Here is a 107,148-nt window from a genome sequence, read left to right as displayed (position 1 = left end):
GTGCCCAAACTTTTGATCCCAACTGTAGTTCACCCATTAGGTAGGTATGTCCAAAAGAAGTTGGATAGTTCTCTTATTAGGTAGTCCCCCATATAGAAAGGTATGTCCCCAGGTAGGTAGCTCTCCTCAGAAGGTAAATACATCCTTAGGTAGGTAGATTAATAGATTAACCCCCCACGTGGTAAATACATTGGTGAGTAGCCAGGTATGTAGGTTGCTAGCTAGCTGGTAGGCAGCTGTGTAGGTAGCAAGGTAGGTTGTTAGCTAGGTAGGTAGCTAGGTGGTTAGCCAGATAGGTAGGTAAACAGGCATGAAGATTACCAAGTAGTTAGCTAGGTGTTGAGATAGGTAAGTAGCTAGCTAGCTTGTCAGGTAGGTAGCTAGGTAGTTAGATAGGTTGGTAGTTTAGTAGGTGGCCAGGTAGATAGGTAAGATACGTAGGATAGGTAGCCATGTAGGTAGATAGGTATTTAGCCAGGAAGGTTGTTAGCTAGCTAGGTAGGTTGCTAAGTGGGTAACAAGGTAGGCAGGATTGAATTATTTTGCTGCTGTGGAAAATCTGTAGCAATAAACATACCCTTAAAGTGACTGTGTAATCGTACTGGTAATTTTACTGGTTAAAGCATGACACTGAAACATGGTCTTTTTTTTCTTGAAAGCAAGCCCCATGGATATAGAAACCATTTATCATTGTCTTTAGACTGTTTTTGTGTCTAGAAAAGGCCCAAAAAAGGAGCAAGCAGAGTTTTATTGCGCCTTTTTGTGTACCTTTTGGTTTACACATTTCTGCTGATTTTGAGTTGCAATCCACTGATTTTGGCAATACACATGATATGGAAGGGTTTTATCAGCTGCGCCTTTTTGTGAAAAGGTGCAAAAAAAGCGCAAAGCCACTAAAAAGTCTCTAAAACTACACCAGCTCAGACTTAGCTTAGCTTTTTGGTGTATGTGAAGAGAGAAATTTCAGAAAATGTGACCTGCACAAAATGTATCAAATGCTCTGTGACCATTTAATAAATGTGGTGTTCCTACACATTACCAGCATACACAAAAAAGCTGTAAAAAAAAAAAGCTTCACTTACACCTACAATGAACATCTCCAACCGTATTCTTTGTATGGGACATGTTTGAAAGCAAGCTCTGTGACCTGGGCAGAGGTCATTCTACAGGAAGGAGGGGCTGAGCTCCTATTGTCTTCTCTATCTACTGGTGTCCCCCTTTCACTGTAATTCTGTACAGATCACTTCCAGCCTAGTGGTGGATTTGAAAACTGCAATATTTCAGGATTACTATAAAATATAGATAGTAAAATTGAAAAATAGAGAGAAAAAAAATCACCAATATGTTTTAATAATTTGGAATATAAAAACTAGATGTAATAATACGTCATTTAATTTTTCTGATCAAACATTCCTTGTGAAGTATTTCTTTAGTTGCTATTTTGTTGCCATGTCCAGTACAAAAAAAAAAATCCTAAATAATACAAAATAAAAGCTTCAGAAAAGTGCGAGGGAACATTACCCCGATGAGATAACCTTCTGGTCACCTTAAATGATGCAGTCAGGTGTTCTGGATGGAAAATAATTCCTCTGCATCTTGAAGCATAATGGAAAATAAAAACTGCTGACAGACTTTATTTATCCACAAGATGAGAAGGCATAGACAGAGAGATAACATCTAAATTGTGCTGTTTTGCAGGACAAAGCAATAGTAAGCTTAAGATTCATGGAAGTCACCAAAACATAACAATCTTCTCTTGGCAGTAGCCAGAGCGGGTCAGGAGATGCAAATCAGGATAAGGTCCGATAGTCTCTAATAGTCAGTAGGTTATTAACAATGAAGTGTGCGTTCTGTGAGTGTGTGGTGTACAGTATACATACAGTATATGCAGAGCATATGTTGGTATGTATGGGTCTTTTTCAGGGTAAGCACTCAGTGGCCACTTTAGGCTAAAGGTGCTCCTATGCACCTATGATAGTAGTTGGCCAAACTCTCTTTAGGGTCTGTTCACACAGCAGAATTTCCGCTTGTGGAAATCCGCCTCAAATTAAAGCCCATAGACTTCTATGGGAATCCGCACTCCCATTCACACTTCTGAATTTCCGCAAGCGGAAATTCAGAAGTGTGAATGGGAGTGCGGATTCCCATAGAAGTCTATGGGCTTTAATTTGAGGCGGAAATCCGGCAGTGTGCATAGACCCTAAGGCTAGGATTACACTTGGTGGTAGGGATGGGAAAAAATTTATTTAATGAAATATTTATTTTTTATTAAAAAAATTTAATTAATTTTTAATAAAGTGCGTGTTTCACTTTTTTTTCTAAATTTTTAAATTTTTTAAGGTAGTACTACTACTTCCAGTATTGAACAGACTGTTCCATGATAGGAGTAGTAATACCTGTACTAGTAGGCATATCGCCCCAGGTGTCACTCCTGACACCCGATGCGATCGTCCATAATATAGCAGAGATGCGGCTCTATACAGCTCTTGCATCCCTGCCCTGTACTCCGGCCAGTGACGTGAATAGAACATCACTCATTCATATTTTCTGCCCAGAGTGGGGATTGGCCGGATGGTTGTAGCAGTGATGTTCTATTCATATCAATGGCCGGAGTATAGTGCAGAGATGTGAGCGCTGTAGAGAGCTGCTCCACATCTCTGCAATAGAAAGGACGACCTCATTGAGTGTCAGGAGTGATACCTGCTGTGATCTGTCCTTAACTGCAGGTACTACTATTCCCATCATGGAGCACACTCTGCTCCTTGCTGGGAGCTGTAGTGCCTGCAAGACAGATAGCAGCGAGTGTCACTTTTGACACCTGTTGCGATCTGTCCATTAATGCAGGTACTACAGCTCCCAGCATGGAGCAGAGTATGCTTTATGTTGGGAGCAGTAGTACCTGCAGTTAAGGAAAGATCACAGCAGATGTCACTCCTGACACCCGCTGTGATCCTCCTGTATAATGTATAGATGCAGCCAGCCGCTCTTCTATGGTCCCCTGCACTGACGTATATATACACCTATTCATATTTCCTATAGAGTTGTGATTGGCTGGAACCATCTGGCCAATCACAGCTCTCTGCAGGAAATATGAATATGTGAATATGAGTATATGAATACACGGCAGTGCAGGGGACCATAGAAGAGCGGCCGCCCACATCTATACATTATACAAGAGGATCGCAACGGACCCGGGGCGATCTGTCTATTAGTGCAGGACAGGTACTATTAGTCCAATCATGGAACAGTGTATTCCATGCTGGAAGTAGTAGTACCACCTAGAAAATGTAAAAAATAAAGAATAAAAAGTGAAAAACACACACACTACATTTTTATTATTGTCGGCTACATTTTTAGTGCCCTGCCCTCACACATAAATTGATCCCTGTTTAAAGATAAACATTTTGTTATAAAAAAAAAAAAAAGATACATTTCTTTAAATACAATTTTTTCCATCACTACTGTATCTTTTTTTTATAATTTTTTTTAATGATACCCTACGAAATTATATATATAAATTAAAATAAAAAGGTATCTCCATCACTTTTTTGGATGGCTAAAGTACAAAAAAACGAATAAAAGCCGCCTGCAAAAACGCAAAAGTTAAAACCCACATGGCATTTTTCTTGGCATTTTTTTTTAATCGCATAGACTTCCATGGGAGAAAAACGCCACGATTTCAGGGAAAAAACGCCATAGGCTCAACATGCTGCGATTTAGCAAAACTGCCAAGGAGCTGAAAAAGAGTGAAAAAACGCCAAAAGGATTTTAAAAAAAGCCAAATTGAAAAACGCAAAAGCCGAAAAAGAATTTTGCGTTTTTTCATTGATTTACAGCTAACATCTGGCCGCATCGTTTTTTGGCTGAAAAAACGCCATGCGGCAGAATTGGCATTTTTCTTGGCGTTTTTCCCAAAAAAGTGGAATTCCAGCCTTAAGCCAACAGCTATTTCTCACATTTCCCCACACTCGATTTGGCCAAGCATTTATGCGTGGGAGAAGAAAGAAAAGTCAATCCGGACATTACAGGTTTGGCAAACTTTATTGTGTATGGGAGCCTTAAAGAGCAACTTTTAACACCTTAAAGGGTAGCTCCCACCATCCTATTTTTTTTTCTGCTAGCCAGATATTGTGGCTCAGTCTATGGCCCTAGTCATGTCTCATCAAAGACCTCATAAGTCTCCCAAAGCGGGACCCTCTACCCCGTCGGATCAATTTTGGTCTGCGGAGGACTCTACTTCTCAGCTAGCAAAAGGCTGGAGAAAATCTGGGAAGGCCTCCCATAAACGACCTAAATTACCTACCGGTCCTCAGAAAACATATAAGAAGCCTAAGGTGGCCAAGGACCAGGTCTCTCATACGGCTTTTACAAAAAGCAAGCATACTGATGCCAAAAAGGTGCATCCCATACCCTCTACCCGAGAGGAGATAGATAATATTCGGTCTCACAGAGTCTCCCACAGGAACAAACCTGACTCGTATAATACTTCTCCTGACCAATCCTCATCTGAGGAGGGGGAGATTACGGAGGCTGAGTCAGACTCTGACTATGAGGACATTTCTGATAATGAGGACACTGCATTAACCTCTGAGGAACCTAAAACGGTCATTACTGACAGCTCGGGCATACCTTATTTTGACCCGAGTCTTCTCAAACACCCACGTTCTGGGGAATGGTCCCCTCACTCTAATGTATCCCAATTTTTGAGCCTATGGTTGAGAAAACCTTTAGATAAGGCTACTCGTAATAGGTTACGAGCTGAATGTCCGAGACCCATTATTCCACACAAATTATATGTCACTCCTGACATCGATCCCACCCTAGTAAAATTTTTAAATAAATCTGGGAAGAATCCCAAGAAAGGGGTGGATCGGTCTTTCCGTACCATCCAAGATCGTTTTTTTAGATCTATTAGGCCCCTTAACTAAGATCTTAGACCTAACTGAAGAGGCAAGTTTATCAGGCAATCCTGTGAACTTGGACACTCTTAAAGGGTGGGCTCAAAGAGCCCTTTGCATATATGGAGGAATAAATTCCACTATTTGTACAGAACGCAAAAGATCTATACTTTTAAAATTAGACCCTCAACTCATTAATTTAGCCTCATCTGAACCTGACTCCCCTACGGAGGGCTTACTTTTCGGAGACACCTTCATTAAGGAAATAAATAAGTATGTCTCCCTATTCTCGTCTCTGGACAAGGCACAGACTTCCCTCAAAAAAGTCTTCCAGCCCCGTGTTTTTCCCAAGGCTGGGAAAAGAAGGGGCAATTTTCCCAGCCAACATGTCCAAGACAGACGATACTCTCGTGCCCCTCCAAAATCAGACAGATTTTCAAATCCCACCACTTCCTACCAACCCAGCCCCTTCTTCCCCACAAGAGGAAGACCCTGGAGAGCCAGAGGACACCGCGGCTACCCTAGATCCAGACCCAATGCAGGTAAGTCTACAATTGATACCTTCTTTCCCACTTCCTTTAGGAGGAAGGATTACATATTTTTCCCATGTTTGGGCAATGATAACCACAGATTCTTGGGTCCTGAACACCATTCTAGGTTATCAAATAGAATTCATGTGTCCTCCACATCAAACCCTGATTCCTCCACCAATTTACTTGTCAGAAGACAACAAAAATCTCATAGACATGGAAATCAAGGAACTAAGTTCCAAGAATGCAATTATACAAATACCTTCTCATACTCCGGGTTTTCTGAGCAACCTGTTTTTAGTAAAAAAAGAAAGAGGGCGGTTACAGGCCTGTAATAAATTTAAAAACCCTCAACAACTATGTTTGTTATCATCACTTCAAGATGGAGGGCATACATCTATTGAGAGATCTGCTCTTACCAGACGATTGGTTAGCAAAGATAGATCTCAAAGATGCTTACCTGACGGTACCCATGCATCATCTCTCTCAACCATACCTCCAATTTTTATGGAAGGATCAAAAGTGGCAGTTCACCAGCCTGCCCTTTGGCCTCTCTTCCGCCCCTTGGTGTTTCACCAAACTTCTCAGGCCAGTCGTAGCACTTCTAAGAGCCCGTGGTGTCCGTCTCATTATTTACTTGGACGACATCCTTCTCATGGCTCAATCTCTATCCCTGATACACCTACACATTCAATGGACTTTGTCTCTATTTTCCAATCTAGGCTTTATTATCAACATGGAGAAATCAATCCTTTCTCCCTCGAAAGAGTTAGAATTCCTGGGATTTCTTATAAATACCCAATCGGCTCTCCTCAGTCTTCCCTCAAGAAGATTGAAAACCATTCGGAGAGAGATTTATTCCATTCTGAACAAGGAGATGGTTTCCCTTCGTTCAATTGCCCGAGTGGTGGGCCTTCTTTCTGCCTCCATTCAGGCAATCTTCCCAGCTCCATTACACTATCGAGCCCTTCAACGTCTGAAGGCTCAGCATCTTCGAGAAGGTCTTGGATATGCAGACGAGATAGCATTAACCCCAGATACCAAAGAAGAACTTCTTTGGTGGCTAAAACATCTTCAGGATTGGAACGGGAAGGCTATTTTCAATTCAGTCCCGGATCTGATCATAGAATCAGATGCCAGTCTCACAGGTTGGGGAGCTCGATGCGGTTCCTCGTCAACAGGAGGAAAGTGGTCGCCAGAAGAGACCATGTTACACATCAATTGTCTCGAATTATTAGCTGGTTTCTTCGCCCTGAAGAGTTTTGCGAAGACCAAGTCAAATTGTTGCATCCTCTTACGGATGGACAATATCTCCGCAGTTCAGTATATCAACAAACTGGGAGGTACCAAGTCTCTACCCCTGGCCAATATCGCAAAAGATTTTTGGCATTATTGTCTTCACAGAGACATCACCATCAAAGCAGAATACTTACCTGGACTTTCCAACACCATTGCGGACTGGAACTCTCGTTTCCTCAAAGATTCCAGCGATTGGCAGTTGAATCCCAAAATATTCAACTGCATCAACTCTCTTTGGGGTCCTTTATATCTGGATCTCTTCGCATCCCGTCTGAATCGGCAGGTCCATCGCTTTTACAGCTGGCGTCCGGATCCAGAAGCGGAGGGTATAGATGCCCTTCTCCAACATTGGCCCCCGGACAACCTCTACGCGTTTCCTCCTTTTATCCTGATTCCGAGAGTTCTTCTACTCATCAAATCTCTGAAATCAACTGTGGTTCTGATAACCCCTTGGTGGCCAACCCAATCGTGGTTCCCCCAAATTTTGGAAATGATTATAGACTTCCCTCGTCTACTTCCATCTCACCCGTTTCTACTTCAGGATTCCTTAGGGAATCCTCATCCTCTCTTAACCTCCAACAGTCTTCAATTGATAACTTGGTTTGTTTCGGGTCAACAGACTCGGATTTCGGACTTTCTAATACATCTAGAGAGATACTCTCGGACGCTTGGGCCCCAGGTACCAGATCTGCTTACAGATCAGCCTGGAAAGTTTGGTCTTATTGGTGCATGCAACGGGATCTGGATCCCGTTCATGCATCTTTAGAACACATTATAAATTTTTTGTCTTCATCTTTTGATCTAGGAAGAGCGTATCGTACCATTAACGTCTACAGATCTGCCATTTCTTTCTATCATTCTCCTATTAATTCTATTTCGGTAGGCAGACATCCCTTAGTCTGTAGATTGATGAAGGGTATTAAATTCAGACGTCCTCCTTTACCCAGGTATCATTCTACCTGGGATGTTAATTTACTCTTACAATACATTATCTCTCTAGGGGATAACGAGTCTCTCTCCCTTAAATTGCTTTCTTTTAAACTCACTGCTTTATTATGTCTCATATCTTTAAAACGAGTCTCAGATGTCAGAGCCCTTGACATTTCTCATAAACAATACTTACCTAATGGGGTTCGTTTTTCTATACATAGACGGACTAAGACCCCACTACATTCAGTATTCTATTCTTCTTTTCCTTAACAAAAATATCTTTGTGTGGTTTCTTGTCTTCAAACCTATGAACTACGAACTGCTTCCCTTCGCAACCCCTCTGATTCTCAACTACTGATTTCTTTCTGTAAACCTTACCGCCCTGTTTCTTCTCCCTCTTTAGCCAGATGGATGAAACAGATTATGCAATTAGCGGGTATTGACATTTCCGTTTTTAGGGCTCATTCTGCTAGAGGAGCCATGTCTACTAAATTACAACAAGCTGGAGTATCTTTATCAGATATCCTTAAAGCTGCTAATTGGTCTTCTGAATCAACTTTTAAGACGTTTTATTTTAGACCATGAATTTTTGAATTCATTGTCTGTTAGCTTTAAACTTGCAAAATGGAGCCTCCAGTCTTGTAATAAAATTTGAGATTTTCCTAGTCCTTATGACGGAAAATATGGATTTTATTAAAGACAGGAGGCGAACATTTTCCCCCCCGTGTGTTCCCTACCCTTATGATTATAATTTTTCTTTTCAGTTTAACCTCGACAACTGGCAAAGACCTTCCTTTCAGAAGACGATCTTCTTCCTTCAATATTTTGTTGATACTTTCCTGATTCAACTGTTGGAGAATTCATTCCGTTCTTCAGATACTTCTCTCCCGATCCCTCGTTGGCTACAAGTGATGTCGTCCATCCATTCCGAGGATCAAGAGTGATTTATTTTCTTCACAGTTCTAGTTAGACTTTGTTCCGGGACATTTAGTTTTATTCTGTTGGCTTAGTTTATATGCATCAAAGAAGAGGAAGTAATGCTCCTGGTTATACCTTATATCACCTGTGATGGCCTCTGATTGGCTACCTGTTACCTACCTATTTGCATATTTAACGTTTTTTTCTGTATTCCTTATGTTATTCATTGCTGCTATACCTTTTGAGTAGTAAAGAAGAGATGCAAAATGTTCGCCTCCTGTCTTTAATAAAATCCATATTTTCCGTCATAAGGACTAGGAAAATCTCAAATTAAACCTTTTTAATGAAAAAAAAATAATAATAAAAGTATCTTAGAGATATGTTGTAGTACATAAGTACTACAACATATCAAAAAATAAAGATTGGTGACAGTGCCCATTGAAGGACTCGGGCTTTTTCAGTTTTTTCATTTTCAATTTTTCCTCCTTAACTTTAAAAAATCATAACTCTTAAAAATTTTCACCTAAAATTCTATATGATGGCTTATTTTTTGCGTCACTAATACTACTTTGTAATGACATTAGTCATTTTACACAAAAATCTACAGTGAAACGGGGAAAAAAAATCTATGTGCGACAAAATTGATGAAAAAACACTATTTTGTAAGTTTTGGGTGCTTCAGTTTTTACGCAGTACATTTTTCAGCAAAAATGAAACCTTATCTTTATTCTGTAGGTCCATATGGTTAAAATTATCCCCTACTTATATAGGTTTGATTTTGTATTACTTCAGGAAAAAAATCATGAATACATGCAGGAAAATGTATATGTTTAAAATGGTAATCTTCTGACCCCTATAACTTCTTTATTTATCTGTGTTCAGGGCGCTATGAGGGCTAATTTTTTGCGCTGTGATCTGAAGTTTTTAGCGGTACCATTTTTGTTCTGATCAGACTTTTTGATCACTCTTTATTCACTTTTTTGTGGTATAAAAAGTGATAAAAAATGCGCTATTTTGGACTTTGGAATTTTTTTTGCGCGTACGCCATTGAACGTGCGGATTAACAAGCGGTATATTTTTATAATTCGGACATTTCCGCACGCAGCGATACCCCATATGTTTATTTTTATTTACACTTTTTTTTATTCTTGGAAATGCCGGGTGATTCAAACTTTTATTAGGGGAAGGGATAATTGAAAGGGTTAATGATTTTTTTTTACACTTTTCTTATGCAATATTATAGCTCCTATAGGGGGGGGCTATAACATTGCATTAACTGATCTTTTACACTGATTGATCCATTTCTATGGAAATGGATCAATCAGTGTTTTCGGCGATTGATTGCTCAAGCCTGGATCTCAGGCTTGAAGCATTCATTCGGCGATCGGACAGCGCAGGAGAAGGTAAGAGACCTTCCTCCTGTGCTACAGCTGTTTGGGATGCCGCGATTATACCGCGGCGATCCCGAACAGCTCCCTGAGCTAACCGGCAACTTTCGGCTTTGAGCGCGCGGCTAAAGGGTTAATAGCGCGCGGCACCGCGATCAGTGCCGTGCGCTATTAGAAGCGGGTCCCGGCTTCACTATGACGCCGGGCCCGCCGCGATATGATGCGGGGTCACCGTGTGACCCCGCGTTATATCGCAGGACCGGGACCCATGACGTACCCATACGTCCTGGGTCCTTAAGAGGTTAAACAATCTTTTGGGTAAACACCAACTAAGAACCCCCCTCCCCCCTAAAATCACACTTATTGTAATTTAAAAAGTATATTTACTATACTGAAAATTGCACTAGTGCCAGTGATGCAGTAAAACTGTGTTATAGGGTATATAAATGTCACTGATCCCTTCTTGGGTAAGAGAGTGGAAGTCTTCTTTTAGTATTTGCCACTTGTACGTGTATCCATTAGACTTCTAAGACACGCTCCTATTAATCGTCCCTATAAGGCAAAGTCACTGCTGTTTCAAAGCTGGTTGTTAACCTCCCCAACGTTTTTAAATAATAAATGTGCGTTTTTGGGGATGGTTCCCAGTTGGAGTTTGCCCCGTGGGGGGGGGTTCACCCCCAAAAGGTTGTTTACACATGGTTATGACCAGGAATCCTCTACAATGCTGCCTGAGGTGGGGTAACATCCGGAAGCAGCATTTTTTACATTGGCTGGTTGCCATCATGTTTGTCTTGATTTTTTGATCTATGTATTGATTATGTTTAACATAGTGGCATCCCTATATTAGTGGAAACTTACTTGAATTGTTACCTTATAATTATATTATCATCTTTTAGAGTCTTTGCCAATATTACCACTGTGGATTTATATATTTATTTAATAATTGTGGTGGACCACTGGTGTATGGCGGGACCACCGGTGTACGTGGGATCAGATGTTATTAACTCCTAGTGTTCGTGACGTCAGAGTGGTTTTTGGTACCGGAACCACACGAACGGTATCTCCGCTATTCCAATGGCTAGTTAAGGAAAGGAGAGTCCACAACCAGTTATGGTTTAATGGAGGCTTTACTGAGTTTAAGACAGATGGTATTATCTTCACAGTTAGGCCAGATTCCCAGAGAGGTGGCCAGGAACTCAGAAGACCTGGCAGCTTGCTGGGACCAATTATACTTGTAACAGACTTTAGACAATTATCTTGAGGCTTGACTATATGCAGGACTTGACTATTTGTAGTGACAGCAGACATAGACTTTGACTTACTGGAATGACTGTAGCTTTGTGGCCTTCCAGACTCTGGCCACTGGTACTGAGATCTCTGGTGGTTGCTGGTCTCAGTAAAGACTCATCTCAAAGAGAGTGAATTGTAATGGCCGCCCCTTTATATAGTGGGGGCTGGACTAAAGCCCACTGATCAAGCTGCTGTCATAGGTTAAGCTGGTGCTCTCTGGGAGAACATGTGACAACAAATCATATGACTGCATAACATAACATGTGACAGACTTACAGGTCTTTGAGACAACCTCTCACAGGTCCTCTATACTACCTATACATTAAAGCAGTATACAACATTCTGGAAACAATAGGGGGAGACCCTGTGGGGGAGGTGATAACAGGTGCTCAACCCCAAGTGCAATTGTGCACTCATACAATGGAATAGAGGACCCGCACCTATGGACAAAAGTGGGGTTTCAATCCTGTGGTAATTATATACAATGATATTAGCTAATCCTCAAAACTGATGTAAAAATTAGACATTAGCCAGTATATCCTTATATGAAGGACATGCCTGAGCCCGCACACCACGCCAAGGTTTCTCATGTGATGCGGGACCTAACCACTAACCTTTTTTGCCTGGCCAGATACATAGAACCAGGAACCAGATATACAGCAGCCTAAGGTCCAACTTGCAGACTGCTCCCCAGTCGCCTCCAGTGTGAACTCAGCACACATACAATGGGAGGGGGGAGACAGTTTACAAGCCCCACCCTTGCTGGTCTAGATATAACAGGCGTCACAGGTGAAACCCCCAACGCTACCCAATAAGATAAAAGGGTGCATTGGTATAAGCCTTAAAAGACGCTTGCCGGCTTATATTTGCATGGACATGGCTATAGCAGGAAACTCAACCCCAAGTGCAATTGTGCACCTTCGCTGGGGTGGAGGTCCTGCACTTGTCAACCGTTGCACTGAGGGTCTCAACCTGACAGGGCCTAAGGGTAGTACAGAACCATTTCCTGTACTGGGACATCACATATTTATATATGAATTTTCTGCATAGGTCACTATTTCTCTTGTGGTTTACATTTTATCTTGCCGGTGTTTAATATGTCTCATGTGCATATATTTTTAATGGGAGGGTGGGATATATGGGTTATGTTGTCTACTATATGAATTTTCAATAAAGATTATCATTTGATTATACAATTTTTGTGGATTATTGTATACATATTGGCAAGGGATTGTAGGTTTGGTATTTAATTGGCGTCTTGCCAGGTAGTTTGTAGATGCAGTATTGGCATCTTTACAGTTGAGGTTCTATGTTTTGTGTAGGTTGTGTTCTGTTTTATGTGACATATGCTTTTCAAAGTGTACCTGTCATTTGAAACAAAAAAACTTTGATATGTCTTAGGGCCATATCAAAAATGTTATTTGAACACTTCTCCCGACTCATTTCTTTTTGTGATTGTTTGGGGTCTGTTTACTAGACAATAGCAGAGGTAGCACTCTCTTTCTCTTCATGTAGACTGCGGACCAGATTTATCAAACTGTGTGAGAGAAAAATAGAGAGATGTTCACACAGCAACCAATCACAGCTCAGCTAACAAGTGCTGGTAAAGTGAAAGCTGAGCTGTGATTGGTTGCTGTGGGAAGATCACTATTTTTCTCTCACACTTGATAAATCTGGGCCCGCATGTCTCAATTACTAGAGACCGGTTGATCCTAACTACATGCAGTGAGCAGCAAATTCAGTAGAAGGGAGGCACATTGGACACAGTTTGTAGCATTATTTTTAATGGAAATAAATTGGACTTAAAAGTGATACTCCACTGCTCAGCGTTTGGAACAAACTCTTCGGAATGCTGGAGCTCGTGATGTCATAGCCCCGCCCCCTCTTGCTGTCACGCCCCCTCCCATAGACTTGCATTGAGGGGGTGGGGTTTGACATCATGAGGGGGCGGGGCTATACATCAAGAGCTCCCAGCTCAAGTGTTCGGAACAGTTTGTTCCAAAACGCTGAGCAGCGGAGTATCCCTTTAAGATACTGCTCAGATTAATGACCGTTTAAATCTAATTACCAAATTCATTTTCCAGACCATTATACAGTAATGCTTTAGAATCGTGAGATGGCATCACACTTCATTTAACCACAAGAAGTGGCCCTTGGTTCTCTGTGGGGTCCACAAAAAATATATTGCATTGGTTTTGTTATGCTATCATGTATTCATGGACCGCCATCCTAGCACAACACAGGCTACAGGACGTCATACATTAATTGTTTTGTGGACCTGAAGAAGGCACATGCTAGTGCCGAAATGCGTTGTCCTATCGCTTTGAACCATAATAAACTGTCCTGTGCTACAGTGGCGTCCTGAATCCCTTTCTTATAAGCAGTAGCGCTCCTTCATAACCCCCTTTTTTCTTCTCCTTTTCCTGTATTCATTGACCAGAATCTCTTACAATATTTCCATTAGCTTTCTAAATGAATTCTATGGACATTCAGACTATTCTACAGGCAAAAGGAGAGCGGTGCTGCTTATTACTAAAATAGGTCTCTAAAAAAAGTGGCCAAGTGTGTGCACAGGTGTTTATATTGTATATATGTGCATTCATCCATATACTTGGGTTCACTGAAATAACCAAATGTCAGCTGAACCACCCTTTTTGTTTTCTATAATTCCACAATTCCAGCGGTGAGTGATAAGTGCGCCATCATTTATAGACTGAGAGGCTTAAAAAGTTCTTACCGTATATGTTTTGTCTGCCTGTTCAGGTCATTTCCATCCATTTACCTGGATAGCATGCTGTCTATTTCCATAACGGAGAAAACATGATCTGACAGCCCCTTGTCATGCCTCAGCGCCACCAACCAGGCCTTCTGCTGTGCAGCTGCTGAATCCTATGTAAATAGAAATACCAGACCCATATAGCACAGAAGAACATGTTCTATTATACAAATGCTTAGAGGAATATAGAATATATAGAATATAGCAAAAACCAATGTAAAATATTGAGCTATATGCCCATAATATTACACACACATTGATAGATAGCCAACAATAACCAGCAATGAAAGGGTTCTTGGGTTATAAGGCCATCATAAAGGGGTCACAAGGGGTCACCTACACTTTCAATCCTCCGTCACATGCTGGTTTTATAATTTTCTCAGGTTTGTTTCAGTGCTATTTACGTTACATATAGTGCTGGGTACAGAGGGACACCAGACTACATTGTTTACTACATTAAAAGGGGTACTCCACTGCCCCAGCGTTCGGAAAATTTTGTTCCGAATGTGAGCTGTGGGGGGGTCGTGGCTTCATGACCACGCCCCTAATGATGTCACACCACACACACTCAATGCAAGTCTATGGGAGGGGGCGTGGTGGCTGCCACGCCCCCTCCCATAGACTTGCATTGAGGGTGTATGGTGTGTGACATCATGAGGGCGTGGTCTTGAAGCCACGACCCCCCACAGCTCGCATCCAGCATTCGGAACAAAATTTTCAGAATGCTGGTGCAGTGGAGTACCCCTTTAAAGGGGTACTCCGGTGAAAAACATTTTTTTTTTTTAAATCAACTGGTGCCAGAAAGTTAAACAGATTTGTAAATTACTTCTATTTAAAAACCTTAATCTTTCTAGTACTTATTAGCTGCTGAACACTACAGAGGAAATTATTTTCTTTTTGGAACACAGTGCTCTCTGCTGACATCATGACCACAGTGCTCTCTGCTGACATCTCTGTCCATTTTAGGAACTGTCTAGAGCAGCATATGTTTCCTATGGGGATTTTCTCCTACTCTGGACAGTTCTTAAAATGGAAAGAGGTTTCAGCAGAGAGCACTGTGGTCATGATGTTAGCAGAGAGCTCTGTGTTCCAGAAAGGAAATAAATTTCCTCTGTAGTATTCAGTAGCTAATAAGTACTGGAAGGATTAAGGTTTTTTAATAGAAGTAATTTACAAATCTGTTTAACTTTCTGGCACCAGTTGATTTAAAAAAAAAAAGTTTTCCACCGGAGTACCCCTTTAAGCTAGTATTAAGAGAATATAAAAGGGACAGATGAAGACAATGAATTATGTAAATATGAAACTGCTGCCAACTCCAGGTCTTTTACATACAAACAGAAGCCCTTCCAAATTCCAATTCCGGCATCCGCAGAAGGAATAGACATGTCTATTCTTTCTGCGGATTCTGCAAGGAAATGCATTGCTGTCTATGAGACGGCTCATTTCCGAACGGTCCTAGCGTCGTCGGGTTCTGCAGGCGCTCCGCTGTCTGTGTTTTGTCCGCACGGAAATTTTCAGACTACAAAGTGCTCTGTGACACAAAAGACTTTATAAGAGGGACTGCTAAGCCTATCCTCCTCATGGGTACCACAAAGAAAATACTGAGACTTTTCCAATCCATTCCTGGTTTTGTATTCAATAATAGCAATGAAGTAGCTGCACGTGTGAACACAACCTAAAAGTGGCTCCTGTTCTGGCTGACTGGGTGTAGGAGTTACATAGATGGCCAATAATTTTTAGCAAAAAGATATTTGTTTGTTTTTTTAAATAAAGAAACCTATTTAAAGGGGTTATCCAGGATTTCATCCAAAAACAGCACCACCCTATTCTCAGGTTGTGTGTGGTAGTGCAGCTCAGTTCCATTAAAGTGAATGCAACGAAGGAAACATTCTTTTTTTCTATTCCTGAACATCCCCTTTAACTTGCACTTATATAACGAAATGCTTTGTTTTAGGGGACCCCTCATTTAATCATAATAAAGATGGGTTCAAACATAGTAATTCGGTAAGTATTTTTAGCCAGAACTAAGAAAAAAAAAAACTGCAATGGAAAAATTCTAATTTTTTTCTGTGTGTTGGACCCACTCCAGATTTGGGCTAAAAATACTGCATGTGAACCCAGCCTACCTGCTGTAACCACAGCTATAAGTCACAGATGACAAATAATAAAAAGGGAGAGGAACCTTTCAGCTAATTCAGAACAAATATGGTGATGACAAGGGGAGGAGCCTAGCCAAGGGATGTGATGGCTGCGTGAGCTCGCAGCTCTCTCCATGAGGCTGAGCATCCATCCAAATCATCTAACCTGATCATGGGCAAAAGTGACAATTTTATCCCTGGAGACCTTTCGGAGACTCCCAAAAAAGGGGGTAAAAAAAAATAAAATAAAAAACAAACAAGCAGAGATTGACAAATATCTAAAGAAAAGGGCTGAGCAATTACCTGCTAGGGCTAGCAAAGCGGTGTCTAGGGTGGCCGCCACATCTGTTACTGGTGATGGCTCTGAGTGTATGTTCACACCGCGGAATGTTTGTGCGTAATCCTGCCAGAATATTTCACACGGACATTCCGCTTCAGCAGATTCTCATTGATTTCAGTTGGATTCTGCTGCACTGTTCATATGGTGGAAATCCAAACTCCGTTGTCTGCAGAAAGAATAGATATGACTATTCTTTCTGCGGATTCTGCTCCGAAATATATTGCAGCTTATGAGAGCGGTCCTGGCGCCAGCCGGATCGTGCAAATGTGCGCAATGCCCGCCCGTGTTTTCCAGACAGATATTGCGCACATTTTCCTTTATGGGGACATGGCCTGATACGGACAGCATAGCTCAAGCCTTGCTATCATGTGTGGAATATGGAATTAAATTGACATCATATTCTCTTTCCTTAGACAATGTGATAAACTTTTTTTTTATTTATTTTTTGTTTTTACTAAAGACGATAATTCACTCAAGTATTTTTCTGTAAGGAAAACCCTAAAGACATGACCCATGGGGGTTAGGAACTGGATTAGGAAACATTGATCCAGGTATTGCTGAATAAGACTATGTGTACACGGGCGTAAAATGTGCAGAGCGTCCGCTGGAAAATACCGTCAGACATTCTGCACATTTAAATAATCCGACGGACACTAGGACCACTCGGAAATGTGCCGTCTCATAGACGGAAATGCATTTCCTCGCGGACAAGTCTATTCTTTCTGCAGACGCCAGAATCTAAGTTTCAGAAACATCTGGCACAGAAATTCCGCCATGTGCACAGTGCAACAGAATCCCATTGAAATCAATGGGACTCTGCTGCTGCAGAATGTCCATGCGGATTAATGTGGAATACAACATGGACATTCTGCTGTGTGAACATACCCTTTAAGTGTCCATCCCTGCAGGAGTCATCCAGTCCACATAATCCCAACCTTGAGTTGTACTTCCATATTTGCTCGATGTGACAGACTGATGGGATTAGCAGGCAGCAATGATATAATACAACAGATCTATTTTCTCCTTTTGTTTGTGAATCTCAGTCATCGCCATTAGCAATTTGAAGGAAAGCACACATGGGAAATACACAATTAGAGAAGCCATTTCTTCTGTATAAATAAATGGGTATTAATTTTAAATTAATAGGGATATTTGTGTTTTTTTCTTTTTTAATTTCCTGAATGTAATTATCACCTCATCTAAAGTCATGATATAATCTGGATGGGGGTATAGAAGTGTCCCCCTCGTAATTGATTCGCGTTGTATGGCAAATTACCAAACTCTCTAAAAGGATTTATGTAAAATATTTTGTGTCAGACTCAGCCCACGGCTTTATTCTCATGGCTGTGTTGGAGTTACAGGCAATAGACATACACTGATCCTGTATAAGGTTTAAAACAAGTGATCGAGCACTTGAAAAATGAAATCGAGCTGTATTAAATGGCAGCCATAAAAAATTTAAATAAAATACGCAGGTATAACCCACCTCAGCAAGCCATCAGATGCGTTTCCGGGGCATGCGTGTCCATCGGTAACCAAGGGAGCGCTTGCGCCAGAAACGCGTTTGATGGATTTCTAAGGTGGGTTATACCTGTGTGTTTTTACGTCTGCTGTTCAATAAAGCTGGATTTCATTTTGCAAGTGTTGGATCACTAGTTTTGTTCTTCCACTGGTTGTTGGATCCGCGCACCATCTAAGGGGGTTAAGGTAAGCTGGATATTTTGTAGCACAGTAAGGTTTTTGTTGTCTAATATTGCGTCCCTCTCGAATCGGCAGAATAGCTCTAATCGGTTATGGTGCGGACCCCACAAGACCTCTGAAGGTGTCTTCTGGTATCGGACATGTAAAGTTATAACATGGGGCTCCTGTAGATAAGTTGTCCTGGCTCCTCCCACAATTTCTTCATCTTGTTTTCCATTCTCAATTCCTGAACATTTTTTGCAGGGTGGCCAGGATATCATGCTGCTGGAAGAGGCCAGTGCCATAAGGGAACATCACTGTCATGATGGGTGATACTTGGTTTGCAACAATGTTTAGATAGGTGGCACATGCCATAAACTCCTTCATATTAAAACTGCAACACCAAGAAGGACAAGCCATGAGGTTATGCAAATCGAGGAAGCAGTAGCTATCACTAAGACCTGCAAATGACCACATTTTCACGCACCTAGCTCCAATCTGTAGTTTGTGGGATAGGCTTCAATGGTATAAAGGCCAGATTGAAAGACATTTTTTCAGCCACATGAAACCTCAGAAATCGGATCAAGTCAGTACAGTATGATTGTGCAGAGCCTCCTGTTGGCCGACATGCTAGTTATCGATACTTGTTACAAACTGGGAGGGACAGAAGCCTTGAACTGCGAGACGTTTGTTTATAATTTCATCAGATTGCTACGTGTAGCCGAAGATGAAAGCACTGCTTAATGCAGCTTTGAACAGCGTTTGGGAGACCAACGAAGAACTGGGATGACAGAAAAAGGTGCACAGAGGCAAAGCTCTGCACAAATGGATCATCGGAGTAGAAGAATGTTGTGTAGAGATCCATTCTGTACAAGTAAAATTGGAAGACACTTACCAAGCCTGGGGCATCAAACAGTGTCTACACAAACCATTAGAAGGCTACAGGTGTTCCATAGACCTCACACCACTGCTCTCTTGTTTCTTTTGTATATTCTGTTCAAGCCAATAACATCCCCTTAATGGTCTCCCCACTATCATTCAGCAATGTCTCCCTACACTCTATGCACTTCAAACACTTCGAGATTGGCTAATGACTGGTTCACCCACCTTTATGTAATCGCTCTTATTTATAAAACATGGCTGGACCATTGTATATACAAATCAGTTGCTATCTTAACCCCATTCTTCATAGTCTGTAAGTGCTCATGAGCAGGGCCCTCACTCCTCTTGTTTGAATATTTAGTGCAAAATATTGTAATGTTGGACAAATACTTGTCCTTATTTGTACCCACAAAATTGTAAAGTGCTGCATAATTTGTTGACAATATATAAATATTATTATCAAGGGTTAGTGCAGGGATATTACAGGGCCAGCTTGTTGTTTTGTTAGGAGTATTACGCAGGGTGAGTTAGAGGAAAAGCTAGGAGACAACAAACAGACAACCCTGGAAGGACCTAACTAACTTTCCCTGATACATTTGTGATCTATTCACATATTTCAATCATCATTTAAACCATCATCTCCGGTTCAGTCATCTCATTTCGTCATTCTGTTCTTGTTACCCTCTGATATTGCTTATATGATTTTCCTAGCACTTGCATGCTGGTCATCTGATTTTGCTGTACTAGAATTCCTTGGGGTTTCTGAGTACTAGGATCCAGGCAAGGTGACTGCTAAAGATGAAGCCAAGTTCTGCAGTTTAACAACCCCCCGGTGTGGTTACTGTTAGGAGTAGTGGCAATAGTTTGCTTACTAGTGTGTGGTCTGTACAATCATTCACAATAGGATGCACTTAAGCAGAAGTATTCATGTCATTTTGCCCCTTTGGCGGTGTAGTTATACATAACTTCAGCAACTGTGCCAATAGGAAGAGAGGACCATCAAAGGACACCCTGTCATTTTACAAAATATTCCTATTTTCTGGCCCTGCTAGTCCCAACTTTAGAAATGCTGATAGTCACTACGTTAATCCAGTTATCATTATATATCTGCCTTCAAAAGGTTGTTTATACCTCAATGTGTGAACTGCGCCAGCATTTGTAATAACCATCTGCTGGGTCTTAAATCTGCCTTTGTAACCAAAGACTTTGTTCTTAAGACTGTCTTCCTCTATAATACCCTGATAATCCCCACTGTCTTTCTTTTATTCTTCAGATATACATTACTTTTTATAGTAGCCATGACAACCACCATCTCTATTCTGTAGTACAATTCACTGGTAACCTGTAGCGGGAGCTCATCAATCACCTGCGTACATTATGGATCCAAATCTTTATGTCGTCTTCTAAGATAATGTCTGTAATCCACTTGGCTGCTTGAATCTCTGACTCAATACAAAACGTTGTTCCTTTTGATTTTCCTGTAAGATGCACTAAGTATACAGTCTTATTAACACACAAGACTTGGAATTCTGAGATTTTCAAGTAATGGTTCACCAGGTAATACATTAGACCTGCAGAGAGCAAAAAACAAAAACCTGCAGATGTCCGACCTTACATTTACCTGTTGCTCCACCCATACTTTTTTCTTTTTATACTGTAACCCCCCCCCCCCTTCACCAGTAGTTATTTTGTCTATTTTTTCATAACCTCTTTCAGCAGAAAAACGGCTGTCAAAATGCAGGAACATGACGGTAGTGTGAAAGAAGCCTAACAGGGTATAAATCTGAGGGGCCTCCTTACTGAGTCCAAAGCAGCAGTGACCACTCAAGTGACAGTCTATGCCCTCAAACATTTTGGGCATCAAAAAAAGCAGGAGGTGACTATTTGTGGGTGAAATCTTTAGAGTTTCTTAACAGAAATCAGTCAATGCCTCCTTTTTTATGGCCGTGTATCATCATATATATACTGTATATCTGCATTTGAACTACTTTTACCATGCTATTCATACAATAGGATGCAGTCCTTAGCAAGGAAAAAAATAAAAAAGCTTGCCAACATGGTACCAAAGCTCATGAAGTTCTCTACCTGTTCATGGGTCTGAGGTTTTCCACAGTATCTGCCACCAAAAGCTGATCAGTGGGTGCAGACATCTAGCGCTCCTGTGGATCAGCTGTTTAGCCTCCACACTACACAGAGAGCAAAGCCAGAAGCAGTGGTGCAATCAAATAATTTTCAACAAAAAGACAAAAAAATGGCTAAAAAAAAAAAAAAAAAAAAAAAAAGCAATGCACAATACCTATATACAGTACCTGTTGACTATGTAGATTACAGTCCTGCTATAGCTGGCGACTCACAGATGACGTCTTCTCTGATCAGTCGTTCCCTTTACCTTTTCTTCTCCTTCCGGCCTGGGCCATCATGACACTTTACAGCCACAACTCTTCACCGCAACCTTTGCTCCAAATACCTCAAAAGACTCTTCCACACACGGACGCACAGAATGCCTCCAGCCTCTCCAACACACACACACACACACACACACACAAAATGCTTCCAGCCTCACCCACACAAAATGCCTCCAGCCTCACCCACACAAAATGCCTTCAGCTTTCCCCCAAATGCCTTCAGCCTCTCCCACACACAAAGCCTCCAACCTTTCTCAAATGCCTCCTGCCATCCCCCACACACAATACCTCCAGCCTCCTACACACACACACACACACACACACACACACAATACCTCCAGCCTCCTACACACACACACTGCCTCCAGCCTCCTACCAAATGCCTCCTTCACACACACACACACACACAATGCTTTTAGCCTCCCCAAAAAAACGTGACTCCAGCCCCCTCCCACAAAACCTTCAGCTTCATCCCTACACTCACAATGCCTCCGACTCACCCCCACTGCCACTACTGACTCCAGCCTCCCACACACTACCGCCCCCGGCCCCCCATTGCCTTCAAACTCCCATCCACCCACCACTATTGCCTCCATCCTTGCCCACTGGAACGTGGCGGAACCCCTGACAGTACAGAGAAAGCTGCTTGCGGCAATGTTTTTTTGTGTACTGCAGGCACAGAACAGCTGATTGCTACGGGTGCCAGGTGTCATTACCCTGCCGATCAGCTATTGGTGGCCTCTTCTGTGGCTAGACCATCAATAATATTTCCCTGGAAAGAACCTTTTTAAGCTGCTTACACAAGATAGGCTGTGCCCCCACACAGCGTTCTTGTGTTTTTATATGTTTTCTGTTTTTATCAAAACAAAAAATGCAACAAAACACATTGTAGGAGCACAGCCAAAATATAAAATGTTGGCGATTTCAGCTCATCATCATTACTAGAGATGAGCGAACTCACAGTAAATTCGATTCGTCAGGAACTTCTCGGCTCGGCAGTTGATGACTTATCCTGCGTAAATTAGTTCAGCTTTCAGGTGCTCAGGTGGGCTGGAAAAGGTGGATACATTCCTAGGAAAGAGTCTCCTAGGACTGTATCCACTTTTCCAGCCCACCGGAGCACCGGAAAGCTGAACTAATTTATGCAGGAAAAGTCATCAACTGCCGAGCCGAGAAGTTTGTGAGGAATCAAATTTACTGTAAGTTCGCTCATCTCTAATCATTACAAGTTATAAATGAACGATCTGTCAGGGTCACTTTTTCAACTATTACTGTCTGAAAAATGATCAGCGTACAGTTATACTGAAGCAAGCACGGTCCATTATTTGTCACACATATTTAATTCTATGCATTAAGGCATAAGGTGATGTATACAGACATTATAGCATTCATTACACATTCTCAGTTTTTAGCTGAAAGGCTAAATGAAATCCAGTAATTCACAGTTTCATTTAAACTAAACCAGTACTTCCATAGTGGAGAAGGATTTTTTTTTTTTTTTTCTTAATTTCTTGGGCTAAATTTCTCTTTTTCCAAGATAGGGACAAATGACTAGGACTAGTAAGGATGTGGAGAATGATTAAAGGGGTTATCCAGGATTAGAAAAACACAGCTGCATTCTTTCAGAAACAGCATCACACCTGTCCTCAGGTTGAACATGGTAATGCAGGTCAGCTCTATTGAAATGAATGAAGCAGAGTTGTGATACCACCCACAAGATATGGTGCCATTTTCTTTAATATCAAGCTTTGTGAATCTGAGGTTATTGCAGCTGTAAAAAAGGGTGAATCAAATATTCTTCCATTGTTCTGTATTTGTACAGTGAGTGGAGTCTACATTAGGAGCCTTTGGTGTTCCGGATTAATTTTTCCATGAGGTCCCACTGCTCATTAGTTACCTGTAAAATAAATATAAAATGGTAAATATCAAATGTCAGCCTTTGGTCATACCTAGGTGGCAGTCACAACATTCTGCCTTTAGGAAGACGAGTAGCCCTAGTTGTGTTCTTAAAGGGCTTGTTCTATAAAGACCAACCTTGTCTTTATGCACAGTTATGTCACATGGACATCATAGAACAGGGTCCCCCTAATGAGACATAATGGAAAGCAACTTTCTGGAAGTGGTTCCCTATCTGGAGGACCCCAGATCTCCTTGTATTTTTGGGACAGCTATTTATTTAATATCTGCCATGTAACTCTACACTTCCCTGCAGTGGCTGCTACAAGGGATAAAGATTTCACCAATAAATTAGCTTTTTACCAGAATCGGTCACCTTTTCTCCAGCTGATGTCCGCTACCACTGGTATCATCCTATGGACAATTATTATCTGACTGCTGAGCCCCTCCATTGTAGCCCTATGAGAACAGGGCTGAGAACATGACAGTGGCCACTTCAAAAACAGTGCAGCACTGTGAGTGTTTTATAGCCACATTTACTTGAATTACCATATTTTAGGTTGGGGAGGGGGGTCTCCGCACCAAAGGCTGTCCTGTGGGCCGCGGAACTCCTCAGGCATGTCTGCTGCTCATGTTGGGCCCACTGTTGTACTGCGTATTATGTTCAAGCACATTATTATGTTCACTGTGTTTACTGTATTTCATGTTATTCATGTACTATACCTTTAGGGGAGAGAGAGGAGCCCTGGTAATCAGGTGACCCTATCCGCCCAATGGGAACCCCTAAATTCTCATGTATATAGTGTAGGGGGGGGGGGAGATATTGGCTGACCCAGTTTAGTGCTGAGCTACAGAGTGGAAAGGAGGTGAAGTCGTATGTGGAGAATCCTGAGGGAAGCCTAAGAAAATATCTTCTAAAGTCAGCCCCACCATTTTGCAAGTTTTCCCCCATACAGCGGCGAGTCAAGCCCTGGCGGTGATAGTAATTGGACCTTTTCAGAACCCTAGTCAGCATAGGAAATCTTCTAGTCTCTTATCTCAAGTCATTATTATTCAAGTGGGTGAAAAGCACCAAAGAGTTACACTGCATCCCTTCTACTCTGCTCTGTGGGGTGTGTAACAACATCTGCACTTGCTCAGTAAAAGATAGTTATCCGTAACCTGACGTCTGTGTGTTTCTTACCACCCCCCCGTGTCTGGCCCAGGAGAAGCTATCTCCACCTCGGACCATGAATAGGCTAACGGTCCCCTGGCGTCACAAAGTGATAAGAATTCCTTGCACCCCATTGTCACCACAGGGGGGCTGGTCTCTATTCTAGGAATTGGTGGAATTTTAGCATTATTCAAGTGAATGTATATGTGTTGGGCCCAGCTCACAGGTGTTGACTGGTGCATTTTGGCATCCAAATTTGCTTCAAATGCAATAATTAGAGATGAGCAAACTTACAGTAAATTCGATTCGTCACAAACTTCTCGGATCGGCAGTTGATGACTTATCCTGCGTAAATTAGTTCAGCCTTCAGGTGCTCCGGTGGGCTGGAAAAGGTGAATACATTCCTAGGAAAGAGTCTCCTAGGACTGTATCCACCTTTTCCAGCCCACTGGAGCACCGGAAAGCTGAACTAATTTATGCAGGAAGTCATCAACTGCCGAGCCGAGAAGTTCGTGACGAATCGAATTTACTGTAAGTTCGCTCATCTCTAGCAATAAGCAATCACATTCATACACTTGAATGAGGTTTCTGAAACACTGTTTATATGCTATGGAAAATTTCCATGTGGATTTTTTTTTTGCACTACAGAATAAAATCTGCAGACACGACTGCCATTAAATTGACAAATGTGCTAATCCTTAGGAAATCCTCCTATTCACCGGCATCACAACCACACAGAAATCCAAAGGCCTAGTGCTGCTTGGTTTTTCTAAAGAACGTCCAAAAATGTAATTTTAGTTATAATTTATATGCTGCCCGATGTGCAAGCAGCTTTAGCTTTGCAATGAAGCTCATTGCCAGAATTCTCCTCTATGACCTCCAGCAGCACAGATATCCATGCTGCATACTCCTGCACCTGACAGTAAAGTCCCAGAGCTCTGGGCATCTGTATACAGCAGCATTTCTGTGCTGTAAACCTCCATTGATTATAATAGGAGCAGCACATGCTGCTGGATCTCAGAGAGGCAGAGAACTGTCAATAACTACAATGCAAAGTTAAGGTGTCCCTGTTATTTAAAAAAAAAAAAAAAAAAAAATACGTTTTGACAGGTCACAGATGTGTGAAATGTTTTCATCATTCAGGGTCTCAGTGTTCAGACCATCACTGATCTTTGTCTCGCTGCTCCATTATAAGTCATAAGGGGCAGTGAGACAACGATCGCTAAGAGCCAGGGAGTAAACTTTATTGCCTCGTGCTTATCCCCGCTCGTTCTTCTGATCTAAACTTTTGACATGTCTAAAGTTTTATTTTTTTAAGTCACATGAACACTTACAACATAGCAACAGTAACTTGAAGCATACTACATAGCATCTACAAGCTTTTCCTAAAAATGACACTTGGGCAAAGATATGACTTGCCTAAATAAAGCCATAAACAAGAGTTTCCAATAGAAATACCACATACCTTTTGTAAGCTGTTAAATTCTCCAGCCATTGAAACATATTCCCCACCATCCATTCGTATGATCTACAACAGAAAGACAGATCTTACCCACTCTTTCACAGCAAAGTTAAACTTCGGCAAGGGAAACAGACAGCAGGGTCACACGCACCAAATGGATTACACAGGTAGAAAAAAAAAAGCAGGGTCTCCTGCACTAACTCTTTTTACAGGGTGAAAAATCGGTGTAGCCGTTCAGGAGATATTCATCTTGTAGCTGGTATGGTAATTTCTCTTTATATGCAATGGAGGCAGCTGCTGCATGTGAAGTGCTTTACCTCACCCCCTTCTGCTGATAACTGCCCCCTTCATAAATATTCACCCCCTCTTCCTCAGCAACAGAAACCAGGTCACCCACACTATCTACCTGTATATTCAGGTTAGCGCAAGTGACCCTGCTGTCAGTTTCTCAGATATCATACTAAACATAGCAAATATAACAGCATAAATGCAACACACTCACCGCTCCAGACACCCAGTTTGCATAGTCACTGCATAGGTATATTGCAAGATTTGCTATCTCCCCCGGCGTGCCCAGACGACCAACTGGGATCCTCTTGATCATGCCACTTTCAAAGTTTCCTGTGGGGTCCAGGCGGCTGAAGGCACCCTTAGAAATGCAAAGAAATGTTCAATTTACAGTAATGTAAATGTAATCAAAATATACAAAGCGTAACTTCAGTGAAACTCAGTGTAATTCAAGTTTCTAATCTAAAATTACAAAATAATGATGATCTATACCGTTACGGTATCTCCATTCACTTGCAAAGTAGAAAAAGACTTAAAAGGAGTACTCCGGGGTGTAAAATTGTCTTCCAGACTGCTGGCAGTAAAAAAAAAATAAAGGGATACATACCGTCCGCCGCTGCCCTGGTGCCTCCGGTAACCCGCTTAAGCCTCTACCGTGATCCTCTTCCTGGTTGCCAGTGGTCAGTGAGTCACACTGCACTCAGCCAATCACCGGCCGCAGCGAAGGCTGAGTGGCAGTCTAACATATTTGGCCCAGGCACTGGTCTTCTTCCTGGTGCCGGGACTGTAAACGTCACACTGCTGCTCAGCCTATTGCCGCCCACCGCCCACCAGCAACCAGGAAGAGGATCGCGGCGGAGGCTGGAGCGGGTTACCGGGGGAGCGCAGATGGTATGCATCCCTTTATTTTTTTTGTTACTGCCAGCAGTCTGAAAGACAATTGTTACATCACGGAATACTCCTTTAATTCAGCCCTTTACTTCTTCCCTGCTGATGAAAAAGTTACATATTTTCCTTCTTTTGCAAGTGAAATGAGGTAATAAACCATTATTTTGTCATTTTAGATTATATAGATGGATAGATAGACAGAGAGGCAGACACACCACATTATTAAAAGGAATCTGTCAGCTGTGTTGATCGTTGTTGGCAAACATACAATCACCTTTTTATACTTGGCTGTCAAGGAGGTGTTGCTGAACTGCTCAAGCACCACAGCCTGGCATGCCTCCTAACTCGCTCACCTCCAGCCCCTCCTTGACCATTGTACAGGGCTTTGAATGTCAATCAGGGAGGGACTGTGAGGTGACCGTGACCAAGCCGAGAGGTAGCTTGTGCCACTTCAGCAGCTGGGCCCTGCCCCTCCTTAGCACAGAAATAAAAAGATGATTTTATTGATGATTTTAAGTTTGACAACCACCAGCAGCTCGAGGAAAGGTATACAGTTTGTACCTATACCAAGGTGTCTGTGGTTGTAAGAAGCAAATATAGCTGACGGACACCTTTTAAAGACCCCCATCCAGTAGGGTGTTGGACCTCATTTGGCCTAGATTCTTCTAGGTCATGAAATTGATCCACAGGAATATTGGCCCATGCAGAAAGGACAACTTTTCACAATTTCCACATGATACATAAAGGTCCTGACCGACTGAGTGGTCTGTTCTACCTTGCTCAAGAAATGCTTTACATGATTAGGATCTGGGTCCTCTGAGGGCCATGGAAACTCTCTTATGTTCCCAAAACCAATCCATGACCATAAAAACTGTGGGCATTGTCATACTATAAGTGTTGTTCTTCCACGTGGTAAACAGCTGACAAGGGATTAACTTGGCTGGCCACAATGCTTCCATGAGCCTCACTGTCCAAATGTCCTCTTACAGGTATCAGAGGGCCCAGGGTGTGCAAGGAGAAGAAACCTCTCCATTAGGCCATCTCCATCAGTTAGGAAGGGGTCATCGATAAATGCTGTTTGCACCAAATTCTAACCCTCCCATCAGATCACATTTTTTTTTTCCCCTTTCTAATGCAGATTAACATCGAAACTGATCCACTTGATGTTATGCTGCACGTTATGCTTCAATAGTGGTTTGGGCAGGTGTCAGTGGCCATTCTGTATAGACAATGGTGGTACAGCACCCAGGCTGCAGCTCTGCTTTATCTTTAACATGGGGGACAGTCATGAAGTTGCTGAATTAGCAAGTAGGAGAGCTTTGCAGTACAATGAGCTAGCTTTCAGAGGTCTAAAAAAGTACTAAACAAGAGGATTTAAAATAAAAATCTAAATATGTATTTTCACCAGAGGACTTTTTTACTATACATTCCATGTCAATATACCTTTGTCTTTATGGGCCCGGGCTGTATAACGTTAAACCTCATACCATATCTTCCCCATTCAGCTGCAAGAGATCTATAATATAAATAATTACACATTTAATTGGGAACAGGGAACAGCAGCAAGAACAGTGGTAAAGGATGACGGTAATATGATGTCTACAGCGAACACTTCATACTGACAGTGATCCCTGGAAACAGATAAAGGCCCTCATGTACCAAAGGCTTCCCGACTGTTTTTATCGGTTTGTGCGCCTAAATTTATGTTGCAGCGAGCATGCGACCAAATGTGTGACAAAAATTTACACCACAGTTTTGCAAACACTCCGAATATTTTTTTGAACCGAGAAAATGGGCGGGGTTTTGTTAAAAGGGGCGTGGTCCCGACCGAATGCTAAAAACACTCCGAGTTAGTTGGAAAACACTCTGTAAATTATGTGAATTGTGTTGGCTGAAAAACAGACAGCCAAGAGGAAAGGCTCCAGCTTAACGTGGTGGGGAGTGCTTAAACTATATTTAGATATTTTTTTTCATTGTTTTACAGTTCTACACAAGGATTTTTAGAATATACAATGCCTTTTAAACTTTAAAATATGCCTTTAATTGTATATATGGTTTTTAAACTTCTATATTAGATGGTCTAAGTCCATTACATTTTTTTTTGTTCTATTTTGTTGCTTAATTCCCATCAAATCTTGCTTGTTTGGTTTGGCACATGCTATTGATGAGTACGTGCAACACATTTCCTGTGCGACACAAAATGAACCGACACGTGCGACACATTACTAAATCAGCTCCCAAAAAAAGAGGAGTGAAATCTAAAACACTCCGGGAAAACACTCGGAATTTAGTAAACCAGGGCCAAAGTTTTACTTCACACTTATCTACTGATGTGCAGCGGAAAACAAACCTTATTATAATGTCCTAACAAACAAAAGGAAGTTACCTAGTCTGAAACATCACCAACGTAGAGGCAGACCATATCTTCCAGAGGTCTCCAACCGGTACCTCTCCAGCTGTTGCAAAACTACAACTTCCATAATGCCTGTGCATGCTTGGTCTTATAGTTCTGCAACAGCTGGAGAGGTACAAGTTGGAAACCTTACACAAAGGTAACTTAAAGGGGTACTCCGCCCCTAGACATCTTATCCCCTATCCAAAGCATAGGGGATTAGATGTCTGTTCTCAGGGGTCCTGCAGCTGGGGCTCCGTCATCTCTGTGCAGCACCCAGTGTTCATTTAGGAGTTGTGACATTACATCCACCCCTTCGTGATGTCACACCGCCCCCTTAATGCAAGTCTATGGGAGGGGGCGTGGCAGCCGCACGCCCCCTTCCATAGACTTGCATTGAGGGGAAGTAGGTTGACATCAGGAGGGGCATGGCCGTGATGTCATGACCTCCGCCGCCCGCAAAATGTTCCGAATGCTGGGGCAGCAGAGTACCCCTTTAATGCTTTGCAGCTTTCATGTTTCCGTCCACACAAAACAAAGTGAGATCATGATAAAACAGTTGCGGTCAACTAGGCTGTCGTGTTCTGCGGCAACGTAATGGCTTGTATAAGATGTAGTGGAACAGGAGATTTCACCCTTTATATTTGTAGTGGACAAATCTACAGTGTTATTAACCTGATTCAGAAGCTCTCAGTAACTCTTTAGCATCTCGTTGAATTGATAGAGAAGACCAACAGAGATTTGTACAAATAACTAGACAAGTGAATGGACCGTAGCTTGGCTGAGCGTGCATGTCTATTTCAGTGAGGAGAAAAAGCTACTGGCAGACATCTCGGTCTTCTCTTCCGTCTGGACAAAAGATCAGGTATGCTGAAATGCAACATGCCTGATCCCTCTTCCCCTCGACAGCTTACGCAAACACTTGCGACTTTTGTATTCCAGAAAACTGGTATACAGCCTTCATAAGTCCCCCTCACTGGACTTCATGCACAGTCTCCATTGAAAAACACTTACTTGCACAATGCTTCTACTCCAGCTTTAGCTGAAGCACTGGGAACAACAAATCCAGATCCACTCTCTGCATATATTGTGGTTATAGCCAGAAATGCAGCACCTGGAAGAAGAAGATAAAATAAAAACCTACAATACATAATAAAGAGAGCTCGAAAGAAAAAGGTGAGTCACTTAGGAGAACATATTCAATAAAGAATCATACTGGAAGCCTTCACTGGTCAGGTCACGGTGGCCTAAACATTTTGGAATTCTTATTACAGCGTATTTATTTTCCTCTATTACTCACGGTCAGCGGCGGTAAGTTATTAAGGAAGGGAAACGTTCAAATAAAAACTAATATCCCCTGCTTGGATTCGATTCAGGATAAACAAATCGAGTCACAATACAAAACAATATTTTCTAAAGCAAAAGATGAAACAAACTGACATGATCGTGTTTTCAGAAATCTTCAGATACTGAAATTTCTCATACGTTTTTTTTTAGCTAATATGGTATAACAGGGTAGAACTAAGGAAAAAAACACTTGGGATCAGTGGAGGTCATGGTGCCAAGACCTCACCTGCTAGAACAAACGGGCAAAGGTGCTCGGCTTGTGTCCCTTTATTTTCGGCTCTGCTCAGAAGGCTTCTATTTGTAGACTGTCGGCCTTCCAAAGAAAGCAGATCAGGAAAAAAAAAAAAAAAAGGGGGGACAAAATACTCATCTGACCACGTCTGCCCCTTTGTTCTAGTGATCAGCGCAGGTCTCAGCAACAGGACCTCTACTGATCACAACTTCTGGACAGGTCACTATGACATGACAAAGACTGTTTTTTTGTATCTGTTTTTAGTAACATTGCTGAAATAAAAGGAATATATATATATATATATATATATATATATATATTCCTTATTTCAGCAATGATATATATATTTTCCTTATTTCAACAATGATATTATACACATAATATATATATACACACATACACACAAAAAAAATACCGACATGAGAGCATTGCTGCCAATATGCTATGAACTGAAAAAAATGCCAAGTGCACAAAAAGGAGTATAAATAAATAGGTCATATTTTAAAAAATATTACCCAAATTTTTTTCAATAATAAAAAAATTTACTTATCCATAACATGGATGTATTTTGAGTGAATATAGTAAAATTAGGGCTGTAGAATTAAGCTACATGTGAACTGTCAGAAGTTTTACTACAAAATTTTAAACGATTCAGTGGAAGCAATACAAAAGGTTGTGGTCTTGAGCATCCACATTCCTTAATGGGCGCACTCTGTAAAAATTTTTGCTAATGCACTCCCTATGGTAAGTAAAAAATCTTTCTAATGTACTTTGGACCTAAGTCCAAAAGCAGGAAATGCTGAGGGGGGGGGGGGGGGGGTGCAGCCTTAGCCAATGAAAGCTCATCTCACACACGGAAACTCTTATTATAAAAAATACAAACACATTACAAAACAAAAAAAACAGGTTAAGTTGACTGTAACAAAGTTAACAAAACCGAACATAAACTATCCGTCTCAAAATAACAACTCAAACCTTCCTAACAGGCCAGCCCAGATTATCTAACAAAAAAAATATATATTCTCTCTCTCTCTCTCTCTCTCGTAAAAAGAAAATGTCAGCTTCAACACGCCCGAGAAAATCAAAGGCTGCAAATCTAGCCGTATCAGATTATATGCTGGCACAATTAATAGATGCCAGCGTCAATGGGGAGAGTGCCGCCTTACAAGGTGATTAAATTAGACGGCCTCACCCTTTATTTTTGTTTTCCTTTCTTTTTTTGCCCCCTCATCCACCTAAGATGATGAGAGGGCAGGACCACTATTGGACCTTTTTTTTTTTTACTCCGATTGATCCATACAGTCTCAGTCCGGCCCCGGTCTAGCCCTGCCCTCCAAGGAAGGTGCCTCGACAGGACAGGGCCCAGTTTCCCCCAGAGGCTCTTTCTCCCTAGGCACCCCGCCCTCACCTTCCCCTTCCAAGGAGGGGGAGAAGATGGTATCGAGGACGAGGTATCTGTTTGACTGGTCAGAGGGGGTGGGGGGGCAGTCAGGCTTCCGTTTTGGAAGATGTCACTCGCCCTGAATTCCATCTGAAGGAGGAGCTCAACCACTTTTGCGCAAGGTGGGCACGCATCCTCACCCCTCCAAATCAGACAGACCACATTCCTACGGTTATTGTCCTGCCCGGTTGTTGGGAGGGACCAGACCACCTCCCCATTCCGTTCTCTGAATGCCCCCAAACCATGTCTCTCTATCCAGAAAGACAGGTCGACCTCACCCCCTCCCCCCCTACCTGGATTGACCTATCGCCCCTGCGTAGAGCCTCCAGGAGGTTCTGTTGCAAATGGCCCCCAGAGCCAGGCTGAGACGGGGACCCCCTGAACCTCCAGCAGCGACCTTAGCATAACTCCTAGGAGCAGTCACTACCGGGGGGCACCCCAGCTCCTCCCACAGTGCCAGCACGTAGTTTGCCCAACCGCACGGGCTCTGCAGCTGATCCTGGTGCCCGGACACTCTCCCCCCCCCCCCCCCTCACAGAGGAGTGCCTTGCAGTGCCCGCAGAACAGACAGTACTCTGGGGACCGCCCCCCGAGCACATGGACCCACCGCTCTCTGCCACTGGCGCCCGGACACCCCCCCCCCCCCTCACAGAGGAGTGCCCCGCAGTGCTGGAAATGCACACTTTACTCGGGGAACCGCCCCCCCGAGCACACGGCGGCAAAACTCCCCTCTGGCACTTGGACACGCCCCCCCGCCACCCTGGGGCGGTCCTGTAGTGCCAGAGCCCATCCTGCCCCTCCCTACCGGCAGGGTGGGTGGGCTTCATATCTATTGCGACCGCAGCCTTTTCTGACGCCATGCTGTACCCCCCACCATGGCTCCGTTCCACCACAGAAATGGGGTCTGGCAGTCTGGGGGGCCCAGCAGCCTGAACCAGCTTTGCAGCTGGCCCAGACTGCTGGAAAGGAACAAACACATATTGTATGGATTCTTGGATCTTCTGCCTCTTTGACCTGCGCTTTACTGCCACATCCTCGCACTGGTCATCACCAAAAGTAAAATTCTGGACGTGGGCTGGGGAATACTGCATCACTATAGCCCTCAGCAATCCCCCAGCCTCACTCTCCACATCCTCCTCTTCACTATCGCTTAGTGGAAATGCCACCTGTGCCGGCTCAATGTAGCTGTCCTGGGTGGTCATGGTGTCACATGGAACTACAGGCACATCTTCTTCCACCCTCTCCTCCTCCTTTATACCATCACAGCCATCCTCACCGCCACTACCCTCCCCATCATCCACCTCCACCTTACCTGGGGATTTCATGGCGGCAAACCGGTCATCATTCTCCAGCTTCTCCAGGAAGAGACCACTCCCCTCCAGTATCTCTGCTCTCCTCCAGCTTCACGATTTTGCTTTTCAGCGCAGAGATCATTTTTTTTTTATAGCTCCGGCCTGTTCTTTTTTGGACCCCATGCTCGCCATTTTCTGAGCTACACGTACATCCTCCCTGGCCATCCTCAGCTCCTTGCTGCACTGGTCGTATTCCGCAAACCGTGCGACCATGCGGGAGCAGTACGTTGCGCTCGCCTCCTTGGGCCCTCTCTCAGCCACATCTCCACGCTTTTCCTCCTCGCCTTCCTTCCACCGCTGGATCTCTGGCTAGCACCTGTTGCCTGGGAAGCAGAGCCTGCTTGATTTTCTCCCTCCAGCTGGAACAATGGCTGTTACAGTTTTCTCTCCGCCCCCCGCCAGCCTGGAAGAACGGGAAGTGGAGGCCCGGGACTCCTGGGGCTCCATGCAGGACAGCCCTCCCCAGGAGCCTGCCACACTCCTGGGAAAGGCTGATGGAAACACCTGCTCTTGTCTGGTCTGCTGGATGTCTGTGGAGCACACTGTCTGTGCACGCTGTTTACACTGAACTGGTCTGGGCTGGGCTGTGTGTAGCAGAGTGAGGGAGGAAGTTCTCCCCTGTATGGCTTCAGATGATTTCACATGCTGGGGAACGCCCCTTCCCAGTCTGTGAATCTGACCGAGACTGAGCAGAAAATACAGAGCAATATCAAGGTAGAAAACGAAAAAAATATAAAAATAAAGAAAGGGGTGGTTTATCATGATGGGAGCAGTGAACTGAGAGGATTATAAAATGTAACAAGATCGTGAGACACGATCTTGTTACAAAGTATGGTTAAAGTATGGCTATGAATAGCAGTAATATTAGCTTCTTGCTTTATACCACCACCAGACTCTTGGTACTAGAGCAGGAACAGTCCAGTAGTGATAGCGGCTTCACAAGAGCCATATGAGTACCAAGTATGATGTAAGAAGAACATGCGATTGTTGATCAAGTATGGTTTCTTCAAAATAGAATTATGTTAATCTGTTGAACACATGACAATGGTAGCCATGTTGGGGGTCATGTGCAACAACAGATGATGGCACTAAGATCAGCTTCCATTTATAAGCCAACAGTCCGTGTGGTGCTTGGGTAAGAAAACAAGACTGGCACATTTGTATTCTGTATCTAACTTATGGTTAAATTATTAATGGCTTAATAATAAAAGAAAAAGTTATCAAAACAATTCTAATTAAATTATTTCTGCCTAAAGGAGATCCATACAAAATTTAATACCGCTGTGGAAACAGGAAATCTGACTCAGCTAATCAAATTTTATTGTGGGGAATGATGCTTCAATCTGAGCACAATAAATTGAGTCATGAACTATGTACACATTTACAAGGCATGCCCGGGGATATCACAATGACTAAAATGAGTTTCACATTGTATACTCTAATATTTTACACAGTGGACCAAAGAGCTGATAAATCAAAATGTGGATGCGAGCACAAAACAAACTCAAACATTTCATAATAAAAGTTTTCGGAGAGCGGACCTGCTGCTACATGCTGTGTATGTCGGGAAGCTGAAAAAGCATGGTGGACATGTACACTAAAAGGATTAACATTATTAATAATCCCTAGAGCATTGTTCATACAGTGCATTTCTGATTGATTTTACTTTATTTTTTATTCAGTCTTCTAAAAAAAAAAAAAAACAACAAAAAGCTTCACTGAAGGGTTTTTACTGGCACAAAATAAGAGGGTCAAGTATAACAAGTTTACTTGAAAGGCAGCAGAAGAAACAAAAAAGGAACTTATTCCAAGCGCCAGATCCCTCGAGATAGTCAGTCTAACAAAGTAGACCAATTTCCATAGAAGATAACATTTATTCCAAGCATAGATCAATGCGTTTCAGACCCGAAACGGGCCCTTCATCACTACAGAATGCTTATACATATAGCGTGTCCCAGGGTATTCAAGCATTTTTCATTTGAAAATGAATCAGCAAAAGACAACAGGAACATTCCCAAGAAGCAGGGAGTGAGAGCAGCCGCTCTCGAGATGCAGGGGCACACAGGTAGGTGGCGACTAGTTTCGTGTCATCAGATGCTTCTACTGGCAAGGGGTGTGCGTCTTCTCCCTCAGGTAGTAACACATATATGCTAGATATACCACCGCACTAGTCGTACAGCGCCATTTGATTAATTCCAGCACGGCTGTATCTATGCATCTTATTACTGCAACTGGGTCATGTGACAACCACGCACACACCTGGCCAGTAGAAGCATCTGATGACACGAAACTAGTCGCCACCCACCTGTGTGCCCCTGCATCTCGAGAGCGGCTGCTCTCACTCCCTGCTTCTTGGGAATGTTCCTGTTGTCTTTTGCTGATTCATTTTCAAATGAAATAAATGCTTGAATACCCTGGGACACGCTATATGTATAAGCATTCTGTCCTGATGAAGGGCCCGTTTCGGGTCTGAAACGCGTTGATCTATGCGTGAAATAAATGTTATCTTCTATGGAAATTGGTCTACTTTGTTAGACTGACTATCTCGAGGGATCTGGCGCTTGGAATAAGTTCCTTTTTTGTTTCTTCTGCTTCCTACACTAATACCGGACCAGACGCTGCCTGGGATCGGGGGAATCAAGCTGCAGGATCCCATTTTATGATATATGTGATATTAGATGTTGTGCTCTGAGCGCAACACCACAGGGTGAGTGTTTATACCAGCATCTTTCTACCTGTGCCTAACGTACTTCACCAGGGGCGCTATTGTGTTCCTTTTTTGCTCTGTAAGTTTATATGAAAGGAATTAAAGGGGTACTCCGGTGGAAAACTATTTTTTTTTAACCGACTGGTGCCAGAAAGTAAAAAACATTTGTAAATTACTTCTATTTAAAAATCTTAATCCTTACAGTACTTATCAGCTGCTGTATACTACAGAGGAAGTTGTGTAGTTCTTTCCAGTATGACCACAGTGCTCTCTGCTGACACCTCTGTCCATGTCAGGAACTGTCCAGAGCAGGAAAGGTTTGCTATGGGGATTTGCTTCTACTCTATACAGTTCCTGACTTGGACAGAGGTGTCAGCAGAGCGCACTGTGGTGAGACAGAAAATAAATTCAAAAAGAAAAGCACTTCCTGTGGAGCATACAGCAGCTGATAAGTACTGGAAGGATTAAGATTTTTAAATAGAAGTAATTTACATGACTGTTTAACTTTTTGGCACCAGTTGATTTATTGAAAAAAATAAAGTACCCCTTTAAGCTGCAGTACCAGGTGCAGTCACAACTACATTGTGGATTCTTTGCTAAAATGAAAATCCAATTGAAACCATTAAAGGAACCGCTGTACTCCAACAATCAAGAGGAACCTAAGCACTCCCACCCTCACAAGGAACCAAGGCTCCAATCCTCACGCAAACCCGAAGAACTGCAAGCTGCACGTGTGGCAGAAATCAGAGTGTACACTTCATTAAAATCTGACGTGTGACCACATAAGATATCAGCCAGCCACACTCACACGCGCTATTTTGCCCATTTTGGTTGACCATAGTTTGAAAATTATACACAAACAATGGTTTGTAATTTGGCAAAGGTAGTCTGCCAAGAATGTGTCCAGATTTAGCAGAATATATGCTCATTTAGCACAAGCTCTCTGGGCCGAATAATTTCCTGTGTCTATTGCCAGCTTTAGCATTTAGGTTTCGGAAAACCTCTTCAAAACAAATGCCTTCTTTGGACAATACCATTTTATTAGAAGGGTACCCTAAATAAACAGATCTCAAGGGGTCCCGCTGTGACTATCACCCGCTAGTTGTAATCTGCTGGGGAAAAATAATAGGTAAATAGGACTACAGTGGTCCCTCAACATACGATGGTAATCCGTTCCAAATGGACCATCGTTTGTTGAAACCATCGTATGTTGAGGGATCCGTGCAACGTAAAGTATAGGACAGTGATCTACAACCTGCGGACCTCCAGATGTTGTAAAACTACAACACCCAGCATGCCCGGACAGCGAACGGCTGTCCGGGCATGCTGGGAGTTGTAGTTTTGCAACATCTGGAGGTGCAAAGGTTGAAGACCACTGGTATTGGAGGTTATACTCAAGTGTCTCCGCCGCTCCGGACCATCACCGCTCGTCACCGCTGCCCTGGATGTCGCCGTCCATCACTGTCGCCGCGTCCCCGGGGTGTCCCCGACGCTCCGGCAAGGCCTCTGCTTCCCCGGCATCCTCGCTCTCCGTCGCCGCCATCACGTCGCTACGCACGCCGCTCCTATTGGATGACGGGACGGCGTGCGCAGCGATGTGATGATGACGATGGAGGGGATCCCGAAGAGGACACGCTGGAGCCCTGACGACAGGTAAGTGATCGTCAGCGGACCACACGGGGCACCATAAATGGCTATTCGGGGGCAGCTGAAGCAGTCTGCGCTGCCGGATAGCCGTTTATGTGATGGCCCCGACATACAAAAGCATTGTATATTGATGCTGCCTTCAACATGCGATGGCCTCTGAGAGGCCATCGTATGTTGAAATGATCATAGGTCGGGGCCATCGTAAGTTGGAGGGTTACTGTAGTCTCCTGCAGTGCCTCCACATGGCATCATATGGTGCCCATAAAACTGAAGGGGCTGGCCATGTAAAATGGATTTTCAAAAATACAATAATACATAGACAGGCTAGGTCCAAGACAGAGAGAGAGAGACAGACAGACAGACAGACCGACCATCTCCATAGCCATTCCACCTAAAATTTGTAAACCAGGCAGCCCCTATGAAAGCCAACTTTAGGGCCACTTTTATGCAATAAATTAGAAGTGTAATGTGGAAAACAAAGATTCTCTCACCAAGAGTCAGTGTAGTTTCAGTGGACAAAGGTGACCAGACAAAAGAGAAAGGACAGTGAAACCTGCTGTGATGGATGCTCTCTACAGAACACGACTCCTTTCCCCTCATCTCTCATTCATAATAGGAGATGTTCTCTTCAGATTACACCAAGATCTTCACACCCTAATCCGATTGCCCTTTTACAGGATTTGTTGGAGTCGGTGCGGCTCCTGAATACGGCATCTGTCACCCAAGACTTTAATCACTGAATTGTCCATTGCTGTCTGGCATTTTCTCCATACATCTCTGTTTAACAACGTTTGATTTGATCAATTCCTGTAACTCTGATCCATACTGATAAACAACGCTTTTACCCAGAACCATTTTAAGAGCGATTCATTTATCTTAAATACAATTTTTTTCTTTCGGGTTATAAAGGATTTTTATTATGGCCTATGTGCTGTGCAGAGTCTTATCAGATCAACATGTTTCCTGGTGTGAAAGTTATGAGTGTTCCCTTGGTTATTGCATTGTCATCTCCACTAAATGATAGATGTTTATGGACCCCGATAGGTAGCACAACTTTGCTGAGAAGCCAATTGTTATGTGGGTCTGTGCATCTGTGATGTGCCGGATTTTAATTGGAATACAACGCAGCAGAGTATGTTAGCGCTATAAATAACATCTATGACTTCCCATTACATAGATTACTATAGTTAACAAGTCCTGGGCTTTAACCCCTTAAGGACTGAGGGGTTTTCGTTTTTTTGCACTTTCGTTTTTTCCTCCTCATCTTATAAAAATCATAACCCTTTCAATTTTGCACCTAAAAATCCATATGATGGCTTATTTTTTGCGCCACCAATTCTACTTTGCAGTGACATTAGTCATTTTACCCAAAAATCTAGAGCGAAACTGAAAAAAAAAAAAAAAATCATTGTGCGACGAAATTGAAGAAAAAATGCCATTTTGTACCTTTTGGGGGCTTCCGTTTCTATGCCGTACATTTTTCAGTAAAAATGACACCTTATCTTTATTCTGTAGGTCCATACGATTAAAGGGTTACCCTACTTATATAGGTTGGATTTTGTCGTACTTCTGGAAAAAAATCATAACTACATGCACGGAAATTTATACGTTTAAAATGGTCATCTTCTGACCCCTATAACTTTTATTTTTCTGCGTATGGGTCGGTATGAGGGCTCATTTTTTGCGCCGTGATCTGACGTTTTTAGCGGTACAATTTTTGTATTAATCGGACTTTTTGATCACTTTTTATTCATTTTCCCATGATATAAAAAGCGACCAAAAATATTTTATTTATTTTGGATTATTTTTGACTTTTGAATTTTTTTTTTTGCGCGTACGCCATTGACCGTGCAGTTTAATTAATTATATATTTTTATAGTTCGGACATTTACGCACGCAGCAATACCACATGTTTATTTTTTATTGACAGTTTTATTTTTTTTTATGGGAAAAGGGGGGTGATTTGAACTTTTATTAGGAAAGGGGTTAAATGGCCTTTGTTAACTTTTTTTTTGCAGTGGTATAGCTCCCATAAGGACCTATAACACTGCACACACTGATCTCCTATGCTGATCCCTACAGAGCCATAGCTCTGCACGGATCAGCGAGATATGGGTTCGATTGCTCAAGCTTGTAGTTCAGGCTTGGAGCAATCAAACCCCGATCGGACGCCACGGACACAGGTAAGGAGACCTCCGCCTGCGTCCCAGCTGATCGGAACATCGGGATTTTATCGCAATGTCCCGATCAGCCCAACTGAGCTGGCGGGAAGCATTTACTTTCACTTTCAGACGCGGCGGTCAACTTTGATCGCCGCGTCTGAAGGGTTAACAGCGCGCGGCACAACGATCGATGCCGCGCGCTGTTAGCTCAGGGTCCCGGCTATGATTAGCAGCCGGGACCGACCCCATGTAATGCGGGGTCACGGCGTGACCCCGTTTTTTTAACACCGGGAGCGGGCTTAGGACATACAGGTACGTCCTAAGTCCTTAAGGGGTTAAAAGGGGTTCAGAACAAACTGTTCTGAATGCTGGAGCCGAGAGCTCGTGACGTCATAGCCCCGCCACCTCAATCTATGGAAGGGGGCGCCTTCTCCTACAGACTTGCATTGAGGGAGCGGAGCGTGACGTCATGAGGGGGCGGGGCTATGATGTCACAAGCTCCCGGAACAGTTTGTTCCAAACGCTGACCCTTTAAATGCACCCGCTGATATTTATTCACTTCTCTAGAGTCATTTTAAAATCTCTTCTTTCTGGTAGTTCTATCAAGAGGTTATACTCTGCTACAGCAGATTCCATAATGTTAGCAACATTTTTTTTTTTAGCAGAAGCTAAGTGTCAGACTACTATATTGCACAAAAGGGAAAACTGCTTATAATGGATATGTCATCAGGAAATGACTTTTTGTTAACCATATTTTTTTCAAATATTTTTGATGATTTTTCTTCATTTAGCATTTTACATTTTTAAATAATCATGAAATCTAGAAGTTTCTATTCTGGCCACTAGGGATAAAATTAAGGCTGGGAAATGATCTGCATACAGGGTGGGCCATTTATACGGATACACCTTAATAAAATGGGAATGGTTGGTGATATTAACTTCCTGTTTGTGGCACATGTGGCCATTTTGAATCCAACTTTTGTTTTTTTCAATAGGAAGAGGGTCATGTGACACATCAAACTTATTGGGAATTTCACAAGAAAAACAATGATGTGCTTGGTTTTAACATAACTTTATTCTTTCATGAGTAATTTACACGTTTCTGTCCACTTAAAAAATGTGTTCAATGTGCTGCCCATTGTGTTCGATTGTTAATGCAACCCTCTTCTCCCACTCTTCACACACTGATAGCAACACCGCAGGAGAAATGCTAGCACAGGCTTCCAGTATCCGTATACACTGCTATATACTACTATATACACCGCAGGAGAAATGCTAGCACAGGCTTCCAGTATCCGTAGTTTCAGGTGCTGCACATCTCATATCTTCAAAGCATAGACAATTGCCGTCAGATAACCCCAAAGATAAAAGTCTAAGGGGGTCAGATCGGGAGACCTTGGGGGCCATTCAACTGGCCCACGACGACCAATCCACTTTCCAGGAAACTGTTCATCTAGGAATGCTCGGACCTGACACCCATAATGTGGTGGTGCACCATCTTGCTGGAAAAACTCAGGGAACGTGCCAGCTTCAGTGCATAAAGAGGGAAACACATCATTATGTAGCAATTTCGCATATCCAGTGGCCTTGAGGTTTCCACTGATGAAGAATGGCCCCACTATCTTTGTACCCCCATATACCACACCATACCATCAATTTGTGTGTTCCAACAGTCTTGGGGGGGGGGGGGGGATCTATCCAATGTGGGTTAGTGTCAGACCAATAGCGGTGGTTTTGTTTGCTAACTTCACAATTCACATAAAAGTTTGCCTCATCACTGAACAAAATCTTCTGCGTAAACTGAGTGTCCTGTTCCGATTTTTGTTTTGCCCATTCTGCAGCACCTGAAACTATGGATACTGGAAGCCTGTGCTAGCATTTCTCCTGTGGTGTTGCTATCAGTGTGTGAAGAGTGGGAGAAGAGGGTTGCATTGACAATCCAACACAATGGGCAGCACATTTTATAACATTTTATAACACATTTTATAAGTGGTCAGAAACGTGTAAATAACTCATTAAAGAATAAAGTTACGTTAAAACCAAGCACATTATTTTTCTTGTGAAATTCCCAATAAGTTTGATGTGTCACATGACCCTCTTCCTATTGAAAGAACAAAAGTCGGATTCAAAATGGCCAACTTCAAAATGGCCGCCATGGTCACCACCCATCTTGAAAAGTTTCCTCCCTCACATATACTAATGTGCCACAAACAAGAAGTTAATATCACCAACATTTCCATTTTATTAAGGTGTATCCATATAAATGGCCCACCCTGTAGAACAGGAAGTCTCAGCTTATTTCTCAGCACAGACAGGAGCCCAGTAAAAGGTGACACCAGTAGAGAGATCCCACTGGATCCACCACCATTCACAGCAGAGATCCGCATCACTTCCCCTGTAGAATGACCTCTGAAAAGGTAACAGAATGCTCAGTGCTGTCTTCATTTCATCTGAATGGGACCGCTTCAGTCTATTGTTGTCTATGGGTCCCACTGTAAAGCAGATCACCAAATGCTGTTAAAAACAGCTCAGGCAAGATAGCAGCCCCAAAAATAATGTACAGAAAAGGAAATAAAAATTACATCAGAATATAGAAACATTAGAAGAGAACATGTTTCAATATCTGACTAATTAAGAACAAAAATATAGGCAATACATTAAAAGAGTGCCTCCTTCTGTAGGAAAAGTAAGAAGGGACTATACAATTAGCTGGCAGAGGGGAAAGGAGACCACTATCAGCAGCAAAGATGAGCAAGTGAACCAAAAGGGGGGGGGGGGGGGAACATGGAAGCAAAAAAATAAATAAAAAAATTATTGAAACAGTATTGTAACTTACTTAAAAAAAAAATACACTATTTCAGGACTTTTAATATAAAATCGAATAAGGAGATAACTCAAATATTAGGTGTAATAATTTATGCATTAGAGATTTAGATTTTTTTTTTATAAGTCAGCCAATTATATTATGGAAATAAAATAAATAAATCTGCCTTCTTAGTTTCTTTTCTGCCCAACTGTTACAGGTCTGCTATTATTTTTAGAAAGGCAAAGTTTTGCCATGTGAAAGAGTTATTCAGGTTACGAAACAATGGAAAGATGATCCAGCAGAGTGATGCAAATTCCAGCTTTATTAGGCATAAAAGCAGTAAATCACATGTAAAATAGTGAAGGCAGATTCTGGACGCGTTTCGAATCTGTTCTTTGTCACCGATAAAACAGCAATGCACATAGTCTCCTTATATAGGTAACCACAATTTGCAAAGTAAGACATGCACAGGTGCAATAAAGTTATTACAAATAAAGTGATTAAAACCATGTGACCAAACACAGCAAGTCAGATCAGATTGGATTGGACTGAACTACTTTGTGTGAACAGGGATCTCCAAAAGGGACCGGCAATCATCCCAGATGCAGATAAAGACTCCGCTCCACATGAACAACCAATGCGCCAGAAAACAAACAGAAACCAATTCACACCAAGCTGATTTCACAAAGAGAACATGATATAATACTATAAGCCAGAGACCTATAGGAGGTTAAATAGCGATCCCATGGTGGATTTTAGTACAGCTTTAAATACTTTGATAATGGAGGGGGTTGCATTGTGGGCCATTACTGACAATCGGAGAGCATATTTATTGGAACCATATGCTTTTACCCCTTGTGACGATCCGTCTTGGGGATTAGCTCTGGGATCGTCCTGGACCACGCCACAGGATGCGTTTCTTCTAAAAAAAAACAGCAAACAAACGCTTATAATGCAAATCTGGCACCTTGCCAGTTTTATTAGACAGGTTGCAGGGAAAGAAAGAAACAAAAAGCAGGAACAAACAAAATCCTAGACCGTCTGGTCACTGACTAAACAGATCAGCTTGTCCTGACTAACAACCGCTGAGCTTCCCTCAGCCGGTTAAACAGATGTCCCCTGCAACCTTCTATTCACACTTCATGTCACTCTCTTTGAGCCCCTCATAGCTCGGGCTGTGTACTCCTCAGCAGGCTCTGTCTCTTCCCTACAGCCCACATGCTGTCTCCTAGGAAGAGCCCCCATTACACTCAGTCTCCATCTCATATACACCTCTCTTCCCTCCTGCCTCATTACTTAAGAAGCAGGTGAGAGCTTCTGCAGGGTGAGCCAAGGAAATACACCCTTTCCTTGCCACACTGCCACACCCTATTTTACATGGTCTTTCCAAGACCCATAAAAGGTATCTCTCCTCCACCTATCCGTCCTATCGAGTCCTCCAGGGGATCACTTCTGGAGAGAATTTCCTCATGGCTGGATCAGATGCTACAGCCTCTGGTCCAGCGTGTTCCCGGTTTTCTGAGGGACACGAAGGACGTGTTATCTCAATTAGATGGCATGCAGTGGGATGTAGGATACAGTTGGGTTGCATGCGATCTCGTCACACTGTATACCAGCATCCCATGGGATGTGGCTTTGGTAGCTTTAGCATTTCATCTGAGCAAGCACAGTCATTACACTACTGATTTATGCGAGTTTATTTTGTGAGTACCGTATTTTCCGGCGTATAAGACTACTTTTAAACTTTTAAAATGTTCTCAAAAGTCGGGGTCGTCTTATATACCGGGTGCTGCAGTCTGTCGGGATGCCTGGAGTATGGATTATCGATACCCCAGGCGTCCCGACCAAGATTAAATTCCCCTGTCACATTCGGTACATCCCTGTGTCCAGAAAGATTTTTTTGGGGACACAAGGATGTCCCGGTCACCTTTCTGCTGCCCCGCGTTAACTTTAAAAAAACGCTGGGGCTGCTGGGAGGTAGCGCACGCAGGGATGTCACTGATGTCCTGTGCGTGCGCACATAGAAACGGCAGAGTGGAGCAACGAGGACGTGCGCGCATGATAAGTTACCAATGGCACGTCATCTTCGGTGCTCTAACCAGCGCTCCTCCGGTCCCGGGATCTACTGCTATGGCCTATAGGCCATAGCAGTAGATCGTGACCCCGGACCGGAGGAGCGGTGGTCAGAGCACTGAGGTGAGGCAGTACACAGGCATACAGCCTCCAGCCATACACTGTATATGGCTGAAGGCTGTATGTCTGTGGGGTCCACTACTTACCTAATGTAGGGGTAACTACACTGACAACCTAATGTGGGGGGGGGGGGGACTATGCCAACCTAATGTGGGGGGGGGGGGGAACTATGCTGACAACCTAATGTGGAGGGGGGGGGAACCATGCTGACAACCTAATTGGGGGGGGGGGGGAAACTATGCTGACAACCTAATGTGGGGGGGGGGGAACTATGCTGACAACCTAATGTATGTGGGGGGGGGGAACTATGCTGACAACCTAATGTGGGGGGGGGGGGGGGAACTATGCTGACAACCTAATGTGGGGGGGGGGGGGGCGGGACGGTCTATGCTGACAACCTAATGTGGGGGGGGGGGGACTATGCTGAAAACCCAATGTGGGGGGGGGGGGGGACTATGCTGACTACCTAGTGGGAGGGAACTATGCTGCCTACCTAGTGTGAGGGAACTATGGTAACATATCGCGGTAGAGGGGTAGTCTTATATGGCGAGTATATCCCAAACTCTATATTTTAACTGTAAAAGTTGGGGGGGGGGTTTGCCTTATATGCTGGAAAATACGGTTACACAAGTTTTGATGTCTCAATTATTTTTCATTCAATGGTGATCACTTTTTACAAATCAGTGGAGTTTCTATGGGGGCTAGACATTCCCCATCCCTTGCTAACCTGTTGGGAATCGCTGTATATATTTTCTGAATCTAATCCCTTTTCTGCCGGTGTGGTCTGGTACGGAAGATACATCAACGATATGCTACTCATCTGGCGGTCTGAATTATTTCGTGCCAGACTTCACCAAATACATCAATGACAATACATTTAATCTTAGGTTTACTGTTGAAACATATACAGATACCCTATCCTTTCTCGACCTGATCCTGGTGGGTATTCATATTGGAAACCCATTTCGGGTAATACATTATTAAGGGCTGACAGTAATCATCCAAACCATAACAAGGGCTATTCCAGTGGGGGAAATTATACGATTAAAAATAAATAATTCTACTTTTTCTTCTTTTAAACAACAGAACGTAGAATTGAAAACACATGTTGCATGAACGGGGCTATTCTCATAAAAACCTGGAGGCAGCAGAACATTACGTTAGCAATCGGGATAGAACGGAATTATCTTTCAAGCATATCCCCAAATCAAAGTCTATTTCAACAGAGCCCGCAGTATTGTCTTGAGACATCTACTTTCTCAAACAGGATCCTATGTTGGCACATATTTTATCTGAAGGTTGCATGATAAATGAGAAAAAAAAACAGAGTTCATTAGGGGATCATACAGCCTCGAATTGTATAGGCAACAATTCACACATTTCCGACACTTGGTGGCATTGCCGAAAAAAAAAAAAAAAAAAAAAAGGGGGAGTGAATTAAACCTAGCTTTTATTTCTATCGCTAAAAGATAGGACATATAAGTGAATGTATTATCAGGAGACTAGTGACGTCTTTCCTGAATACCAACACATATCCAATGCTGACAAACTGTTAAACGAGCTATGTCAAAGGGTGTCCATATACAATTGTAACACTCACGGATGTGGATCCGCTGGACCTGTGTGGTAGATAACTCTGACTGTATCAGGGAGCGGAGTCTAAGGTGCCGCTGGTTTTCACCAGAGCCCCCCCACAAAGCGGGATGGACTTGCTACGGCAGGCGGCACCCAGGTCGTTACCCCTGGCACGGCTCGACCACACAGGCGGCTGAGGAGATGTGAGGCACAGGAGGGATAAGGCAGCTCGCAGTCTGGATAGCAGAAGGTCAGGGCAGGCGGCACGGTTGCATAGTCAGGACGTAGCAGGAGGTCAATAGGTAGGCGGCAGAGAAGCAAGGTTTGGTCACAAAGCGAAGGATCAAATACACGGCAAGGCAGAAACAGGAATGCTTTCTCTCAGGCTCAAGGCAACAAAGATCCGGCAGGGGAGTGAGGAGGATGGAGGAATGTATAAAATGAGTCACAGCTGAATTACACTGGCCCTTTAAATCTTAAAGCTCCAGCACGCACACGCCCTAGGGGACAAGGACAAATGCTGGAGCAGGGAGGTAGAGGCTGGGGCAGGAGAAGCACCAGGTTAGTGACGGATTGGAGCTTGCATGCGGGCGCGTCCCAGCCACGCCGGCAGCGGCAGGTAACGGGACCATGCGCTCACAGCGTGTGCGGCCGGAGCGCATAACGTAACAATAATGATCCCACACTCGACGCGTTTCGGTCAGCATCAGTAACCTCCTCAGTGAATAGATGGGGTAGATAGAATAGAACATTGATTCTATAAAATGATAGACATCACAAACATGTAGTCGCTATAGGGACAGGTGATACAATGCCTGTCAAGCTATAACATGTGACCTGTAAAACAAGAAAGGTTCCCCAAGTCTTAGGGTACACCATATATATTCAAATATGCACCTTTTTCCGGGTCCCTTCAAATGGTTTAGGAGTCTTTAACTCGCTTCTGTGCAACCCGCAGTAGCGGGGAGCCGTGCTGTCTCGCCAGCTGCTCAGTGCACATGAGGGGGTTTGAAAAGTGTGGCAGACATCCGTGCCACACTTGTTAACATGTTAAAACTACCATTTCGTTATTGCAGGAGGTGACAGAAATTTTAAGTTCAATCAGTTCCTCAATTGTTGTTCCACCAATGTAGTCTATGTCATTGAATGCACTATATGTACATTAAACAAAAATTTTAAACTAGGATTTTGGAACATCTTAATTACATTGGTAATCCTTCTAGATGCACTTTGTCAGATGCATCCTCCCATTTCATAAATATTCACCGTGGTTCACATGAAGCGTCTGGCGTATCCAATAGAAAAAATCCATATACATATCTGCGGGGGCGACTTGCAAAGAAGACTTTTTAATCGTGAAGCCTTCTGGCAATTCACCCTCAATACTGTAGAGCCTTTTGGTCTCAATATTCGTAAGAAGGAGTTAAATATTATGTCGTCCCATGGATTTGGAGTGTCTGCATTGTTTCACTTTTATTAAAAGGACAACTGCAGTGGTAAACATTTATATATGCCCGTGCCCGGGCCTCAAAAATAAACAAAATAAACTCATACATACCTTCCTACGAGCCCCCGTTGGTCTGGCACAGGCCTCCCGGTCCGGCAGTGCTGACCTCATTCCACTTCCTGGGGATGGGGACGCCGCAGAGCTGTCGGCGTATCACCGTCCGTAGCGATGTCCCGCCCCGGTTGGTGATAGGCTGAGCCCACTGTCATGTAAGAAGCCGGCCAAAGCTCCTTACATGACAGTGGGCTCAGCCTATCACAGGCCGGGGCGGGACATCGCTACGGCCGGTGATACGCCGACGGCTCTGTGGCATCCCCGTCCCCAGGAAGTGGAATGACGTCAGCACTGCCGGACCGTGAGGCCTGTGCCAGACCAACGGGGGCTCGTAGGAAGGCATGTACGAGTTTATTTTGTTTATTTTTGAGGCCCGGGCATATATAAATGTTTACCACTGCAGTTGTCCTCTAAGTGTTTTTTGCTTCAACATTATTAATTTTCTCTTCAGGCTTATAGTATTATATCATGTTCTCTTTGTGAAATCAGCTTGGTGTGAATTGGTTTCTATTTGTTTTCCGGCGCATTGGTTGTTCATGTGGAGCAGAGTCTTTAGCTGCATCTGGGATGATTGCCGGTCCCTTTGGAGATCCCTGTTCACACCAAGTAGTCCAAATCCAATCCAATTCAACTTGCTGTGTTTGGTCACATGGTTTTAATTACTTATTTAATTGCACCTGTGCATGTCTTACTTTACGAATTGTGGTTACCTATATAAGAAGACTATGTGCACTGCTGTGTTATCTGTGACAAAGAACGGATTGCTGTTCAAAATGTGTCCAGAATCTGCCTTCACCATTTTATGTGTGATGTACTGCTTTTATGCCTAATAAAGCTGGAATTTGCATTACTCTGCTGGACCATCTTTCCATTGTTTCCTGACGTTACACACCTGGTACGGGCGGATCCGTGCAGAGTGTTTGGGAGGTGAGCCAGCATTTACTTAGTTTTGTTATTCAGGTTACACTGGATAGAAAATACGCAGATTGGTGGGGGTCCGGCCACTGGTACCCACATGGATCTTGAGAGAGAGGACAAAACTGACCCAGGAATTATTGGAGTAACCAATGCTCCATTCATTCTCTATGGGGCTTCTTAACATTGCCAAGCGTTCAGCTTGGCAAAGTTTGGTCATCCACATACAGAGGGAATGGAACGCGGTGCGCTCCGTTTACTCGAGAGCCAAATTTGTCCCCATTCTTGCAATCAATGGGGGTCCTAGTGGTTGGATCCCCACCGTGTTCTAGGTTTCTATGATCAGTTTGTTATTCCCCATCCTGTGGATACCGAATAACTTCTTCAGATCTCAATCCCACTTTAATGCCACACAAGTTAACATGCCACTAAATTGTAAAAATATTGGCCGATGATCACAGCAGACAATAAACACCAATGTGCATACAGGAACAGCAGGAATGGGGTGCTAAAACAGAGCGTAACCAGTAGTGTGTGCTTTTTTTTTTTTTTTTTTTTGAGACCAAATGTGGAGTTTTTAAAATTCTTAAAGCCATCTTACATTGCATTTATAAATCTCAATACAACTTCAGTATGTAAAGCACTCTTAGACATCATGTTATTTTCATATCTTAGACATCATCTAAAATGCTATTATTCCCTACTTATAAAATCTGTCAATTAATTTCTGATTTGCAAGGAGAAAAAAAAAGAAAAGAAAAAAAGTCATTAACAAGTTAATGAGCTCCTCAGACTGGCGGCGATGTAGCGGGTGCAATATGACATCTGCAATGTAAAGCTAAGAGCAGATGAGAAAATGTTTGGGCTGGAAGTGTTGAGATCTTTCACAGCAGGTAAAGGTCATGTCAGATCCAGGTCGATATGTGGCTTACCTTTTCCTGCTTTAATTAGCTCCTTCCCAACCTCAAGCGTTACGTAAGCTGTGCCATTAAGGACAATGTCTGTGATGGTTCTCCAGGCGTTGGCAGAAAGTCTTTCGGAAGGAGAAATAAAGTTACCGGCAGCATTGTTTACCACAACCTAACAAGAGAGAACGTGAAACAGAAACTTGGATAAAGTCATGTACACATTGGACTTCAATTCACCAACCAAAGGAAATTATTGTGCTCCAAGTGGATCGTTTACAGTATACATATCCAAAAGTAGAAGTACGTGGTACAAGATATAGATTTGTTGTGACCTGAACAGTAACATCATAAAACCAGGGTGCATTTACTATACGAGCAGCCTTATAATCCATTATGTGACCCCATGAGGTCAGTCCCTCCTTCTTAAGATGTCAAAGCCAATTCTGAGCCATGGCCTCTTTACTTCTACTTTACACCTTCCAAACCTACCACATCTTAAGTCTTAGTTTGAGTGATGTAAATTTTTTCCAATAAGGGCAATTGGGATATTACTCCTTTGTTGGGTTCAAATTAAAATATTGTGCATTTAATTCTTGGCATACTTGTCATATTTTAATGTACCCAACTTGCACATGCCAAGGCCATTTATTGGTCCATACACTCTTCTCAGGATCTTTCTTTCAATGCTTACCAGCTTTCCTTTTTGTCATGGTCTAAGAATCATATCAATATGACAAGATTCATCAGGGATTGCACATTTTGATGAGGATAGGGTTAATATTTCAGGGCTGATTTCTTTACGTTTACCACATTTGGTTAGCTGGGCTGGCTCATTGTTATTGTTTCAGGTTTGGGAATCAAAAGTGGATAAAAGAGTTGTAGCCCGCTTCTTGTTGAGCAGGTGTCGTAGAAGTCAAATGAAGAACATGTGATGGCCAGCTAACCCCCTAGCCTTGGATGGCCAGCTGTTATGTGGATAGTGCAGAGACTGAAGAGGCTGTGTGGGACAGCCTGAACCTTCTTGCCCAAAATGGACCATTGGAAACAATGTTGGAAAGTTGAGTAAAGGAGAGCAACCACTGAGGATGAGGTGAGGAAGAGTGAACCAACAAAAAGGAGACAGCCAGCAGAAGGCCTAAAATAGAGTAATGTGCCCCACCAGCAGGCCCATGTGGTGCAGATGAGGAGGATAGGAGGAATAGCCCAGGGCAGCTGAGGGTAGTAGTCCCCCTGGCAAAGTATATAGCAGTGTCACATATGCAGGGTGGTCTTGCTAACTAGGAGATCCCCCTGTGTGCCTGTGCCTTTGTAACAGAGTGGGGGGATTCTTGCACACCTTGTACCTGTGATGGACCTGTGAACACCACCAAATAATAGTCCAGTGACCAAGGGTAAATTCCCCCTAGGGTACTAAAGCCATTCCTGAAACCATGCTGCTGCCCATAGTGACTAGTCTGAGAACAGCCGTCATATTTCCAGGGCAGGTTACAAAGTAAAATATATGAGATTTTCTGCTAGGTGGAAAAATTCACTTTCCTCATACACTAGTGTTTGAGTCTTATTTCAGAAGCCATACAACGGGAGCCCTCCACCATGACGCTGCATCTTTTGTATAATGTGATTTATTCTCTTTACGATCAATATAAAATAGTGTTCCCAGCTTACAAAGTTACACATCCAAAAAGGAAGATACAATCTAATATCCTATAATGAAAACATGCCTAGAATGAGTTTAAGATCCCAGTGGGTAGAAGGGCTTTTTAATTGTAATGATCTTCGGAAAAGCCTGGGGGATCTCCACTAGATTTGCTGCCCAATATAGCCCATGATGTGTAGTGACCCATTTACAAAACTTAATGAAATGTTAGGAAGCCTTACCTTGTCAAAATAATTTGAAGCGCTCATACAGTACATGTACCATTGAATTCCATGTATAGCCACACATCACAGTATGTAGACAGCCTTAATGTGGATACAATTGAGAATTTAAAATTATGCCCGTAATGTCCAATCCTTTTGCAGTCCTACCCAGATGATAGATGACTAGAGGAAGCTAGGAAGATCCAAGTCCAGTTCATTAGAACTGCAGGAGGTGCAGGTATAGGATCCTTACTACAGTCATCTAAAAGCAGCCCATGTTAGAAAAGGGCATTCTTGCCCAACAGCTGTTAATGTTAGTGCAACTGAAAGTAATAAATGTCCCTGAATATGGCAATCTCATGTTAACTCTGCTGCAAATTACTTAAAAATAATACACTGCATGGGCCAAATTTATAATGTGTTTTTGGTACTTTTTGGGGGATATTTATCAATGTTTGCTTATGTATTCCTTTTTTTAGTTCTATTTTTCTTACTATTTTTTTTTTGCTTCAGTGCAACTTATTTATCAAACTTTTTTGCAACCTTTGCACTTGATAAATCTCTGACCACTGCAAGTCCCAAAAAAAAAATCACTATTTGCTTTGGTAAGCAAGTTTCTTTTTTTTTTTTTTTTGCTTAGGGCACTGCACAATCAAAAAGTTGTGCAAAAATAAAAAATAAAAATCGCATTTTTTTGTGACAATTTTAAGCAAAAAAAAAACTACTACATGCTTTTATAAATGTCCCCCTATATGCCCAACAGTTTTAAATGGGTTATCCAAGGTAAGGTGATTTTACTAATTACCTCTCTCGGCCAGTAATGATAACATGCTTACTAAGGATCTGTGCTTGTGTTGGTGGTAAATGGCTATGTCCTGTGTCTTCCATAACGCTGCTGCTTTCTTTGTTTGAACTGGCCATTTCCTGTTTCAGTGCCCTCCCTCCAACTACAATGTTCAGGATCCCTTGTTTCTAGGTGGGAGGTGACTTATCCCCCTCCCACACATCAACCACCCAACCCATTGCAGTACAGCTAGGCTCTCTTCCACACATGCGGTGCTCAAAACTACAATTCTCTGCAGCCCTGCGGAGAATGAGCTCCCTTCCACCCAGCTGACACTCCACCCAGTGAAGCACATACAGGCTCCTTTTCAACACCTGACTAGTGATGCATTGTCTCCGGCTGCACTGCAACATGGGAAAGGCCAGAGACAAAATAAGAAATAATAATAAACACATTTATTGTTAGGCGACATTTATTGTTAGGTGAAAGGGCATGGTATTCATGAAAAAATATGTACAATGTGAGTGTTACATATTTTCCTGTATAACAGCAAGAAATTACCACCAGTTATTGTCACCATATTGTGCTAATTATAAGTTTGACTCATGCCTTTTCTAGTAAGCAATGAGCTGGACACTATTTATATAAACTATTTATATATTCTATGCTCAAATAATCTTTATATGTGGTTTTTGTACCATTGCCTATATAGGTGTGAACAACTACTTACTAAAATGCAATAAATATTCCCATTCCGGGTTTTCTGACTGCCTTGGGGATTTTAAACTAATGATGTAATGGGTCATGTGACTCTACATTCATATTTTAGTAGTGTGGTATGTATTGGTCAGTCTGCGATTAAGCACCGGCAGGTGCGAAACGCGTCAGCCAAGCCTTTCTGTATGTGACATTTGTTTCAAGACTTCAATATATCAAGCTTTTTTTTTATCCATACGCCTGAAGTGCCGGACATTTCCTTTCATACGCTAACCCTGAGAAGCCGAAGGCGGGACCGGCGGGTCCGCAGCACAGGTGAACTGGAGATCAGCAGCAGGGGGGAGCAGATATAGTAAATATACTATTGGAATAAACACATGCGTAAAAGGTCTGAACTATCAAAATATAATGTTAATAATCCAGTACAGTGAACAACATAAACGTAAAAAAGAAAAGGTCAATAACAGATTTTTAGTCACATGACATGCCAATTTTTTTTTTATAAAAATTGATTAAAAAGTCACACAAAGGCAAAAGTGGTACTGATAAAAACTACAGTTCACAGGGCCCAGAAAAAAAAATAGCCCTTATACATCCAGGTATACGGAGAAATGAAATACGAATGTTATAGGGGGTAAAAAGAGTGGAATTTTAAAAAGGAGTTGTGCAGTGAAAATGAACTTATGCCCTAAGTACAGGAAAGGGGATAAGTAGCGCTGATCATGGAGGATCCGACCACTGGGAACCCCCACTATCTCCTGCAGGTGCCCTCCATGCAGCTCTACTGGAGCCGGAAATACAGCGCTCATGCCAAACCTTGTTCTGTTTTAGGGAGAGCTGGAGCAGATTTTGTGTATAGGAGATAAGTTAGTTTTTGCTGCACAAAGCCTTAAAATAAACTAATTTTGGTTAAAAAAAAAAATAATTTATATATATATATATATATATATATATATATATATATATATATATATATAAAAATTTTTTTTTTTTAAAGCAGTACAATAATAGAAAAGTATGTAAATATGGATAATGTATTAATCGTATTGACCCACATAATAAGAAAATGTCACTGCATGAAAAAACAAAACCCTCCAAAAAGTAGCAAAATTGTGAAATATTTGGTTGTGCTGCACATTTTATTGTTAAAATTAAAGGCGTTATTACAAAGTACAATTTGTCGCGCAAAAAAACAAGACCTTACATTGCTCTTAGAAGACGAGGAGGGGAAAAAACGAAATGCAAAAATGTAAAAATGGGCTGCGTCTTTAAAGGGGTACTCCGGCCCTGAGACATCTTATCTCCTATTCAAAGGATAGAGGATAAGAGGTCTCACCGCAGGGTTCCTGCCGCTGGGGACCCCCGCAATCTTGTATTCACCACCCACCTGTTTGAGCTGCACGCCGCTGTGCCAGCTCACAAACAGCTATCGTGACGTCATGACTCCGCCCCCGTGTGACGTCTCCCCCGCCATGCAAGTCTATGGGAGGGGGGCGTGTTGGCCGCTGCGTGCAGCTCAAACAGGTGGGTGGCGAATACAAGATTGCGGGGGTCCCCAGCGGCAGAACCTCCGGGGTGAGACATCTTATCCCCTTTCCTTTGTATAGGGGATAAGATGTCTCAGGGCTGGAGTAACCCTTCAAGAGGTTAAACAAGTGATTTTCTGATCTATTCAGTTCCGAATATCAAATCTGCTTGAACCCTGGTCCTTTTGAGCTTTGCGCAGATACGGCGCAGGTGTACATTTGGGAATGAACCAATTGTGGCAACTAGTAGACCAAGTTGGAGATTTATCAAAACCTGTGCAGAGGAAAACTTGCCCAGTTGTCCATAGCAACCAATCAGATGGCTTCTTTCATTTTTCACAGGCCTTGTTATAAATGAAAGGAGCGATCTGATTGGTTGCTATGGGCAACTGGGCAAGTTTTTCTCTGCACAGGTTTTGCTATATCTCCCCCTATGTTTATTACCAAGCTGTCTCACACACAGTGGGAAAATACACAAGTCGATATTTATTGGGGTGTCATTGTCTTATTTTTCTAGCTAACTTTCTTCACGGAATTGTATAATGTGCACATGACTTAAAATTGCGAAAAATGTTCCCCGTGTCTGCCCCAAAGAGATCCTATAACAGGACTTTGCACATCCATTCTTAGAACACTTTGCTTACCTATTGTCATCCGCAGGTGCTGCACAAAGATCACGCAAATGTCAAATTTGCTAAGAAAATACGGAAAGTTTTTTAGTCAGTGGAGCTGCAGCACTAGCTAAACCAGCAGTACTGATAAAGCAGACTTCACCAGTGCGGTACAGCTGTCGCAACTATTCTACGGAGCTTTCGAATAGCAAGCTCAAGCACAATGTTTACCAACTAGCGTGCCTCCAGCTGCTGCAAAACTACAACTCCCAGCATGCCCGGACAGCCAAAGGCTGTCCGGGCATGCTGGGAGTTGTAGTTTTGCAACAGCTGGGGACGCACTAGTTGGGAAACACTGATCTAGAAGATCTGGAGAGCACTAGGTGGTTACATGACTTGCAAAGATCAGATTAGAAAGAAAAAAAAGAAAAAATATGAGATGATATGCTACATTGTTATTGCAGAGCCCAACTCTTAAAGGGGTACTCCGCTGCCCAAGCATTCGGAACATTTAGTTCTGAAGGCTTGGAGTGGGCGGGGCCGTAACGTCACGGCCACGCCAACCGTGACGTCACGCCACACCCCCTCAATGCAAGTCTCCAAGCGTTTGGCACTATAGGTTCAGAACGCTGGGGAAGCGGAGTAGCCCTTTAACTACTCTTGCTATTAACACTGCATTAGAGCGCCGTGCTATGCAAATAGCCTCGTGCGTCCTAGTGTGTGCGCGCGTTTGGCACTATAAAAGTGTTAATTTAAAAGGGGTACTCCACCCCTAGACATCTTATCCCCTATCCAAAGGATAGGGGATAAGATGTCTGATCACGGGGGTCCCGCCGCTGGGGACCCCCGCAATACAGCACGCAGCCCCCACCTGTATCTGCTTCCGGCAGCGCTGGAGGTTCTGGCTCCCGACCACGGGAACAGAAGATAGTAACGTCGTCATTACTCCAAACACGCTCCGGAGACTGATTTTAACGGGGTGCGGCGTGCAAGATCTTGGGGGTCCCCAGCGGCGGGAACCCCGCAATCAGGCATCTTATCCCCTATCCGGAGTACCCCTTTAATGTCTAGTCCATCTCTACAGAGTAAAAAGAAGGGTTGATAGACAAAGATGTTCCAGATCAACCAGCTTAGCCCAGCTTCAAATCTCTATGTGTTTCCATAGTAACAGACTACAATCAAACTGTGTGTAGTCTGTGAGGTCAGTTATACACCCACTTGTCCCCTACGTCTGGCTCATCTACATTTAATAAGCTTTAAAGAAGAAGGGAGGGGGCAGGTAGAAGGCAGTATACCTACAGGATCAGACTACAAAGTGTTTCTATAAAGGTCTCTACCACATGAGATCGGTAAAAGCTGTGGACACAAAACTGAAGGAAATGTTTAATAGAGACTACTTGCAAAGTTGCTTCAATTTTTTTTTAATGCATCACAGTGATTTAAAAAAAAATGGTTACAGATACGTACATAAACCTGACCAAGGCATTTTTTGGGTCTTTTTTCCTTCTTCGTGTTCTCATTGCCATAACGCTTTAATTTTTTCACATCCACATTCCTATGAGTGCTTTTTTTTTTTTTTTTTTTCCCCTCCCTTTATTTATTTTATTCTTTAATTGTAATATAAAACGTTCAGTAAGACTGAAAAAAATTGTAGGGTAAAAAAAAGAAAAAAAAAAGAAGAAGAAGAGGTTCAATGGGGAGGGGTTAGAGCAGTTTTTACGCAGTACACTTAACGAAAAGACTCACATGTCCTGTACACACTCACTGGCCACTTTATTAGATACAACTTGCCAGAACTGGGTTGGACCCCCTTTTGCCTTCATTCTTTGTGGCATTCTTTTTACAAGGTGCTCAAAATATTCCCTATTCCCAGTCTTCACCAATATAAAAGGCGCCATCAACCAGGACAACGACACCAGATTGTGCCCTCCATCTCTTTACTAAAACCAGTGTGGCCCACATCATTGCTATTTGGGACGAGCACAGACATTTTTTGGGGGGGTAGGGGCACAAGTAGAAAAAAAAGAAGGCCCCTTTTAATATAAAAAAAAAAAAAAAAGTTTATAAAAACCTTACATATGTTATGTGACGATCAGTCTTGGGGATTAGCTCTGGGATCGTCCTTGACCACGCCACAGGATGCGTTTCTTCTCAATAAACCAGCAAACAAACGCTTATAATGCAAATCTGGCACCTTGCCAGTTTTATTAGACAGGTTGCAGGGTAAGAAATAAACAAAAAGCAGGAACAAACAAAATCCTAGACCGTCTGGTCACTGACTAAACAGATCAGCTTGTCCTGACTAACAACCGCTGAGCTTCCCTCAGCCGGTTAAACTTATGTCCCCTGCAACCTTCTACTCACAATGTCACTCTCTTTGAGCCACTCAGCTCAGGCTGTGTACTCCTCAGCAGCCTCTGTCTCTTCCCTACAGCCCACATGCTGTCTCCTAGGAAGAGCCCCAACTATTCTGTTTCTTTTCCTTTTAAACACACACTTTCCCTTCCTGATACCTCATTAATCAGGCCACAGGTGGAGCATTCTGCAGAGATAGCAAGGGAAATACACCCTTTCCTTGCCACACTGCCACATATCCCCCCCCCTCTGCTCAGACCACCGGGAAGGAGCACTTGTATTCAAAAGGCAGAGTCCAACTGCCTTTCCTTTTCCTTGAACAACTACGTCCAACAGATTTTGGGGCACTTGGCTTCCTTCATCAGTAGATTTTATCTGCACCACTTCAATGGTGCACCTTTCTTTCATTCGCACTTTCATCAGCCACCGAGCACAACACTTTTGGTCACCTTTGACAAATTCCTTGTAAAAAGCTCCATTCATGTCACACCGTTCTAACACCAGGTTCTTCATCTTGGTCTGTGCAGTGCTCTGGACTCTAGGTGCGGACAAGGCAGATGCTCTAGGCCATTGTCTTTTTCTGTCACTGGTATGACCATTGCACGAACTTTGCTGGTGGCCAACCGAGCCTGTATCACCCATTTGCAGGTCTTCCAAGTCATCCTCCACAATTCAGGAGGCTTCCCTTTAATGCACTTGTCCCTCTTCTCCTTGAGACGGACTCTTCTCCAAATTCTACTTCTGCGGACTTTCTTCCAGTGTTTTCTAATCCAGTGCCTCTCAGGGTTTCCACCACAACCCAGTCTTCTATCACAGTGACCTCTTTTTAAGGACTCTGCTTTCTTATTAGCCCTTTCTTTAGGGACACAGACTTTCACAGGCTCATTTTTAGGCTGAGAACTCTTGGCTCCTTTAGCCAGTTTTTCACCTGCACCTTCAGATGTGTCACTGACTTTACTTGCAGCTTCTGCAGTTATCTCTGGTTTAACTTCTACCTCAGAGAACTTCTCTGCCTCAGAATTTTCACCATGCAATGTTAATATCTCTGCAGCTTCAGAGGACTTCCCATATGGTTTCACCTCAGTATCAGCTTCAGAGGACCTTTCATATGGCTTCTCCTCATGGTCTTCAGACTCTACTGTTTCTTGCGTCCATTGTTCAGACTCCGCCTTTTTTAGAGAAAGCATCCCTGTCTCCAGTAGCTTTTGCCTCACAAGCAGTTTTTCTTCTTTTACACGGACCGCTGTGGCTTTGGCCTCAATTTTCATCTGAGACACTTTTAACCTCTCGTTAGCCAGTTCTGCTATAACTTGGTCACGGCTTTCTTTTAGGACCTTCATGTCCCCTTCCAGCTTTAAACATTTCTGCTGCTCACTCTTGAGCTTAGCAGAGTTCTTCTTCTCACTTTCCAGCAATTCTGTCAAGTTTTTGACAGTATCCTCCAGGGACAGCAGTTGTTCTCTCATCTGCTCATTGTCTTTATTCAGTTGCGCCATCTTGGACACTTTCTGCTCATAGACTTTTAGCTGAGCCTCTTGTTCAGAGAGCTGAGTACCCAGTGAATCCAAGGCAGCTGCGAGAGACTTAATATGCGTTTCGTTCTGCGCCTCCAGGCTCTGCACCTTATGAGCCATTACCACTTTCTCCTTCTCCAGCTCTTCCATGGCTACCAACCTAGCCTTGTGATCACTTTGCAGAGCCAGATATGCCCCACACAGGACATTCACTTCTTCATCCTTGAATGAGATCTGCTTGGCCAGAATCTCCAATTCTCTCTCCTTGCTGGTCATAAGACCCTGGGAGCGGGACAGTTCATCCTGCAGAGCCGCAAACTCACTTTTGTGGCGCTCCATATCTTTCTGCAGCTGAAGCGTTGCTTCCTGCTCTTTATTCAAGTCTGCAAGCATTTTTTCTTTCTCCTCTGTCAGGTGATGAACCACTTCTTGCTTTTGAGACAAATTAGCAGAAACCATCTGTAAGGTTTCTTCAAGGTTCTGGATCTGCTCCCTTTTTTTACCAAGACCAGCGCGTTTTTTCCGAGATCTCTTACTTACAGCGGTCTCCTTACTCTCGCTGCTGGACCTTGTGACATTCTCTTGTCCTCTGACAGTCACCTGTGCTTGGCCTGTCTCTTCCTTCAAGCCAACTCGTTCAGACTCTTTTCCACCTTTAGGAGCAGTCTCCCCCTTTTCAAGGGTCTTGGCCACTTGGGCTTCAGGGTAGTTCCTGGACAGTCTCTCTGGACTGTCTCTCTGCTCATTGGCAGACTTCTCTTTCACTTCAACACTGTCTCTCTGCTGCCCAGCAGAAAGGTCTAGGGCTCCTGGGTCTGCAACAACATCTGGTCCAGTGGTTCGACCTTCCTGGTCACGATCCATCTCTGGTCCAGACATCACATCTCCTTCACTCAGGACTCTGTCTGTGACAGTAAGCGCAGCACCCAGCTCCACATGTACTCTCTTCAGTACTTCTGCATTATCCACAGACATCTCTGTAGCTTCTTTTCCAGTCACCTCTTCCAGATGACCGCGCAACTCTAGCCCCACCTTGGGCTCATCTTCAGCTGGCGGATGGAACCCATGTTCCTGTACCTGATCCGTTTCTGGTTTCACTGAAGATTCTGTTTCAGTCAGAGGCCCATTTGTCACTTGAGTCACTGGATCCTCTTGGACTTGACTCACGGTCTGGTCTTCAGCTCCCCCAGCAGTCTGGCAGACCCCTATCTGACCTACATCTAGTAACTGCTGACACTCCCCGTCCTCAGCCTCTGCTGAGTAACTCTCCTCTAGTGTGTGATGCAAGTCAAGTGTTGTGGGCCTATCAGGTGTTCCTGCTCTAGTCACCTGACAATCTTCCCATAATTGCTGAAAAAATTGAAAATCCGTCCCCAGTACTACATCATACTCCAAGGAGGGCTCTATTGCAACCTTATGACCTATAGTATCATAGGGAGTAGAAATACAGACATTAACCGTTTTATAACCCCAAATACCAGCCTGCATAGACATTATAGCGGGGTCTGGCTTTCTCCTGCTGGACTTTACCAGACTTATTACACATCTAGGGTCTAACAAAACCGTCATCTTTTTACCTTCTATTTCCAGCTCACACAGGTTTTCTTTTGTCCTGTCAGAGGTGGCAGCAGTACTCTTTACATCTGAACACAACATAAGTTTTTCAACAAAAACATTATCAGATTGCGCATGTTCAAAATTTACAGGACAGTTCATACCACTAGGACCTAACTCAGGCAAAGTGTGTTTTAATACATTTTCTCCCAGTCCTGCATTTAACATTTTCTGTTCACCAGATTTTTTCAATCCGATCTGCACAGTGTGAACAGTCTCATCAGTCTTCATGAGGGGTTCTCCACCCTCACATGATTTTGCAACTGGACATAGGTTGGTACCACCTTGAACACTGTTCACACAGTCAACTAGGGAAACACCACCCTCCGACTCAGCCTTTTTATGCACAGTCCCATAATTTTTATGCACAGTCTCATAGTCACTAAACATGGCCCCCATAACCCCTGGAACAGTCTTACCAGAATCTCTTGCCGTCCAGTCAGTTGAGGGCTGGTGCTGGACACCTCTCACCAGCTTCTCTGCTGCAGAACATCGCTCCACTTGCTCTTTAAGTAGCTCTGCAACTTTAAACCCAGCATCACTGTTAGGCTGCAGTGCACACTGTAGTCTTGCAGCTTGGCTTACTCCCACTTTAGTCAGGATCTCTGTCTTGACTTTCTCATAGTCCCGTAATATCTTTGGATCCAGTTCACAATGAACTTTTTGGGCATCTCCTCCAATGAATCCAAACACCAAGTTTCCCCAGTGTGTCTTGGGCCATGCCTCATGTGTAGCAATCCTTTCAAACTCTGCAAAGCTTGCTTCCTCTTGCGCTGCAGCAGTCTGCAACAAAGCACTTATCAGGACATCCATCTTGCAACACTTCAAACCTTGCAAACACAGTACAGTCCTCTGCCGAAATGTTAGCCGCTTGCCAACAAAATTTTTCAGTTGCCCCTAGCAACGCCTTTATACACAGTCTCGAAACGTAATCTGCACTCTGCAGGTGGCCCGTCCACCTGTCTCCTTACTTGAGAAAAAGCGCCCACTCGCTTGATGCGATCTGTTGCCCCTAGCAACAATTTCACCACAGGCGCAGTCCTGCTCTTGTACTCCACAGCTGGGCTCGTCCCACTGTCTCCTCTCTGAGAAAGAGTACACCCTTGCAACATGCACGGTAGTTTTCTCTTGGCAACAACTTCACTGCAACTCGACCACTGGTTGCTCCTAGCAACGTGTATGCCCGCATCCTCCACCAAAATGTGACGATCAGTCTTGGGGATTAGCTCTGGGATCGTCCTTGACCACGCCACAGGATGCGTTTCTTCTCAATAAACCAGCAAACAAACGCTTATAATGCAAATCTGGCACCTTGCCAGTTTTATTAGACAGGTTGCAGGGTAAGAAATAAACAAAAAGCAGGAACAAACAAAATCCTAGACCGTCTGGTCACTGACTAAACAGATCAGCTTGTCCTGACTAACAACCGCTGAGCTTCCCTCAGCCGGTTAAACTTATGTCCCCTGCAACCTTCTACTCACAATGTCACTCTCTTTGAGCCACTCAGCTCAGGCTGTGTACTCCTCAGCAGCCTCTGTCTCTTCCCTACAGCCCACATGCTGTCTCCTAGGAAGAGCCCCAACTATTCTGTTCCTTTTCCTTTTAAACACACACTTTCCCTTCCTGATACCTCATTAATCAGGCCACAGGTGGAGCATTCTGCAGAGATAGCAAGGGAAATACACCCTTTCCTTGCCACACTGCCACAGTTAACACAACACAATTCCGGAGATAAGGGACCTCCGGAAATCATGTCAGCTGAATGAGACCTGCATCCCCCCCACGGAGGTTCCAATCAGTAAAGGCATTATAGGATAGGTACATTAAAAGTGCAGGGGTTCAAGCCCCCTTTTGAGTCTGTGTGTGCACGTCCCCGATTGCTATTCCAGCCCAAGGAGGCATGGGTCTCCCTGCTACCACCTAACGTCATCCGTGATCAGGCTATGGTGCACCACAAGTCTCAGCCTAAATTAGGTACACGTCTCCAGCTATCCCACAAGCTCATGCTCACTGCATTATCATTGGCTTAGATTGGGCTCTGCCTCTTCTGACTGGCTGCTGTGTACAAACACAAGCGCAGCAGGGTGCCAGCGCATGGAGAGATGATTTCTCTTACAGCAAGGAGAGAATGATTAGAATATACAGAAGTGTTTCCCAACCAGTGCGCCTGCAGCTGTTGCAAAACTACAACTCCCAGCATGCCCGGACAGCCAAAGGCTGTCCGGGCATGCTGGGAGTTGTAGTTTTGCAACAGCTGGAGGCGCACTGGTTGGGAAACGCTGATCTACAGACTACTAAACCAGTGGTGAGAAAAATAAGATTACTGGGTCATTGACGCACATATACTGAGTAAAATGAACCTTATTTAGCCTGAAGAGTCACTTTACACTCTCTAGCATTGACTTTAGTGGGCATGCGAATGCTGGAGCCTATTGTTTCAGTGCATTAACATTAATCCAATATTTCAGGGGAACAACATTATACTAATTATCCAAAAACACACACACGCACGCCATATTTAATGCATATTACACCGTGTATGAAATGTGTCTGTGCTTGAAAGAAGATTGGTCATCGGGTCACATTGTGAGCAGGAGAGAGCAGCGATATGCAATAGATCAGAGCCATTTAGCCCGGCTTCTTCCTAAATGGCTCATCACACTTCAAAGAGAATGGAAAAATCCTCTTAATGACAGAGACGGCCATTTGCTTTCATCAGTCACCCGGGCAAGTCACTAATAGGCCAATGTAAATGCTGCGGGTGCTGTCATACAGGGATATATTGAAAGAAGAGGCCATGTCAGGAAGACAACCAGCAAAACGGAGACCAGGGAGTGAGAAGAGACTTCTGCCATCAATTCAGCTCCAGCGGGTGATAAAGTGACTGCGTGAATTCAGGGGGACGGCATGTGGAGACCACAAATTACCTTAACAGGGGAGACCTGGTAGACGTTATGGTCTGCCCGAAAGCAAAAAAAATAAAAAAAAGTGTAGGACCTGTATGAAAGGGAAAGGAGTAGAAACACCAGGCCTTGTAAGAGTGTGAACTACAAGTTTCAGCAAATCCAGCCACAGCAAGAGGCCGCCTTGCCAGTTAGTAAAGAACCTGACAGCACCTATTCTTGAAGAACTATAAGTATTTACACTACCTGGCAGCCAAATACAAACACTGAGCAAGAACAACTCAAAGTCAACTCAAAGCCCAAAATTTGCAAGAAGATTCCTGCATCATATTAAAAGGGTACTCCGGTGGAAAACATTTTTTTAAATCAACTGGTGCCAGAAAGTTAAACAGATTTGTAAATGACTTCTATTAAAAAATCTTTACCCTTACAGTACTTTTTAGCAGCTGTATGCTACAGAGGAAATTCTTTTCTTTTTTTGTCTCATCCACAGTGCTCTCTGCTGACACCTGATGCCCATATCAGGAACTGTCCAGAGCAGGAGAAAATCCCCATAGCAAACCTATGCTGCTCTGGACAGTTCCTGACATGGACAGAGGTGTCAGCAGAAAGCACTGTGGACAACACAAAAAAAAAATTTCAAAAAGAAAAGAATTTCCTCTGTAGCATACAGATGCTAAAAAGTACTGGAAGGGTAAAGATTTTTTTAATAGAAGTAATTTACAAATCTGTTTAACTTTCTGGCATCAGTTCATTTAAATTAAAGAAAAAGTTTTCCACTGGAGTACCCCTTTAAAGGTGTTATCCTCTGGATCAGTTTTTCCCAAACAGGGTACCTCCAGCTGCTGCAAAACTACAACTCCCAGAATAAACGGACAGCTGCTGTCTGGGCATACTGGGAGTTGTATATGTGCAACAGCTGGAGGCACCCTGGTTGGCAAACACTGCTGTGGATAGAGGTAATGCTGCTACTATGTGCGACTTCTGTGCTGCAGCCTCTTCAATCAGCTTTTCAACATAGGTGCAAGGAGTCAGACCTCCGCCGATCCATTACTGATGGCCTATGAGGAGCCCATCAATTATAAGGAGATCAGATAACGGCTGCAAAGGTTTCTGTTGTTTGAGCCCATAATAGGAACCCTGCATCTAAGTGGTTTACAGTATAATAAGCTATGCACAGGCTATACCTCAGTAGCTAAGAGGATGTAATGCTAACTTAGAGGGATTAGCCAGGATTAAGACAAAGTACAGGAAGGGAGGGCGGGACTAGCACTCCTCTGTGCTCACTCCTGTCCTATCAGACTGCAGCATGAAAACCGATGAGGGGGACACAGAGCAGCCTGCAGTGTTTGGATGAAGAGACCCAACACAGCAGGCGCAGGGAGGAAGTGAATGCATGATGAGTGAGGGCAGACTCAGTGCTTGCCTAGGACGTGGCCCTTCCAGAGTACTGGATGTCAGAATGAGCGAGCTTCCAAACAGAGGGATTTTTGAGCCAAATACAGAAGCTAAACACATAAAAAAAGACATGTAAAGCCTCTGCATGAGCTAGTGAGTATATATATATATATATATATATATATATATATATATATATATATATATATATATATAAGCATTTTCTTCTGTGATATGACAGAACACCATGAAGAGTTTAACACAGACTTCCAAAAAGTTGCACTTGAGAGCAAGCGCTTTCCCTTCTGAAGTAGAGATACTGTGCAATTTTTTTCCAGCGAGCATTGCTTGGCCTTCTAGACTCCAGTCAATTTGGCGGTTTCCTAAGGGGACACATTGCCATTGGGGAAATAAGGATTGGAGGTGTTTGATATCAACGTGTCCATCTTTTTTTCTTGGGAAAATGACTGACGTCAGGGATTGTCATGCTGACCCATACGCATTACATTTCTTGGTTATGCCCAATGTAATTGTTGGAATTTGATGACCATTATCAACTGTGTAGATTGCTTTAGTATATTTTTTTATATATGAAACAAATGGAAATAGGGAATTTTCTCTGCAGTCATCTGTGAGAACAGATTATTCATGACAACATTGTTACTGTATATCAGGGGATCTGTGTGTGTACAGTGGGGTAAAAGGCAAAAAACACCCAAATGGTACATGGGGATAAACTATACTCACACTCGGATGACCCGCCACTTGAATCATTTCTGCTACAGCTTTTTTAACAGATTCTGGATCTCTGACATCGCACTGAACAGCATGCACCTATAACAGATTAGAAGACTGTAGAATAATGTCATTTTGTATTTGCCAGTTTTAAAAGCGTACTCCAGTGGAAAACAATTTTTTTTAAATCAACTGGTGCCAGAAAATTAAACAGATTAGTAAAATTACTTCTATTAAAAAAATGTAACTCTTCCAGTACTTATTAGCTGCTGTATTCTACAGAGAAAGTTGCAATCTTTTCTGTCTGACCACAGTGCTCTCTGCTGACACCTCTGTCCATGTCAGGAACTGTCAAGAGCAGGAGAGGTTTGCTATGGGGATTTGTTCCTGCTCTGGACAGTTCCTGACATAGACAGAGGTGTCAGCAGAGAGCACTGTGGTCAGGCAGAAAAGAAGAACTCAACTTCCTCTGTAATATACAGCAGCTTCTAAGTGCTGGAAGGACGGTAAGATTTTTTTACTGAATGAAATTTACAAATCTGTTCATTTTTATATATATTTTTATATCTACTGACTGCAGAAAGTTAGTTTTCCACTGGAGTACCCCCTTAGCTATTTTTAACACAAGTTATACTTTATGTACATTACATTCTGATGGCACACGTGATACTGTAATATCAGGGCCGGATCAAGCATGATAGGCTTTGAAGGCGATCTCTGGGGAAATAAAAACTAGAAAATCTATTTATCCCCTATCCACGGCGCTCCCATAGAAACAAATGGAGCACATGCCCTCTACCAGTGGACGACAACCGCTGCTCACGCAGAGCGCCAGGGTCCCATCCTGGAGATCGAGGGGGCCCCAGCGGTCAGACCCCCTGCGATCAGCTACTTATCCCCTATCATGTGTAACTAGGAGACTTCTTAACCACACTGTATAAACCGTGAATACACAGGTTTCATTGTGCCAACCCACATGCGACAGTTCTGTATTGCTAACATGTTCTGAGACTATAAGCTATTCAATTATCAGACAGTCAATCTAAAGACAGGAGGAGATGAAGTGTGAACAGATGGGGGAAAAAAAGGATATTTTCATTTTATTAAACTACGGGTAAGTTCACACTGGGTAATTTGTGTGGAATTTCCTTGCGAGTAATTGCACGTCAGAAATTTACGCTGTACATATTACCATTTGTGTGAATGGGTCTTCCGCAGGCTCGTTCACACTGCGAAATTTCAGCGGTGGACAGCCGCTGAAATTGATCTGCGCAAATGGTGACGGCGCAAGGCCGCATGGTCCTACCGCCGAAGTATTTCCCCTGGGGGGCTATCATAAGCCATCAATAGAGGTCTTACATAGATCAATGTAATGCTATTGCATTACATTGATCCATGAAATCTTTGCTCGATTGCTAAGGGCTGCCAAAGGCAGCATCCACCCAAATAAATCGTATCCCCTATCTAAAGGATAGGGGATAAGATACCTGATCGCGAGGAGCCTGCCGCTGGGACTCTCCTTCATTTTCCGTGCAGCACCCGCATTCTATGTGGGGCTGCGTCTCCAGTCTCAGAAAGCTCTTTCCTTCCAGGACTGGAGACGTGACGTCACGCCCCCTCTATTCATGTCTTTCCAAGCGGCTAGAGATGCAGCCCTGCAAAGAATGAGGGTGCTGCTTGGAGATCGCGGGGGGGGGGGGGGGGGGGTTCCCAATGGCGGGCCCCTTGTGATCAGACATCTTATCCCCTATCCTTTGGATAGGAGATAAGAGGTCTTTGGCTGGATAACCCCTTTAAGGAATCACAGATCTAGGAAAGACACAGAGGACAAGGTAAGGCCTCGGGCTTCCCTAGCAACCCATGGCCCCGCCCCCAGCGATTATATTGCGGGGGACTATGGGACCACTAGACACCAGGGAATAGCAACATTTCATATTTAAATGCAGTGATTACTGGCAGATGTCAGCTGCTGATCGCAGAGGGCATCTCCTGGTTATGATGCAAACTTGACCCGCAACATGTCCGCTCATCCGACCCATGACGTACATGTATGTCATGGGTCGGGAAGGGGTTAAGCCCCGTTTCCAAATCTCACACCTGCACACTATTTGCATGCACAGCACAGAAACACTATTGAAAACAGTGCTTGGCTTCCAGCTGAAAATCAAGCACAAATGGGAGGGGAAGCGAAGAAGCGTTCCAGCCCTCAGCACTTCAGAGGCTTGGGAACACCGCTTTTACACTTGGCACTAGAGAATAAAAACATTTTTCTATGTTATAGATGCACAGACAGATATATAAATGGTACCATGTGTCTCCTTGTCCTAACAGCTATCTAACAGTGTCAGCAGTTTGGAACGTGAACTGCAGCTGAAAACTGTATCATCAAGAATTTACCTTATTTCCAGTTTCTGATGAGATTTCGGCCGCGGTTGCTTTCAAAACATCCAATTTCCTTAAAAAAAAAAAAAAATAATAATAATAATTAAGTGGTCAAAGAAAAATATTCAGACTGTAGAAGAAACCGTGACAGAATAGAGTAAAATAAAAGGGTATAAAAGGCCTCCAGGAGCTTTGAATGGAAGACCCTTGCCTACTTTCATACAGAAAATGTACAATGCCCAAGATATTTATAACACTTCTTAGGATAGGTCAGGGGTCAAACTTCCAGTGTCCATCAGATCGGTACATTGGCTGTCAGAGAGCAATAATACAGTAACTCTAGATGGTGTAATAGATATGCTCAGGACAAGAATTAAAGGGGTTATCCAGGATTTTTTTTTTTATATATCAACTGGCTCCAGAAAGTTAAACAGATTTGTAAATTACTTCTATTAAAATAGCTTAATCCTTTCAGTACTTATGAGCTGATGAAGTTAAGTTGTTCTTTTCTAAGTGCTCTCTGATGACACGTGTCTCTGGAAGCACCCAATTTAGAAGCAAATCCCCATAGCAAACCTATTCTACTCTGTGCAGTTCCCGAGACAAGCAGAGATGTCAGCAGAGAGCACTGTTGCCACACAGAAAAGAACAACTCAACTTCAGCTGCTGATAATTATTGAAAGGATAAAGATTTTTTTAATAGAAGTAATTTACAAATCTGTTTAACTTTCTGGAGCCAGTTGAAGAAAAAAAAAGAAAAAAAATAAAAAAAAAAAGTTTTTTCCTGGAATACCCCTTTAATTCTCCTGTTCCCTGCAGTGTCCGTTACTTCCAAAGAGAGACATATATGGTTTTGTCTAAATGTAACACAAAAGGGTTTTCATATCAAAAGGCATAAATGTACATCATATCCTACAAGACTCCTGTTCTACAGGGTGAGGCTGTGAGGGCTGTGCAGTAAAGCTGAAATATTTCATTTATTCTGCAGATTAGTTGGACTCCAACAATTTTTGACCCATATAACTTTTCGATGTTTCTGTCTACAGGGCTGTGGAAAGGTTTGTTATTTGCAAAGTAAGCTGTGCAACTAACCGGAATCGATTGTATCATAGGGAGAAGGGTTGGGGTCAGAACGAACAGGTATGTGTCTTCTAACCACCTAGATGTCGTGGACTCCATTTACAGGTGTAGCCGTCAGCTGCTAATAGTAGATGGTAGCTGCTGGACATGGAGCCTGGTTGCTATGGCAACCAGATTACGTCTTTCATTTTCCCATTGGGGAAGATTTATCAAAACCTGTCCAGAGGAAAAGTAGCCCAGTTGCCCATAGCAACCAATCAGATCGCTTCTTTCATTTTCAGAGGTCTTTCCAAAAATGGAAGACGCAACCTAAAAAGTCTAAAGGGGCGACACGCCTTCTTTACCGTGAGGACTGTGAATTTATGGAACGGTCTACCTCAGGAACTGGTCACAGCAGGAACAATTAACAGCTTTAAACAGGGTTAGATACATTCCTGGAACAAAATAACATTAATGCTTATGTAGAATTATAAAACTACATCCCTTCCCCTTATCCCCTTACACCCTTCCCTTCAATTCCCTGGTTGGACTTGATGGACGTATGTCTTTTTTCAACCATACTATGTATAAACCTGGTTGCTATGCGCAACTGAGCAACTTTTTCTCTTGACGGGTTTTGATAAATCCTCCCCTACTGAATGGACAAGTAAGGGTTAAAATAAGCATTGGAATGGCTGATGTCTACAATGACGTACTGGGGGAGATTTATCACGGCTGGCGCGAAGATGAATTGCCTATTGCCAGCAGAATACAGAGCCTATTTTTCAGAGGCTCTTTGGAAAGCGAACAGCTTGCTATGAGGAAATGCACCATTTTGGCTTTGTACACGTTTTGATAAATCTCCCTCAGGGTCTGGACAGTGGGCCCAGAATTCTGACGGGGACAAATAGGCAAGTCATTTTCATTTTTTATTTTATTTTAAAGGGATTGCCTCAATAAAGCAACCACTTTCTATTTACTTTAATGGGAAAAATGGACACTGGAGGGACGTGTCCTCTAACATACTAAGCAAAACAGTATATTAGATAGCCAACAAGTCATACTATCTTTTACCCCTATATATTTACCAACGGGTTCAACTGGATGGTGGACAGACTATTAGAAAAAAGGTGACATTAAAGGCAACACCACTGCACTAGTTTTATTATTGTTCTTTTGTTTATTAGATGCAAAATTAAACTACTTTGTAAAGAAATATTTTTCATTTCATTAAATGTGAACTACTGCTTGTTTTGCTGCTGTAAAACATTTGCAATTCCTGTACATAGCTGGTTGTCCTGGCGCTTCTGGCATGGATCAGAGAGCTCACTGCTCTTGGTTGTGTGGGCTCTTTCCCTTCTCTCCTCTCAGATTTAGAATTAGCATCATGAAGAGTGAGGAAGATGGTGAATCAGAGGGTGGATAGAAGTGTATGCATCCAGGTCTGTAGGGAAGGCAGATCATACAGGCTGTACTCTATCAGAATATTGATAGGGAAAGAACACACAAGGCAGTCTGAACAGAAACAGAACAAACTGTCTATGTATATGCAGAAAAGTGGAGAACAGCACTGGACCCATCCATGCTTTTCCTGTCTATGTATGAGTGTAGAGCAGTGTTTCCCAACCAGAGTGCCTCCAGATGTTGCAAAACTACAACTCCCTGCATGCCTGGACAGCCTTTGGCAGCCTTTTGCTGTCCAGGCATGCCGAAAGTTGTAGTTTTGCAACACCTGGAGGCACCCTGGTTGGGAAACACTGGTGTACAGATAAGAAAGAGCACCCAGACTGCTGTGGAGGGGTGTAATGCCATACTCCTTAAAAGGAGGTATCCAGCATAAGGTGATTTTAGTACGTACCTGGCAAACAGTAACAGACATGTTTAGGAAGGATCTGTGCTTGTCTTGGGGCTAAATGGCTATGTTGTGAGATTACCATAACACTGTGGCTAGCTGTATGTGAACTGCTATTTCCTGTTTGACTTTTCTTTTTTTGACTACAAATTCCATTTTCCTCCCTCCCACACATCAGCCATTGAAACATAAATGAGGTGCAGACCTGTGGTTTTCAATCAGGATGCCTACAGCTGTTGCATTAGTTGCAGAATGATCCCTCCCCTTATTGAAGCAGACAGACTGCCTGTCATCAGCTGACTAGTGAGTCAGGTCTCGGTCGCATTGCAAGCTGGGAAAAATCTGAGACAACAGTCATTTTGTATGCTGGTAAAAATAAATAGTGGGGTCAAAATCACAGAAAAATTGTGAGAAAACAGTCATGCACAGGTACAGACACTATATTATGAACGGCACAATAGAAGAAAAGAAGACTGCACTCACCATCCAGTGAAAAACTTCTTTACTGTAGATTAGGCATAAATATAACGTGCAAGGCAGACTTTAAAGAGTAGAGGCAGGGGTGATGAGGGGACAGTACTGTTTCGCACACTTTGACAGGTGTCGGCTTGTGGAAGCACGGTAAGCGGGCGAAACAGTACTGTCCCCTCATCCCCCCTGCCTTGCACGTTGTATTTATGCCTAATCTACAGTAAAGAAGTTTTTCACTGGATGGTGAGTGCAGTCTTTTCTTCTATTGTGCCATTTATACTGCATTGTACCTGGGACTATGCACCACCATATCCATGTTTAAGGCAAGGTTCATAGAGGTCCTTAATTAGCTGCGTCAAGTTAACCCCTTCAGCAGAGCAAGTGCCGGTCCACTATTCTCTTGACTTGAACTACACTAACTTTACAACCCCTGTAGCATAGTCAAATAAAAAAAAATCCTGGAATACCCCTTTAACATCAGTGTATGTAGTGTGCATGTTAGAGTGTCCATAGCTTTAAAATTCCTGTAAAGCACGTCTGTTTTCTTAGTCTGGAGCAACATCCTACTGGATAGAGCAGCAGTTTATACCAATGAGCTGTAATTCCTGTATCAGAGAGCACATTAGAGCTATGATAGTAAACTCCTACAATCACGGTCTCTCTTCGATTATAGAAGCACCCTGGCACAAAAAAAGGCAAATAAAACAATATTCATGCAGTGTCATTTTATTTCATGTCAACTCCGTTGCATCCACACCTTTTAAGTCCTTTCATTATTACAGCTGGGTCATGTGATCCCCCAAGTGACACCAGTAAACTACAATGTAAGCAGGAGATCAGTCTCTCCTGGATGTAAGACTTCCTGTGAAGAACAGGACTACAATACCAAATATGTCCTTGCAGCTCAGACCCTTTCCCACCAAGCTCTGTCTATGTCCCACCACACACAGAGTGCTGTTTAAGATATTTCTGTCACGTCAATCTGAAGGGACCAGGAGAGCGGTGATATAGTAAGCAAGTCCTTACAATGATTAGTTGCAATAATTGTAATACTTGGACACACAATGCCTTTCTAGGTCATCTTCATAATCATTAGGGCATTCTAGGAGATGCAGTTTGGTGCTAATCTATCCTGCCTAGAATTTGTAAGATATGACAAGGATAAAAAAAAAAATAATCACAGGCTGAAGCTGAATCTCATAAGGAAACAATGAGATTCTAAAGGGCGAGTTAGAGGCCAGAAGTACTGTGTCACTGATTTTCACTTTCTGCACTTCGATAATACTTTGTGTTGAGACCCTGCTCCCTTTATCTGTGCAAAACCATATCAGAGGAGAAAAAAGGAAGAATGACAACCCATACATTGTACATGAACAAAACAGGCATACACAAAAGGATTTAAATTATTCTCCAATAATAGGCTATGGTGCAATACTGTATATAAAGGGGTACTCCGGTTGAAAACAAATTCTTTAAAATTAACTAGTGCCAAAAAGTATATAATAAATTTGTAAATTACTTAAAAATTTAAAAATATTAATCCTTCCAGTACTTAGCTGCTGCATGCTCTAGAGGAAGTTGTATATTTTCTGTCTGACACCTCTGTCCATGTTAGGTACTGTCCAGAGCAGGAACAAATCCCCATAGCAAACCTCTCCTGCTCTGGACAGTTCCTGACATGGACAGAGGTGTCAGCAGAACGTACTGTGGTCAGACACAGAACTAAACAACCTACTCCGCAGCATACAGCAGCTCATAAGTACAGGAAGGATTTTTATTTTATTTTTTTTAAATATAGAAGTGATTTACAAATCTGTTTAACTTTCTGGCACCAGTTGTTTAGAAGAAAAAATTGGTTTTCCACTGAAGTACCCCTATAAAAGAAAAAAAGTCCAATGAGGTACATCCTGGGGGATGACCATTGCAGAACTATGGTAAGAAATGCTCTTTAAAGGGGTTGTCCACCATAAGGTGATTTTAGTACGTACCTGACAGGTAGTAATGGACATGCTTAGGAAGGATCTGAGGATCTGCGCTTGTCTTGGGGTTAAATGGCTATATCATGAGATTACCATAACACTGTGGCTAGCTGTTTGTGAACTTGTATAGCCTGTTTGACTTTTCTTTTTTTGACTACAAATCCCACAATTCCATCTTCCTCCCTCCCACCCATCAGCCACCCCACCCATTGAAACATAAAATGAGCTGCATCCATTCAAATCAGTGTGGTTTTCAATCAGGGTGCCTACAGCTGTTGCATTAGTTGCAGATTGATCCCTCCTCCCATTGAAGCAGAGAGGCTCCCTGACTAGTGTGTCAGGTCTCGGCCGCATTGCAAGCTGGGAAAAATCTGAGACAACAGTCATTTTGTTTGCTGGTAAAAATAAATATTGGGGTGAAAATCACAGAAGAATTGTGAGAAAACCGTCACACACACAGGTACAGACACTATATAATGAACTACACTAACTTTACAGCCCCTGTAGCATAGTCTAATAAAAAGAATTCTTGAAATACCCCTTTAACTACAGTGTTTTATTAGTGCACCCAGAGGCACAAATCTTTATAAAATATGTTATAAATTCACTGGAAAGCAGCTATGAAAATATTTTTTAAATCAAAATAATAAGAAGGAATCATCAGTTTTGCTAAAATACTAGAAACAGAAAACAAATGATATAAAACCATATTTTATCCTGTTAAAATGGTCAGAAGAGAGCAGTGTTTCCCAACCAAGGTGCTTCCAGCTGTGGCCAAACTACAACTCCCAGCATGCCCAGACAGCCAAAGGCTGTCCGGGTATGCTGGGAGTTGTAGTTTGGCCACAGCTGGAGGCACCCTGGTGTGGAAACACTGCTCTACTCTGACCACTTTAAAGGGGTACTCCGCCCCTAGACATCTTATCCCCTATCCAAAGGATAGGGGATAAGATGTCAGATCGCCGCGGTCCCGCTGCTGGGGAGCCCCGGCATCCCCGCTGTCATTACAGCACAGAGCGAGTTCACTCTGCACGTAATGACGCGCCATACAGAGGCTGGAGCATCGTTACGTCACGGCTCCGCCCCTCGTGATGTCACGCCCCGCCCCTTTCAATACAAGTCTATGGGTGGGGGCGCGGCGTTCGTCGCGCCCCCTGCCATAGACTTGCATTAAGGGGACGGGCCGTGATGTCATGAGGGGCGGAGCCATGACGCCACGCGGCTCCATCCCCTGTATCGCCCGTCATTACGCACAGAGCGAACTCGCTCTGTGCTGTAATGACAGCGGGGATGCCGGGGCTCCCCAGCAGCGGGACCGCAGCAATCTGACATCTTATCCCCTATCCTTTGGATAGGGGATAAGATGTCTAGGGGCGGAGTACCCCTTTAACAGCAAACAAAATGAGATAAAACCATGTTTCCCAACCAGGGTGCCTCCAAACTAATACTCCCAGCATGCCCAGACACAACCAAAGGCTGACAGCTGGGAGTTGTAGTTTGACCACAGCTGGAAGCACCCTGGTTGGGAAACACTGGAGTAGAGGAGTAGAAATAACCACAGAATGACAGACAAGTAAAGAGACAGTCCACCTTAAACGCTCACCTGCTGGATATAACACATTCTGCTCCCAATCTGGACAGTGCTGTCGTCATCCCTTTCCCCAGGCCGGTACCACCTCCTGTAATAAAGGCCACCTTTCCTTTGAATGTGTCAGGAGGTAGCATGACATTCTGTAATGGAGGGTAGAACTTGGCCTGAGGGGCCTCCTTGTTTTCGCTTGATAAAGCTGGCGTTCCATGGCTGAAAACCTGGCGGCACAAACACAAGGAGAGATTAGCATGGAGCTCACACAAGAATCCCTGGTAGACATGAAATAATAGGAGACTTAAACATTAAGTGATAACATTGTCTTCGACTTAACTTAAAGACAACCTTGAGTGCACGCCATCTCAATGTCACTCCCAAAAAGTTACGTTTTTATTTATTATTTTTGTGTTTTTGTTTTTATTTCAATGATTTGGCAGCAGGGATTTCATTGCAATGATCTATTCGGAAAACAGCGAGCGAGCGGCAAGTTTTCTATGACAACAATAGACTAGTCATACGTGTTCTGGTCGGCTTATCCACTGGAGTTTTCAGACTAAATCAAAAGGTCATTGCATTTTTATATTGAAATTCAAAGTAGAAATTAAATCAAACAAGTTATTCAAATAACAGCATAACAGGAGTAGCTAAAGAACAGGTCAGAGAATATTACAGGTATCCTCCACCAAAACGTTACATATTGGAATTCATAACATCAGGAAACCTCCCAGGCTACGGAGAGGGAAAATAATATATAAAACTGAGCCATCAGATTCCTATGAGGCTGCGTTTCGACATCTTGCAATAAAAACCCTGTCACAACTGCCGCACGGCATATTTCCGTTAAAAAAAACAAAAAAAAATATAAAAATAAAAAAAACACAGCGGCAAGATATTGGCAGGGAGTCCATAGAGAATGACGAAACACCAAACCCATTCAGCGGCAGTTTACCAAAATCACAGCATGCAGAGACTACGCGGCAAAATAATCGTGGCATTTCTCTCCCATAGAAATCTAAAATGGCAAGTGGCAGCATCTATGGAGGCAAGAAGTTATGCTATGCATCACTACTTACCTCTTTATACTTTGTGGGCCGGACACCCTGCAGTGGTACCCTTAAGGCAGGGGAAAACTGCCACAGAGAATTTAAAAAAAGGGTAAAAAAGCAGTGGCATTGTTTTGGTGTGTTTTTTCACTGGAAAAAATGCCAGAACAACAAGTGGAAATGTGGTGCCACGGGGTGTTAGGAGAAATACCTGATTACTTTGTGACACCAGGGCACAGTTATCCTATACATGGTCCAAGGTTGGAGACAGCTTCTCCTGGGCCAGACACGGGGAGTAAATGAACTCACCAATGTCAGGTTATGGATAACTGTCTTTACTGAGCATGGAAAGATGGTTTTGGGTGAGAGGAAGGAGCGTAACCCCTTGGGAACCCTGCTGTCTTGCTGGGACTCGTGGTGCTTTCACCAAACTGACTTGTAAGATGGGTAGATGAATCCTGGTAGGTAGTGTTCTGTCAAGGTATTGAAGCCTTCTCTGCCGGGGCATGAACTTCCACCGTATGGTGATCCTTGCAGAATGAGCAGATGAAGTAGATTTGAGCTAGGCTTTCCTTAGAGCACAACACACAACACACTTCAACCACACTGTGGCTCAGGAACTACTAGGGCAACTCCTCCCCCACTCCACTATATGGGCTCCCATTGGCAGGCAAGGTCACATGGGGTTGCACAGCTCCTCTTAAGGGTACAGTAACACATTAATAACATGTATACAAATAATTTAATCAATTAGATTCACTCAGTAAAATATAATATCAATCAGAAAAATATATTACTTTTCAATAAAGTGTGAACATAATTGACATAACAGTAAGTCCCTGGTGGGCCCAACACCTTGTGCTGCAAAGCTGCCCCAGCAGGCTAAAGCCACAGGACTGCCATTCATGCTGGGACACCACAGACACTTCAGTTTGTCAGAAGGATAGAAAACAAACCTAACTGTGAAAATGTGCAAGCCCCATGTTCAAAGTAAACACATTTTCATCAGTTCAGGACATTTTCTCTGGTTCAAGCAAAAAAATAAAAAAAAATTAAATGTGAAAGTATCCCAAAGGTACTATAGACGTTGTGAAGAGATTTTGTGACTGAAATACATTTCATTGACTGAATTGGTTATTTTGATGGCAAGATCATTTGATTTCTGGATGGGAGCGTCATGAAAAGTGCTGTAATAAAATCAACAAGGCTGAAAAACTTTTCCAGGGGCAATTATCACCCGAACTGACCAATTATTGCCCTGTGTATAAGGCCCAGTGATCAGCCAGTGAAGCAACACACACACACACACACAAAATAAAATAAAAACACACTACTTGTCTTAAACCTACTCTACTCATTAAAACTATTTTTTGCTAGCGCACTCCTTATGGGAAATTAAAAAAAATAAATAAATCTTAAAAGGGGTACTCCGGTGGAAAACTTTTTTTCTTCAAATGGTTTTTAAACAGATTTGTAAATTACTTTTATTTAAAAATCTCAATCCTTTCAGTACTTATTAGCAGCTGTATGCTACAGAGGAAATTATTTTCTTTTCAAATGTCTTTTTTGTCTTGTCCACAGTGCTCTCTGCTGACACCTGATGCCCTTATCAGGAACTATCCATAGCAGCATAGGTTTGCTATGGGGATTTCCTCCTGCTCTGGACAGTTCCTGATACGGGCATCAAGTGTCAGCAGAGAGCAGGATGAACAAAACAAAAAAGAAATGAATTTCCTCTGTAGCATACAGCTGCTAATAAGTACTGAAAGGGGAAAAAAAAAAAAAACTTTTCTATGTTTTATTTGTGTTTAAAAAAGCTGCCACTAGGTGTCTCCCTACTTGTCCAGAGAACATTTCCCCACATTTCTTGCACAGACTTTGGACTCCTGCTGGATTGAAGTCCAAACAAAGGAAATGCAGTCTGGAGTGCTGAGGGGTGTGTGTGCAGCCTTAGCCAATCATAGCTCATCTCACACTGGACTGCTCTGGGCTGTGTGTAGCAGAGTGAGGGAGGAAGCTCTCTCCTGTATGGCTTCTGAGGAGGTCACACATGCTGGGGAACACCCCTTCCCAGTCTGTGAAACTGACTGAGCAGAAAATACAGAGCAATATCAAGGTAGACAACTAAAAAATTATAAAAAAAAATGTCAAAAAAAAGTCAGGGGGTGGTTTATCATGATGGGGGCAGTGAACTGGGAGGATTATAACATTTAACAAGATCATGACAGGTACTCTTTAAAGCAGTGGTCTCAAACTGTTGCCCTCCAGACGTTGCAAAACTTCAACTCCCAGCATGCCCGGACAGCCAACGGCTGTCCGGGCATGCTGGGAGTTGAAGTTTTGCAACATCTGAAGGGCCACAGTTAGAGACCACTGTCTTAAAAGGGGAAACCGGTGAAAGGTGCACTGGGACACTGCATATGTACTATAGTTTGCACCCCCTTCTATAAGCCGAATCAAGTGTCTGCATTTCGAGAGAGGTTGTTCTGACAAGACAGCCCCAAATAACTCACATAGCGCTATTTTACCTGTTAATATATAATGGAACCTGCAACAGTGCTTCCAATGCAGATGTGAACAGAGCTTTTACAAAGTTTATTTTCACTATTACTCCACTAATGTATACCCTTGTTTGTATGACAGGGAGTCCACCGAGTCTGCGGCAACATTTTCTAATTCTAATAAGCCAAAGAGACATTTCTGAAGCCATTGAATTGGTTGTCCTACCAACAACCTTCTAACCACAGGACAAGTGTATGATTTTCGGGGTTCAATGGGACAACCAGTGAGCTTGAGATTGGGTGTCCTAGTATCTCATAAGAATGGAGTGACGGTCCAGTGTACAACCCAACGGTCCATTGACTGCATCTAGAATCGGCTATGTGAGCTGGGAGGAAACAAAGGGCGAGTGCACGTGACCACCGCTCCATTCCTATAGGAGACTGGGATACCCATTCTGAAGATTACTGTAGATTCGGTCATATCTGGACAGGAAGAATGGCACTGATCGTCCTAAGCTTACCAGTGAGATAGCCTGGGGGAGTAGGGTATGGGGAGTGTAGCTGTGCGGTGATTTAAGGGTGCTTGTTAACCCTTTCTATTCGTGACGCCAGGGTGAGGGCTCCTCAGTAATGCTTGTCCTACCGCCACCCTTCCCAAGAGCGATAGGGAGGTAGATAATAATGGAATGTCCACAACCGGAGAGTTTTCTGAAACAGGTATAACTTTTACTGAAGATTTTATGCAAGCTTCATAACCGGAACAGTTGCTATACATGCAAGCTTTCTTTGGAGATTGACAAAGGTTGGGACTTTAGGAATTTAGAGTCTTTAGGATAATATGCGCTGTTCCACTGTATTTAGGGGATTTAGTTGCGGTCTAGTAGTCACGCTAGCTTTAGCGGGGAGTAGTTTAGAACTCACGGTTTAAGGTCTGCTGAGGCCGGTAGGTTTTTCAGGCCTAGCGTGTCTTTGCAAGTTGGGCAGATCCGTCCTGCTACTCCGGCATCCACGAGAGCAGCAACCCAAGAGAGCAATAATTGGCTACAGCTCCCTTATATGGGCAGGGGCTGGACTAGTGCTAATTGGTCCAATACTTGCGTCAATCACCATTACAAAGGATTATGGGTAACATGTGACCCAAGGACCTCCAAAGGTCCTCCAACATACCATAGAGGATATTAACATGGTCACATGACCAAAGGTCCTGCGACGCCAAACAAGGTAAGTACTATACATTATATTAAATATACATTATTACTAAATATATACATATATCAACACTGTAGAATTAGAGTAGAGAAGAGGCGACTAGAGGCTGTCCCAGTTGGGGGTCCCTACCTGAGCGTAGTTACTCTGACTTTGGGAACCACCACACTAGGTACGGTATACAATACGGTACCAGGACACCACACCAGCATAGTTCTAGAGTCCCATCACTAAATCAGTTCTTAAAAACAACCTAGTCAGAATCAAAAAACAAAGTGTCATCGTCCTTACAGATTTTCCAGTGTAAAGGGCTCGCGTACATGGATGTCAGAAGTCTGCACTGAACATACAGCAGTGTGTATACAGAATAGAAGGACTAGAAGCTAATGTTGTGTGGTGTCATAACACCAAATGCTGTCCTCGGGCATGCCTTCTGCTCCTGTGATGGGACCACTGTTCTACTATTTACTATGTTTGTGCACTTTACTACATTTACTGTATTATTGTATTGTATATGCACTGAAGGAGATGCAGAGTAACCAGGTGAACCCTCAAATTGCCCCAATTACAGTAGAATTTTCCAATGAAAGTGTCTGCTATTGAAAGATGTCCCTGATTGGGAGAAAGGCTCAAAATTCTTCCTAAATGACGGAATACTGTTCTGTACTCACTGCAGAGTGTATTTACCTATAAAAACACTATAAAAAGCAATATTACAGTATAATCTCCCAGTGTCGTTTAATAACCCCTTATCACGCCCGTATAATTTCATCCCCCTTTTGCCACTGCCACATCATTTCCCCTTGATCCCCCTGTGTCATTTCAGTCCCCCTTTAGCCCGTGTAATTTCATCAAACCCCCCCCCCCCTCTCTCTCTAGGAAGTGGCACAGGGGGATAAAGGGGGAATAAAATGCACGGGGGGGGGGGGGGGGGGTTGGTAAAGAGGGGGTGATGAATTTGCACAGAGGGCAATGAAGGGGAAATTAAATAGCACGGGGGGTGGATGATGATTTGGCACAGGGGAATAAAGTGGCACGTGGGGGGGGGGGGTGAATGATGTGGCCGGCAGACGTACAGAAGCAGGAGACCACTGTTTAAACATTGGTCTTCTGCTTGTGTGCTGGGGCTTATGCAGGGGTGTGTAACAGGAGCCTGGATCCCTTGCCAGGGTATTGGCTGTACCCCCTGATGGCGGCACTGTGTACAAGGTAGTGCTGGCACATAAGTCTGGTTGTCCCCTATTGGGAGTGTTTTAACCCCTAATTAGAGTGTTTTGTCCCCTTATGGGTGTGTCCGCATCCGCTATTGGGAATGTCCCCTATTTGGCGGGTGCAAATACAAGTCTTATGGGAATCTGCCGGGGAATTAAAAACCGTCCCCTATTGGGAGGTGTCCACTAAGGGTGTATGCACACCACATTTTTGCTATACAGTACCCATATACGGTTTCAAGTTAAAAACCGTACAGAACCATATAGCAAACCGTATGCATTGACTTAACATTGTAAACCGTATGTCAAGCGCATCATCCAGTTTAGTCCATTTTGAGTCTTATACGATTATGTCCGTTTTTTTACCCATACCCAAAACCGTAGACTACCACTTTTTTTATTTGTCCAGGTGAAAAACAGTATTAAACCGTTTTTAGACATGGGAGTCAATGGGAACCGTACAGAACCGTATGTGTGTACGGTTCCGTCTGGTTTGCACCATACAATTTTTGACTTTGCACAGTTTTTTACTTGGAATTTCAATCAAACAAGTGAAGCTTTATTCAAAATGGAGTGAAAAGTTAAAAATGTATACGGTTTTTTTTTTCTTAAAAACCGATGCAACTGGACATCATTTTTCAGACCGTATACGGTTTTAAATCACATATGGGCTGAAATTTGTACACACATTTTGATACAGTTTAGTCCGGTTTTGAGGAATCAGTCTTTCATCAAAAACCTGATACAGGAACTGTTTTGCAAAAACGTGGTGTGCATGCACCCTAAGGGAGATTTTACTGTATAGTGTAGGGGGTAGGAGTTGCCCCAGTTTGTGCTTAGTCGCTGCTTCTGCGTTGAACTCCATGTGAGCTGCAATGTGGAAGAGAGTTGGAAGAAGTGTGAGGTGATCCAGAGGGAAGCTTGAAGAAAACTCCTAATCATGTCAGCCCCGCCATCCTGCAAGTGTTCCCCATCCAGGATTTGGTGAGTCATACCCTGGCGGTGTCAGTGAAACTGGAACTTAGCAGAACCCTATCCAGCGTGGGATATCTCCTAATCTACACCTGCCTCAGTAAAAGACAGTTATCCGTAACCCAGCATCGGTTCATTGTCCCTGTGCCCGGGCCAGGAGAAGCTGTCTCCACATCGGACCATGTATAGGCTAGCTAACGGTGCCCTGGCGTCACGAATTGAAAAGTGTATCTTGCATCCCTGTGTCACAATTGGCTTTTAGGCCCCTAATAAGTGCTGCTTCACACCACATAGGCCCTATAGATACATCAGAGGTCCCACCACAGACTGGCTGCCAGTTAAGCGGCCAGCAATGTAAGTGATCAGACAACTCATAAACCATTCTGCCGTATCACTTACAAGTACGTTGTCCTCTGTGCTCAAGAATTAAAAGCCATTACATGTTCCTTCCCCAAAATAATGACCAAAAATGTCAAGGCCAGAGCTAAAAGTGCTCACATATAGAACCACAGATGTCATATGGTAAGAGGATAACAAGGATGGACTTTGAATACATTCAATAGAAAAGGTCACCCATGTACTGCTGTTTATTCACTTCCAGTGACATCTAGGTTTATTAACAATCCGCTCGGTAATTATATGAAATGGTGAATGTACAAATATTCTAAAGTCATTGGCTTCAATGTCAATATATAGTATAGCAGAGCACCCCCTCACCTGAACAGGAGAAAAACAGGGCATCAACAACTACCACCTCAATCTCTTATCGTATGGATATCCTAAATAACTAGAGTCATTTTAACCAAATAACTAGAAATGAATGCGCATATTATATTAACAGATGTATAGACTGAATTGTCCCGTCTTAAAAAGCACGTCCAAAGTATCTCTTACTAAATAAACATTACCTTGGATAAAAACACATTTAAAACAGATGACTAGTTGAGTATCCAGTGTTGGCCGGTTTTTCTACCTAAACTTTGTGGGAAATGAAAAGCAACAATGACTCTCCCGACCTCAAATCCAGAGTTGTCAGGATGTCTAAAAGCCCTGGGCAATTTCTGCAGCCTGACAGTAGCGCAGTCTAGAGATGTACTCTAGAGAAGTGCCATAGACTTGCATGGCACTTCAGAGGAAAAAAATAATCTACTCTAGATCTTTGTAGCAGAGTGCCATTTCTTTAGTGTTGTCACAAGATGCTAGACATCTTATCCCCTAGCCAAAGGATAGGGGATAAGATGTCTGATCGGGGGGGATCCTGCTGGCAGTGGCCGTGAAATCACGATAGCGGCCGCCCGCTCCAAGCGTTCTGAACAGAATGCTTTAATGTTGTGTCCCTTTAAAATAACTTATAATAGCCCCTCCCCCTCATGACGGATAAAGGGAGAAAAAAAGAGATAGGGAGAGGATAGCGCCTCACGTAATTCTGTGGGACAATCCCAAGCCACGAACCCCAATGTTAGTAACACTCACCTGGCGTATATCTTGGTATGTGTATTTCCCCCTCCGTTTGGGATCAGATGATCTCGGGCTGCAGCCTGCAGGATCCGGCCGGGGCTCAGTTTGATATCGGCAAGAGCTTGGAATAGGTGCAAGAAATGAAAAGGTGGTCTGCTGTGGCGCTGCCTCTTAGAGATCAAGATGCAGATTCAGTCTTTTATGGTAAAAACTAGGGATGTCCCGATACCAATACTAGTATCGGTATTGGGGACGATACTTGGCATTTGCATGGTATCATGGACTTGTTTAATGTCCCCGACACTATGCCCGATACCTGGAGCTGTGCGTTGCTGTCCTGTTCTCCGCTGTCCCGTTCTCCCGATCGCAATCATTGCGTCCTATGGAGGAGCATGTGACACACACATCACTCCTCCTCCCCTGCGCCCAGCGTAACGCTACGTGTATGTCACATGCTCCTCCATAGGACACAATGATGCGGTCGGGAGAACGGGACAGCGGAGCGACAACACCCGAGGACAGCCGAATGGTGAGTGCTGTCTATATAAGGGGGGGGGGGGGGGCGGGGGCTGCTGTCTATAAGGGGGGCTTGCTCCCTACAAGGGGGTACACTGCTCCCTGTCTACAAGGAGGGGGCCCACTGTCTACAAGGAGGGGAGGGGAGGGGCCCGCTGTCTACAAGTGGGACAAGGGAGGCAAGAGGGGTTGCTGTCTACTAGGGGGGGCCCTGTCTACAAGGGGGGGCTGCAGTCTACAGGGGGGCTGCTACTAATGTCTGCAACTATCTATACTACCTACAAGGGGATACTACCTACTATTAAAAGGCAATCTTACAGCAGAGTCACCTGCACTAACTTGAATTTATAGGTATATAGTGCAGGTGACCCGGTTTCTACCGCTGCTCACCATGTGAATGTCAGCCCAATCTCCCTGGAGACATTGGTTTTGCCGCCAATGCAAATTCCCTGTTCTGTCCAATGGAGAAGAGTGAAATCTTGGCTAATACTACAGCAGCCGCCTCCATTGTACACAACAAGGAACCCACATATCAGCACAGTAAGCAGCGCCAGAAACCACGTCACCCTGGTGTCAGATTCCCCTTTAAAATAAAAGTACTCGTACTTGGTATCGGCGAGTACCAGAATGAAAGTATCGGTACTCGTTATTAAAAAAATGGTATCGGGACATTCCTAGTAAAAACTCTCAATTATTGGTACATATATTGAGATAACAGACATGCAAGACGCGTTTCAGGGGTAAGTTCCCCCTTTTTTCAATTGCAATTGAAAAAGGGGGAACTTACCCCCGAAACGCGTCTTGCATGTCTGTTATCTCAATTTCTGTACCAATAAGTGAGAGTTTTTACCATAAAAGACTGAATCTGCATCTTGATCTCGAAGGGGCAGCACCACAGCAGACCACCTTTTCATTTCTTGCACCTAGCCCCTTCATAACATTACATCCCCGCCCCCCTCAATGCAAGTCTTTGGGAGGGGGCGTGATGGCTGTCACGCCCCCTCCCATAGACTTGCATTGAGGTGTGGGGCTATGATGTCGCGAGCTCTCAGCGCCGGCTCCAGCGTTCGGAACAGTTTGTACCAAACGCTGAGCAGCGGGGTACCCCTTTGAGTCTCTTGGGCATCGAGTTCACCAGAGCTTCACAGGTTGTCACTGGAGTCCTCTTCCACTCCTCCATGATGGCATCACAGAGCTGGTGGATGTTAGAGACCTTGTCCTCCCCCACCTTCCATGTCACGGTACATGTCAGCATTCCCTCAATGAACTGTAGCCCCCCCAGTGCCAGCAGTACTCATGACACTCACACCACCATGCTGGACTGTAGGCAAGACACCTTTTTGTACTCCTCACCTGGTTACCGCCACACATTCTTGATGCAATCTGAATCAAACAAGTTTATCTTGGTCTCACTGGACCACAGAACATGGCTCCAGTATTCTGCTTGTCTTCAGCAAACTGTTTGCGGACTTTCTTGTGCTTCATATTTTGATGTAGTGCGCAGAGTATGGTCTGAGCACTGACTGGCCAACCTCCCCCCCACCAGCACCCTTCAACCTTTGAAGCAATGCTGGCAGCACTCATTTGTCTATTTCCCTAAGAGAACCTATGGTTATAATGTTGAGCACGTGCACTCAACTTCTTTGGTCGCTCTCTTTCAGACACCTTTGCTTTTTTCACATGTTGTAATGTTGAAGACATAATTTAAGAATTTTTTTTGTGCATTTATTATAAAAAAAAATTTTAAACTAACATTTCACATAGACATATATTCTGTATTTGGACCCTTGAGCACTAAAGGCCTCCCAATTCTCTTCATCATCCAGGATGTCCATACAATAAGAGATTGCATTTAATGTCATTATAAAGCAAAAAAAATTTAATATTAGGGGAAGCTGAATATTCACATATACTCCGTGATTTCCATATATGGGGAAAAACAAAATTGCAGTCAGTTCGTAGGTAGTTTGTATACATACTAAATAGGCACATATTTTGAAGTAAAGGTTTCCCATAGTGTAGGGCAACTGATGTCTGCCTTATAGGGTTTTTTCTTTGTCTGGTTCAAGTCAGCAGGGTTTCAGGTTGGACTTTATGGACTCTTTTTCAACCTTATGAACTATGAGGCCACGTATAATATTTCACTGTAATAGTCATTCAAACAGCAGTGAATGCGATGATTAAGACTTTTCTGAACCCATCATAAGTATTCCAATAAAATATGTATTGGCCTCCGAGTTGATCTGCAATTTCCAAGTCTATAATGAGAATAATCTGCGTCATATAGAGCGATGCACAGAGCCCATATGTATAGAGAACAGCCTCCACAGTGCACCGGCGGAGGATGCCAACAGTGGACAGAAGATACCACTGCAAGGTGAATGTGTGATGAGCGTCGGAGAGGCAATGAAGCGTTTAATTAAAATCTTACTTTTACCTTAAGGACGTGTTTGTTGGTAATTTGATGTCCTTGAAATGATAACCGCATATACAGGGAAATATGCTGAAGCATCAGTCTGCAGAGCAAGATAGTACCAGCAAAGCGACTAAAGAGGAGTCTGACCTAACACTCTCCCCATTCATCTCAGCACCTCCGTCATATAAAGGATCCGCAACAACTCCTTTACAAGCAATGCAAAATAGCAGGTCAGAAGGAAGCAAAAATAGTTACTAAGTGATTAGAATAGGACATTTAGTACAGCAGAAATCTGCCATGTTAAAGGAGAAGTACCATGGGGAAAAAACTGTATCCATCCGCTTGGCCCCTCCACGATCTTGTACGGGACCCCGGCTATCCCCGGGAGAAGCGTGCCACAACCCTGCACGAAGCATGGGGCCGCGACGCCCGTTCCAAATATCTCTCTATGGGAGTGCCGGAGAAAGCCGAACGCCCCTCGTAAGGGGGCTGTGACATGCCGCTCCAGAGGATAGCCAGGGCCCAGCAGACAGACCCTCCATGCTCTAAACCTATAGAAAAGTTTTCCCACCCATGATATATATCTCTATCTCTATCTCCTTTAGTATTTTACAAAATTGCACACACAGCTATTCCCTATTATACCAGGACTCTACTTGCTTATGAGTGCCCCTTAAGTACCACAGACCCACAAAGATTTGTGACAGAGTTGAAATTTCATGGATGTATACGCCAAATGGAAAATGATTTAGGTAAACTAGAAGAATGGTCAGAACTCTGGACAATGACATTTATGTGGATAAATAAGTGTATAGAGAAAGGTATTAGCAGTAGAGGGAAATTCTCATTGGTATATAGGGAGAGGTATTAGCAATAGAAAAGAAAGTACTCTTGGGTGTATATAGAGAGGTATTAGCAGTAAGGAGGGAAGTGGCATTGGTGTATAGGGGAGGTATTAGCAGTAGAGAGGGAAGTGCTCATGGGTGTAAAGGAAGAGGTATTAGCAGTAGAGAGGGAAGCGCTCATGGGTGTATAGGGAGAGGTATTATCAGTAGAGAGGGAAGTGCTCATGGGTGTATAGGGAGAGGTATTAGCAGTAGAGAGGGAAGTGCTCATGGGTGTATAGGGAAAGGTATTAGCAGTATAGGGGAAGTGCTCATCCCTCTGTACAGAACACCGGTGAGACTTCACTTGGAGTATTGTGCGCAGTACTGGAGGCCGTATCTCCAGAAGGATATAGATTCTCTAGAGAGAGTTCAAAGAAGATACTAAACTAGTACATGGATTGCAGGATAAAAAAAAATTACCAGGAAAGGTTAAAGGACCTTAACATGTCTAGAAGACAAACAAGACCAAGGGGATATGATGGAAACGTTTATATACATAATGGGAATTACACAGTAAAGGAGGAGAGGAGATTTAAAGGGGTATTCCATAAAAAAAAAAAAAAAAAAAAAGACTTTTTCATATCAACTGGCTCCAGAAAGTTAAAACAGATTTGTTAATTACATCTATTAAAAAATCTTATCAGCTGCTGAAGTGGAGTTATTTTCTGTCTGACCACAGTGCTCTCTGCTGACACCTCTGTCCATGTCAGGAACTGTCCAGAGCAGGAGAGGTTTGCTATGGGGATTTGCCCCTATTCTGGACAGTTCCTGACATGGACAGAGGTGTTGCCAGAGAGCACCGTGGTCAGACAAAAAAGAACAACTCATCTTCAGCAGAAGCTAAGTACTGGAAGGATTATGTTTTTTTTAATAGAAGTAATTAACAAATCTGTCTAACTTTCTGGAGCCAGTTGATCTAAAAAAAAAATTTAAAAAAAATATAAATTAAAAACTTTTTTCATGGAATACCCCTTTAAAAGAAGAAAAAACACCACAAGAGGACATGTAAACATACACTGCCTCCTCATATATAAAAGAGACATCATGGACCCCTCAGGCCCAGCTGCATCCCCCCCCCTCCCCCTTTACTCCCCTATAGTTACCACCTTGCAGGTTACATGCTGTTTTTGTTGCAGATCACCATAGATTCCTCTACTCCTGCATTAAAAGTGGTGAAATTCACTGTAAAGATCTGAAACAAGTCCTAAAAGAATAAGCATGCTGCAAAGCTAAAACCCCATATGATGCTCCTATTTCCATGTATCTGCAGCATGTGGATAAGATTTGTCACATTTCACCCACCTGACTGACACTGTGATCCTCTGTGGATTCTATCTGCATGCAAGTGTCACAGTAAATCTGGCCCATGTGAATTCACCAATGACTTTATGGCTGATCGGTATAGAGTTCAGTATGTCATTTTATGAAGATCCTACAAGCTTCTGCAGCAACCAGGTAAGGAATAACACCAATACAACGCTGCCATCTAGTGGACTTGGAAAGTAAAAAGACAACTTACAGTAGCTTGTATCTATCCTTAGGCCTAATACAGATGAAAAGTTTGCAGATTGGATATATTACAATGTTTATTATGTTCTCTTGTACTATTGGTTTATGCAAAGTTTGTTGAAAGGTTGGTGACCATTTAAATGGTCACCAATCTTTCTACAAACTTTGCTTAGATCAATAGTACAAGAGAACATTGTAATACATGTTTGTGAAAAAATACTTATTCCTCCTAAACTCCTCATTCCCTGAAAAAAATACTAAAAGTCCATCTTGCAAGAAAAGCTCATTAAGGGAATAAGTGATAGCTGCTAATGAAAGTCTATGAAGAACAGAGAGGGGGAGGAAGACAGAAGGACATATAGAGACTAAGACTGTTGTGTTGGGATCTCACCCCAGTGTTAAACAGTTCACGCTGCTTAGTATTTCTCTATAATGTCGTCCATGCTGCTGCTTCTTACAGTGTGTGGTATACACATATAGTGGAGTAGAGTCTTCTCTTCTGTGTGCACAGTGTATGGGAGCCATCGTACAGGCTGCCTTAGGGCTCGTTCACATTAACGTTTGCCCCTGTTAATAAAGGCCATTATCAATCTGTTTGATAATTTTTCAAACGGATTGCAAATGGCTGTAAAAATCTCATTGATGTCAATGGGATTTTTTTTACAATCCTTTATCACCCATCTGCTTCCTGTTCCATTTTTTTTTGTTTGTTTTTTATGCGTTGCATGCAGTTTTGTTTTTCTCCTGTCAAAAATAACGGAATAGAAACAAATAATATAACATTGAAGTCTATGGCAAACGGAATAGCCTTTGAAAGGGTAATCCCCTCCCCAGCGTTCGGAACATTTATTTCTGGTGGTGCGGGCTTCAAGGTTCGCCCCGCCCTCTCATGACATCACGCTACGCCCCTCGAGATGTCATGCCCCACCCCCTCAATGCAAGTCTATGGAAGGGGGTGTGACCGCTGCCATGCTCCCTCCCATAGACTTTCATTGAGGGGGCGGGAAGTGATGTCACAAGGGGGTGGAGCCATGACATCACGATACTCCGTCCCATGCATCGCCCGTCATCAGCCACAGAGTGATTCTTGCTCTGTGCAGCTGAAAAACGGGGGTGCTGCAGGAGAGATCGCGGGGGTCCCCAGTGGCGGCAACCCCGCGATCAGACATCTTATCCCCTATCCTTTGGATAGGGGATAATATGTCTAGGGGTGGAGTACCCCCTTTAAGTGCTATACATGGGAGGTTCCAGTGGATGGACCCCAGCTTTCCTGAACTTGAAGGGTTCTCATGTACATATGTGCTCACTCACTCCTTGGGATTAAAAAGATGGAGGCTTTCCGGTTCCCTGTAAGAGTTCTATGTGCTGCCATACAGGCTTCATCAGACTTGGTGTCTATTGAGACATTCTCCACTAGACGTAGGGTTGGACTGGATCACCAGGGGTACCGGGAGATCCTCCAGTGGGCCCTGCTCTGACACAGTAATGTGCCCCAATAGTCAGGCAGATATCATCCTATCTGGAACTGACTCCACTTGGAACAGAAGCCAGGCTACTTGTCACTAGGGTCTCTTTAGGATGATTCATAAAAAACAAATAAATCGTATAGCTAATATGTCTGGTGTGCAATGATAACATGCCATTGCATGCAGGGATGTGGAAATCCTATCGCCCGACGCCCGGGACACGTAGTTCTGGGCACCGGGCAGGTGAACTTTTCATAGATTTAGCCCTGTATCGGGCAAGCAGGGCCAACTTCCCTGTTTTAAAAAAACAAAAACATTTATGCGGTGTGAGGTGCAGGAGCGGATGCAAGTCTGCACCTCACACAGGCGCTCGGGGTGTATGGAGCAGGCTCTTGACTCGAGCGGCCCCTGGGCCGACACTAATCGCCCGGAATGCGGTGATCGCCACGGCCGGATATTAACCCATCAAAGTTGACAGCGGTGTCAAAGGATCCTTTAACCATCTAATGGGGTGGATCCCCCCCCCCCCCCCCCCCCGCAGTGCAATCGCGAGGGGCGATCCCCTGTGAGGTAGCCGGAGGGCATACCTCTGCATTCATGGCTGCCCCCATAGATCTGCATTTGAATGAGCCTGCCTTGAGCAGGCTCAAACAAATGAACACAGCTCAATGGAGTTCAATAGAACTGCATTGATCTGTATGAGGAATCTAAATTATTCCTCCTAAAAAAAGTGTATTTAAAAAAGAAAGTTTAAAAGGAGAACTCCGGAATAGGAAAATTATCGTCCATACTGCTGGCAGTAAATAAATAAACAGGTACATACCTTCCTTCGCTCCCCCGATGCCTCCGGTAACCCACTCCGGTCTCCGCCACGATCCTCTTCCTTGTTGCCGGTGGTCGGCGAGTCATACTGCTCTCAGCCAATCATTCGCCGACCACTGGCAACCAGGAAGAGGATCACGGCGGAGACCGGAGTGGGTTACCGGAGGCATCGGGGGAGCGAAGGAAGGTATGTACCTGTTTATTTTTTTTACTGACGGTAGTATGGACGATCATTTTCCTATTCCGGAGTTCTCCTTAAATAAAAGCTTAAAAACACCCATTAACCCCTTCCATATTAAAAGTACATATCACTCCCCTTTTCCATATAAAAATATGTAAACATAATAAAGATAACATATTTGGTATTGGTGCGTGCGTAATTGTCCGAACTATTAAAAATGAAAATGTTATACCTCATACGGTAAATGGCGTTAACGTAAAAAAATAAAAATAAAACAACAAATCACAGAATTGCATTTGTTTATGTTTATAACATCATATCCCAGAAAAAAAATGAAGTAAAAAAAGGTGTTCAAAAAGTCCGATCAATACCAAAATGGTAACGATACAAACAGCATATTACAGCCCAAAAAATTAGCCCTCATACAGCCTAGTATAGAAAAATGTAAATATTATAGGGGTCAGGGATTTATTTTTATTTTTTTAATTAAAACATGATGGACACTAAACAAATTTAGTATTCTTGTAATCAGGCCGACCTAAAGTATCAAAATAATATGCAAGTTTGACCACAAGGTGAATGGCGAAAAAAAGAAAACCCCCAATTTTTTTTTTTTTTTTCAATTTCACCTCACAAATAAATTTTTTTGGTTTCAGAGCATCAGCTATGGAAAAATTAAAGGAGCCATTACAAAGTATATTTGGCCCCGCAAAAAACAAGCCTCATATGGGTCTGTAGATAGAAAAATAAGAGTTATGGCTATTATAAAGACCTTATTAACATACTATTTTGGTTGAAATTATTTTATCTACCAGGACAAGTGGATTTTCTTGAGGGACAAGTAGATTGTGTTCCGCTTTAGTCCCTTGGACATTTTTTTTTTATTTCCACACCCCTGGCATGTAACATAGTAACACAGTTCATGTGGTTGAAAAAAAGACCAGAGTCCATCAAGTTCAACCTATATCCCTAATGAGTCCCTACAGAGATGATCCAGAGGAAGGCAAAAACCCTCATACTAGAGGTAAAAATTCCTTCCAGACTCCAAATATGGCATCAGAATAAATCCCTGGATCAACGTTCTGTCCCTATAAATCTAGTATCTATAACCAGTAATGTTATTATTCTCCAAAAATGCATCCAGACCCGTTTTGAACTCTTTTACAGAGTTCACCATGACCACCTCCTCAGGGAGAGAATTCCACGGTCTCACTGCTCTTAGGCTAGGTTCAGACTACGGAATCTGCAGGCATAAAATTTCCGCCCGGAGATTCCGAGTGCGGCCAGCGCCGGATGAATCAGTAGTCGCTAGGACCACGCGGACACTGCAGTCTCCAATAGACTGCAATGTGTTCCACGTGGATTTCCGCCTTAAAGGGGTAGTCCAGTGGTGAAAAACTTATCCCTATCCTAAGGATAGGGGATAAGTTTGAGATCGCGGGGGGTCCGACCGCTGGGGCCCCCTGCGATCTCTCTGTACAGGGCCCCGGCTCTTGGCCCAGATAGCGGGTGTCGACCCCCGCACGAAGCGGCGGCTGACACGCCCCCTCAATACATCTCAATGGCAGAGCCGGAGATTGCCGAAGGCAGCGCTTCGGCTCTGCCATAGACTTGTATTGACTTGTGGAGTGATGCAAAAAATTGCAAAAAAATTGGTCTGCAGTGGCGTTGCCTTGTAGAGAACGGAATGAAGTTTCAGTCTTATAATTTAAAATCTCATTTATTGAAACATAAACTGAGATGTGGAAATGCAAAACGCGTTTCGAGGGTAAGTTCCCTCTTTCTCAATTGCAAGGAATAATATTATAAAGGTACATACAGTCGGGCGCCATTTATATAAGGAAAAAAGGCGCACAAAACAAAAAAACTAAAATTATGTACTGCCCACAAAGGGGCGTTTTCAATAAAATTCACATTCACTGTTAAAAAATGCATATGATCAGTTTTCTACACATATTATACAAAGACTTATAAAAGAACAATGCAAGTATAAAAAACATGTGATTGCGTAGAATTATGTTAATATTCTATATATCTGTAGTCTTTTATGAGCGAGCGTTGTATTACAGTGTATAAGTCCAGAAAACAGGGTTGGACTTTGGGATAACCAAGACGAGGCTTGGAGCCGGATGTATACGTCATATCTAGCGCTGGTACGCTGGTTCATTCACAAACCACAGCGACCAATCATCATAGAGCCGCACATGACGTCAAAATAGTTAAAAACCAATAGAGCACGTTATCGGCTGGGGGAATGTACGTCGTAAAGGTCGCTTCGTATGTGATAAATACGCCGACCAATCGCTATGAAGTGCAGAGCGAGGTGGCCAATCAGAATCACTTGTATTCTGTCAATGGATGGTGCAAGATTCAGATTTCAAAAAACGGCTGCTAAGCCATTCAGATCTTTTGCCGGATTGTTTGGTATTATCTGGTAAGGTGCTCGTATGTGTACGTAGCTACTTTTTGGTATACGCCATTGGTCTGGGCGATTGGCCTATCAGTGACAGGCCGGTATCTGTGTAGCTTTTCAATGGTATTTGTGAAGGTCCCCGCTGTGAGTTTCGTAGGTCCAGTGACTGCTCTCTGTCCTGCTCCCGCCGTGGTGACCAATAGGAGTGGATCCCGATATGAACTTGGTCGTGGGACCCGAGGGGAAAAAAGAGAGAGGTTTCTTCTAGCACTGGTAGGTATGTATTTCTTAGATTAAATCGAGTGTTCGATATAATCATTCAAGCCTAGTGGGTTTAAAGTTTTCAGCTTGAAAATCCAGTAGTTCTCCCTCCTGCACAACTGCGTGTAGCGACGATGGCTGGTGGCCGGAATATGTTCTATGGGTAATACAGAGAAATCAGAAAACTTACATTCGTGTCGTAGTGCAGCATGACGAGATACGCTATGTTGTTGATAACCTTTTTTCACATTGGATCAATGGTTATTGAGTCTCGTGCTGAGCATTTGTGTGGTTCTGCCAACATATTGGGTGCCGCAGGTACATTCCAGGAGGTAAATTACATATTCAGTTTTGCAGGTCATTAGAGTTTTAATCTTAAATGTTTCACCAGTGGTTTTGGAGGTGAAGGCTTTGCATCGATTTTTTATGTTGGAACAACATTTGCAATTTGCCGTCCCCGCATCGGAAAGCCCCTATGATAGTGCTAGTTGTTAATGTAGGTTTCCTTATATTCCTCAGCTTGCTCGGGGCCAGCATGTTCTTCAGAGATTGATTCCTTCTTAAGGTGATTTTTGGGCATGCTGGTAAGATGTCTTTTAAGAAAGGATCTAGTAGTAATATATCCCAGTGCGATTGTAGTATTTGTTTAATGTTCCGATGGTCTGTAGAGTAAGTGGTTAAAAAATTATATGTGTAGGTTTTATCTTCTGTTATATTTGTTGGGTTCGTAGTTTTAGGTTGAAGGCAGGTCTTCTGGTCCAGGTGGCTCGCTTTTAGCTTACTATTTCTGATCAAAGATTTCGGATAGCCTTTTTCCTTAAATCTATTATCCAGGATTTTGCTCTGCTCTTTGTAGTCTTGGTCCGTCGTACAGTTCCGGCGGATTCTCTTATACTGTCCGAAAGGGATATTCTTGGTCCATTTGTCTGAATGACAGCTTTTAAAATTAAGGTAACTATTTCCGTCCACGGATTTAAAGAAGGTTTTCGTATTAATGTGTCCGCGATTGTCATGTGAGACAATTACATCGAGAAACTCAGCATTATTTGCATAGTGTGTATATGTGAAACGAACGTTGCATGGATTTTTGTTTAAACAGGAGATGAATTCTGTAAGATCCGTTGTATTGTTGTCCCATACGATGAATATATCATCGATATACCTTTTGTAAATAATACAATGCCGGAACAGGGGGTGCTCATAGATATACTGCTCCTCAAATGCTCCCATAAACAGGTTTGCTAAACTGGGTGCGAATTTAGAGCCCATCGCTGTGCCACAGTGTTGTTTGTAAATGGTCCCATTGAATCTGAAAAAATTATGTTCTAAAATGAATTTTATTGCGGTTAGTATAAATTCCTGTTGTTCGCTGGGCATCTGTTTGTCGCGGTCTAGGTATCGCGACACTGCAGCGATTCCTTGATCATGTTGAATGATAGTATAAAGTGACATTATGTCCATGGTAAGGAAGGAGAAATGATCTTCCCATTTCAGATTAATAATGGAGTTGATAAAATCACTAGTATCACGGGTGTAGGAAGGTAATTGGCAGACATATTTCTGGAGATGGAGATCAATGTATTGCGACAGATTGGATGTAAGTGAATTGATTCCAGAGATTATTGGACGACCAGGAGGGTTATTGAGGCATTTGTGTATTTTCGGTAGATGATAGAATATAGGGACATCAGGTTCAGATATTTTGATAAAGTTATACTCTTGTTTATTGATTATACCATCCTTCAGTCCTTTGTCCAAAAGGACTGACATTTCTTTCTGATAGCTGAGGGTTGGGTTTCTATCCAAAGTAATGTAGAATGTTTCATCCGCTAATAGTCTATATGATTCTGCAATGTATTCTTCCCTGTTCTGAATTACGATTGTTCACCTTACCAGATAATACCAAACAATCCGGCAAAAGATCTGAATGGCTTAGCAGCCGTTTTTTGAAATCTGAATCTTGCACCATCCATTGACAGAATACAAGTGATTCTGATTGGCCACCTCGCTCTGCACTTCATAGCGATTGGTCGGCGTATTTATCACATACGAAGCGACCTTTACGACGTACATTCCCCCAGCCGATAACGTGCTCTATTGGTTTTTAACTATTTTGACGTCATGTGCGGCTCTATGATGATTGGTCGCTGTGGTTTGTGAATGAACCAGCGTACCAGCGCTAGATATGACGTATACATCCGGCTCCAAGCCTCGTCTTGGTTATCCCAAAGTCCAACCCTGTTTTCTGGACTTATACACTGTAATACAACGCTCGCTCATAAAAGACTACAGATATATAGAATATTAACATAATTCTACGCAATCACATGTTTTTTATACTTGCATTGTTCTTTTATAAGTCTTTGTATAATATGTGTAGAAAACTGATCATATGCATTTTTTAACAGTGAATGTGAATTTTATTGAAAACGCCCCTTTGTGGGCAGTACAGAGTTTTTGTTTTTTTGTTTTTTGCGCCTTTTTTCCTTATATAAATGGCGCCCGACTGTATGTACCTTATAATATTATTCCTTGCAATTGAGAAAGAGGGAACTTACCCTCGAAACGCGTTTTGCATTTCCACATCTCAGTTTATGTTTCAATAAATGAGATTTTAAATTATAAGACTGAAACTTCATTCCGTTCTCTACAAGGCAGCGCCACTGCAGACCAATTTTTTTGCAATTTTTTGCATCACTCCACAAGTTTATTGCCGATCTCTCATCGAGGACCCGGCTGGACCCTGCAGGCTGCAGCCAGAGACCATCTGACCCCATACGGAGGGGAGATATGCACATATCAAGCTATACCCCAGGTGAGTACCACTAATACTGGGGTTGCGGACCGGGATTATCCCACTGAATTACGCGAGGCGCTATCCTCTCCGTCTCTTTTATCTCTTTTCCACATTTCAGACTTGTATTGAGGGGGCGTGTCGGCCGCCGCTTCGTGCGGAGGTCGACACGCCCCCTTCCCGCGGGCTGTCGGGGCTCCGTACAGGAGATCGCAGGGGGCCCCAGCGGTCGGACCCCCGCGATCTGCAACTTATCCCCTATCCTTAAGATAGGGGATAAGTTGTTCACCACCGAGTCACCACTGGACTACTCCTTTAAGAAAGAGCACCGCCTTTCCTCAGGCGAAAATTTCTAAGCGGATTTTCAAAGCGGATTTTCCGCTTCACAAATTCCCGAAGTGTGAATTTGTGAACGGAAACCCAGTCACTACACTATACATTTTAGCAAGCGGAATTTCTGACGGAAATTCCGTAGTCTGAACCTAGCCTTACAGTAAAGAACCCCCATCTGTGCTGGTGTACAAACCTTCTTTCCTCTAAACGTAGAGGATGCCCCCTTGTTATGTGATATATTCTGTAAGGAAGTGGGGGGGCAGGGATCGACTGATATCGATATTTTTAGGGCCAACACCGATAATCTGTGAAGGTTAAGGCCGATAGCCGATAATTTATACCGATATTCCGGTATAAGTTATTGGCTATTTCTCCTCTCCTCAGAGTATGGTCACACGTAGCGCATCCGGAGCATATTTCATGCTGCGGGTGCGCCGATATCGGTCACAAGAACGAGTTTCCTTCTGCGGCTGGGTAGCTGTGTGACCGCTCGTAGCATTGGATTTCCTGCTGTAGGCGGATGCCTACAGTGGGAAATGTGGCGGTAGGTGCAAACACACAGAACTACCCAGACGTGGCAGGAAACTCGCTAGTGACTGCAGTTGGCATATTCTGCAGCATAAAATACGCTGTGGATGCACTACGTGTGACCCTAACCAGAATATCCCCACGATAAAAACAAGCAATCTCCAGGTAGCAGAGCGGGATCAATGGAAGCGCGGAGACCAGATAAGAAGTTAAAAGGATTTAATTTCCCATAATGCAACGCGTTTCACGGTCACCCGCTTCCTCAGGCCTGAGGAAGCGGGTGACCGTGAAACGCGTTGCATTATGGGAAATAAATCCTTTTAACTTCTTATCTGGTCTCAGCGCTAACATTGATCCCGCTCTGCTACCTGGAGATTGCTTGTTTTTATCGTGATTCTATTTCAGCGGGACAAAGCTGCAGAGACCCTTTGATGATACGCCCTGTTCCATTGTTGTACTTTAGAGATGAGCGAACTTACAGTAAATTTGATTCGTCACGAACTTCTCGGCTCGGCAGTTGATGACTTTTCCTGCATAAATTAGTTCAGCTTTCCGGTGCTCCGGTGGGCTGGAAAAGGTGGATACAGTCCTAGGAGACTCTTTCCTAGGACTGTATCCACCTTTTCCAGCCCACCGGAGCACCTGAAAGCTGAACTAATTTATGCAGGAAAAGCCATCAACTGCCGAGCCGAGAAGTTCGTGACGAATCAAATTTACTGTAAGTTCGCTCATCTCTATTGTACTTGCTTGGAGTACAACTTCATGTGGTAAGCGCAATTCACATTTAGCGCTACCAACTCACCTTTGGTGTTACACTACGGAGCGCATCCGTTTGTGTTTTTTTATTTCAGAATATCCCCAGGGAGAGATTTGGCAGTGTGAACACTGTTCACTTTTATTCAAATCAGGTAAAAGCCATCAGCATGGTATACATATAACCCCTAGTGAAACACACCACCATGGCGACACACTAGGCTTTGCTTGTGGCTTTTCTGCGATAAATCAAAACAAAAAGAAGTTTTTGGTCATGTGACTAGGGAGGATTTGCTGTTGTGCTGCCTGAGCCTATAGGGCAGTGGTCTTCAACCTACGGACCTCCAGATGATGTTGCAAAACTACAACTCCCAGCATGCACGGACAGCCAACGGCTGTCCGTGCATGCTGGGAGTTGTAGTTTTGCAACATCTGGAGGTCCGCAGGTTGAAGACCACTGCTATAGGGAATGGTTTCCTTCCTTCAGTTGTCCAGGCATGCTGGGAGTTCTAGTTCTGAAACAGCTGGAGGAACCCTGGTTGGGAAACACTGCCTTATAATGCAAGAATAGTTGTGTGCAAGCTTGGTGCAATGTCTCCCATCCTTTACCAGTCATAAACTTGCTTAAAAGAAAACCTATGCAGCCATAATGCCATCACCATAGCAACCTGTGCAGCCTAATTCTGAACTAGACAATCCAGAGAGGTAAACCAAAATCATACTCTTAGAAATGCAGTATGTATTACAGTAAGAAAAGGTGTATTTTTATGGCTCTCCTGCACTCATGGACTATGGGCAGTCTGCCCTTTATACAATTTAGTTTCAAAGTCACAAAAGAGCCTTTCCCATATCAAAGATGGCCGCTTACATCGCTCAAGGCGGTTGCCTATTGGCTAAGGATGGGTCACGTGTGCAAGCAGACCCGACACCTGAGCGCTCTGTAAAAGTTTATGGCGCCTTGTGCGGAGGCGCTGACTGTAGGGTAATAAACGTGACAGGAGGATAGACTGGAGGCTCACCCGGATCCCGTTCCCGGAGCCCCTCGTACCCAGCACGGCTCGCCGCCCCACAGCTGTGATTAGAGCTGCCATCTTTCCAGACAAATGTTCGTGTAACGTCAAAATCGTACAACTTTATTCACAGGAACAAATTACACTCAGCCCAGCAGAAGCACGTGACCTGTCTTCACCTTGGATCACTCCGCAATGTGATCTGTCTGTAGGAATGTCTGTAAATGATTTATTTCCTGCTCCTTCTATTCCCAACATGTAGAGTAGATATGTGTATCCTACATTAAAAGATATGCAGTAAGCTGCTATAGAACTACAGAGCCCAGCATTGCATTTGAATTACTACAATTGGAAAGTCACACTATGAATGCATTGTGCAAGGAAGCCATAAAATACAACTTTCCCTACAGTAAAAAAAAAATATCTGCAGAATGAGGCATGGAGGACCCCCATAAACAGTATGAGCCATAGAGGACCCCCATAAACAGTATGAGATATAGAGGACCCCCATAAACAGTATGAGTCATAGAGGACCCCCATAAACAGTATGAGATATAGAGGACCCCCATAAACAGTATGAGATATAGAGGACCCCCATAAACAGTATGAGATATAGAGGACCCCCATAAACAGTATGAGTCATAGAGGACCCCCATAAACAGTATGAGATATAGAGGACCCCCATAAACAGTATGAGATATAGAGGGCCCCCATAAACAGTATGAGATATAGAGGACCCCCATAAACAGTATGAGATATAGAGGACCCCATAAACAGTATGAGATATAGAGGACCCCCATAAACAGTATGAGATATAGAGGACCCCCATAAACAGTATGAGATATAGAGGACCCCATAAACAGTATGAGATATAGAGGACCCCCATAAACAGTATGAGTCATAGAGGACCCCCATAAACAGTATGAGATATAGAGGACCCCCATAAACAGTATGATATATAGAGGACCCCCATAAACAGTATGATATATAGAGGACCCCCATAAACAGTATGAGTCATAGAGGACCCCTATAAACAGTATGAGATATAGAGGACCCCCATAAACAGTATGAGATATAGAGGACCCCCATAAACAGTATGAGATATAGAGGACCCCATAAACAGTATGAGATATAGAGGCCCCCATAAACAGTATGAGATATAGAGGGCCCCCATAAACAGTATGATATATAGAGGACCCCCATAAACAGTATGAGTCATAGAGGACCCCTATAAACAGTATGATATATAGAGGACCCCCATAAACAGTATGAGATATAGAGGACCCCCATAAACAGTATGAGATATAGAGGACCCCCATAAACAGTATGAGATATAGAGGCCCCCATAAACAGCATGAGATATAGAGGGCCCCCATAAACAGTGTGAGATATAGAAGACCCCCATAAACAGTATGAGATATAGAAGACCCCCATAAACAGTATGAGATATAGAAGACCACCATAAACAGTATGAGATATAGAAGACCCCCATAAACAGTATGAGATATAGAGGACCCCCATAAACAGTATGATATATACAGGACCCCCATAACGAAGTCAGTAAGTAGAGGGCCCCCATAAACAGTATGAGACATAGAGGGCCCCCATAAACAGTATGAGACATAGAGGGCCCCCATAAACAGTATGAGACATAGAGGGCCCCCATAAACAGTATGAGACATACAGTCATATGCAAAAAATAATTGGGTGTTTGGATTCACAATTTAATTTTGAGCTATGAAATATATAAAAGACACAGTAATATTTCAGTAGTGAAATTAGGTTTATTGGATGAACAGAAAATGTGCAATCAGCATCAAAAGTAGATGGGTGCATAAATGTGGGCACCCCAACAAAAATATCACATCAATATTTAGTTTCTCCTCCTTTAGCAGAAATAACGTCCTCAAGACACTTCATATAATCTGTACTGGATCTGGATTCTGGATGAAGAGATTTTGGACCATTCCCATACCTCCCAACTTTTGCTAAGAGCAAATGGGAACAAGCCACACCCACTAATCATGCCCTCAGCCACACCCCTAGCCACGCCCCATCACGTCAGCACATGCAGAATGGGAATACCTCTTTAACAGCAATAATGTCAGTCTGTCATCTAAGTTTAGGAGGTCGTCCTATACAGGTGACTGACTGACGACAACCCCCATCATTACCATATAAGAGATTACATACAGTTATATCAGGTGACTGACAACAACCCCCATCATTACCACTACAGACAGTATAAGTGATTACATACAGTTAATTCAGGTGACTGACAGCAACCCCCATCATTACCACTACAGACAGTATAAGTGATTACATACAGTTAATTCAGGTGACTGACAGCAACCCCCATCATTACCACTACAGACCATATAAGTGATTACATAGTTATATCAGGTGACTGATAACAACCCCCATCATTACCACTTCAGACCACATAAGAGATTACCCCCATTATATAGGCGGCCGCCCCCCCCATTAGATAGGCAGCAGTTCCCCACGATAGGCGGCAGTTCCCCCACATTAGATAGGTGGCAGATCCCCCCATTAGATAGGCGGCAGTTCCCCCAGGTAACCTGAGTAGATACGGCCCCTCCCAAGAGAGTTGACCCTGTAGGTAAATCCGCCAAATAGCTGTCCACTGTATGAAAACCCCTATATAACCTATGTAGATAGTAAGTAGCCCCCATATTAGCTTGGTAGTTAGTTCCCATATTAGCAGGGCAGGGACGTACTAGATAGTCCCCCAGGTAGGCAGCAGTTCCCCCGCATTAGATGGGCGGCAGAACCCCCCATTAGATAGGCGGCAGTCCCACCCCCATTAAATAGGCGGCAGTCCCCCCCCCCATTAGATAGGCGGCAGTTCCCCCCCCCCCCCATTAGATAGGTGGCAGTCCCCCCCCCCCATTAGATAGGCTGCCGTCCCCCCCCCCATTAGATAGACGGCAGTTCCCTCCCATTAGATAGGCTGCAGTCACCCCCTCCCCCCCCCCCCATTAGATAGGCAGCAGTTCCCCCACAATAGACAGCAGATCCCCACATTAGATAGGCGGCAGTTCTCCCCTATTATATAGGCAGCAGATCCCCACATTAGTTAGGCGGCAGTCCCCCTCCCCCCTTTAGATAGGTGGCAGTTCCCCCCACATTACAAGTTATCAAATTATGAATAAAGAAAGAGGCGGATCACTCACCGGTCCTATGCTGTGCACTTTATTTAGAAAGTGGATACAATGGCTACATATGGATGGATGGAACTGCGGCAGGGCAGAAGGTGTAACAGAGCCCCGTCCGAAGCGACGGCGGCATTTCTTCAGGCCCGGAATTGACCCATTGTTCCATCTATCCATATGTAGCCATTGTATCCACTTTCTAAATAAAGTGCACAGCATCGGACGGGTGAGTGATCCGCCTCTTTCTTTATTCATACTAAGATAACACATCCTAGATCTGAATGAATGAACTAATCGTATGAAATACTTTCGTCTTTACATAGTTGAATGTGCTGACAACAAAATCACACAAAAATTATCAATGGAAATCAAATTTATCAACCCATGGAGGTCTGGATATGGAGTCACACTCAAAATCACAGTGGAAAACCACACTACAGGCTGATCCAACTTTATGTAATGTCCTTAAAACAAGTCACAATGAGGCTCAGTAGTGTGTGTGGCCTCCAGGTGCCCGTATGACCTCCCTACAACGCCTGGGCATGCTCCTGATGAGGTGGCGGATGGTCTCCTGAGGGATGTCCTCCCAGACCTGGACTAAAGCATCCGCCAACTCCTGGACAGTCTGTGGTGCAATGTGGCGTTGGTGGATGGAGCGAGACATGATGTCCCAGATGTGCTCAATGGGATTCAGGTCTAGGGAACGCGTGGGCCAGTCCATAGCATCAATGCCTTCCTCTTGCAGGAACTGCTGACACACTCCAGCCACATGAGGTCTAGCATTGTCTTGCATTAGGAGGAACCCAGGGCCAACTGCACCACCATATGGTCTCACAAGGGGTCAGAGGATCTCATCTCGGTACCTAATGGCAGTCAGGCTACCTCTGGCAAGCACATGGAGGGCTGTGCGGACCCCCAAAGAAATGCCACCCCACACCATTACTGACCCACCGCCAAACCAGTCATGCTGGAGGATGTTGCAGGCAGCAGAACATTCTCCACAGCATCACCAGACTCTGTCACGTCTGTCACATGTGCTCAGTGTGAACCTGCTTTCCTCTGTGAAGAGCACAGGGCGCCAGTGGTGAATTTGCCAATCTTGGTGTTCTCTGGCAAATGCAAAACGTCCCGCATGGTGTTGGGCTGTGGCGGGCCCTTATACTACCCTCATGGAGTCTGTTTCTGACCGTTTGAGTGGACACATGTACATTTGTGGCCTGCTGGAGGTCATTTTGCATGGCTTTGGCAGTGCTCCTCTTTGCACAAAGGCGGGGGTAGTGGTCCTGCTGCAAGGTTGTTGCCCTCCTACGGCCTTCTCCACGTCTCCTGATGTACTGGCCTGTCTCATCGTAGCGCCTCCATGCTCTGGACACTGCGCTGGCAGACACAGTAAACCTTCTTGCCACAGCTTGCATTGATGTGCCATCCTGGATGAGCTGCACTACCTGAGCCACTTGTGTGGGTTGTAGACTCCGTCTCATGCTACCACTAGAATGAAAGCACCGCCAGCATTCAAAAGTGACCAAAACATCAGCCAGGAAGCATAGTAACTGAGAAGTGGTCTGTGGTCACCACCTGCAGAACCACTCCTTTATTGGGGGTGTATTGCTAATTGCCTATAATTTCCACCTGTTGTCTGTTCCATTTGCACAACAGCATGTGAAATTGATTGTCAATCAGTGTTGCTTCCTGAGCGGACAGTGTGATTTCACAGAAGTGTCATTGACTTGGAGTTACATTGTGTTGGTTAAGTGTTCCCTTTTTTTCTTGAGCAGTGTATTTTCTTTACAGCTGCTATGCAAATAATGGTAAATTTTAATGATTTTTGTCATTTTCTGTAAAATATAAGTGTAGTACCATAGCAATACCGCTAATAAAATGCCACAAACACAGTCTGAACCATGATTGAATCATAAATCTGTAGATAATAGTAGTAGTAATATCTAGTAGTAGTTATATCTCTTAAAGGGGTACTCCTGTGGAAAACTTTTTATTTTAAATCAACTGGTGCCAGAAAGTTAAACAGATTTGTAAATCACTTCTATTAAAAAATCTTAGTCCTTCCAGTACTTTTTAAGGGCTGTATACTAAAGAGAAATCCAAAAAAGAAATGCATTTCCTCTGATGTCATGACCACAGTGCTCTCTGCTGACCTCTGCTGTCCATTTCAGGAACTGTCCAGTGCAGGAGAAAATCCCAATAGCAAACATGCTGCTCTGGACAGTTCCTAAAGTGGACAGCAGAGGTCAGCAGAGAGCACTGTGGTCATGACATCAGAGGAAATGCATTTCTTTTTTGGATTTCTCTTTAGTATACAGCCCTTAAAAAGTACTGGAGGGATTAAGATTTTTTAATAGAAGTGATTTACAAATCTGTTTAACTTTCTGGCACCAGTTGATTTAAAAAGAAAAGTTTTCCAGGGGAGTACCCCTTTAAGAATTCAATAATGATATCTCAAAATCTCTTAACATGTGATGTGCAGTTTTCAGCCTGAATGGTGCGAAATGAGAAAAAGTGGCACAAAACCAAAACCTCATCCAAAAAATGTGATTAATATTTCTGTAAGATAAATTACACAGTTTTTTTTTTTTTTTTTTTTTATATATGAACTTTATTGTGTAAGAAGATAGCCTAAGGCTAGGTTCATTCTGTATTTTTCGTTTTTTTCCGTCGCAGGTTTCAGTTGGCATCCCACCTGCTGAAAACGGGATGCCGACATATACTGTGGCAGCGGAGCCGCCTTTTATGAGGCATAAAGAGAACATTTTATGCCTCAAAATTAGGTTAAAAATGAATATCGTGAATATCGTGATGAATATCGTGAATATCTATATACAATATATAAAACTCAGTTGAAGTAGAAAAATGTAAGAAATTAAAGCTTGGTATTCACTACCAGTTTTCTTATTTGCTTCATCACCTTTTATTGAAGACATTTTTTGCTATAGGACGGCAGACAGGTTCGGCTGACATGCCGGGAGGGAGTGAAAGTGCAGGAACGGTTACAGAGACAGCAGACTGTTTTGTGTAGCTGTGATGCTTCTCCCAGCCTCAGTTGAAAGTTGGTACACATGTTACTTATATGTCAGCTAGTTAAATTAGTATCGTATCTGTGCACGGACATGTATTGGCCCGTTAACTATTATGGGGCTGCAGACCTGTAGTCAGCTAGTGACTATGATCTGGTCATTTTCTCAGCATATCAGAATCTTGGTCTGCCACGATTTTCAGTCTGTGTCAAAAATCTGATGTGGTGTCCCGGTACAGGACCTGGTCCTGTCCCTGTCTAAAGTCCCCTCAGCCAGAGTCCCTCCATAGGGCTCTCCTGCAGGGCTTACCCCTGGTCGCCTCATATAAATTATGTTGATATATTAATTAATGTATAGGAAATATAAATGTATAGGACCTTTCCCGGGTCATGTGATATACCCAGAGTTCACTGGGTTCAGGACTTACAGGTTTGCTGACCAATGAGCTTAGTCCAGCCCCCTATTATATAAAGGGCTGTAGTCTGTAAATTCGCTCTCTTAGTTCCTGCTCTCCCTGCTGGACTATCAAGCAAGCACAATCAGCATAACTTCATTCAATTCATCTAGGCCAAAGCCTGAAAGAACCAGCAGCCACCAAAACCGTGAGTTATCAAGCCTGTCAAATCCTGTGTGACTACTACCAGCTAAAATCTTATAATTAGTAGCACAGTGGCCTGCATAAAACAGCTCATTATTTCAAGTCCCAGCAAAACCTGTGAGGAACCTGCATCCCGGGTCTCTCTGAAAGACTGCATAATTGTAAAGACTGTTGCATATTAGTTAAAGCGTACCTGTCATAGTGCAAAAAAAAGAAAAAAAAGTGATATGTTACTCAGGGCCCAATCCTGATCATGTGCATATAATTTTTAGGTGTCTCGGACCTATATATCCAGAGATATAAGCATTTATCTGCTGG

At 43.3% G+C, this 107,148-nt stretch overlaps 1 protein-coding gene across 1 annotated transcript; it reads right to left on the bottom strand.

Annotated features, from left to right (window-relative positions):
• Positions 1-22,795: 22,795 nt before the first annotated feature.
• On the bottom strand, positions 22,796-100,197 carry DECR1 (2,4-dienoyl-CoA reductase 1). Its single transcript, XM_056522312.1, has 10 exons — positions 100,037-100,197; positions 75,763-75,968; positions 68,814-68,871; positions 66,429-66,515; positions 50,424-50,571; positions 30,568-30,667; positions 28,605-28,677; positions 26,488-26,634; positions 25,989-26,051; positions 22,796-23,371 (listed from the first exon to the last, which is right to left on the bottom strand). The coding sequence occupies exons 1-10, from the start codon at positions 100,106-100,108 to the stop codon at positions 23,312-23,314; spliced, it is 1,014 nt and encodes a 337-aa protein (XP_056378287.1). The 5' UTR covers positions 100,109-100,197; the 3' UTR covers positions 22,796-23,311.
• Between the last annotated feature and the right edge of the window lie 6,951 nt (positions 100,198-107,148).

The sequence above is a fragment of the Hyla sarda genome, chromosome 5 (assembly GCF_029499605.1).
Source record: "Hyla sarda isolate aHylSar1 chromosome 5, aHylSar1.hap1, whole genome shotgun sequence".
In the NCBI taxonomy this organism is placed as follows: domain Eukaryota; kingdom Metazoa; phylum Chordata; class Amphibia; order Anura; family Hylidae; genus Hyla; species Hyla sarda.
This window is presented reverse-complemented; position numbering and strand designations above follow the sequence as displayed.

What these genes read in the sequence shown, in the direction of transcription:
- DECR1 (XM_056522312.1), bottom strand. Translation starts at nt 100,108, where the DNA reads ATGGCAGCTCTAATCACAGCTGTGGGGCGGCGAGCCGTGCTGGGTACG. An exon ending in GAATGTGTTATATCCAGCAG is followed by an intron (nt 68,872 to 75,762) that starts GTGAGCGTTTAA and finishes TTTTTTTTTAAG; the next exon opens with GAAATTGGATGTTTTGAAAG. An exon ending in AATTTAACAGCTTACAAAAG is followed by an intron (nt 23,372 to 25,988) that starts GTATGTGGTATT and finishes TTTATTTTACAG; the next exon opens with GTAACTAATGAGCAGTGGGA.